The following is a 144179-nucleotide window of genomic DNA, read 5'->3' on the forward strand; positions in this document are numbered from 1 at the left end:
ACACTTCTTCTTCAATCTTGCCGTTGAGAAAGGCACTCTTCACATCCATTTGATACAGAAGGATGTTGTGATGGTTGGCATAGGCTAGCAGTATGTGAATGGCTTCAAGCCTAGCCACCGGAGCAAATGTTTCATCGAAGTCAATCCCTTCAACTTGAGTGTATCCTAGAGCAACGAGACGAGCCTTGTTTCTGACAACTTGACCATGCTCATCTTGTTTGTTGCGATAGATCCATTTGGTGCCAATGATATTGTGCTTGCGAGGGTCAGGATGCTTGACTAATTCCCACACATTGTTCACCTCGAATTGTTGAAGCTCTTCTTGCATAGCTAGAATCCATTCAGGTTCCATGAAGGCTTCAGTAACTTTCTTGGGTTCAGATATAGAGACAAATGCAATGTGCCCACAGAAATTTGCCAGCTGAGTTGCTTTTGAATGAGTTAGTGGACTAGGTGCATTGATGCTATCAATTATCTTCTCAATCTGTACTTCATTTGCAACACGAGGATGAACTGCACGAAGATTTTGCTCTTGTTGACCATTGTCTTCTTCTTCAGCATTGGCATCAGGCTGAGCAGTGTCTTCAGGTTGGTTTGGCGCAGAAATGATAAGTTCTTCTTCAGCCTATGCCTCTGAAGGTACGTTTTCTCCAGTTCCCATAAGCTTAATCGATTCACTAGGAGGGACTTCATCTAGCACATTTGGCAGGTGCTCTCTTTGCGAGCCGTTAGTCTCATCGAATCGCACATCCATAGTTTCAACCACTTTATAGTGAAAGAGGTTGAAGACTCTGTAGGAGTGCGAATCCTTTCCGTAACCAAGCATAAAACCTTCATGTGCTTTCGGTGCAAATTTTGAAGTGTGATGTGGATCCTTGATCCAGCACCTAGCACCAAATACTCTGAAGTAACTGACGTTTGGCTTCTTACCAGTTAGGAGCTCATAGGATGTCTTCTTCAGAAGCTTGTGAAGATAAACACGGTTGATGATGTGGCATGCAGTATCAATGGCTTCAGGCCAGAACTTCCTTGGAGTCTTGTACTCATCAAGCATCGTCCGAGCCATCTCAATGAGTGTCCTGTTCTTGCGCTCCACGATGCCATTCTCCTGAGGTGTGTATGGAGCAGAGAACTCATGAGTGATGCCCAATGTATCAAGATAAGTGTTGAGGCCGGTGTTCTTGAACTCTGTGCCGTTGTCACTTCTGATATGCTTGATCTTGATGCCATAGTTCGTCATGGCACGATTGGCAAATCGTCTGGAGACATCCTGCACTTCATTCTGTAGAGGATTATATGCACCCATGTATATCTTGAATAATCATCAACAATGACGAAGCCATAGAGACAGGCAATGGTAGTAAGAGTAGAGTAATGAGTAGGGCCAAATAAGTCCATGTGAAGCAGCTCGAAGGGTTGAGATGTAGTCATGATTGTCTTCGAGGGATGCTTGGCCATCATCATCTTTCCAGCTTCGCAGGCACCACACAGATGATCCTTCTTGAACTTGACGCCTTCGATGCCTACGACATGTTTCTTCTTCGCGAGTGTGTATAAGTTCCACATGCCAGCATGCCCTAGCCTCCGATGCCACAGCCAGCACTCTAAAGCTTTTGCTAGAAGACATACGGCCATCTATGGTCCTGCTGAGAAATCTACCATGTACAAGTCGTCTTTTCGATACCCTTCAAAGACTAGAGATTTGTCAGACTCCATAAGCACAAGGCAACGATATTTTCCAAATATCGCAATCATGTTCAAATCACAAAGCATTGAGACAGATATTAAGTTGAAACCAAGGGATTCAACAAGCATCACTTTATCCATGTGCTGATCCTTTGAGATTGCAACTCTACCTAGACCCAATACCTTGCTTTTACCAGTGTCAGCAAATGTGATGTGACTCTTGTCAGATGGACGTAAGGTTGAGTCCATGAGAAGACTTCGATCACCAGTCATGTGATTAATGCATCCACTGTCCATAATCCATTCTGAAGCATGTGGTGTCATACCCTACAGTGCAGTTAGGGGTATAGGCTTCACCAACGGTATTGTGAAGCATAAACATTTGACGAACAAGCGGATTATCAAAGCTCAGATCCATATTAGGACTGATAGGATGATAGGCAAGTGATTCAGGAACAAAATACATAGTAAGACCATTTGGGCATTTTATCTTGCACCCACAAGATGTTTTCGGTCCCCAGGCAATAGCATCAGACGCCTTTGATTTCCGGCTGGAGACCTTTCCCTGCAAAAGAGAGTTAAGTTTTCTTAACCACCCACATTTTCAGGGGTGGCTTCGAAGCAATGAGTCTAAGTGCAGCATCTGAGAACTTCGGCTTTGGAGCCCTAGCAAATAGCCTTGCAGGAGGTGAATAATACTCATATGAATAAGCAGAATAGTTCTTGGTCTTATGAACATAGCGGTTTGAGGAAACACGCTCATATTCATAAGTCTGAGTATGATTTCCATGCAAAACATTGGCGTTAGGGTGACTCTGGTGAGTCCTCTGTCTGTATGAAGCCTTTGGACCATATGAAGCCTTTGGTCTGGGGTTTTTCTTCTTCCCAGGTGGTGTCATGATGACATTCACAGGAAGATTCCCAAGACAACTCTTGGGCACCCAGATCCTCTTCAAAGGTTGTCCATTCGTGCAGTTAGTACCAATATACCTGGCAAACACTTCACCATTCTGATTCTTAAACATTTTATAGTTTGCATCAAAGGATTCATCAAAGATAATCGGGTTAGCATAAGTGAAGCCAGATAAGGTGGATGGATCCACTGAAGGTCCCTTTGCAGCAACCCATGTGGTTTTGGGGTACTGCTCAGGCTTCTAGTAGGAACCATCAACATTCATTTTCCTCTCGAACCCAACACCCTCTTCCTAGGGTTTCGGTTCGGAATCTGCTTTCTGAGGACATCACATAGTGTTTGATGCCCTTTGAGACTTTTGTACATCCCTGTCTCAAGCAATGTCTTCAATCTGGCATTCTCATCAGCAATAGTAGTGGCATCCTCAGTAGAGGGGTTAGTTACCACATCAGTAGTTGAAGACATTGCAACAGTAGCAGCAGTAGAACATTCAACAACAGAGGTAGCATGATCACGCTCAAGGCATTTTAAACATGGTGGTTCAAATCCTTCCTAAGCGGAACTGATCTGTTGAGCGCGGAGTGACTCATTCTCTTTTTGAAGATCTTCATGAGCCGTTCTCAAGTTCTTGCTTCCTTTGAAGATAATCATAGGATAGCTTTTCACGAGTTGTTGAGAGCGTTTCATGACGACTTTCAAGTTCCTCGTACTTAACATGAAGATTTTTGATGTCTTCAATTAAGGACTGAGATCGGGTCATTTCCGCGTCCAATAGGTCATCGCTTTTGTCTAGTAATTTTTTAATATGTTCCATGGCATTCTGTTGTTCAGTTGCAATTTGAGCTAGTGTTTTGTAGCTAGGTTTAGATTCACATTCAGAGTCATCATCACTTCATGTTTGAAAGTAAGCATTGCATGAGTTTACCTTGGCACCGCGTGCCATGAAGCAGTAGGTGGGAGCAGAGTCGTCCTTGTCATTAGCATCAGCTTTGGTGACGAAGCCATTGTCTTCAGTGTTGAAGATGGACTTGGCAACGTAGGTTGTAGCTAGAGCCAGACTTGCAACGCCAGAGTCGGACTCCTCCTCATACTCCACCTCTGCCTCCTCAGAAGCCGACTCCTCCTCTGAAGCCATCTCCTTGCCAACAAAAGCACGAGCCTTGCCAGATGAGCTCTTCTTGTATTATGAAGACTTGGAAGAAGACTTTGAGGATTTCTTCTTCTTCTGGTCATCAGAATCATATTCCTTGCTCTTCTTCTTCTTCTTGGTCTCATTATCCCACTGTGGACACTCAGAGATGTAGTGACCAGGTTTCTTGCACTTGTGGCATGTTCTCTTCTTGTGATCACGAGTGGTAGCTTCATCATTTCTTGAGCTGGATCTTGAAGACTTTCTGAAGCCTTTCTTCTTGGTGAACTTCTGGAACTTCTTCACAAGGATGGCAAGCTCCTTTCCAATGTCTCCAGGATCCTCAGAGCAGCTGTCCGATTCTTCTTCAGAAGAGGAAACAACCTTTTCCGTCAAAGCGCGAGTTTGGCCATAGTTGGGGCCATAGATATCTCTTCTCTCAGATTGTTGGAACTCATGTGTGTTGAGCCTCTCAAGTATGTCAGACAGATCGAGAGTCTTGAAGTCAGGGCGTTCTTGAATCATCAGGGCCAGGGTGTCGAATGAGCTGTCAAGCGATATCATAAGTGTTTTGACGATTTCATGCTTGGTGATCTCAGTGGCGCCGAGAGCGCGAAGCTCATTCGTGATGTTAGTGAGGCGATCAAATGTAAGCTGGATATTCTCATTGTCATTTCTCTTGAAGCGGTTGAAGGGATTGCGAAGAACACTGATCCTTGAGTCTCTCTGGGTTGAGACACCTTCGTTGACCTTGGATAGCCATTCCCAGACTAGCTTCCAAGTTTCCAGAGCACTCACACGGCCATACTGTCCTTTGGTCAGATGACCACAGATGATGTTCTTGGCAGTAGAATCCAGTTGAATGAACTTCTTGACATCAGTAGGGGTGACACCTTCACTAGCCTTGGGAACACCGTTCTTGATGACATACCAAAGGTCGACATCAGTGGCTTCAAGATGCATACGCATCTTATTCTTCCAGTAGGGGTAATCAGTGCCATCGAAGACAGGGCACGCAATGGAGACTTTGATTATCCCTGAAGTCGACATTGCTAAAACTCCAGGTGGTTAAACCGAATCACACAGAACAAGGCAGCACCTTTCTCTGATACCAATTGAAAGTGCTAGTTATCGACTAGAGGGGGGTGAATAGGAGATTTTTATGAAAGTCTTCAAAACATGGGAGTGTCGAAGACAGACAATAGAAATGAACCTATTGATATGCAGCAGAAGGTAGACATATGGTTTGAGCAAACTTGCGTTTTTCTCTCTGAATGTACAGACTTATCAAACGATTTGTTTAAAGTCAATGGTTTGTAATTTTAAAGCACTCATTGCAAACGTTTAAGATAGAAGACCCGTATGCAAACCAACAGCTTCCCCAGTAAGGTAAGGGAAAAATGTGCCGAGCAGGATTTGTGGAGCTCTTCATCGTAAATGTTTTAGATAGAACACCCGTGTGCAAAGCGGGAGGTACGGTCTTCCCCAGTAAGCCAAGGGAAAACTTTGCCGCACAGGATGTGCATCCCTTCATCGCAAATAGTTCAGATTGTATACGGTATGCAAAGCAAGATCTATGGTTCCTTCGCCCCTAAGCCAAGAGAAAATCTGGCACGTAGTTCAGATTGTATAATCAACTTCTTATATGCAGGAGCAGCTACGGATTATGAGTGTCATATATCTTAAGCATGGCAAATTAACAAGTATCAGGCAAAATAAATATGCACGAAGGCATAACAGACAAAGTGTTTGAACTAGCCTATTACAAGGCGTTTTAGTGCCCAAAAGAATAATTGTTTTTTTAGCAAGTATTGCGATTCGCAGAAGGCTAACCCGGCCGCCGGATTATGATTCGTCACCAGGTTGACTTGACGGCTGCGGATCATCTTGCACCGGTTCATCCTCCTCATCTCTATGCAGCGGCTGGAAGTCAACAATTGCCCAGTCGATCCCAGTTGGGGCTTGGAACACAGCTTCATCGCTTATAAGGGTGGACAGTTCAATCTGAGGGGCATAGGTGTGCTTACGAATTGGTGGGATGAGATTTTGAACCTCAGGAGATGATGCAGCAACCCGTTTGTTGTTGACATCATAACTCGCCTGATAATGTGAACAATCAACTTGTTCAGCTAATTGGCAAGCTAGTGGACGTACTTCCCGGTTTATGGCTCGGAGGTCATCATTGCCAAATTCTGATCCGTCTTCTTTTAAGCTCGGATAGCCTTTACTGACATCCTCCGGATCAAGATCGGGCACCCATGCTTTTGCCCGGGTTAGCACGGTCAGAGCACCAACCCTTGCAGCAGATCTCTTTAGCTCTTCTACCCGGGCAGGCAGCATTGACAGCCTTTCTAAAGTCTCCTTGATTAAGGTTGGGGGCGGCTTGTTGTCGGAAGCAGTGCAGATAATCCGTTGCACGCCGGTATACAACTGCTTTATAAGAGTATAGGCAGCCTTCAGCTTTTTCTGTACATCAGGGCCCAGATGACTAATGCGGGTTCTACATCATTACCAAACATAGCAGCAGTCATGTCATGTATTTGCCGCTTTACACCAGTCAGCTCGTCTACCATCGGTTTAAGAGCTGCTTCTGCGTCCTCGGCTCTTTTTTGCAATGCGGATTTTTCTGTGTTCCAATCGGCCCGCTCTTTGTTAAAACTCTCCTTCAGCTTTTCCATAGCGGCTAAGGCACTGGTCAGCTCATCTTTGGCTTTGGAGGTTTCTGCTTGCTGGGACTTGATGTTTTCTTGCAGATCAGCGGTTTGAGATTCCTTTTTGCTCATCTCAGCCTATAAGAGACAGACATATCATGAGTTGGCAGTACATATTTGAAGTACCAAGCACATAACAAGTTATGCACCTGATACTTGGGGGCTAATGCCTATTTGCTCGTTGTCAGAAATTTTCTACAAGTCCCAAGTACAATACAAGTATTACTCTTGGCACTTGGGGGCTAATGTACATTTGATCAAAGTAACATTATGGGTATTCTTCTAAAAAGTCCCAGTTTATCTTTATAAGTTAAGCCGGCCCTTGGAGGCCAAGCATGCAAAATTGAGATATTACAAAGTCCCGATTTAGATTAACATCATAAACCGGCCCTTGGGGACTACTGGAGTTGACATTTGAAATTGGACATAAGAGAAACAGCTGTGTGGTTACCTCATATCGCTCCTTCATCAGATTTACTAAACTGGCTTCATAGTCACGGCTAGTATACAGACGGTTCAAGAAGCCAGAGTGAATGTCTTGGGCATTGAGATGGGAGTAGCTGGACAAATCAGTGTTCCATTTAACCTTGCCCATAGCAGAAAGCTCATCCTTGGCGCTATGCTTGGATAAAGCGACCGGGTTACCAGGAGCAGTGTGGCTGACATCGGTAATCATAATGTCGTCTTCTTTATCATCAGTAGCCTTCACTGGAATGGATGGCTTATCAACAGCCTTAGCTGGCTGGCCGCTTTATCATCCGTGCGAGCCGGACTAGTTGGTTTGTCAGTGTGACCTGTGGTGTCAACTTCTACTCGTTCAACAACGAAGTCATAATCTTGTGGTGGCGGATCATCAAGCAGAACGTCAGCATTGGTCTCTACTGGATCTGGGGTTTTCTCCCGTTCAATAACCACATTTTCGTCTGACGGTTTGTTTAACCGAGCCTTCTTGCTGGGTCTTGGCTTGGCACTAAGAAGAACAAATATAAAGGTCAATACATTGTGTAAAACATAAGGCATTGAAAATAAATTTGAAGGTATGAATCACCCAGGAACTGTCTTGAGGGCTGGAAGCTGTGTGGCTGTTGACTCGCCAGAGGATGAGTGATGTGTTCCCTGATAATTTGAATCAGACGGATTAAGAGGCTGCCGGAAACAACCCACTTTGGTGCAAAAAGTGTCAAGAGTATAAGAGACCTCTGATCGACGTTTCCGAACCGAAGTGTTCGTTAAACCGGCTGATGTAACTACCTGGCCGCTGTGCCGGGTTGTGCGACGGGCTTCGTGTTGCTGGTTCTTCAAAAGAAAGTTTGGGTCCAAGTGAGCAAGGGGGTGAGAAAATTTTACTTTCCGGTTTGCTTGACGGATTGTCTGTGTTGGTAGAGGATCTGAACCGGAGGAAAGAATAATTACCTCTGCATCCTCAGCTTGGCTGCCTTCAGCGTCGTCCTGATAATAGTCATTGTCAGTGAGGTGTATGAAAAATGAACTAAGAGAATCAAGTTCTACCTCTAAGTCCAGATTAGCCAAGTCAGCATCAGCATTTGGCTCGGAAGATGCAGTGGTCCTCTTCTTGGCAGGTTTTTTAACAACCTTGGTCTTGGGATGAGGTGTCTTGGCCGGTTTATCCTGTGGTGTTTTCTTCCAGAACGGATCATCACCCTATTAAAGATGGACAAAAATTTTTGAGAATATTTGAAAGAAGCAAGTTAGAGCAAAAAAAAAGTTATGTGATCCTTACAGTTGGCGGTTTGTTGGAAGCGCAGAAAGGACTTAATCCGGTCTGGCTACAGACAGCCTCCGGTTCATTCAGTATCTTCTTCACAGCCTCTGTTAGCTGAATATCAACGTGTCATTGAGGGTCTTTCAAACTCCCGGTGTATTCACACATTAAACCGGGGCGTCGGCTTAAGGGAAAAATGCTCCAAGTTATCCAACAGCGAGCAAAATCAACACCTGTTAAACCGTTCGCCATAAAGGCTCTGAGCTTTGACAGTTGTGGAGCATAGTTGGACCTTTCCTTTGCAGTTAACCTCTAAGTAAAGGGATGTGTATTGCTAAGACGGTGAGGGCGGTAACCCGGCAAAGGATTTTCATCAGTTGGAGATGTGTCTTTGCAATAAAACCAAGTGTGGTTCCACTCCTTGGGGTGACTGTGAAGCTTGGCGTGAGGGAAGCTGACATCCTTCCACTTGTGAATCGCCATTCCGCCGAGTTCAGTATTGGGTCCATCTGTGAACTCTGTGCGACGGTTTAAATAGAAGAAATCCCTAAACAATTCAACTGTGGGTTCCTCTTGAAGATAAGCCTCACAAAAGACTTGGAAATGGCAGATGTTGGACACAGAGTTTGGGCCGATGTCCTGAGGGTGGAGTTGAAAGCTGGCAAGCACGTCTCGGAAATTTTTTGAACCGGGAGGACTAAAGCCTCGACCCAGATGGTCGACGAAAACGACTACTTCTCCGTCCTTTGGTTCAGGGGGATTTTCCGGACCAGGGGCCCTCCAGTGGATGACCTCTTTCTTGGCTAAAGCGCCAGTTGTGACACATGTTCTTCAGTGACCCAGGAAGGAACCCAGTCGCATTCATAGACTTGTTTGGCCATATTGCTGTAGGTATGCTTGTTTTGCCATGAATTGCTTTGTAATGAGTGAATCAAGCTCACCAAGATGCCTTCATAATTCTTTTAATGCCATGCTCTGTTTTCTGTTAAGTCTGAAACCTGTTAACGAAACTTGCTATGTTTACATGGTTGCCATCATATCTTCTGGTCCTTTTTGGCTTATGGTTAGTAAGGGACTTTTGTCATATGCATTTAGTAGAATGCTACCATGCCTTGTTTTTCCATGTTAAGTTCCTGTAGCATGTCGATTTCCTGCTCTGAACATTGCTACATGATGCTGTTTCAGGCATGTCCAGTAATTTCACCAAGTCTGTGAACCTGTTTTCTTTTGCACTTTTGCCATGCTTGTTTGAACCTGTTATGTTGTGATCTAGCCGTAGCTCAGTGTTCATATTTTGTCAAGCATCACCTGTAGATTACTGTCATATGCTTTGTTGCTACGTTGGAGTGCTGTAGCATTGTTACTTGTTGCATTCTAAGTGCTATCATGCTGTTAATCACAGATTCGTGTCATTCTTGTTTTGCTTGCCATTTGCAAACCGTGCATCCGTTTCCGGTGATCTTTATATCGATTTCGACCGAAATCATCTCATCTTTCCAGTGGCATGCTTGTTTTGCCTAGTTACTGCATTTTTCATCATTTTCCTTTCGGAGCACGCATATGCACCGCATATCCCATCTCGCATATCATTCATGTTTTGCATCATGTTGCTTGTGCATTTCCCGTGATTGATTGTGGTTCCTTTGCTTGTGTTCTTGTGTTGGGTAGAGCCGGGAGACGATTCGTGAACGAGGAACCTGTTGAGTACGCTTACGAGGATCAAGCTTTCGACAACTCTGAGAACCTTGCAGGCAAGATGACCATACCCTCGAAATCACTTCTATCTTTGCTTTGCTAGTTGTTCGTTCTATTGCCATGCTGCGCTACCTACCACTTGCTATTTAATGCCTCCCATATTTCCATGACAGCATCTAACCATCTTTTCCTAGCAAACCGTTGCTTGGCTAAGTTACTGCTTTTGCTCAGCCCTTCTTATAGCGTTGCTAGTTGCAGGTGAAGTTGAAGTTGGTTCCTTGTTGGAACATGGATATTTTGGGATATCACAATATCTCTTATTTAATTAATGCATCTATATATTTGGTAAAGGGTGGAAGGCTCGGCCTTATGCCTGGTGTTTTGTTCCACTCTTGCCGCCCTAGTTTCCGTCATACCGGGATTATGTTCCTTGAGTTTGCGTTCCTTACGCGGTTGGGTGATTTATGGGACCCTCTTGACAGTTCGCCTTGAATAAAACTCCTCCAGCAAGGCCCAACCTTGGTTTTTACCATTTGCCACCTAAGCCTTTTCCCCCGGGTTTTCGCGAGCCCAAGGGTCATCTTTATTTAAACCCCCGGGCCAGTGTTCCTTTGAGTGCTGGTCCAAACTAGAGCCCTTTGCAGCGCCACATTGGGGAAACTCGAGGATTGGTTTTAGTTGTACGGACTGCTCATCCGGTGTGCCCTGAGAACGAGATATGTGCAGCTCCTATCGGGATTTGTCGGCACATTCAGGCGGCTTTGCTGGTCTTGTTTTACCATTGTCGAAATGTCTTGTAAACCGGGATTCCGAGACTGATCGGGTCTTTCCAGGAGAAGGTTTATCCTTCGTTGACCGTGAGAGCTTATAATGGGCTAAGTTGGGATACCCCTGCAGGGTATTATCTTTCAAAAGCCGTGCCCGCGGTTATGAGGCAGATGGGAATTTGTTAATGTCCGGTTGTAGAGAACTTGTCACTTGACTTAATTAAAACACATCAACCGCGTGTGTAGCCGTGATGGTCTCTTCTCGGCGGAGTCCGGGAAGTGAACACGGTGCGAGTTATGTTTGACGTAAGTAGGAGTTCAGGATCACTTCTTGGTCATTACTAGTTGACGACCGTTCCGCTGCTTCTCTTCTCGCTCTCTTTTGCGTATGCTAGCCACCATATATGCTTAGTGCCTGCTGCAGTTCCACCTCATTACACCATCCTTTCCTATAAGCTTAACTAGTCTTGATCTCGCGGGTGTGAGATTGCTGAGTCCTCGTGACTCACAGATTCTACCAACACAGTTGCAGGTGTCGACGATGCCAGTGCAGATGACAAAATCAACCTCAAGTGGGAGTTCGACGAGGAACGTGGTCGTTACTATGTTTCTTTTCCTGATGATCAGTAGTGGAGCCCAGTTGGGACGATCGGGGATCTAGCATTTGGGGTTATCTTATTTTCATATGGATTTTGGCCGTAGTCGGTCTATGTGTGTATTTTGGATGATGTATGGATTATATTTATGTATTGTGTGAAGTGGCGATTGTAAGCCAACTCTCGTTATCCCGTTCTTGTTCATTACATGGGATTGTGTGAAGATGACCCTTCTTGCGACAAAACCACAATGCGGTTATGCCTCTAAGTTGTGCCTCGACACGTGGGAGATATAGCCGCATCGTGGGCGTTACAAAATGTGTGTGCAAACCGCCACCTCTGTGGCTCTGTCTACAACAACAACATTGCGACCGGCTCACCCGTCTGCGCCGGTTTACAACACCACAGATAAGTCGCCCGTCCGCCCCCGCAGCCGACTCTCTCGTTCGTACCGGCTTACAACTCCGCTGCCGACTCACCCAGTTCGCACCGGCTTACAACGCCGCGGCCGGTTCATTCGTCTGCTCCTGCGGCTGACTCATCTGTGGTGATCATCAACTCCGCGGTGGATAATTTCTGGCCTAACATATCAAGGTGAAATCTGTCCAATCAATTTTTATTAATACATTTTTTTCTTTACAAGAACAAATTACTCCGGCTTGCGATATTATTTATGTAGGAGCAATTGTTCATCGCAAAAGCTATGGACGTGTCGTGGATGTATAGCTTGCACCACCATTATAATGCGCTAGCATCTGGCCATACCATCAAGCTCGGTGAATATATCTACAAGCCGCCATTCTGCAAACTAGTTTACATCAACATGATGTGGCTTACAATGCCGTGGCTGACTCATGTGTCTGTGTCGCTTCCGATATTGTGGTCGTCTTTACCATCCGTCTCACGCGGCCTGGTCTACATCAACACACCGGGCCGCACCTGTCTGCATGAGCTGTTTATTATGTATGAGCAAGTCACAGCTTGGGTAGCCCGGTTTTCTTTCAAACAAAATGGAGGCAAATTATCATATACTATCAACCGCCGTCTGCACTGGGTGGCTTAATGGACATGCGTACAAGTCGCCGCCACTACAGTTTAGTTAACTTCAAATAACTAGTTGGAAGGAACCATTGGCCGAGTTGCTGACACGGCTCATACGGGATCATTTATAACCCGCCGCAGTCACCTCAACCTTCTATGGATTCACATCGTGCTATCAACACCAATGATATACAACTTATGCCAGTTTATATCATGGTCAAATATGGAGGATCTCAAGTCAACTCCTTAGTCACCTTGAGACTCGGGGGCTACAATAATATGACTCAGCAAATGTAGCCGGTTTTTAGTAAAGTCAAGAACCCCAGGACGTTGGAGGCAAAGATAACCCGGTCCCGGAGGCTACTACCATATTGATGAAAATTTAAAGGCCGTCAGAAAATTTCCGGTTCAAAATGAAGAATGCCGGTTTAAAATCCGGTTCAAGGAAAGCGGTTCTCCCACAAAGCTCTGAAGCTCTCAAATCCGGTTTAAGAATTTCCGGTTCAAAAAAGAATTAACTTCTCGCAAGTTAGAGTTTAAAGGCCGTCAGAAAATTTCTGGCTGAAAATGAAGATTCCGGTTTAAAATCGGTTCAAGAGTAAGATGTCTCCCACAAAGCTTTGAAGCTCTCAATATCTGGTTTAACATCCAGTTCAAGAAGAATTTATCTCTTGCAAAAAGTTAAAGGTTGCCGAAGAGGACCTGCTGCCATGATGCGCGGTTCAAACATGGGTATCCTGCCTTATTGGCTTATCATATTATTGATCATGTGGGGGCTTCTATTTATAAAGCAGAGTTCTGCTTACCTGTTGATCCAGCTTATAAAGCCATATATAAAAATCACTTGGGGGCTTGGTCGTATTCGAACCATAGCTACACCTCTTGATCAGCGTAAGGCCGCCAGGAAAATCACTTAGGGGCTTGGTTGTATTCGAACCATTGCTACACCTCTTGATCGGCTCAAGGCCAAAAGAAAATTACTTAGGGGCCAAAGAGAGTGTTGCAAAAGCACAACTCAAACATAGGCACCCGCTGAGCACAGCTCAAAATATTGCTTGGGGATTCTTTGCTTCGCAATGAACAAAGAATCTACACTTGTAATAGGCTATCAAGCCACGACTTGGAAGCCAGGTGTATTCACCTAAAACCCTGGGTTATCCTGCCTTTTTAAGTAAGCCACTCCGTCCAGGTAAACCTGGTATGACCCGCTGAACTCTTGATAAGTCAATCTCATAGACCCTGAACTTGTCAAAGTTAAAACGACGATTGGTTAAAGATTGAGGTCCATCTTAAAAGTCTTTGTAAAATGGTTTAACTCAGTGGCCTGGCAGCCCATGTAAAGCCTCGATTTGGGGCCTGGCAGCCCATGAAAAGCCTCGACTACAAGTTTTCATATGCTTTTATTTGCCAAGTTTTTTCTCCTTTGATGAGATTTATAATGTTTTTGATAAACCGGCGTTCATTAACCCGGCTCGGCTTTGAACTACAAGTTGTTAGTACATGATCAGTTATAATCCGATGCTTATTAACCCAGTCTGGTTTCGACTATAAGTCGCCAGTGTTATATATGGATAATCTGGTGTTTATCACAACACAGTACGGTTTTATCATAAACCGACACAATATGGAAGGAGTTATCAGTACTCATGATTAGGGTTATCACCCTTACTACAAAAAGTTGGTAAACCAACGATGTGATTCAATGTCACAGGTATGATATATTCATATTTGATTATTCTTAAGTGCAGCCTTAGTTATAAACCCGGGTTATATATTGGGCATTATGACCCATCCGGCAGTAAACCGCTAGGACACTTTAAATTTGTTGTATGCAGAAACAGGTTGAATAAAGCATGATTATGAATGACCGGCGTTTATTAACCCGGCCTGGCTTTGGACTATAAGTCGCCAGTATATATTGAGTTGCACCATTGGAATCACGCGCTTATAAATCATTGGATTATATTATTCAAATCTTCAAATAGCCAACATGGCTGGATTTTATTATGGTTATCAATAACCAGTATTATGATTAAGGTTTTCAAAGTCGCTTTAGCGCAATGGCTATTATATTATCGATGGATATGATTTATTCTACAATTGAAGGAATAGTCCCGAGTCGCTGCAGGCTTACGACCCGGCACTTGGGGGCTAGATTATTCAAAGTTGAGATTACATCAAATATGCAAGTCTCATGTCGCTACAAGCATGCACCATGACACTTGGGGGCTAATGCAAAGCCATTTTTTGCTCATCTTATTGAAGACCCGACTCATCACATTGTAATGAGCCGGCCCTTGGGGGATACCAATTGCTCCTGTCAACAATTCAAGGTACACAAGTCTTAATCCATTATATTGAAGGTTTATTGCTCAGTTGGTAAAGCACAAAGCTCTTAACCTTGTGGACGTGGGTTCAAGCCCCATGATGGGGGTTACATCATATGATGTTCTTTTGAAAGAAGTATATATAAAGTCCCAACTCAATATTATCTTAGTGACACGGCCCTTGGGGGCTACTAGTTGCTGTTCAAATCTACATGATCATATTTATAAAATCCCTGCTCATTATTGCATAATGACCCGGCCCTTGGGGGCTACACTGGTTGAAATTTGTTGAGCCTCAGGCAATTACAAGTCCCAGGTTGCTGCAAGCATGACAACCCGGTACTTGGGGGCTACATAATATGGAGTATTCAATTGTGACTAGTGACTGAGATGAACAATCTGGATTTCTTCAAGGTTGCAACATTTATATTGAAACAAGTCTTAAGCTATCACTATGTTCTCCTCTTAACACTTGGGGGCTACAGGTAATATACATATAAAGGAGGAACATCATCAAATTCTCAGTTTTGGGCAAATCAGGAAGATTAATTGTGTGACCCGGCGTTGGCAACAATCATAACCCGGCGTCTATAAATGGTCATGACCCGGGATCATCAGTTTTTATAACCCGACAATTTTGGCAATCATAAACCGACAAGTTCTACATTTTCAAACCGGCTGATATCAGTTGAATATTTGAAGACCAATATTTTTGTCAAATCAGAGCACTGAAGGCCGATTCAAATGGATTCTTTATTTACAAAATATCTTCTGCAAGCAAATTGATTATGAAGCTAGTATATTGACTCGGATTTTTCAGAAGGAAGAAATGACAAGGAATTAAGGATGATCAAGTGCAGGTTTAAGAATATTTAAAGCGAAGCACAACCCGCCAAATTTGTTCTTGTGTTTATGTTGCAGATCAGTTTAACATGGATAAATCCAAATTAAACTAGGGGCTAATGTCGGGGATATACCCCGCGGCGTAACCCGACATGAAGTATAACCCGGCCGGACTTGGCGACTCACTGATAACCCGGCGGGCTGGCCAAACGGATGAGAAGGCCCAAGGCCCAGAAGGCCGGTTCATACTATGGTGGGCCGGTTTACAAGGAAAGGCATAAGGAATAATTACCTTACAAGGAGTTAAGACCCAGACTTGTATCTGGTTTGCATTAGAAGGTAGACTAGTCCTAATCCTAATAGGACTCCACATGTAACCCGCCCCTTCAACATATATATAAGGAGGGGCAGGCTCTCCAAAGAGGGACAAGCAAGAAGAAACAATCTCTAGGGCTAGACACAAAGAGCCGGTTTACCGGCGACTCCCTCATGATGATAATGAGACCTAGCCACAAACAACATGTAGGGTTGTTACCGGATGATGTTTCCCGGGGCCTGAAGCTGTCTAAACCCTTATCTTGTGATTGCATCTCTCTATTCCGTTCAACCCCTCTCAAGCTACCACATAGATGCGTTGGCCTCACGACTAAGTCCTCACACTAGGACACCTGCCGTGACAATTCCACGACACATCCCTTCAACGCAAATGGTTTTTTCGGATGACCTGTGTGCAACCACATACAGACAATTTGGTAAGATTTGCATCTGTCATATTGGGTATATTGACATTTGTCAAACTGGACAGATTGGCATTTGTTGATCTAGTAATATTGCCCTTTGTCAACCTTGTAACACTGCCATATGTCAAAATTTGGAGCTAAAACTCACTAGCACTATCTAGTTTTTGCAACTAAAATTCAGTAATTAAGCATCGATTTCATTCATAGATTAAGTAGTCATTCTTTATACAAACAGTTCAACTCGACAGCTGAACCAACCAAACTTTTCCTCAATTGTTGCCAACCATGTATTGAAATAGCTAGTTCAACTATATATACTAGCTAATTTTAAGTACATTGTACAGTTCAATCGCATCAATCGTCAGATGAACTGAACAAAATAGCCCCTAAATACTATTACGGAGGGGCTTTGTACTACTTCTAGCAGCCTCTCCTCTACCGAGCGCGCTCACTAAGAGGTAGAGGAGGAGGAGCCTAATGACGAGCTGGACAACTGCTGGATTCCGGGCTTCGCAGACCCTGGATAGATTCGAACTCTGGGGTGCGTGCGAAGAACTCAACCTCCCTAGTCTTCCTACTCAACGATCCCACGGCCTAGCTCGATGAACTGGAAGGAAATGGAATAAGGCAATTTACCCAAGTTCGGGCCACCTTGCTGTGTAAAACTCTACTCCTGCTTTGTGGTGGATTGGCCTCGAGGTGAGCTGAGGATGAACTAGTACTGTGGGAGAACAACTTCAGGAGGTGTGTTCTTGTGTTTGTGTGAGCTGGTGAGGACGAGGATGGTCTGACTGATCCGTCCCCTTCTAAGGTAGGGGCTAGGCTATATTTATAGTGATCTCGGTCCTCTTCCCCCAAAACGAAGACGGGAAGGGACCCCACAACGGCCAAATTCGAAGGGACACAACTAGTACATCTTATCCTGATGAAAGGTGGCCCGTGCCTGCAAATTTTCTGGTCATGACACCATGGTGGGCTCAGCGATGACCTCCGTCCTACTGCCCTGGCGGTCTTGGTCTTGTTGCATGGAAATGGAAACCTTTGGCTGATTCGTCGGGACTCCGCACCTGCGCTTGCCTCTTTAGCACCAAAGTGGAAACAACTGTAGTGCGCCCGCTGGCGCCCGCCTGGCCTTCGTTGTCATGGCATGCGTCACCCAAGCTTCACGAGGTGAGGGCTCGCATAGAAATCTCCGCTCCTTAGGAGCCAGCCTAAGAAGGCCGCTCCTTCTGGAGGTCTTGGCGTCGTCCGCCTCGCAAGGGTCTTGTGTTGTTGGTGCTGAAGGTGGGCCATACCAGGCCGTCGATGGAGCCACGCCGTGGGCTGCAGGCAGGCAAGTCTGGGTATCTCCATTCCCAGAACGCCAATAATAGCCCCCGGGCCCAAGGCGCGCTCGGACTTGGCTTCGAGGCAAAGCCAAGGGGCAAGGGTGGAGCACGGCGGGCCCCAACCGCCTGCGGCCTCGGTCGACGCGTGGCGCTTGATGGGACGTGGGCGTCTCTGCTTCCCCACGCAGCCTCGACAACCGTTCGACTTGACTAGAGTCTGCTGTATGCAGAAAGAACATCATTACTAGGGATCCTTGAGGCCGGCGGTTGGCCTCTGATACGTCTCCAACGTATCTATAATTTTTGATTGTTCCATGCTATTATATATTTTGTTTTGGATGTTTAATGGGAATATTTATACACTTTTATATTATTTTTGGGACTAACCTATTAACCCAAGGCCCAGTGCAAATTGCTGTTTTTTGCCTATTTCAGTGTTTCGCAGAAAAGGAATATCAAACAGAGTCCAAACGGAATGAAACCTTCGGGAGAGTTATTTTTGGAACAAACGTGATCCAAAGGACTTGGAGTGGATGTCAAGAAATCATCAAGGAGGCCACAAGGCAGGGGGCGCGCCTACCCCCCTGGGCACGCCCTCCACCCTCGTGGGCCCCTCGTGGCTCCACCGACCTACTTCTTCCTCCTATATATACCTACGTACCCCGAAACCATCGAGGAGCACCACGAAAACCTAATTCCACCGCCACAACCTTCTGTACCCGTGAGATCCCATCTTGGGGCCTTTTACGGCACTCCGCGGGAGGGGGAAGCGATCACGGAGGGCTTCTACATCAACACCATAGCCTCTCCGATGATGTGTGAGTAGTTTACCACAGACCTTCGGGTCCATAGTTATTAGCTAGATGGCTTCTTCTCTCTCTTTGGATCTCAATACAAAGTTCTCCTCGATCTTCTTGGAGATCTATTCAATGTAACTCTTTTTGCGGCGTGTTTGTCGAGATCCGGTTAATTGTGGGTTTATGATCAGGATTATCTATGAACAATATTTGAATCTTCTCTGAATTCTTTTATGTATGATTGGTTATCTTTGCAAGTCTCTTCCAATTATCAGTTTGGTCTGGCCTACTAGATTGATCTTTCTTGCAATGGGAGAAGTGCTTAGCTTTGGGTTCAATCATGCGGTGCTCGATCCCAGTGACAGTAGGGGAAACGACACGTATTGTATTGTTGTCATTGAGGAGATGGGGTTTATATCATATTGCTTGAGTTTATCCCTCTACATCATGTCATCTTACCTAATGTGTTACTCTGTTCTTATGAACTTAATACTCTAGATGCATGCTGGATAGCGGTCGATGTGTGGAGTGATAGTAGTAGATGCAGGCAAGAGTCGGTCTACTTGTCACGGACGTGATGCCTATATACATGATCATGCCTAGATATTCTCATAATTATGCACTTTTCTATCAATTGCTCGACAGTAATTTGTTCACCCACCGTAATACTTATGCTATCTTGAGAGAAGCCACTAGTGAAACCTATGGCCCCCGGGTCTATTTTCCATCATATTAATCTCCCGTCAACAAGCTATTTCTATCGCCGTTTATTTTGCTTTCTTTACTTTTAGTCTTTATCATAAAAATAACAAAAATATTATCTTATCATCTCTATCAGATCTCACTTTTGCATGTGGCCGTGAAGGGATTGACAACCCCTTTATCGTGTTGGTTGCAAGGTTCTTATTTGTTTTTGTAGGTACGAGGGACTTGCGTGTGGCCTCCTACTGGATTGATACCTTGGTTCTCAAAAACTGAGGGAAATACTTATGCTACTTTGCTGCATCACCCTTTCCTCTTCAAGGGAAAAACCAACGCACGCTCAAGAGGTAGCGTCCCAATGATTTGGAGTTTTTAGATCTTGATGCAAAATTTGGTAAAAGTGGGATGGAAGAGGTCAAAACTTTAGATAGCAATGAACCCACTATTTTGGATTTCAAGGAATTTAATTATGATAATTGTTCTTTAATAGATTGTATTTGCTTTTTGCAATCCGTGCTAAATTCTCTGCATGCTTATAGTCAAAATAAGGCTTTTACTAAACATATCGGTTATGCTTTAATGCAATCTTATGAAGAAAAGCTTGAATTGGAAGTTTCTATCCCTATAAAACTTTATGATGAGTGGGAACCTACTATTAAAATTAAAATTAAAGATCATGAATGCTATGCTTTGTGTGAGTTGGGCGCTAGTGTTTCCACGATTCCAAAAACTTTGTGTGATTTGCTAGGTTTCCGTGAATTTGATGATTGTTCTTTAAACTTGCACCTTGCGGGTTCCACCATTAAGAAATCTATGGGAAGAATTAATGATGTTCTTATTGTTGCAAATAGGAATTACGTGCCTGTAGATTTCATTGTTCTTGATATAGATTGCAATCCTTCATGTCCTATTATTCTTGGTAGACCTTTCCTTAGAACGATTGGTGCAATTATTAATATGACGGAAGGGAATATTAGATTCCAATTTCCGTTAAGGAAAGGCATGGAAAACTTTCCTAGAAATAAAATCAAATTACCTTATGAATCTATTATGAGAGCTACTTATGGATTGCCCACCAAAGATGGCAATACCTAGATCTATCCTTGCCTAAATGCCTCGCTAGGGGCGTTAAACGATAGCGCTAGTTGGGATGCAACCCAATTTTATTTTAGTTTTTTGCTTTTTGGTTATGTTTAGGAATAAATAATCCATCTAGCTTCTGTTTAGATGTGGTTTGTGTTTTAATTAGTGTTTGTGCCAAGTAGTACCTTTGGGGAGACTTGCGGAAAGTCTTTGTGATCTTGCTGTTAAAAACAGAAACTTTAGCGCTCACGAGATTAGCTAAAACGTTTTACTGGAGAGTGCTATTTAGCTGATTATTTTTGAAGATTCTTAATATATAAATTCCTCATGTCCAGCAATTTACTTTTAGAATTTTTGGAGTTCCAGAAGTTTGCTTTAGTTACATATTACCACAGACTGTTCTGTTTTTGACAGATTCTGTTTTTCATGTGTTGTTTGCTTATTTTGATGAATCTATGGCTAGTAATGGAGTTTATGAACCATAGAAAAGTTGGAATACAGTAGGTTTAACAGCAATATAAATAAAGAATGAGTTCATTACAGTACCTTAAAGTGGTGTTTTGTTTTCTTTCACTAACGAAGCTCACGAGATTTTCTGTTAAGTTTTGTGTTGTGAAGTTTTCTAGTTTTGGGTAAAGATTTGATGGATTATGGAACAAGGAGTGGCAAGAGCCTAAGCTTAGGGATTCCAAAGGCACCCAAGGTAAAATCTAAGGATAATCAAAAGCCTAAGCTTGGGGATGCCCCGGAAGGCATCCCCTCTTTTGTCTTTGTCCATCGGTAACTTTAGTTGGAGCTATATTTTTATTTTTATTCACCACATGATATGTGTTTTGCTTGGATCGTCTTGTATGATTTGATTCTTTGCTTTTTAGTTCACCACAATCATCATTGCTTTACACACCTTTTGAGAGAGACACACATTAATTGGAATTTATTAGAATACGCTATGTGCTTCACTTATATCTTTTGAGCTAAACAATTTTGCTCTAGTGCTTCACTTATATCTTTTAGAGCATGGTGGTGGTTATATTTTATAGAAATTATAGATCTCTCATGCTTCACTTATATTATTTTGAGAGTCCTTTAGAACAGCATGGTAGTTCGCCTTGGTTATAAAATTAGTCCTAATATGATAGGCATCCAAGTTGGATATAATAAAAACTTCCATATAAGTGCATTGAATACTAAGAGAAGTTAGATACTTGATGATTGTTTTGAGATATGAATATGGTGATATTAGAGTCATGCTAGTTGAGTAGTTGTGAATTTGAGAAATACTTGTTCTAAAGTTTGTGATTCCCGTAGCATGCACGTATGGTTTACCGTTATGTGATGAAGTTGGAGCATGATTTATTTATTGATTGCCTTCCTTATGAGTGGCGGTCGGGGACGAGCGATGGTCTTTTCCTACCAATCTATCCCCCTAGGAGCATGAGCGTAGTACTTTGTTTCGATAACTAATAGATTTTTGCAATAAGTATGTGAGTTCTTTATGACTAATGTTGAGTCCATGGATTATATGGACTCTCATCCTTCCACCATTGCTAGCCTCTCTAATACCGCGCACCTTTCGCCCGTATCATATACCCACCATATACCTTCCCAAAACAGCCACCATACCTACCTATTATGGCATTTACATAGCCATTCCGAGATATATTGCCATGCAACTTACCACCGTTCCATTTCTTATGACACACTCCATCATTGTCATATTGCTTTGCATGATCATGTAGTTGACAATGTATTTGTGGAAAAGCCACCTTTATAATTCTTTCATACATGTCACTCTTGATTCATTGCATATTCTGGTACACCGCCGGAGGCATTCACATAGAGTCATATTTTGTTCTAAGTATCGAGTTGTAATTTTTGAGTTGTAAGTAAATAAAAGTGTGATGATCATCATTATTAGAGCATTCTCCCATGTGAGGAAAGGATGATGGAGACTATGATTCCCCCACAAGTCGGGATGATACTCCGGATGAAAAGAAAAACAAAAGAGAAAAAAGAGGCCAGAAAAAGGGAAGGCCCAAATAAAAAAATAAAAAAAGAGAGAAAAAGAGAGAAGGGACAATGGTACTATCCTTTTACCACACTTTTGCTTCAAAGTAGCACCATGATCTTTATGATAGAAAGTCTCCTATGTTGTCACTTGCATATACTAGTGGGAATTTTACATTATAGAACTTGGCTTGTATATCCCAATGATGGGCTTCCTCAAAATGCCTTAGGTCTTCGTGAGCAAGCGAGTTGGATGCACATCCACTTAGTTTCTTTTGTTGAGCTTTCATACACTTATAGCTCTAGTGCATGCGTTGCATGGCAATCCCTACTCACTCACATTGATATCTATTGATGGGCATCTCCATAGCCCATTGATATGCCTAGTTGATGTGAGACTATCTTCTTCTTTTTTGTCTTCTCCACAACCACCATTCTATTCCACCATAGTGCTATGTCCATGGTTCACGCTCATGTATTGCGTGAAGATTGAAAAAGTTTGAGAACATCAAAAGTATGAAACAATTGCTTGGCTTGTCATCGGGGTTGTGCATGATTAAATACTTTGTGTGAAGAAGATAGAGCATAGCCAGACTATATGATTTTGTAGGGATAACTTTCTTTGGCCATGTTATTTCGAGAAGACATGATTGCTCTGTTAGTATGCTTGAAGTATTATTATTTTTATGTCAACATTAAACTTTTATCTTGAATCTTTCGGATCTGAACATTCATGCAACAATAAAGAAAATTACATTGAGAAATATACTAGGTAGCATTCCACATCAAAAATTCTTTATCATTTACCAACTCGAGGACGAGCAGGAATTAAGCTTGGGATGCTTGATACGTCTCCAACGTATCTATAATTTTTGATTGTTCCATGCTATTATATATTCTGTTTTGGATGTTTAATGGGCTTATTTATACACTTTTATATTATTTTTGGGACTAACCTATTAACCCAAGGCCCAGTGCAAATTGCTGCTTTTTTTTGCCTATTTCAGTGTTTCACAGAAAAGGAATATCAAACGGAGTCCAAACGGAATGAAACCTTCGGGAGAGTTTTTTTGGAACAAAGGTGATACAGAGGACTTGGAGTGGACGTCAAGAAATCATCGAGGAGGCCACGAGGCAGGGGGGCGCGCCTACACCCCCGGGCGCGCCCTCCACCCTCGTGGGCCCCTCATGGCTCCACCGACCTACTTCTTCCTCCTATATATACCTACGTACCCCGAAACCATCGAGGAGCACCACGAAAACCAAATTCCACCGCCGCAAACTTCTGTACCCGTGAGATCCCATCTTGGGGCCTTTTTCGGCGGTCCGCCGGAGGGGGAATCGATCACGGAGGGCTTCTACATCAACACCATAACCTCTCCGATGATGTCTGAGTAGTTTACCACACACCTTCGGGTCCATAGTTATTAGCTAGATGGCTTCTTCTCTCTCTTCGGATCTCAATACAAAGTTCTCCTTGATCTTCTTGGTGATCTATTCGATGTAACTCTTTTTGCGGTGTGTTTGTCGAGATCCGATGAATTGTGGGTTTATGATCAAGATTATCTATGAACAATATTTGAATATTCTCTGAATTCTTTTATGTATGATTGGTTATCATTGCAAGTCTCTTCGAATTATTAGTTTGGTTTGGCCTACTAGATTGATCTTTCTTGCAATGGGAGAAGTGCTTAGCTTTGGATTCAATCATGCGGTGCTCGATCCCAGTGACAGTAGGGGAAACGGCACGTATTGTATTGTTGCCATCGAGGATAAAAAGATGGGGTTTATATCATATTGCTTGAGTTTATCCGTCTACATCATGTCATCTTACCTAATGCGTTACTCTGTTCTTATGAACTTAATACTCTAGATGCATGCTGGATAGTGGTCGATGTGTGGAGTAATAGTAGTAGATGCAGGCAGTAGTCGGTCTACTTGTCACAGACGTGATGCCTATATACATGATCATGCCTAGATATTCTCATAATTACGCACTTTTCTATCAATTGCTCGACAGTAATTTGTTCACCCACCGTAATACTTATGCTACCTTGAGGGAAGACACTAGTGAAACCTATGGCCCCCGGGTCTATTTTCCATCATATTAATCTCCCGTCAATAAGTTATTTCTATCGCCGTTTATTTTGCTTTCTTTACTTTTAGTCTTTATCATAAAAATAACAAAAATATTATCTTATCATCTCTATCAGATCTCACTTTTGCATGTGGCCGTGAAGGGATTGACAACCCCTTTATCGTGTTGGTTGCAAGGTTCTTATTTGTTTTTGTACGTACGAGGGACTTGCGTGTGGCCTCCTACTGGATTGATACCTTGGTTCTCAAAAACTGAGGGAAATACTTACGCTACTTTGCTGCATCACCCTTTCCTCTTCAAGGGAAAAACCAACGCATGCTCAAGAGGTAGCAAGAAGGATTTCTGGCGGCGTTGCTGGGGAGTCTACACACAAGTCCAGACATACCAAGTACCCATCACAAACTCTTATCCCTCGCATTACATTATTTGCCATTTGCCTCTCGTTTTCCTCTCCCCCACTTCACCCTTGCCGTTTTATTCGCCCTCTCTTTCTGTTCGCCACTTTTTCGCTCTTTCCTTGTTCGCTTGTGTGTTGGATTGCTTTCTTGTCACGATGGCTCAAGATAATACTAAATTGTGTGACTTTGCCAATACCAACAACAATGATTTTCTTAGCACTCCAATTGCTCCTCTTACCGATGCTGAATCTCGTGAAATTAATGTTGCTTTGCTGAATATTGTCATGAAAGATCAATTCGCCGGCCTTCCTAGTGAAGATGCCGCTACCCATCTAAATAGCTTTGTTTATTTGTGTGATATGCAAAAGAAAAAATATGTGGACAATGATATTGTTAAATTGAAGCTATTTCCTATTTCGCTTAGAGATCGTGCTAAAACTTGGTTTTCGTCTTTGCCTAAAAATAGTATTGATTCTTGGAATAAGTGCAAAGATGCTTTTATCTCTAAGTATTTTCCTCCCGCTAAGATCATCTCTCTTAGAAATGATATTATGAATTTTAAGCAACTTGATCATGAAAAGTTGCACAAGCTTGGGAGAGAATGAAATTAATGATACGTAATTGCCCTACACATGGTTTGAATTTATGGATGATTTATGCCGAATTGAATTTTGCTTCTAGAAACCTTTTAGATTCAGCCGCGGGAGGCACTTTTATGGAAATCACTTTAGGAGAAGCTACTAAACTCCTAGATAATATTATGGTTAATTATTCTCAATGCCACACTGAAAGATCTACTAGTAAAAAGGTGCATGCAATTGAAGAGATTAATGTTTTGAGTGGAAAGATGGATGAACTTATGAAATTGTTTGCTAATAAGAGTGTTTCTTCTGATCCCAATGATATGCCTTTGTCTACTTTGATTGAGAATAATAATGAATCTATGGATGTGAATTTTGTTGGTAGGAACAATTTTGGTAACAACGCTTAAAGAGGAAATTTTAATCCTAGGCCGTATCCTAGTAATCCCTCTAATAATTATGGTAATTCCTACAACAACTCTTATGGAAATTTTAATAAGATGCCCTCTGATTTTGAGACTAGTGTTAAAGAATTTATGATTTCTCAAAAGAATTTCACTACTAGAAAAAGGGCTATAGATGGGATTGACACTAATGGCGCACCAGACAAGCGGTGCGCCATTAGTATATACTAATGGCGCACCACCTTCTGATACGCCATTAGAGTTGAAACTACTAATGGCGCACCTGGCCCACGGTGCGCCATTAGTATCAATTTTTTTTTAACTAGTGCGCCTGTCCAAACATACTAATGGCGCATCCAGCACCTGCCGGAAAGTGCGCCACTAATGTTGTTTTTTCTATTATATTTTTTATTCCCTTTTTTGGAAAACTACTAATGGCGCACTTTTCCACCGTGCGACATTACTAGTTTAAACTAGTAATGTTGCACTGTGGAACAGTGCGCCATTAGTATGTTTTTTTTGCAAAACTAGTAATGTTGCACTGTGGAACAGTGCGCCATTAGTAACCTGGATTACTAATGGCGCATTTAGAGTTGGTGCGCCATTAGTAAGTGGGCAGCAACAAGATATTTTGGACAACCTCTCCTACCCACACTCACTTTCTCCCCACTTCATTCTCTCCACCTCCCCCTTGTCTCGGGTGCCTCCTCTTTTTCACCTCATTTCCACCATAGATTCATTCAATTTAAGTGGTTAAATTACCTTGTTTTGATAGGTAAGTAAGGGGGGAAGCTATATTTATGTTGTTCTCCCTACAAAAATGTGCACATGCACTTTTTATGGCCTAGCTAGATCTATGTATGTTCGTGGTGTTGCATATGTTTGTGGTGTTGCATATGTGTTTGTGTTTGGAGGTGTACCGGTATTTGAAATGCGATAGTTGCCAATATTTTGCCGGAATGTTGATTCATTTCCGTTTCGGCGAGAATTTTGGCATTAAGCATTCTTTTTGGTCCTATTTTTAGGGAAAGTCATGCCAAATTTTTTTTGGTTCTAAAATATCGTTTTGCTCTACCCCGCAGGGGACCATGGTCCGCATGATGACCGAAGGCATCGTGAATAGGTTTTTGAGGTCCGCGAAGGCCGAGATGCTTCAAAAGAACAAGACGGAGATAAGATGTCCGTGTCGAAGATGCAAGCTGAAGAGCCTTATTGCGGACCCGGAATCCGGGCAGGTGCGGGACCACCTGCTCTTGCATGGTTTCGTGGATGGCTATCGGTGGCAAGGTGATGAAGATGACTACGAAGTCGTCCATGGGGGCCGGGCAAGAAATGAGGAAGGGCAGCAAGACAACCACCGCGGCTCGGGCGGGCGAGAAGACGAAGAATCCCCAGGAGATGATCATGACGGTGATGCTGTACACAGTCATCATGTAGAAGATGCAGGACATGATGATGAGGAAGATGCCGGAGCAGACGACGGGCATGATCATGAAGATGATGATGCCGGCGGAGCAGACGATGCTGGACCATCGATGGGCTGGGTGCAGGACCCTCATATTCAAGAGCTACTTCTCAAGCAGACGGATAACGCAAGAGCTGCCGCCCGAGAGAAAGCCAAGATGGATCAACTTGAGTATATAACTAAAGCATTTCTAGACTCGACTTCGACCAGTTTGGCTTGGTAATCCTACAGGCAGTCAGGCTCTGATACCAAAGCTGTCACGACCCCGATTCGAAGTCACATCGATCTAGCCGGTAACACCTCATATCACTTTGTGGCCTCACGCACTTTATTCCCACGGGTGTCGCCTTACCATGGCCCGGGACCGTTTGTGCCTTTTGGCTCACGTATATCATAGTGTCGCTAGCATCCATATGATAGAGAACCAAGGCCGACATGACTAGTCATGAACCCAAAGTGGCACTAACTTACGGGGACAGGCATACATGAATCAACATCGAGCATGTCGGTCAGCAGCGTGCGAATCCGGGCTGTAGCACTGGGCTAACAGGACTCGGGTGAACCGGGCTGTAGCAGGCTAGGCAGGACTCCGGATGTCACCGCGTGACATTTCCCGGAAGGGACAGACACAAGAACAAAGTGAATCACATGCCGGCCAGTCAAGTGTTCTGGAGCAGTAGTGCTGGGCTAGCAGGACTCCGGTGAACCGTGCTGTAGCGGACTACTATAGCTCATGGAAGCACAAGACTACATTTCCCCAAAAGAGAGGCTATCAAGGATAAACAACTAGGTTGTTGGATCCCACACATACCAAGCATTTCAATCATACACACAATATGCTTGATATGTGTAAATACAACATGGCATCACAACATAACTCTATGACCCAAATATTTATTCATTAGGCTCTGAAGTGCTAGATATTACAAACATGGGTCTCATGACCCAACATAGAGAGCATACAAGCAACATGCACATGCGGAAGCTTAACTTGTCTGAGTACAGACAACTACAAATGAAGAAGGCTGAGAAGCCTGGCTATCTACAAGACCCTCCCAAGGGTATAAGATCGTAGCTGAGGTAACAAACTAAACGTCGAAGTCCGAAGTCTCTCTGCAAAACATAAAATAAGCAAACGTGAGTACAAATGTACCCAGCAAGACTTAAATCAGAACTATCTACATATGCATCGGTATCAACAAAGCGGTGGTGGAGTTTAACTACAGCAAGCCAGCTTTGACTCAGTGGCTATCCCGAACTATGACTGCAAGTAACTCTTTTGAGGTGGCACACACGAGTCCACATTTTCAGCATACCAATACACCACTATGGACCGCTCCCGTCTGCCTACAAGAACGCCATCCATAGCACTCACGCTTATCTTGCGTATTTTAGAGTATCCACTTTCACTTGTCTATGAACTGTACAGGCCACCCAGAAGTCCTTTACCACGGACGCGGCTATTCTAATAGAAGATGTTAACCCTGCAGGGGTGTACTTTTTCACACACGCTCTCGCCACTTACCACCATGTACAAGTCGTGTATCTCGGCAACCTTCAAGCAGAAGCCTGGCGAGGGAGTCGGCCATGACCTGACTAACCACACAAGTCTCTAGTCCAGGTTTATCGCCTATTCGGGTTCCATCCGCAAGGAGATCCGGCCGTGGTGTCGCTCACGGCCCCAAACGATGTGAGCAGGGTTCCCAAGCCCGTCATCCGGTGCCACTTGGTACACCGTGCCACTGTGCCTAGTCTATCCCAAGCCCACCTGTACCGGGTGCCACTTGGTAGACTACTAGCACTACCTACAAACACCAGAAACTAGTTGCAACTCCTGGACAGATTCGAGTTGATTAATAAGCCGAGAGGGGTCGAGTTATCGGAACCCAATGTGTGAGTAACTGTTCGTGGATCACAAACACAGAACTCAGTTCCTGAGAACGGCTGCAATGAGACAACCCACCATGTACTCCTACATGGCCTCTCACCGCGACCATTACCAAATCGTGTTCACACATTTAGCTCTCAACGGTAGGACATGTTCACCACATTCCAATTCATCCCCGATGAATAAGACCTGACTCAACTCTAAGCAGTAGCAGGCATGACAAACAAGCATGAATGAGTAGGCACATCAGGGCTCAAACAACTCCTACTCATGCTAGTGGGTTTCATCTATTTACTGTGGCAATGACAGGTCATGCAGAGGAAAGGGGTTCAACTACCGCAGCATGTAAAAGTTGAATCGCTGTTGTCCTAATGCAGTAAAAGAGAGCAGGAGCAAGAGAGTGGGATTATATCGGAATGAACAAGGGGGTTTTGCTTTCCTGGCACTTCTGAAGATAGTATAGCTCTTCATCAGTGTCATCGATCTCATCGTCAGAACAAACGTCTACTGAGGGGGAACAACACCGGCAACAGAGAAAGAGCTCAATCAATGCAATGCAACAATATGATACATGATCATGACACACCAATATGTTGTTGATTGAGCTAATGCAACTAGCAACCAGATTAAATGAAGTTAGTTTGAATACAAGATTCAAATTCAAACTCCATATGTGATTATTCAAATGCCATTTAATTGGTTTGACCTGATCAGCAGGTATAAGTTGTGCAAACATGCATGAAAATGCCATAAACAGATTCTTTAGATATTTCTGATCATTTTTCATATATAAATCTTTTCCATTGGAATTATAGATTATTTTCTATGAATTTTTGAAGTTTGAAGCATTTTCTGGATTTTCCTGGCTATTTAAAATTAAACTATTTCCAGAAAATGTAATACTGCGTCAGCAAGGCGTTAGGCTGACGTCAGGAGGGTTAACAGGGTCAACCCTGACGGTTGGGAACCACATGTCATGGCTCAGAGTTAACAGGAAGTTAATCCCGTGTTGACTGGGATTTGACCCATAGTCGGGCCCGCTGTCAGCGGCTGTTAGGGGGGGTTAACTAGTGCTAATGGTGGGGTTAACCTGCGACTAATCGGCAGTACTAATCCGGCGCGGCGGCGATCACCGGCCGGTCGTTTCCGGCCATGGCTGGATGCGCAGCGGGGCGCGTTAGAACACCCGCAGTGTGGCGTGTCCAACAGTGGCGTAGGCACGTGCTGGGGTGGGCTAAAAACGGCGGCGGCGGTGCTCGGGCCAGCACGGGCGCGGGGATGCGGCACGAATTCGACGAGGGGTGCAAGGGGTAAGTGGTCAGGGGCTCACAGTGGAGACGATGGGATGGTCAGCGTGCTCGGGGAAGGCCTAGAGGCGACGGGACGGCGGTGGCGATCTCCGGCACCTGGAGTTGAAGACGAGGGCGAAGGCGGCTTCACAAGGCGTCCGGCGATGAGTAGATGATGAAGACGATGCAGGAAGACGGGTCTGAGCTCGTGGTCCCGACAGTGAGGCGAGGGGGTGGCTGTGGCCACGTGCAGTGTGAGCGGCGGCGTCGCCGACATTCGGCCGTGCGAGAGAGAGAGAACAGAGGAGGGGAGGAAGCACAGGGAAGAGTGAGAGGGCCGGGGGAGGTGCGTGGCGTCTCCCGGGACGCCCAGGCGGTCGAGGTGGCACGCAGGCAGGGTGGAGGTGGCCGGCGCATGGCCGCGCCCTCTCGCCACACGCCCCTGTCCTCCTAGCAGAGCCAGTGGGCTGGGCCAGCTTAGGTGGGCCACTAGTTAAGCCCAGGTACTTTCTCTCCTCTCTATCTTTTCTATTTCTGTTTTTTTCTATTTCTGTAATTTGTTTTTGATTTAGTTTAAATACCAAATCAATTTATAGAGCTTCTGAAAATTATTATGTGGCTAGATACAACATATTAAGAGCCACTCATAAATTTTCAGAATTGTTGGACTTATAATTCTTTTATAGAAGAATTAAATCCAACTCAAATACTTATTGATTTAAATCCAAATGGCCAAAATAATTCTCAAAATGTTCCATATTTTTGGTTTGGGTCAAAACCCTTGCCAAAAATATCAAACATCATTGAAGTGCATTCTGGAAACATTGGATGCATTTTCCAGGGTTATTTGCCCTTCTTTTAATTAAAATTTTGAGGCTTCCAAATTTCCTCAGTTCAACTTTCAGAATTTAGACATGGTTCATGGATGCAGTGCCACTAATTACAAGCATTATTCTAGGGCTGTGACACCATCACTGACCCCGGCCGGTTCCTCGTCCCATGCACGTCGCGCTCCCATGGACGCGCGGGCCATGCTCCTGATGGCGCACGAGCTCCTACGCTACCGCCCAGTCGACGACCTCTACGAGGACTGGCTCGACCGCATCGCCGAGCTTGTCCGCGCCGCAGGGGGCTCCCCTGCGCCCTCCCTCTCTCCTCCTCGCCCTCCGCCAGCTACGGGCGACGTAGCTCACGGAGCACCTCCACCACCTTTGCCCCAAGACGGCGCCCTGGCACCAAGGCGCGCGGCTCCATGGCGCGACCCACCGCGTCCGGCGCCCGCGCGTGAAGAAAGAAGCTGTCAAGAAGTCCCTCGACCGCAAGAGAGCGCTCCGCCACTCCTCGCACCGCCGTGCCAGGATCGTTTGCTGCGGCAAGGCCCCGCGCCGCTTGCCGTAGCGGCGCGCGGGTGCCAAGACTAAGCTCCACCTCCAAGGCGCACTACTAGGAAAAGGCTAATTAGTGGCGCACCTGTTTTTGCCATTAATGCCGCACTACAGGTGCGCCACTATTATCATGCCATTAGTAACAAAATAGTAATGGCGCACCTATAGTGCGCCATTACTGTGCCTAGCTGGTGCGCCATTACTATCTGACTTAGTAATGGCGCACCACATAGAAGTGCGCCTTAACTAACAGTTTTTTTCAAAAAAAAAATTAAAAAACATTCATTTTTTTTGTTTTTTTCTTAATCTCGGGTCACTATGGCTTAATCTCAGGTCAATATGCTTAATCTCAAGTCATATCACACTCCGTGGTCAAACTTCCCGGAAGGTCACCCATCCTCACACTACTCCAGCCCGAGCACGCTTAACTTCGCAGTTCTATCCAACTCCACCCATCCTCACACTACTCCAGCCCGAGCACGCTTAACTTCGCAGTTCTATCCAACCCCAGCACCAGCTCACTTCACAGGCACTTGTTGATATATCTATCATATCAATCCTATTAAACCTTGTTGATGTCTAGGACTTTGTTCATGTTCATGAGTGTGATGAAATTTTGAAAAAACATTTCAAACTTCCAGGTCATATTGCGTATCATATTTTGAAAAGAAATTCCAATTTTTTTTTGAAGCAATTTTTTTCTTTCTGTTACTAGTAGCGCACCTAGCAAATGGTGCGCCACTAGTAAGTTTGATTTTTTTTCATTTTCCTCCCCTCTAGATCTTAAAAGCCCCGTATCTTTCGTTCTGTTAGGTTTTTGGGGATTTTGAAGATGTTCAAAAGTTCCGCCCGTTCAATTCGTATGTAACTTTTCGAGTAGATGATTTTTCATATAAAAAACTTTTTAATCCGAGTTCGTATGCAAAAGTTATGCCCATTTTACTCACGGGGGGGGGGGGGGGGGGGTGTGCATTTAGCACCATGGTTACTAATGGCGCACCTGGTGTGTGGTGTGCCATTACTAATGGCGCACCACACACCAGGTGCGCCATTTGTAACCCTGGTGGGCGCACCACACACCAGGTGCGCCATTTGTAACCCTGGTGGGTGTGGTGCGCCATTACTATGTCAACTAGTAATGGCGCATTATCCCCTGGGGCGCCACTGCTAACAATTTTTTTTATTTTTTTTCAAAACTACTAATGGCGCACCACACACCAGGTGCGCCATTAGTAATATGTCAATAATGGCGCACCTGTATCTGGTGCGCCACTGCTATATAGCAGTGGCGCACCACATACATGGTGTGCCATTAATGTCCATATCAGTTATAGCCCTTTTCCTAGTAGTGGCGGGCCCCGGTGACCACGGCCGGCTGCCGCGCCTTCACCCCCGAGCTGCGTAGCGTCGCCTGACCTGGCAAGTTCAAGCCAGATCTGCCTCCTCGCTACGACGGCACCCCCGACCCTGCGGAGTTCTTGCAGCTCTACGAGCTGAGCATCGAGGCGGCCAACGGCGACGAGAAAATCATGGCGAACTAATTCCCCATGGCTCTCAAGGATGGCGCCCGCTCCTGGCTCATGAACCTGCCCCCAGGCTCGATCTCCTCCTGGGACGAGATGCGCAACCATTTCGTTGCCAACTTCCAGGGCACTCGCGGCCGCCCGCCGGCCGCGGGTGACCTGCGCCGCGTCAAGCAACAACTAGGAGAGACCCTCCAGAAGTACATCCAGCGCTTTAACAACGTCCGCCTCAAGATCCCCAAGGTGACGGGCGAGGCCATCATCTCCGCGTTCTCTGATGGCGTCCGCGACGTCAAGATGAAGGAGGAGCTCGCTATCCACGAGGAGTTGTGCACGTCTCTGGAGTTGTTCAACCTGGCGACCAAGTGCGCAAGAGCTGAGGAAGGGAGCCTCTCCCTCCTGGAGGTCCCAGTTGCGGACCCGGAGGAGAAGAAAGCCAAGGCCAAGGATGTGAAGCGCAAGGGAGAAGCCGTGCTCGCGGCGGAACTAGACACCAAGCGCGGAAGGGACCAGCCAGAGTCATCCAAGAGCAGCCGACCATTCTGCGCCTTCCATAACCTGCATACCCACAACACCAGGGACTGTCAAGAGCTCAGGGCCATTCGAGAAGGACACTTCGGTCGACGCCCCGAGCGCAGCGACCGGGGCTACGGCCGAGGAGGAGGACGTGGTGGCAGACGCTAGGACGACCGTGGCCTGCTCCAGGAGTAGCGCGACCGGCCTCGTGAGGACCGCTGGCAGGATCAGCCTCGTGAGGGCGCGTGGAGGGATCAGCCTCGTGAGGATCGTCCTTAGGGTAATGCCGGTCTTCCCCCACTACCGCCACCGCCAAGACAGAATGGCGACCACCATCAAGACGAGGGGGCTAGGGGCTTCCAGGAGCCGCGCGCTATCGCCTGCATCTTGGGCGGAGCTCAAGCCCCAGCCTCACAGCGTATCTTCAAACAGTTTGCTCGTGAAGTGAATGCAGTCCTCCCCAAGCTCGAGGCCACACGCCCGCTTTGGTGGTCCAAGTGCGCCATCACGTTCAGTTCGGCAGATCCGCTCAAGTGCGCAGCTACCGCTGGTGCCCTCCCAATGCTTTGTTCACCAGTCATTAGCAACGTGCAAGTTACCAACACCCTCATCGACGGCCGCGCAGGGCTCAACGTCCTCTCCGTCGACACGTTTGACAACCTCCAAGTGCCATATAGCTTCGGCCTACCAAGCCTTTCTCAGGAGTGACCGACGGTTCCACCACACCGATAGGGTAGGTCCGCCTCCCTGTCAGCTTCGGAGAACGCAACAACTACCACACCGAGCTCATCGACTTCGACGTCGCCTACATCCGCCTACCATATAATGCGATCCTTGGGTACCCAACCCTGGCCAAGTTCATGGCGGTGACCCATCACGGCTACAATGTCCTCAAGATGCCAGGAAGCGGCGGAATCATCACGGTCCCGTGCGAAGAAAGAGATGCGGTGTGCTCCCTCGAGCGTGCCTTCCAAGCTACAGCAATCGACGACCCCGACAACAAGGACGAGCGCCCTCCTGAGGCCACCCCCAAGAAGAAGCAGCAGCACCACGCGGGGTCTCAGGCAAGCGGTGCCTCGTCAGGATCGGCGCCCTCACCTGGGGCGCCTCCCTCCATCGCATAGGAAAACGCGCCCAGCGCCCCTCTCGGGCATGGCTCGGGGGCTCTCTTCCGGAGGGCCTCAAACTTTGCCAACATCACGAGGGAGGCTCTTGGGAACCACTTGGAGGCGTGCTTCACGAAACGTTTCCCTCATGAGTACACAGGGCAAGGAGTGCCCACTGTTCAGGATCACCAAGACCACTCAGGAACTGCAAGATGCAAGGGCCATGCGCAGCGGCCGCTGCTCACCGGGCGCAGCTCCCCATCCAGGCGAGGATGCCGGGCTGCGCGTCATCATCGACGTCCCAGGGCTCAACAGGGCCGCCTCTCAGGAGATTTTCTGGCCTCCGCGCGTGGGACGCTGCAAGGGCCCACATCACAGCTACGTTCGCATGCCTTTTGGCCTGCCGAGCGTGGTGACCGCCTATCAGCGCAACCTGCAAAGCATCCTGGCGGCTCAGGAGGCCAAGCACCACGATGTGCTGACGGAGATGGAGACGGTCCTCAAGGAACCACCTGAACCCTCAGAGCCTCCCGAGGCTCAGGGCCCCGGTGGCTCATGAGGAGCAACCCCTTCGCCGCGTACCTTCAGCTGCCCCAACTCTCCTTCGTCAACAGAACCATGTGACATTTTCCAAGTTCATTTAGCTGGGAGTGCCCCTCGGGCTGCATTATTCCCAGACCGCATGGGCCCGTCCCTGTGGCATGTACCCCTTTTATGTCTTTAGCTTACTTTGTTGGGGGCGCCCCTCAGGCTGCATCATCCCCAAGCCGCTCGGGCCTGACCTAGTGGCATGTATCTCCCTTGCATTTACTTAAGACACTATGGTTTCCATGCTTAACCTACCTATGACTACTACTCCTTCGATCGTCACCTCCCACGGGGGCTACTCACACCGGCATGACGCTGGTGCACGGGTCCGTCCCTGCCACGTCGACAAACCTGAGTGGTCGAGCTTTGGCTCGCGGCACGCCCCGCGCACGTCACCTCACCAGGCCCTCAGTGCCTCCATCTCCTCGCGGAGCAGCCGGCGGCAGACTGGCAACCATAATGGCAAACTGTGTTCCTCCTTGTGTTGGCTTGTAGGAACCTCATGAGGATAACAGCAAACGGCACCGCGAGCCCCGACTTCTTCAATGTAATCCGCTTGCGCGTTAAAAGGGGGGCTCTTGAGCATCGCGACTCAGGAGCTCTTACCGGCTCTCCAGCCTTCATCCCCTGGCCTTGACCACGACATGCGACCTGGCAGCTGAGCTCGCTCGAGGGCCGGGACCTAAGGACGTAGAGCACGAAGGAGAGCGTGGGAGAGGGGGAGACTCGTATGGGCCAGACCTAGCTATGCTGTGGACGCCTAAGCACGAGCGCAGCGCGTCGCAAGGAATCAACCCCGAATGGCCAAGATAAGTCTTGCGCTCAGACCAGCTAATCAGTGGAGCCTAGGAGTCATGCTCGCCGCAATCCTGTTACGGCAACGCCGCCTCCCTTTCTTACCTTACCACGGCTACTTGAGCGCTAAAGGGGACCCCCTGAGCATCGCGCCTCAGGAGCTCTTACTGGACCTCGGGCCGCTCACCTCCTGGCCTTGACCATAGGACGCGACCTGGCATACCAGCGATGGCTGCAGCTTGCCTGGGGACCGGGACTTGTCAGCGTAGAGCAACAAGCCGTCGCGAGGTTGGAAAGGGGAGACCGAGCCTGAACAAGACATGCATACACATATTTCCATGGTCGGGATAATATCAACGAAAGACATTACATACCCTTTACACGCCCCCACGGGGTGCTTCTTGACTCCTCGCAGGGAACAAAAGAAAAGAACTTAGGAGAATCCTATCTACATGCCCCCGCGGCCGACGCCATCATCAACACTGGGCCACGGGAGGCCCGCGCCAACCCCATCTAGATCAGCCACGGCGGCGGCCGGACGTTGTGGCCCTGCTTCGGGCGCGGCGAGAGCTCGGGGGCACGTAGCTGTCATCGCTCATCTCCGGAGTCTCGTAGAGCTCAGGAGAGCCGCTGGACTCCCAAGAGTCGCTGCTGCTGGAGGAGCCGCGAGCGGAGCGCGCATCATCCTGGTGCTCCCCTCCAGGGCAGGACTCCAAGCGGCGGCCCTCCGCATCGAAGACCTTGAAGAATAGCGTGGAAGCGCCGTCATACTCGAAGTGGATCGCGAGGGCGCCCTCCGCATGGCAAACCCGGGCGACCTCGCCCCAGCCATGGGTCATGAAGTTCTTGCCAGGGGAGACGGCTTCGACCTCTGCTCCGGTCACCGGAGCATCGCAGCCAGCATGCTGCAACCAGAGCTCGAGGCGTCCCCTCGGTGGCATCACGTTAGAGAAGAACCGCGGGAAGCGGATCCAAGAGCTTGGGGGCATCGCCGCCCACAACACGAGCTCGTGCGAGGAATCCGTGGCGTGGACTCCAGGAGCGACGGTGTGCATCGCCGCGACACGTTGACCTTGGCCACGGCGCGCGTGCCGACGCTCGTCGCTCCTTCCTCCTGATCCCCCGGCTTTGGCATACAAGGGCAGCAGATACCCTGGAGGAGGCCGCTCGCACCAAGGCCTCGTCACCACCTGCATCACCGTTGCGTTGTGGTGGTGAACGGACCTCTTCTTCGGCGGGAGCGGCACCGACACGTCGAGGGGAGTCTTTCCGTTCTCCGCAGCAGAAAACCTTCGGATGGGCGCCATTGCTACTAGCAGAGGATCGAGGAGGAAGAAGCAAACATGATCGGGAGAAATGGTCGACGGAGGCTCTGCCCCCCTCCTCATTTATAGCAGGAGAAGGCCAACCAGCGCCCCCCACGATCACAGGTGATGATGGTTTTCCTTGCATGTCGCAAGGACTTGTCAAGTCGGGCAGTTGCCGAGGTAGCTTAGGGAAGCGGAGACGCCCATGTCCAATCAACCGCCACGCGTCGACCAAGGCCGCAGGCTATTGGGGCCCGCCGCACTCCGCACTTGACCTTTGGCTTCGCCTCGAAGCCAAGCCCGAGCGTGCCTTGGGCCTGGGGGTTACTGTCGGCGTCCTGGGAACGGGGGTCCCCAGACTTGCCTGCCTCCGGCCCACGGCGTGGCTGTGCTAGCAGGCCTCTACGACCCATCTTCATCAATAAGGCACTCAAGACCCTCGCGAGGGGCCAAGCCTCATGAGGCGGACGACGCAAGACCTCCTCAGGAGCGGCCTCGCCAGGCAGGCTCGCGAGGGGCGGAGAGATGAAGGCAAGGCAAACCTCACGAGGTTCTCGTGAAGTGAGCCATGACGATCGAGACCATGCGGGCGCCAGGCGGGCGCCAGCGCGCGCAGCGTCCTTGTTTCCCCTTTGGTGCTAAGGAGGCAAGCGCAAGTGCGGAGTACCGAGGCATCAAGCAAAGGTTTCCATATCGGTGCAACGAGACCAAGACCAGCAGGACGGCAAGACGGAGGTCACCATGGAGCCCTGTAACACTCCGGATGTAACTTTCCATAATTGTAACTTCAAATCTTGCCATTTTCGGCTATGTGTTATGATATTCCCTCCGTGGTTGGGTTTTGTCTTTCGTTTTGCATTTTGTTCATGTCATGCATCTCATATCATTTCATCATGTGCATCTCATTTGCATACGTGTTTGTCTCATGCATCCGAGCATTTTCCCCGTTGTTCGTTTTGCAATCCGGCACTCCCACGCGCACCGGCGCGTCCCTCTTGTTTATTTTCGTGAGCGGGTGTTAAGCGTTCTCGGAATGGACCGAGTCTTGTCAAGTGGCCTTGGTATACCACCGGTAGACCACCTGTCAAGTTTCGTTCCATTTGGAGGTCGTTAGATGCTCCAACGGTTAACCGGGTAACCGCAAAAGCCTTTTGTGTGTTGCAAAAAAACCCCATCCAAACAGCCCAAAACCCACTTAATTCACCTCCATGCTCTCGGTCGTTCGATCATGATCGTGTCGGTGAAAACCGTGCCTCATTTGGACTCTCCTAACTCCCTATGCCTATATAAACACCCTCTCCGTCCAAAATTTCGGATCAAACCCTAGTCTCCCCTTCCCTCGCGCCGCCGGACACGTCCGCCGCCACCGCCCGGCCTCTCCCGCGCTGACTCGTGGCACGCCGCCGCCGTCCGCCACCGAAGCCCGCCAGGCCCGGGGCCGGCCCCCGCGGCCCGGGACGCCACAGCCGCCGCCGCCTCGCGGGCGCCCGAGCCCCGCGCTCCGCGCCGTCTCCATCCGCCGGTGCCCCGCTGCCTCGCCGGGTCGCCGCCCGCGCCGGTCGCCGCGCTCGACACTGGCGAGCTCCTCCCGCGCCCGTCGCCCCGACCGCCGCCGCCAGTGCCTCTGCCGCCCCAGTGAAGCCCCGAGCTCCTGCGCCTCACTCTAGCTCCTCCGGCCGGCGCCCTCCTCTTCCCCTCCGTCTCTGGCAGCTCCGGCGACGAGCCGCCGCCCGCCTCGATGTCCGCGCCAGATCCAGATCGGGAGAGGTTGACTTTCCTCCTCCCCTGAATTTCTCTAAGTCCTGAGATTTTTACATTATATGCTCCTATTCATCGCATCATATCTCATCGCATACTGCTCCGTTTTGCGTGCATGATATATGGAAATGTTCGCCTCGACATGCTCTACATTTTCTTCCATCATGCCATGTTCATTTGAGTTCATCTTGATGCCCAAATCTCTGGTGCAAGAGTGCTATATGATGTTCACTACTGTCACTTATCAGAACTTGGTGTTTTGTTATTTTTGTTGCATTTGATGTGTGCATCTTATGGGCATGAGCTCTATAGGTGTTTTGATCTATGCCATGCCATCTTTACAGAGGTGTATGCCATTTTTTTTTTGATCTATGTGGTGACTAGCATAAGCATGCAAACTAGGCCTCGTGATGTTTCTGTTTTCAGAGACTTGGGATTTTGCTAAGTCTGTTACTGCTGTTATTTTGTTGCTATGTATCCATGTCCCTACAGTGAGATCCATGCTTCTTTTGGGCATGTTAAATAAGGATGTTTTGTAGATATAGTTGTGCTCTATCCATCCAGGCCCCTGTTTTCAATTATGGAGTGCCATAGCATGTCTTAATCTTGCTCTCTTTGTGCTATAAAATGTTCCTGGCAGATTGTTTACATGATATTCAATTTTGCCAAGGTTGTTGTATTTGATCCATACATGCTATGTACTTGCTTTCCCATGGTTAGCTTCATAAACATGTCATATCGCTGTAGGTATGCTTGTTTTGTCATGAATTGCTTTATAATGAGTGAATCAAGCTCACCAAGATGCCTTCATAATTTTGTTAATGCCATGCTCTGTTTTCTGCTAAGTCTGAAACCTGTTAACGAAACTTGCTACGTTTACATGGTTGCCATCATATCTTCTGATCCTTTCTGGCTCATGGTCAGTAAGGGACTTTTGTTCTATGCATTTAGTAGATTCATGTCGTGCCTTGTTTTGCTATGTGAAGTTCCTGTAGCATGTGTTTTTCTTGCTCTTAACATTGCTACCTGATGCTTTTTCTGCCATGTCCAGTAATTTCACTAAGTCTGTGAACCTGTTATCTTTTGCACTTTTGCCATGCTTGTTTGAACCTGGTATGTTGTGCTATCATGCTGTTAATCGCAGAATCGTGTCATTCTTCTTTTGCTTGCCATTTGCAAACCGTGCATCCGTTTCCGGTGATCTTTATATCGATTTCGACCGAAATCATCTCATCTTTCTAGTGGAATACTTGGTTTGCCAAGTTGCTGACTTGTTCATTCTTTTTCTTCCGGAGCTCGCATATGCATCGCATATCATATCTCGCATATCATTCATGTATTGCATCATGTTCTTTGTGCATTTCCCGTGATTGATTGTGGTTCCATTGCTTGTGTTCTTGCTGTGGTATTGCATCATACCGGTATTGTGTTCCTTGAGTTTGCATTCCTTACGCGGTTGGGTGATTTATGGGACCCCCTTGACAGTTCGCCTTGAATAAAACTCCTCCAGCAAGGCCCAAACTTGGTTTTACCATTTGCCACCTAAGCCTTTTCCCTTGGGTTTTCGCGAGCCCGAGGGTCATCTTTATTTAAACCCCCGGGCCAGTGTTCCTCTGAGTGCTGGTCCAAACTAGAGCACCGTGCGGGACCGTCCCTTGGCAACTTGGGTTACGTTGGTACCTGTACGCTTCGCTTATCCAGTGTGCCCTGAGAACGAGATATGTGCAGCTCCTATCGGGATTTGTCGGCACAGCGGGTGTGTCGTGGAATTGTCACGGCAGATGTCCTCGAGTTAGGACTTAGTCGTGGAGCCATCACAGCTAGGAAGCTTGAAGGGGTTAATGCGGGACAAGGAACACGAGGGTTTATACTGGTTCGGCCCCTTACGGTGAAGGTAAAAGCCTACGTCCAGTTTGAGGTGGTATTGATTAGGGTTACGATTACCAGGGAGCTAAACTACTATGCCCGGCTCTCGATGAGATTGTTCTTGTCCCTAAACCGCTGCCGGGTCGTCCCATTATATAGGGAGGCTGACGCCCAGCAGCACTCAGAGTCCCAGCCGGCTCATAAGAGTGTCCGGCTCGGACTCTCAACTATACTTGCCTTACACTACAAGTTCTACCATGATAATGATTGTAAATACGGGCCTTAAGCCATATCCGGGTCTTAAGCCCATCTTTGGCCCACCGTCTTCAAGCTTGGCGCCGGGCTTCTGGTAATGACTATTAGACTAACCCAGCCCCTCCTGGCGGGTGACTCTAAGGTCTATATCCTCAACATTAGGGCCCAGATTGATTTGAGCCGGCTCATGTCAATCTTCAATTCTTTCGACAGAAAAAAATCTCCGGCTCACCATTTGTGTGAAAGCCATAACCCGGCGTGACGTCATCCTCTAGACTCCGGATAATCCGCCGTGACGTCATCTTCCATTAAGCCCGTTGTTTACTCCGCCAGATCCACAACGGATCTTTGTATTTACTGTCCTCCCGAGAATCGAGGCGTTGCGTGGGGAGATAACCACGCCACGGTCTCCTTGATTCTCGCGCCCGTTTTACGAGCTCGCCTTATAAATAGGCCGGCCCGACGGGCCTTTCTCACTCTCCTACCTCTGTCGTCTCCTTCCTCTCACTGCCCTGTGCTGCTCGAGCTCCGCCGCCGCGGGTCTTCTCATCATCACCAGCTCAGGCTGCTGCATCACCCTGATCGGACCAGTGAAACGCGACAACCTCCGCAGCTCTCCAGCTCCTGTAAGTCCTGCTTGTCCTGTAGAATGGATCTGCCGTAGGGTTCGTCCGCGTTCTTCGTGTTCGTCGCCATTGCCACAATCTCCGGTAGTTTTCTTTCTTACTGCCCCTTTTGATCTTAGATCTGCATAGAACTAGTGCGGCGGTTGTTTGGCACTTATTTCAAATACCAGTATGTCGGGGATATACCCCGCGGTATGACCCGGCCGGACTTGGCGGCTCACTAGTAACCCGCCCGGAGCTTGGCGATTCACAGATAACCTGGCTGATCTTGGCGACTCATTAGTAACCCGGCGGGCGGGTCAGATGGACAACAAGGCCTAAAGCACAGAAGGCCGGCTCACGTTATGATGGGCCGGATTAAAAGGAAAGGGATGACGAATATTTCCTTTACGAGGAAGCAAGACCCGGACTTGTAATTAACTTGTAAAAGAAGATAGACTAGTCCTAGTCCTACTAGAACTCCACATGTAACCCGCCCCTCTAACTTATATAAGGAGGGGCAGGGCACCCCAAAGAGGGACGAGCAACAAGAAACAATCTCTAGGGCTAGACTCAAAGAGCCGGCTTACCGGCGACTCTCTCATAAGCATAATGAGACCTAGCCACAAACAGCATGTAGGGTTGTTACCGGATGATGTTTCCCGGGGCCCGAAGCTGTCTAAACCCTTGTCTCGTGCGTTGGACCGCCCTGCGTCTCTCATCCCAATCAACCCCTCTCAAGCTACTACATAGATGCGCTGGTCTCACGACTAAGTCCTTACACCTAGGACATCTGCCGTGACAATTCCATGATAGTTGGCGCCCACCGTGGGGCCTGCGCACGGTGGTGATGAGTTCTTGTAGGGATCTTTACAGGGATCAAAAAGCTCGTGATGTGCTGGATGAAAAAGAGTCGGCGGAGAAGATAACATCGTCGACGAACAGTCAAAGCGATATATACAAAGAGAAAATCAGGGTCGCGTTTATGCACCAGCGCACATGACCGGATGATCCGTCGAGGCTGGGTTAATTTCCGTTGCTGTTGCAGGTCGAAATCTCGCACCTGAAATCAGTCGATACAAGGTACAAGTCGCCGAGATCGAAAAGCTTTGACGGTTCCGTCGTCCGTGTGCAAATCCAATTCGGAGCATCAAATTCCATCGCTATTATGTGGCGTGGCTCCCTAGGCCTGCTGCCAACTTCTCAACGGACCAAGGGCAAGCTTCATGCACGTGGACCAGCAGTGTTTGCTTCTGTCAAAAAAACAAAAAGAGGGGAAGCAGCCCACGATCCGGAAGCGGTTTCCGCCATCGAGTCGCTGTCGCTCCACCTCGTCGTTTCCACCTACGGCTACTGAACCGGCCTACGTTTCCTCCTCTGCCGTGAGCCGTCTTCACAGCCGCCCCTGCGGTGGCCGGCCTCGGGCCACTGCCGTTGTCTGCGGTCTCACCGACGTTGTGCCAAGTCGCCCGTTGCCGAGTTCTTGAACCGGCCGAGCCCTCCGCTCCGAGCCGCAGTTTCCTTTGCCTACGCCTCGGTCGCAGCGAGAAGTTGTTGCGTCACAGTGACCTCGTCAAAGTCGGCCACGCCAGATCCGCCCTCGCCGGTGCTGCGGTTCGCCTTGGCCTCGCTCCTCCTCGAGTCGCCTCTGTTGTGGCTGCGCCAAACCGCCGTCGTCGCCCTGTGGCTTTGCCTTCACCTCCGTCGCGTCAAACCGTCGCTGCATCGTGCGGCCTGCTGCTGAGCTGCCTCTGAGCCGCCTCTCGCCTAAACCCGCCGCCTCCAAAAGCATCTGCCTCAGCCGCCGCTGTCCGCGACGCGCCAAGCCGCCCACTTCCGAGTCGCACTGGCCTCGTTTTCATTCTTCACCACCCGCGCGTACACGTCGCCGCTTGGCAAGCCTCCGCTTTGCTCCGCCCTCGCGACCGGTTCACACGTCCACGCCGGTTTACAACGCGGAGAACAATTTGCTCGTCCGCACCGGCTTACAACGCTACGGCCGACTCATCCGTTTGCTCCTTCGGGTGACTCATCCGTGGTTGATTTTAACTTCACCGTGGTGACCATCAACTCCATGGAGGATAATTTTCGGCCTAAACACATCACGACAATTGTTCACTACATCAAAACGACGTGGTTAACTCGCCCGACCGCGCCGGTTTATAACACCGCGGCCGGTTCATCTGTCTGAGCCGCCTCTGATGCTGAGGTCGTCTTTTCCATCCGCCTCTCGCGGCCTGGTCTACATCAACACACCGAGCCGCACCTATCTGCATGAGCTGCGTATTGAGTATGAGCAGGTCACTACTTGGGAAGCCCGGTTTTCTTCCAACAACTTAGGAGGCAAATTATCATATGTTATCAGCCGCCGTCTGCACCTGGATGGCTCAATGGACATGCGCACAAGACGCCATCGCTACAGTTTGGTTAAACTTCAAGCAGCAAGTTGGAAGGAACCATTGGCCGAGTTGCTGACACGGCTCATACGGGATCATTTATAACCCGTCGCAGTCACCTCAACCTTCTGTGGATGCACATCGTGTTATCAACACCAGTGATATGCAAGTTATGTCGGTTTATATCACGGTTAAATATGGAGAATCTCAAGCCAACTCCTTGAGTCATCTTGAGACTCGGGGGCTACAGTGACATGACTCGGGAACCCCGGGTCGTTGGAGGGAATAATAACCCGGTTCCGGAGGCTGCTACCATATTGATGAAACTTTAAAGGCCGTCAGAAAATTGCCGGTTCAAATAAAGATTCCGGTTTAAAATCCGGTTCAAGAGATATCTTTCTCCCCCAAGGTTTTGAAGCTCTCAAATCCGGTTCAAACGTCCGACTCAAGGTAAATTTGTATCTTATAAAGCTTTGAAGCTCTTAATATCCGGTTTACAAATTTCCGGTTTAAAAAGAGGTTGTCTCTCGTAAAGTTCGAGTTCTCAGAAAAAATTAAAGGGACCAAAGAGGTCTGTTACAAAGCACAACTCAAATATAGGTACCCTGCTTTAATGACCATCGGGAGCTGATCGTATTCGAATTTAGCTTAACCCTTTTGGTGTGACCCTGATCGTATTCGAATCGGAGTCGTCAAATATTCTCATGATCACTAGGGGGCTTCCTGTTCAAACATAGGTCGTATTCGAACCAAAGAGAACATAGCTGTCGATACCCTTTTGATCGGCACACTGCCGAGCTCATTGGGGAGTTTCTTGGTCATATTTGAACCATAGCTCAACCCCCTTCGGGAACCGACGTGGATCGTATTCGAATCAGCATCGTTAAACAACTCTCAAGGTCATTTGGGGGCTTCCTGTTCAAACATAGGTCGTATTCGAACCAAAGAGAACATAGCTGTCGGTACCCTCTTGATCGGCAACGCCAAAGCCACTGGGGGCTATGTGATCGTATTCGAATCTTAGCTTAACCCCTTTGGGATGGTTTTCTGATCGTATTCGAATGAGAAGCCTCAAAAAATTTTTGAAGTCTCTTTTTGCAAACAATTTTTGGATTTATTTGAAGCTCTTTTTTCATATCTAAAGTGTATATGAGTGGTTGCTATTTAACCCGGCTTGATTTTTGATGATAAATCGCCAGCTTATGACAATCACCATCTATGTGGAAGCATTGACTTTTAAGGATCGGGTTATCACCCTTACTGCACAGGTCATGTAAACCGGCAGTACAAATTCAATATCACAGTGGTTATATGTCAGATATTATGACCCGCCCTGTGGTAAACCGCCGAGGGATCTTGTGATCTACTTGTGTGCAGGATAAGACTACTTTCGGGTGGATACCTGCCCTGGCTTTTAACGTTAAGTCTCCAGGGCACATGTTGTTTAAACTCTGTGCAGGATTTACAGGGCTATGACTTACATAAATGATTAAGTTCAAGCCCATCATCAAAGATTGAAATTGATGTCTCAAAAGGGTTATCAATTCTTGGTTTTCTCAAAGGCTATAAGCCGCCGGGTTACAAAAATTCCGGCTTACAAGGAAGGCGCATTAAGTCGTCATTGGCCAAGAGCCGCCAGGTATTTAAACTCCGGGTTTACTTGTCAACCGATGAGGTATTCAAATCTTGAATAGCCAACATGGCTGGATTTCTATTGTGATTATCAATAAACAGTGTTATGATTGAGGTTTTCAAAGTCGCTTCAGCGCAACGGCTATTATTGTTATCAATGGGCATGATTTATTTTACAATGGAGGAAATAGTCCCGAGTCGCTGCAGGCTTACGACCCGGCACTTGGGGGGCTACATTGTTCAAATCGAGATTACAACGAATATACAAGTCCCATGTCACTGCCAGCATGCACCATGGCACTTGGGGGCTAATGCAAAGTCATTTTTACTAATCTTATTGAAGACCCGACTCATCACATTCTAAATGAGCTGGCCCTTAGGGGCTACCAATTGCTCCCGTCGAAAATTCGAGGTACACAAGCCTTAATCCATTATATTGAAAGATCCACTATTCAGTTGGTAGAGTACAAAGCTCTTAACCTTGTGGACGTGGGTTCAAGCCCCATGGTGGAGATTACATTATATACTGTTATTATCAATGATCATATTTACAAAGTCCCTGCTCATTATTGCATAATGACCCGGCCCTTGGGGGCTACGCTGGTTGAAGTTTATATGAGCATAAGGCAATTACAAGTCCCAGGTTGCTGCAAGCATGACAACCCGGCACTTGGGGGCTACATAATATGGAGTATTCAGTTTTTACTAGTAACTGAGATGAACAAGATGGATTTCTTCAAAATGGCAGCATTTATATTGAAGCAAGTCTTAAGCCATCACTTTGTTCTCCTCAAGACTTGGGGGCTACAGGTATTATATTATTATCGAAGAAATATTTTCAAATTCTTTGTTTTGAGCAAACCAGATTGACCCGGCGTCACCAATCATTATGACCCTGTGTCTACAACCCGGCGTCATCAATAATCATGAACCGGTGTTGGCAACAATCATGACCCAGAAGTATCAGCTTTTATAACCCGGCAATTTTGGTACTCATAAACCGGCAAGTTTTATATCTTTAAGCCGGATGAATATAAGTTGAATATTTGAAGACCAATATTTTTGTCATTGAAAGCCGACTCAAGTGGATTATCTCTTACAATATTTCTCAACAAGAGAACAATGTCAGCAAGTTGACTCTGAAGCTGGCCTGTTGACCCGGATTTTCAAAGGAGGTATCTGGATTTTTTGCATTGGCAAAATTTGAACATATCTGCTAAAGAGATTTGCTATGAGATTATGGATACATATCAAGAAGGAAGATGACCAGGACTTAAGGATTACCAAGTGCCGGCTTACAAAGAATATTTAACCTGGAACACAACCTGTCAAATTTGTTCTTGTGTTTATATTGCAGATTAGTTTAACATGGATAAATCCAAATTAAACTGGGGGCTAATGTCGGGGATATACCCCGCAGTATGACCCGGCCGGACTTGGCGGCTCACTAGTAACCCGTCCGGAGCTTGGCGATTCACAGATAACCTGGCTGATCTTGGCGACTCATTAGTAACCCGGCGGGCGGGTCAGATGGACAACAAGGCCTAAAGCCCAGAAGGCCGGCTCACGTTATGATGGGCCGGATTAAAAGGAAAGGGATGACGAATATTTCCTTTACGAGGAAGCAAGACCCAGACTTGTAATTAACTTGTAAAAGAAGATAGACTAGTCCTAGTCCTACTAGGACTCCACATGTAACCCGCCCCTCTAACTTATATAAGGAGGGGCAGGGCACCCCAAAGAGGGACGAGCAACAAGAAACAATCTCTAGGGCTAGACTCAAAGAGCCGGCTTACCGGCGACTCTCTCATAAGCATAATGAGACCTAGCCACAAACAATATGTAGGGTTGTTACCGGATGATGTTTCCCGGGGCCCGAAGCTGTCTAAACCATTGTCTCGTGCGTTGGACCACCCTGCGTCTCTCATCCCAATCAACCCCTCTCAAGCTACTACATAGATGCGCTGGCCTCACGACTAAGTCCTTACACCTAGGACATCTGCCGTGACAATTCCACGACAGTTTGATTCATGCGCTGGTCTCTTTCCACTGCATAACGGCTTCATTCGAGCTCAAGAACATCCGCTCGTCTGTTTTTAGGTCTAGAAACTTTTTATTTTACCCGACCATTTTGATCCAAAAGTTTTACTGCGATGTGTGAAACCTGTCTTACCACACTTAGTAAAAAACTGCAATCATTGAGCCTCGGCGGTTTACATTTTCGGTTTAAAGAGACCACGCGCCGTAGAACCTTCCGGCTTAAAGAAAACCATGCTTCGTAGAATCCTCCGGCTTAGCTGTGATAAGGCCGTAGATAATCAATTTATTCTGAATGCCCCTGCGGCTTAAATAACCCACTGTACTTAGGTATATACCATTAGTCCCCTTCATAAGCCGCCACCTTAGTTTTGAACTGTAGATCTCCTCCGGCTTATAATTAACCCGGACGTTTTTCCTTTTTGTCATAGACTGCGGACTTTCACCATGCCTCCCAAAGCTCCCATTACTTGCAAATGGATGAGGTCCAATGTCACCAATGAGACCCTAGCAGACTTTGTCAAGTCCGGATATCGGCCCAAGAAAGACATCATGTCCTACCGTGCCCCTGACCCGTCAGAAGAGAGAGCACAGCCAAAGGACGGGGAGGTAGTGATTTTTGCGGATCATATGAGCCGGGGCTTCGCACCGCCCGGCTCAAAGTTTTTTAGGGACGTGCTAAACTTCTTCGACTTGCGGCCTCAAGATATAGGACCCAACTCAGTGTCCAACATCTGCAATTTCCAAGTCTTCTGCGAGGTTTACCTTGGAGAAGAGCCTAGTCTGCTGCTCTTCAGAGAGCTTTTTTACTTGAACCGTCAGAATGAGTGCGCCAATGGGCCAAGTCTGTAGTTAGGTGGCATCTCCATCCAGCGGCGTAGGGACTGCCTTTTCCCTTACACAGGGCCGCCGAGCCACCCAAAGGACTAGAACATGACTTGGTTCTACTGCCAAGATACATCCCCGGCTGATGAAAGTCCGCTGCCCGGCTTTTGCCCAACACGTCTGGAGTCAACACACCCATTGTCAGACAAACGGACCCCGGCGGAGCGCCAGCCTCTGCTCCCCACCATCAACAGGATCAAGGCTCTCCTAGGCAATGGCCTGAATGGAATCGATCTGGTCCGGGTCTGGATCTCATGGCGGGTGATCCCATTGAGCCGCCGCCCTGGCTTAATGTGTGAGTATACGGGCCGAAAAGACGACCCTCAGAGACACAGCCGCAATGATCTTCCTGAAGACGTTGCAAAGGAGATGACCAAGGCTCTCTTGAATGAGAGCCTGGCAGACTGTGGAAGGACCGGGTTAGCCCCCTTCTGCAAGACCAACCCAGCCCCAGCGGTAAGCCGCCAATCTGAATACCCAATCTTCTTCTGTATATAACTTTCATCTGAATCTTCTAACGAAACCACCATTGTATTTTTCAGGCTGTCGACAAGTTCTGGCAGGTCAAATACGACCATGAGGCGGCCAAGAAGGCCAGAAAGGTGAAGAAAGCCGCCCCTCGCAGGAAAGGAAGCAGGCCTACTGCCTCCAAGCTGATGCAATTAAGCGACAGCTCCAAGTCAGAGGTAACTCCTGAGTCTTTAAGTCCTTGCTATATTCACTGTTTGTTGCTGTCCGTCTTATCAATACTTGCTTATTGACAGGATGACACCGGCGCAAGTAACCCGGTGGTTGAAGAGGTAATGTCACTTTCCTCCGACTCGGAGCCCTTGCCATAGCTGAAAGTCCGAAGGGTAACCCGGAAAGTAAGCTTTTCACATCCTTTAGCTTATCAAGACCCTCAATTTATTTTGAAGCGACAGGTTCATGAAAGCCGGCGTCACACCCGGACCAACAAGGACACCGACCTCTCCGCCGGGTTACCCGACGCAACAAGGAAGCGCCGAACTAAGGTTATTTCCCACTTGTACCCCTTTCATCCATTGGCGGGTGTTATCCGTCAGCCACTCAATTCTTCTGACTCCAATTATCAGGAGACCTCCTCCTCTTCGGGCGACTCTATGCAGTCGAGTCTTCCGACTTTCAAGACCGCGCCCGGGTAATGACAACCATCTCATATTATACTTGTCTGTACTTACTCTTTTTGTGCTGAACGTTTCTGTCCTTTCAGCGCCCAGGCAAAGCTCACCAAGAGAGCGAAGAAGACCAAGTCAGACGGAGTGCCGGATTTACCTGAACCAGAGGTGACGGCTCACGAACCGCCAGCTGCCTCCGCCCCCGAAGCCACCATTCCAACCGACAAGGCACCTGAAGCCGCTGCCCCAACTACCAAGGCAACTACAGAAGCTTCGGTTAACCCGGAGGCCTCCGGCTCGGCTCCACCAGTAGACGACCCGGACGTGGTAATCACCCGGACGGAGTTCGTTGAGCCGGGGAGACCGACCGTGCTGGCCAAGTGCTCCGCTAAGGGGGAGTTGCTGCAGCCCCACCGGGTGAATCTGGACCTCTCCGACTACACCAACCTGAGCATTGGAGAGCTCGTCTCTGGCTACATCAGCCAAGTACACAAGAGCCGGGATGCAGAGGTTGCCATGGTGAACCAGATCCAGCAGAAATCTGAGGTATCATTCTGCTGTCCTCTTACTTACTGCATAGTTAGCTTTACCATGCTAGCCCCCAAGTCAACAACTTATGATTGAATATGTTGTAGACTTAGGTTCCGGCTTACGCAATTGAGCCGGCAGTTAGTAGATAGACACGTGCAATATGCATTAGCCCCCAAGTGCCAAGTGTCTTTGCTTGGAAAACGCTTGGGACTTATATAGTAACTGTTAATAACCCGGAAATATATGCAGGCTGTTGGCAAGAAGCTAGAGGCGGACCTTGCGGATCTCAAGAACCAGCTGAAGACGCAAGAGATGGAGACCCGGAAGGCAAACGCCAAGTTTGTATCCAGCATCGCCGCTCAAGAGAAGCTGAAGACAGAATTTGATGCTGAGCGGAAAGCCTGGGCCGAAGAGAAGGCCGCATTGGTGACCCGGGCTGAACAGGCGGAGAAGGCTCTCTCCGAGAAGACCGCCGAGCTCTCTGGCCTAAAACGCCAAGTGTCCCAGATGGTGGCCGCAATCTTCGGTAAGTCGTCGCGCCAGCTTTCATCAAGTGTAGAATGTTTATATCTCATAATTTCATCCTTGTCGGCGGCTTATCTGACTCTGTTAAACAGGTCCCAGAAGTGCCAACCTCAACCAGAGCGTGGTAACCAAGCTGAAGGCCGTGTATACCCTGGTGGAGCAGCTCTACACCGGGTCACAACGTGCCTTAGCTGTGGTGGCCCTATCCAACGAGGTGCCGACTCACCTGGCAGAAGTCCTTCGCCGGCTCGCTGTGCTGCCTCAACGGATCCAAGAGCTGCGACTGGCCTCTGCAAGAGCCGGAGCGATCGCCGCGCTGAGCCGAGCCAAGGCATTCCCGCCGGAGTTAGACCCAGCGGACATCGCCCTTGGCTATCCAAGCTTGAAGGAAGACGGCTCAGCTTTCGATCAGAAGGACTTCGCAGCTTGCGTGAAGGCCGTACGCCCGGTGGCCACCCTTATCGGGAACGACACAGATCTGACCAAGTACCAGCCGGGTTATGATGCGGAGAATCAGAGGATTCCAACCCCTCGCTATGAAGCCCTCAATTTGATCTCGCCGGCTCGTCAGCACACTTTCGCCCCGGAGATTGACCCAGCCGGATTAATTGACGAGGAAGCCCAATTCGAAGCTCTCACCGGCATCGACTGGAAGTCATCAACCTTCCAGGTCTTGGGATCAGCCGGAGGAGAGGATAGGAACGAGCCGGGGACTTCAACTCAGCAAGCGTCGTAACTCGGCTGGCGGTTTACCAAACAATGCTCCACCCTTTTAGACTTGATGAATTTTGTAATAGAGTAGGTGCAACAGTTTATCTCTGCCGTGCCATCGTGCACGTATTGAATGCTAAAGTCTTTTGATGTTGTCTCTTTGATATTTCTCTGGGTCATAATCAATCCTTTGTTTTTTCTTAACTTCAAAAGAGGCGCCTTTAATTATCCTGCATAGAAGCGCAAATCACAAGTCTCGAGGCGGCTTACCGCCCTGAGAATCAGATATTTTAGATACATAACCCGGAATATGAATCAAAAAAGACTGGTCCTCAATTATATCCTTAACACAGCCGTAATAACACACTTAGCGGCCTGTAAGCATACTTCCGGTTTAGATAACCCGGGTAATAAGGTTGGTACCTTAATTCCGATTTACTTGTCTTAATGACACCCATTGTGTTCAACTAACACTGTAAACCAAAGTTAAGCCGGCAAAGTGAGACCCGGCCATACACACTTTGTAATAATCAGAAGAAACTTGTTATAAAGCAGAAGAACGTAGGGGCTTCCGGTTCAGATACGACCAGAGACCCGGCCCAAAGGGGTTATGCTAAGATTCGTATACGATCATATAGCCCCCAGTGGGTGTGGCGATGCCAATCAAGAGGGTACCGATAGCTATGTTCTCTTTGGTTCGAATACGACCCATTTTTGAACAGGAAGCCCCCAAGTGATTTTAAGAATTGTTTAACGACGCTGATTCGAATACGATCCACGTCGGTTCTCAGAGGGGTTAAACGATGATTCAGATATGACCAAAGGTAACCTCCCAATGAGCTCGGCATTGTGCCAATCAAATGGGTATCGACAGCTAAGTTCTCTTTGGTTCGAATACGACCCATGTTTGAACAGGAAGCCCCCAAGTGACTTTACTGCTTACAGCTATATTCGAATACGATCATAAGCCGGATCCTCCTTTAAGTCATCATGTAATCTTGCAATAAAAACAACACATGCATATTTGGAGGAGAAAAAAGGACAGAGGTCCTGCTTTATTGCTTATCATAATATATACATGGCTGAGAGAAATATGTACACCACGAGAGCCGATGGCTCAAGTGTAGTAAGGTCGAAGCTGAGCTATGTTCCACGGCCGACGGGTCTCTTCCTCCGACTTACATGAATCTTTGTGCTCCCGAATGTCAATGAGGTAATATGACCCGTTGTGCAAGTTCTTGTTGACCACAAAGGGCCCTTCCCAAGGCGGGGATAACTTGTGTGCATCTGTTTGATCCTGGATGAGCCGGAGCACAAGATCGCCTTCCTGGAAGACCCGGGATTTAACCCGGCGGCTATGATAACGGCGCAGGTCTTGTTGATAAATCGCTGAACGGGCTGCTGCCACATCACGCTGTTCGTCCAAAAAGTCAAGAGCATCTTGGCGCGCCTATTCATTATCCGTCTCAACATAAGCCGCCACTCGAGGTGAGTCATGATGGATGTCACTGGGGAGGACTGCTTCCGCCCCGTAAACCATGAAGAAAGGCGTGAAGCCTGTAGATCTGTTAGGAGTAGTGTTGATGCTCCATAACACGGAGGGCAACTCCTCCACCCAACAACCCGGCGTCCGTTGCAAAGGGACCAAAAGCCGGGGCTTGATACCCTTCAGAATGTCCTGATTAGCTCTCTCAGCCTGACCATTGGATTGAGGATGAGCCACTGAGGAAACATCAAGTCGGATATGCTCTCGTTGAAAAAACTCCTCCATGGCGCCTTTGGAGAGATTGGTGCCATTGTCAGTTATAATGCTGTGTGGAAAACCAAAGCGAAAGATCACCTTTTTCATAAACTGAACCGCCGTGGCTGCATCACACTTGCTAACTGGCTCCGCTTCAACCCACTTGGTAAACTTGTCAACTGCCACCAAAAGGTGGGTCTTCTTATCCTTGGACCTTTTGAAAGGTCCAACCATATCAAGCCCCCAGACCGCAAAGGGCCAAGTGATTGGGATCATCCTCAGCTCCTGAGCCGGCACATGAGCCCGTCGTGAGAACCTCTAGCAACCATCACATTTACTGACCAAGTCCTCTGCATCAGCATGAGCCGTCAACCAATAAAAACCATGATGAAAAGCCTTGGCCACAAGGGACTTTGAGCCGGCGTGATGGCCACAATCCCCTTCATGGATCTCACGCAAGATCTCTTGACCTTCCTCAGGGGAGACACAACGCTGAAATGCTCCTGTAACACTGCGATGATGCAACTCGCCATCAATAACGATCATTGACTTAGCCCGCCGGGTTATTTGCCTGGCCAAAGTTTCATCCTCAGGCAACTCGCCCCGGGTCATATAAGCCAGATATGGCAGTGTCCAGTCTGGTATGATATGGAGAGCCGCCACCAGTCGTGCCTCCGGGTCAGGGATAGCCAAGTCTTCCTCCGTAGGCAACTTAACAGAAGGGCTATACAGGACGTCCAGGAAAGTGTTAGGCGGCACCGGTTTTCGCTGAGAGCCCAGCCGGCTTAAAGCATCCGCCGCCTCGTTCTTCCTGCGATCAATGTGTTCCACTTGGTAACCCTGAAAATGCCCAGCAATGGCATCAACCTCGCGGCGATAAGCCGCCATGAGAGGGTCCTTCGAATCCCACTTTCCTGAGACTTGTTGAGCCACCAAGTCTGAGTCGCCGAAGCACCTTACCCGGCTTAAGCTCATCTCCTTAGCCATCCGAAGACCATGGAGCAAGGCCTCGTACTCAGCCGCATTGTTAGTGCAAGGAAACAGCAACTGTAGCACATAATGGAACTTGTCACCTTTAGGGGAAGCCAACACGACTCCAGCCCCCGAGCCCTCCAGCTGCCTGGACCCATCAAAGTGGATAGTCCAATACGTGTTATCCGGCTTCTGCTCGGGGACTTGTGACTCTGTCCAATCATTGATGAAGTCCACCAGGGCCTGAGATTTAACAGCAGTGCGTGGCACATACTTGAGACCATGAGGTCCAAGCTCTATAGCCCACTTAGCTACTCTCCCTGTGGCCTCCCTGTTTTGAATGATATCACCAAGAGGGGCAGAACTGACAACAGTGATGGGATGACCCTGAAAATAATGCTTAAGTTTCCGGCTTGCCATGAACACACCATAAACAAGCTTCTGCCAATGCGGATATCGCTGCTTGGACTCAATGAGCACTTCGCTGACATAATAAACCGGCCGCTGAACCGGATGCTCCTTGCCCTCCTCCTTGCACTCCACCACCATAGCCACACTGACGGCTCGTGTGTTTGCCGCCACGTACAGTAATAAGGGCTCTTTATCAACCGGAGCTGCAAGGACTGGGGGCTCTGCCAGCTGCTTCTTCAAATCGTCAAAAGCGGTATTAGCTGCATCATTCCAGACGAAGTTATCAGTTTTCTTCATCAACTGGTATAATGGCATGGCCTTCTCACCCAAACGGCTTATAAACCGGCTTAAAGCAGCGATGCGACCCGCCAAGCGCTGAACGTCATTTATACACGCCGGCTTAGCCAGGGAGGTGATGGCCTTGATCTTCTCCGGGTTGGCTTCAATGCCTCTGTCAGAAACCAAAAAAACCCAAGAGTTTGCCTGCAGGGACACCAAAGACACACTTGGCTGGGTTAAGCATCATCTTGTAGACCCGGAGATTATCAAAGGTTTCCCTTAAATCATCTATCAGGGTTTCCTCCTTTATGGACTTAACCACAATGTCGTCCACATAAGCATGAACATTACGCCCAATCTGTTTATGAAGACAGTTCTGCACGCAACGCTGATAAGTCGCCTGTGCACACTTGAGTCCAAAGGGCAAAGACACATAGCAGAAGGCTCCAAAGGGAGTGATGAACGCCGTCTTCTCCTGGTCCTTAACAGCCATTTTAATATGATGATATCCAGAATAAGCGTCCAAGAAACTTAAGCGCGCACAACCCGCCGTAGCATCAATAATTTGATCAATACGGGGAAGGGCAAAAGGATCAGCCGGACACGCCTTGTTTAAGTCCGTGTAGTCCACACACATCCGCCAAGTGCCGTTCTTCTTGAGTACAAGCACCGGGTTAGCCAACCACTCTGGGTGAAAGACTTCAACAATAAATCCGGCCGCCAAGAGCCGGGCCACTTCTTCACCAATAGCCTTCCACCCCTCTTCATTAAACCGCCGAAGGAACTGCCTGACCGGCTTAAATTTCGGATCAACATTGAGAGTGTGCTCAGCGAGTTCTCTAGGTACACCTGGCATGTCAGAAGGTTTCCATGCGAAGATGTCCCTATTCTCACGGATGAACTCGATGAGCGCGCTTTCCTATTTTGGATCCAAATTGGCACTGATGCTAAACTGCTGAGATGAATCTCCTGGAACAAAATCAACAAGCTTAGTTTCATCAGCCGACTTAAATTTCGTCGCCGGCTCATTCTCCGTAGTTGGCTTTTTCAGAGAGGTCATATCTGTTGGGTCAACATTGTCTTTGTAAAACTTCAACTCCTCTGTAGCACAAACAGACTCTGCATAAGCCGCATCGCCTTCCTCACACTCCAGAGCCACTTTCCGGCAGCCGTGAACCGTAATGGTCCCATTGTGACCCGGCAGCTTGAGCTGTAAGTACACATAACACGGCCGTGCCATGAATTTGGCGTAAGCCGGCCGTCCAAATATAGCATGGTATGGACTTCTTATCTTGACCACCTCAAAGGTCAATTTCTCCACCCTGTAGTTGTTCTCATCTCCAAAGGCCACTTCTAATTCGATCTTGCCGACTGGATAAGCCGACTTACCAGGTACCACACCATGGAAGATAGTGTTTGATTGGCTGAGGTTCTTATCAACCAACCCCATACGGCGAAAAGTCTCATAATAGAGGATGTTGATGCTGCTGCCTCCATCCATGAGCACCTTTGTGAACTTATATCCTCCCACTTGAGGAGCCACCACTAAGGCCAAGTGGCCCGGGTTATCCAACCGGGGAGGGTGATCCTCCCTACTCCACACTATAGGCTGCTCGGACCACCTCAAGTAGCGTGGGACTGCCGGCTCCATAGCATTCACTGCCCTCTTATGAAGCTTCTGATCTCGCTTACACAGACTGGTGGTAAACACATGATACTGTCCCCCGCTAAGCTGCTTTGGATTGGTCTGATAACCCCCCTGCTGCTATTGATGACCCTGGCCAGACTGTTGATTAAAGCCCCCTTGACCGCTCTGAGGACCAGAATTTGGGCCGCCGCCTGGGCCATGAAAGCCGCCGGCGCCTGAGCCGCCGCCCGGGCCATTGTAATTCTTAAAGGCCTTCATGATTGCACAATCCTTCCACAGATGAGTCGTTGGCTTCTCTCTAGAGCCATGCCTTGGACAAGGCTCATTCAACAGCTGCTCCAGCGTCGGACCTGACCCGCCGCCTCGGGGAGGGGGCCTCCCCTTACGTCGCTGGTTATTCCCTTGTGAGCTGGCGTTGGCCACAAACTCTAGGCTACCGTCGGCCTTGCGCTTGCCTCCTCGTTGGTTCCCCGGGTTATGCTGAGGACCCTTGCCATTGCCGTTCTTCTTTCCCTTCCCTGTCCTTTCATCATCTGAAGGGGGATCCTTGGTACCATCAGAATCGGCGTACTTGACAAGAGCCGCCATTAGTGTACCCATATCACTACAGCCGCGCTTATGCCGCCCGAGTTTCATCTTCAGGGGCACGAAGCGACAATTCTGTTCCAACATTAAGACTGCAGAGCCGGCTTTCATCTTATCTAATGAATGTATGATCTCCTTAACCCGGCGAACCAAATGGGTTGTGGATTCACCCTCCTGCTGCTTACAGTTAGTCAAATCCACAATTGACATAGACTGCCTACAGGTATCTTTGAAGTTTTGGATGAATCGGGCTTTCAGCTCAGCCCAAGACCCGATGGAATTCGGTGGTAGCCCTTTCAACCAAGTGCGGGCAGTCCCATCCAACATCATGGTGAAGTACTTGGCCATTGCCGCTTCACTGACCTCCAGTAGTTCCATGGCCATCTCGTAACTCTCGATCCAGGCTGCGGGTTGTAAGTCAGCCGTGTAATTAGGCACCTTTCTAGGGCATTTGAAGTCCTTGGGTAGACGTTCATTGCGGATAGCTGGCACTAAGCAAGGGACACCTCCAGTCCTGGTAGGGATACCCACATCGACGGACGCCGTCAGATAAGCCGGGGGAGTCTGGTAAGCCGTCAGCTGAGGCACCTGCTCCGCCTCTTGCTGCGCTCTGTCTTGGCCTGCTGCGTGAAAGGCTCCATTATAAGCCGGACCATGGCCAGGGGGCGGATCATGGCGTCGGACGTTACTTGAGCTGGTCGCTGAGACCATGTGCCTGCTGTAACTCGGGCTCTGACCCAGACGAGGGGTCGAGTGGATCCTATCCCGGCTGTAGGAGTACGCCTCCTGCTGCGCCAGTGCCGTCTGAAGGAGTTCCCTAACCCGGCGGGTTTCAATAGCCGTCGGGGAGTCGCCGTCAACTGGGAGAGGCGCCAGCCGTGCTGCCGCAGCGACCATGTTCTCCAGCGGGTTATTATAATGACCCGGGGGTATTGGCACGTACTGAGGCGGGGCAGGGGGCACCTGGGGAGGCCCCATCACTTGTGGCTGAATAGGGGTCCCGGACCCGGGCACTATGACCCCTGGCGGGTTACTAGACCCTGCACCTGGCGTGTTGAAGAGGTTGCGTGGATCGTAAACCGGAGGGAGTCGAGATTGGGCTTTTTGATGCCTCCTTCTCAGGACCTCATTGGCCGCGTTTTGATCCATCGTGAGCCAGAAGGACTGCGCTTGAATCAACTGGGTTTGGGCACCGAGAGCCACCCGCTCCGCAGTCATCCTGATCCCTTCCGCTGCCAGATCCTCCTTAGCCTTCACTAGATCCAATTTTAACTGTGCCACCTCCGCATCATGCCGAGCTTGATCCGCCGGGTCGCCCGTGGCGGTTAACAGGGCCGTCATCTTGTCCGTGAGATCCATTAGCACCTGAGCCGGAGAAGGCACTGGGTTTCCCGCTCCAGCAGCGGGGTTCTGAACAGGCTGCGCACCAGCCATAAAAACTCCAACCTGACTTGGCGGCTCAAATAGGTCCGGAATACTTTCACCATCGGAACAACCCATGAGCCTGCCATCTTGAAGTTGGTACAACGAGTTTGACTCATCGGTGGCCGACTCGCCGTCAGAGCCGGCGGCCGTCTCATCACCAGATCCAGATCGATCAGAGAGTCCTCCATGGATACACCCCACAAAAGCATGCCTTAAGGCAGGCCGGGCCCGAGCGGGTCGCGCATGCTGAGTCGTCTCGATGAGATCGGTGCAGAGACCCGGCTTAGGGCCCGGCTCACCAATCTTGCCAATGAAAACATGAATTCCGCCAAAGGGGACCCGGTACCCGTACTCAATTGAGCCGGCGTTGGGGCCCCAGTTTGCATCGTCGATGTAGAGCTTGCCGCGACGACTCTTGGTCATCCGGCCCACAGCGTATCCCTTGAGCCCTTCGAAGCTGCCCTTCAAGAACTCAAATCCACCGTGCGCTGGCCCCACGGTGGGCGCCAACTGTCGTGGAATTGTCACGGCAGATGTCCTCGAGTTAGGACTTAGTCGTGGAGCCATCGCAGCTAGGAAGCTTGAAGGGGTTAATGCGGGACAAGGAACACGAGGGTTTATACTGGTTCGGCCCCTTACGGTGAAGGTAAAAGCCTACGTCCAGTTTGAGGTGGTATTGATTAGGCTTACGATTACCAGGGAGCTAAACTGCTATGCCCGGCTCTCAATGAGATTGTTCTTGTCCCTAAACCGCTGCCGGGTCGTCCCTTTATATAGGGAGGCTGACGCCCAGCAGCACACAGAGTCCCGGCCGGCTCATAAGAGTGTCTGGCTCGGACTCTCAACTATACTTGCCTTACACTACAAGTTCTACCATGATAATGATTGTAACTACGGGCCTTAAGCCAAATCCGGGTCTTAAGCCCATCTTTGGCCCACTGTCTTCAAGCTTGGCGCCGGGCTTCTGGTAATGACTATTAGAGTAACCCGGCCCCTCCTGGCGGGTAACTCTAAGGTCTATATCCTCAAAAGGGTGGCTTTGCTGGTCTTGTTTTACCATCGTCGAAATGTCTTGTAAACCGGGATTCCGAGATTGATCGGGTCTTCCCAGGAGAAGGTTTATCCTTCGTTGACCGTGAGAGCTTATGATGGGCTAAGTTGGGACACCCCTGCAGGGTATTATCTTTCGAAAGTCGTGCCCGCGGTTATGAGGCACATGGGAATTTGTTAATGTCCGGTTGTAGAGAATTTGACACTTGACTTAATTAAAATACATCAACCGTGTGTGTAGCCGTGATGGTCTCTTCTCGGCGGAGTCCGGGAAGTGAACACGGTTTGAGTTATGCATGAACGTAAGTAGTTTCAGGATGACTTCTTGATCATTTCTAGCTTCGCGACCGTTGCATTGCTTCTCTTCTCGCTCTCATTTGCGTATGTTAGCCACCATATATGCTTAGTGCTTGCTGCAGCTCCACCTCATTACGCCATCCTTTCCTATAAGCTTAAATAGTCTTGATCTCGCGGGTGTGAGATTGCTGAGTCCTCGTGACTCACAGATTCTACCAAAACAGTTGCAGGTGCCGACGATACCAGTGCAGATGACGCAACCGAGCTCAAGTGGGAGTTCGACGAGGAACGTGGTCGTTACTATGTTTCTTTTCCTGATGATCAGTAGTAGAGCCCAGTTGGGACGATCGGGGATCTAGCATTTGGGGTTATCTTATTTTCATTTGGATTTGACCGTAGTCGGTCTATGTGTGGATTTTGGATGATGTATGAATTAATTTATGTATTGTGTGAAGTGGCAATTGTAAGCCAACTCTCGTTATCCCATTCTTGTTGATTACATGGGATTGTGTGAAGATGACCCTTCCTGCGACAAAACCACAATGCGGTTATGCCTCTAAGTCATGCCTCAACACGTGGGAGATATAGCCGCATCGTGGGCGTTACAAGTTGGTAATCAGAGCCATCCCCGACTTAGGAGCCCCCTGCTTGATCGAATCGCTGGCGTTGTTGAGTCTAGAACAAAAATGTTTTGAGTCTTAGGATTATATATATCGGAGAGTAGGATTCTTTTTACTCCTCAGTCCCTTCGTCGCTCTGGTGAGGCCTCCTGACGTAGAAGTTTTGACTCTTCTCTCCTCAAATTTCACAAAAAAAATTAGGATCACGCGCGTATCTTGGAATCGTTCCGATGGTTTTGTGACGAGAACATTGTTCTTGGTGCCTCCTGACATTTAGGGGTTGTGGCAGTGTCCCGGGGAGTTGAGCTCCGAGCTGTTGTCGTCACAATTTTATCATTGCAGTTCTGGAATACCTGAGTTTCGCCAACATCGAAAATCTCTTTTATGCAGTTGTTGGTGAGATCACCTCGACGCCACCCAGTACTGGGGCGGGAGTTCCAGAGTATTGCCATAACTCGTATAACGGATGCTTTTCGAAGGTTGAGGTACACGATTTCCGAAGGTTTCTTGGTTATGTGTTGACGGATGGATACAGCTGGATCTAGGGATTGCTAGTTTGGGTGATATATTTTGTGTCCCCTGTATCCCCAACACCAGATTGCATAACCAGAACGTTTCGGGAGTTTATAGGTGGGATTCAAGTAGCTCTTAGCATTTCTTCCCGCAGATATTCGGTTTGTGATTGGGTAATCCTTACCACTTATTTGTTCCAGTCATACCTTTTTATTTTATTCATCAATCCTTTTATCAAGTGGCTTCTCACCTTAATGGAAGTGTGATGATGTACTATGGAATTCATTCGTTCATCCTCGTTCGAATGTTTATTGTGAAGACTATATGTTGCAATTTCTATTTGTTGATTCAACTTGTCTATTTGTCTATCAAGATGCTAACGGATGTCACCCTCTTCAGGATGGCTCCGCCAACGCGTCAGAATCCGGAACGCAATGAAGGGAGTCAGGCGAACCCTCCGCCACCACCTCCGCCTCGGGAGGCATGGCAAGCTATCATGGCAGCCACCAACGCCAATGCTCAGATGATTTTGCCACTCTTGCAAGAACGCACCCAAGGGCAAGGTAATCAAGGAAATCAAGGCCAAGGCAACAATCAGCCTCACTTCGCTACCCTCAACCAGTTCCTCGCAAATCAGCCGAAGTCTTTCAGCTATTGTGCCGAGGCCACAGATGCCGATGATTGGCTCGTGGACATCAACAAGCATTTTGAATGTAGCAATGTCAGGCCTGAGGACTTTGTCAAGTTCGCTTCTTTTCAACTCAAGGATCAAGCTGCCGAGTGGTATCAACAATACAAAGATTCCAAAGGAGGCCATGTGATTACCTGGGATGATTTCCGCCGAGACTTCAAAGCTCACCACATTCCACAAAGTGTTGTTAAGAGCAAGCGTGAGGAGTTCCGCAATCTCAAGCAAGGCAGCATGTCCGTGTATCAATACAATACTCAGTTTCAGAAACTCACTCGCTTCGCTAAGCAAGACGTTCCTGATGAAAACAGCATGATCTATCAATTCAGAGGTGGCCTCAGAGAAGATCTGCAATTACCTCTAGTGCTTTTTGAGCCGACCAAGTATGATGATTTCTACAATATGGCACTGAAGCAAGAGGCTGCTCAGCTCAAGTGTGAGGCTTCTAAGAAGAGAGTTAGGGACGCAGTTCAGTCTTCTTCTTCCTCACTAGTGGATGCTAAGCAACAGAAGTTCTGGTTGCCTCCTCCTCCTCCGTTTCGTCAGCCTTTCTAGCAGAAGAACAAAGGTGGCCATGGATCTTCCCACTCATCCAACCTTGGCTATCAGAACAAGTCTCAGAATGAAGCTCCAAAGTCGAATGCTCCTTATCATCGTCCACTCTCAGAGGTGACTTGCAACAAGTGTCAGCAGAAAGGTCACTATGCTAACAAGTGCTTCAACCAAAGGTGCCTTCCGCCTCCTCCTCCTGTGAGATCTTCCAGCAATGCAGTGGTCAAGCATAATCCCAAGTCTGCAAAGGTGAACATGATGAATGCAGCTCAAGCGGAGGAATCTACTGATGTGATAATGGGTAATCTTCCTGTTAATGACTTTCCTGCAAAAGTTCTTTTTGACAATGGTGCATCGCATTGTTTCATGTCAAGATTGTTCTTTGCAAAGAATGATTTTACTTGGTCTTACCTGGATAAACCATTGGGTGTTGTTTCTCCGAGCAAGTCAATGAGAGCCAACTCGATAGTTCCCGATGTCTCTATCAAGATGGGCGATTATAAATTTCTGTCTTCTCCAATTGTCCTTGGTGACTCAGATATTGATCTTATTCTCGGGATGGACTGGCTTTCAAAGCACAAGGCTCAACTTGATTGTGCTGCCAGGGAAATTCAATTGACACACTCTTCTGAGGATGTTATCATCTATGCCGCTCGTGATGAAACCATTCAGTTGTTTTCTCTCAATGAGAAGGGCAAGTTGAATGCCATCTCTCAAATTCCAGTCGTTTGTGAGTATCAAGATGTCTTTCCAGAAGAGCTTCCAGGTATGCCTCCTCACTGGCCAGTTGAGTTCGTTATTGATCTTGAGCCTGGCACTGAACCCGTTTGCAATTGAAGAAACAGCTTGATGAACAAGAGCGTCTGGGTTTGATTAGACCGAGTTCATCTCCATGGGGTTGTGGTGTTCTTTTTGTCCAGAAGAAGGATGGCACGGACCGACTTTGTGTCGACTACCGTCCATTGAACAAGAAGACAATAGAGAACAAGTATCCACTTCCCAACATCAATGAGCTTTTCGAGCAACTCAAAGGTGCTAAAGTATTCTCCAAGCTTGACCTTCGAATCGGTTATCATCAGATTCGCATTCGTGAAGAAGATATTGCCAAGACAACATTCAGAACAAGCTTTGGTTCTTATGAATATACTATCATGTCTTTCGGCCTTGTCAATGCTCCTCCAACATTCTCTCGGATGATGAATTTCATCTTCAACCCCTATACCAATGAATTCGTCCTGGTGTATCTCGATGATATCTTGGTCTTCTCCGAGAATAAGAAGGATCATGCCAAACATTTGCGATTGGTGCTCGACAAGCTCAGAGAGTATCAATTCTATGCGAAGTTTTCAAAAGGTGAGTTTTGGCTCGATGAAGTTCTTTACGTTGGTCATATCATCTCTGCCAAGGGCATCGCTGTTAATCCCGAGAAGGTGTCCGCAATTGTGAATTGGGAACCTCCTCAGAATGTCAAGCAGCTTCGCAGTTTTCTTGGTCTTGCAAGCTATTGCCGAAGATTCGTTGAGAATTTCTCTAAGATTGCAAAGCCTCTTTCCAACCTCCTCCAGAAGCATGTGAAGTATGTCTGGACGCCTGAGTGTGACGTTTCTTTCAACACTCTCAAAGAGAAACTCGTCACAGCTCCTGACTGAACTCCTCCTGACGAATCCAAGCCATTCGAAGTTTTCTGTGATGCTTCTCTTCAAGGTCTCGGTGCTGTGTTAATGCAAGAGAAGAAAGTTGTGGCCTATACCTCTCGTTAGTTGAAACCCAACGAAAAGAACTACCCCACTCACGATCTTGAGTTGGCGGCAGTTGTCCATGCATTAATAACATGGAGACATCTCTTGTTGGGAAGAAAAGTGGACATATTCACCGATCACAAGAGTCTCAAGTACATCTTCACTCAGCCAAACCTCAACCTCAGGAAAACTCGATGGGTCGAAATGATTCAAGAGTACAATCCGAGTATTGAATATACTACAGGCAAAGCCAATGTCATTGCAGATGCTTTGAGCAGGAAGGCTTATTGCAACAGCTTAATTCTCAAGCCATTTCAACCGGATCTTTGTGAAGCTTTCCGCAAGCTGAATCTCCAAGTTGTTCCTCAAGGCTTTCTTGCCAACCTCATAGTCTCTCCTACTTTGGAAGATCAAATTCGTGAGGCACAACTCCTGGATACCATGGTGAAGAAGGTGAAACATGGTATTGACAAGGGTCTTTCCAAATACAAGTGCTATCTCATTGATGACAGAGACACTTTATTCTTCGAGGACCGGATTGTGGTTCCTAAAGGTGATCTAAGGAAAGTCATTATGAACGAGGCGCATAATTCTCTTCTTTCCATTCATCCTGGAAGTACGAAGATGTACCATGACCTCAAGCAGTCGTATTGGTGGACTCGAATGAAGCGAGAAATCGCTCAATTCGTGAACGAATGTGATATCTGTCGAAGAGTGAAAGCAGAACACCAACGACCAGCTGGTCTCCTCCAACCTCTTGCTATCCCAGAATGGAAGTTTGATCATATCGAAATGGACTTCGTGACGGGATTTCCTAAGTCCAAGCGCGGAAATGATGCTTTCTTCGTTGTCATCGACAAGCTTACTAAAGTGGCTCATTTCCTTCCAATCAAAGAATCAATCACAGCAGCTCAGTTGGCAGAGCTATACACCTCCAAGATTGTCTCCTTGCACGGGATTCCACAATTGATATCTTCAGATCGTGGAAGCATCTTCACTTCTAGGTTCTGGGACTCCTTCCAGAAGGCCATAGGCGCCAACATTCGCTTCAGCACAGCTTTCCATCCTCAAACTAGTGGCCATGTCGAGCGAGTCAATCAAATTCTTGAAGATATGCTTAGGGCTTGTGTCATTTCTTTTGGCATGAAATGGGAAGATTGTCTTCCATATGCCGAATTGTCCTACAACAACAGCTTCCAAGCGAGTTCGGGCAAGGCCCCATTCAAGATTCTCTATGGCAGAAAGTGTCGTACTCCTCTCAATTGGTCAGGGACTAGTGAACGCCAACTTCTTGGCAATGACTTAATCACAGAGGCTGAAGAAATGTGTAAAGTCATCCATGAAAATCTCAAAGCCGCGCAATCGCGCCAGAAGAGTTACTATGATAGTAAGCACCGTGATTTGGCTTTCGAGATCGGAGACCATGTCTACCTCCGCGTCTCTCCAATGAAAGGCACTCGTCGCTTCGGTATCAAAGGGAAGCTTGCCCCTAGATACGTGGGTCCTTTCAAGATCATTGGCAAAAGAGGCGACCTCGCCTATCAACTTGAGCTTCCCTCCAACTTCGCGAATGTGCACGATGTGTTCCACGTGTCACAGCTTCGCAAGTGCTTCAAGGCTCCTGAGCGCACCATCAACTTCGAAGAGATTGATCTCCAAGAAGATCTGTCTTATCATGAGCACCCCGTTGCTATTCTTGAAGAAACTGAGCGCAAGACTCGCAACAAGTCAATCAAATTGCTGAAAGTGAAGTGGTCGCACCATTCCGATCGAGAAGCCACCTGGGAACGCGAGGACCACCTCCGTTCTGAATATCTGGATTTCTTTCAGTCCTAGATCTCGGGACGAGATCCTCTCGTAGTGGTGGAGTGTTGTAACACCCCGGATGTAACTTTCCATCATTGTAACTCCAACTCTTGCCATTTTCGGCTATGTGTTATGATATTCCGTCTGTGGTTGGGTTTTGTCTTTCGTTTTGTATTTTGTTCATGTCATGCATCTCATATCATGTCATCATGTGCATCTCATTTGCATAGGTGTTCGTCTCATGCATCCGAGCATTTTCCCCGTTGTCCGTTTTGCAATCCGGCACTCCCACGCGCACTGGCGCGTCCCTCTTGTTTATTTTCATGAGCGGGTGTTAAACGTTCTCGGAATGGACCGAGTCTTGTCAAGTGGCCTTGGTATACCACCGGTAGACCACCTGTCAAATTTCGTTCCATTTGGAGGTCGTTTGATGCTCCAACGGTTAACCGGGTAACCGCACAAGCCTTTTGTGTGTTGCAGAAAAAAAAACCTCCAAACAGCCCAAAACCCACTTAAGTCACCTCCATGCTCTCGATCGTTCGATCACGATCGTGTGTGCGAAAACCGTGCCTCATTTGGACTCTCCTAGCTCCCTATGCCTATATAAACACCCTCCCCGTCCAAAATTTCGGATCAAACCCTAGTCTCCCCTTCCCTCGCGCCGCCGGACACGTCCGCCGCCACCGGACACATCCCGCCACCGCCCGGCCTCTCCCGCGCTGACATGTGGCAAGCCGCCGCCGTCCGCCGCCGAAGCCCGCCAGGCCCAGGGCCGGCCCCTGCGGCCCGGGACGCCGCGGGCGGCCGAGCCCCGCGCTCCGCGCCGTCTCCATCCGCCGGTGCATTGCCGCCCTCGCCGGTCGCCGCCCTCGCCGGTCGCCACGCCCGAAGCCGGCGAGCTCCTCCCGCGCCCGTCGCCTTGACCGCCGCCGCCAGCGCCTCCGCCGCCCCGGAGAAGCCCCGAGCTCTTCCGCCTCCCTCTAGCTCCTCCGGCTGGCACCCTCCTCTTCCCCTCCGTCTCCGGCAGCTCCGGAGACGAGCCACCGCCCGCCTCGACGTCCGCGCCAGATCCAGATCGGGAGAGGTTGACTTTCCTCCCCCGAGTTTCTCTGTCCTGAGATTTTTACATTATATGCTCCTGTTCATCGCATCATATCTCATCGCATATTGCTCCGTTTTGCGTGCATGATATATTGAAATGTTCGTCTTGAGATGCTCTTCATTTTGTTCCATTATGCCATGTTCATTTGAGTTCATCTTGATGCCCAAATCTCTGGTGCAAGAGTGCTATATGATGTTCACTGCTGTCACTTATCAGAACTTGGTGTTTTGTTATTTTTGTTGCATTTGATGTGTGCATCTTATGGGCATGAGCTCTACAGGTGTTTTGATCTATGCCATGCCATCTTGACAGAGGTGTATGCCATGTATTTTTTTGATCTATGTGGTGACTAGCACAAGCATGCAAACTAGGCTTCGTGATGTTTCTGTTTTCAGAGACTTAGGATTTTGCTGTCGGTTACTGCTGTTATTTTGTTGCTATGTATCCATGTGTCTACAGTGAGATCCATGCTTCTTTCGGGCATGTTCAGTAAGGATGTTTTGTAGATATAGTTGTGCTCTATCCATCCATGCCCCTGTTTGCAATTATGGAGTGCCATAGCATGTCTTAATCTTGCTCTATTTTTGCTATAAAATGTTTCTGGCAGATTGTTTACATGATATTCAATTTTGCCAAGGTGGTTGTATTTGATCCATACATGCTATGTACTTGCTTTTTCCATGGTTAGCTTCATAAACATGCCATATTGCTGTAGGTATGCTTGTTTTGTCATGAATTGCTTTGTAATGAGTGAATCAAGCTCACCAAGATGCCTTCATAATTCTTTTAATGCCATGCTCTGTTTTCTGTTAAGTCTGAAACCTCTTAACGAAACTTGCTACGTTTACATGGTTGCCATCATATCTTCTGGTGCTTTATGGCTCATGGTCAGTAAGGGACTTTTGTTCTATGCATTTAGTAGATTCATTCCATGCCTTGTTTGTCTATGTTAAGTTCCTGTAGCATTAGTTTTGCTTGCTCTAAACATTGCTATCTTTTGCACTTTTGCCATACTTGTTTGAACCCGTTATGTTGTGATCTAGCCGTAGCTCAGTGTTCATCTTTTGTCAAGCATCTTCTGTAGATCACTGCCATATGCTTTATTGCTATGTTGGAGTGCTGTAGCATAGTTACTTGATGTATTCTAAGTGCTATCATGGATCCGTTTCCGGTGATCTTTATATTGATTTCGACCAAAATCATCTCATCTTTCCAGTGGCATACTCGGTTTGCCAAGTTACTGCCTTGTTCATTCTTTTTCTTCCGGAGCTCGCATATGCATCGCATATCATATCTCGCATATCATTCATGTATTGCATCATGTTGTTTGTGCATTTCCCGTGATTGATTGTGGTTCGATTGCTTGTGTTCTTGCTGTGGGTAGAGCCGGGAGACGAGTTCGTGAACGAGGAACCTGTTGAGTATGCTTACGAGGATCAAACTTTCGACAACTCTGAGAACCTTGCAGGCAAGATGACCATACCCTCGAAATCACTTATATCTTTGCTTTGCTAGTTGTTCGTTCTATTTCTTTGCTGCGCTACCTACCACTTGCTATATCATGCCTCCCATATTTCCATGTCAAGCCTCTAACCATCCTTTCCTAGCAAACCGTTGTTTTGGCTAAATTACCGCTTTTGCTCAGCCCTTCTTATAGCGTTGCTAGTTGCAGGTGAAGTTGAAGTTGGTTCCTTGTTGGAACATGGATATTTTGGAATATCACAATATCTCTTATTTAATTAATGCATCTATATATTTGGTAAAGGGTGGAAGGCTCGGCCTTATGCCTGGTGTTTTGTTCCACTCTTGCCGCCCTAGTTTCCGTCATACCGGTATTATGTTCCTTGAGTTTGCGTTCCTTACGCGGTTGGGTGATTTATGGGACCCCCTTGACAGTTCGCCTTGAATAAAACTCCTCCAGCAAGGCCCAAACTTGGTTTTACCATTTGCCACCTAAGCCTTTTCCCTTGGGTTTTCGCGAGCCCGAGGGTCATCTTTATTTAAACCCATGGGCCAGTGTTCCTCTGAGTGCTGGTCCAAACTAGAGCATCGTGCGGGACCGTCCCTTGGCAACATGGGTTACGTTGGTACCTGTACGCTTCGCTTATCCAGTGTGCCCTGAGAACGAGATATGTTTAGCTCCTATCGGGATTTGTCGGCACAGCGGGCGGCTTTGCTGGTCTTGTTTTACCATTGTCGAAATGTCTTGTAAACCGGGATTCCGAGATTGACCGGGTCTTCCCGGGAGAAGGTTTATCCTTTGTTGACCGTGAGAGCTTATGATGGGCTAAGTTGGGACACCCCTGCAGGGTATTATCTTTCGAAAGCCGTGCCCGCGGTTATGAGGCACATGGGAATTTGTTAATGTCCGGTTGTAGAGAATTTGACACTTGACTTAATTAAAATACATCAACCGTGTGTGTAGCCGTGATGGTCTCTTCTCGGCGGAGTCCGGGAAGTGAACACGGTTTGAGTTATGCATGAACGTAAGTAGTTTCAGGATGACTTCTTGATCATTTCTAGCTTCGCGACCGTTGCATTGCTTCTCTTCTCGCTCTCATTTGCGTATGTTAGACACCATATATGCTTAGTGCTTGTTGCAGCTCCACCTCATTACACCATCCTTTCCTATAAGCTTAAATAGTCTTGATCTCGCGGGTGTGAGATTGCTGAGTCCTCGTGACTCACAGATTCTACCAAAACAGTTGCAGGTGCCGACGATACCAGTGCAGATGACGCAACCGAGCTCAAGTGGGAGTTCGATGAGGAACGTGGTCGTTACTATGTTTCTTTTCCTGATGATCAGTAGTGGAGCCCAGTTGGGATGATCGGGGATCTAGCATTTGGGGTTATCTTATTTTCATTTGGATTTGGCCGTAGTCGGTCGATGTGTGGATTTTGGATGATGTATGAATTAATTTATGTATTGTGTGAAGTGGCGATTGTAAGCCAACTCTCGTTATCCCATTCTTGTTCATTACATGGGATTGTGTGAAGATGACCCTTCTTGCGACAAAACCACAATGCGGTTATGCCTCTAAGTCGTGCCTCGACACGTGGGAGATATAGCTGCATCGTGGGCGTTACAAGCCCAAGGCTACATCACCACCAGAGCCTTTTGCAGGCGAAGACTACTTTTGTCAGGATAAGCTGTACTAGCTGTCCCCTTTCAAATTGGCCGTTGTTGGCTCCCTTCCCACTCAATATTTGAGGAGAGGACCAGGGCCTCTATAAATAGGACTAGACACCATAGTAGGAGGCATCTGATCTTGAGCCAATCCTTAGCCACACACCGAGCACAAGAACACCTCAACCTCAGGAGGCTGTTCTTCCCCTTGTACTGTTCATCATCAGCCCAAGAGGCAATCCACCACCACCACCACACCGGAGTAGGGTATTACACCACAAGGGTGGTCCGAACCAGTATAAATCTTGTGTCCCTTGTGTTGTGAGTTCGTCGAGTTCGTTCTTGAGATCTTAGCCAGTTAGGACTTGGATCGGTAGGGAGGAGAACTTCGTGCGCACCCAAGTGTTCGAACCTTGAGGGTTTTGCCAGAACCCATGATCCGACAGTCGCGGGCAAGGCCAGGCACGTGCACACAGTACCTAGCCCCCGCGCGCGGGACGCAGGGGCAAGACCGACGGGCAACTGCCCCTCCTCCTGGGACTTGGTTAGAAAGGCGAACCAAGATAGAAAGAGAGAAAATTCCAACGCTGGCAAATAAAAGACACGAAAGCTCCAAATTAATTCAAGAAGTTGCAAACCAGCTACAGAAAGCAAGCAAAAGAACAGCCGCGTCCAGCACCTAGACTACTCTTCTTGTCTTCCCGCAAACTTGGAGCATGGGGCCTCCACTAGGACGTGGGTGGGAGCCCCCATGAAGCATAGGGGCGACGCTCAGGAGACTTCGGGCGTGTACAGCCCCAACTCATTATTACGTGAGACTTCGGGCGTGTCTCGAGCGGAGACCTTCACAGACGTGGGGCCTTGCTTCATGGGTAGAACTTCCAGAGGTGTTGGATGTTCCAGGCGTTCTGGATGGGGACCCCGTCCTGCGTCTCCAGGGGCGCGACACCAAGCTTGGAGACACGGGCGATCCTGAACGGGCCCTCCCACATGGGCGAGAGCTTATGCAGCGCTTCCCTGGAGAGCACCTGCCTCAGGACGAGATCACCCACATCGAGCATCCTGGAGCGGACGCTACAGAAGTGGTACCGCCTTAGGGACTGCTGGTACCTCGCTGCTCGGAGTGAGGCCTGGCGGCGGCGTTCCTCCCCCAACACGAGGTCCATCCCCCGCGAGGCGTCCTGGCGTGCCTCGTCAAATGCCAAGACCCACGCGGAGTGGTTCCTGACCTCGTGAGAGAGAACCGCTTCAGCTCCATTGATGAGGAAGAATGGAGTCTGGCCCGTCGGCTTGGTCGCGGTGGTGTGGATGGACGACAGCACGGACTGGAGCTCGTCGAGCCAGCCCCTGCCGCGGGCCTCGAGCTTCTTGTTGAAGGTCCTTGCCTTGAGGCCCCTCAGGACATATGCGTTGGCGCGCTCAGCCTGGCTGTTGCTCCATGGGTGTGCCACCGAAGCGTAGCATATCTGCGTCCCAAGGTTAGCACAATATGTTTTGAAAAGGTTGCTAGTGAACTACAAGCCATTGTCAGTGATGATGCGATTAGGAACCCCGAACTGGCTCACGAGGCCCTTGATGGACTTGACAGCCGAGCCGGCCGAGATGGTGCAGACGGCCTCCACCTCCGCCCACTTGGTGAATTTGTCGATGTCGTTGTAGAGGTAGCGGTAGCCCCCGGGCGCTCGAGGGAATGGTCCCAGGATGTCTAGCCCCCAGACCGCGAACGGCCATGAGAGCGAGATGGTCTGGAGGCCCTGAGCGGGTTGGTGGATCTGCTTGGCATGGAACTGACAGGCATCATAGGATCTTACCAGCTCGGTGGCATCATTGAGCGATGTGGGCCAGTAGAATCCGCTGTGAAATGCCTTGCCCACGAGGGTGCGCGATGAAGAGTGAAACCCGCAGTCCCCGCCATGTATGTCAGCCAACAGCTCGCATCCCTGCTCCCGGGAGATGCATCATAGAGAAACATCGTTTGGCTGTTTTCGGTAGAGCTCCTCGTCCTGGATGCAGTATGCGGTGGCCTGGCGGGCCACATGCTCTACATCTTCCTCCTTCTCCGGCAACGTGCCTTGGAGTAGGTATGCCTTGAATTCCTCAGTCCAGCACCCCTCCTGAGGCTCAAGCGCAAGGAGCAGGCGGGCTCTCGAGGTCGGGCCGCAAGCTGGGGCACCTGAGAGGGGTGCTGGTGGGAACTCCTCCTGAGGCGACGCTGGTCCCGCAGCGGGGGGAGCCGTTGACGGCTTGAAGAGCCGCTCCTCAAAGACGCCGGGCTCCTGAGGTAGACGCCGAGACACCCTCTTGGTGATGTCGTCCGCCTCCTTGTTCGTGCCGCGTGGCACGTACTGCAATTCCAGGCCCAAGAATCGTTTCTCAATTTTGCGTACCTCCTCGAGGTATGCCTGCATGTGCCGTCTTCGGCTTGTACGCGTCGTTGGAGAAGTTGACGAGGAGTTGGGAGTTGCCCCTAATGGTGAGGCGCCTCACCCCCAAAGCCGCTGCAGCCTAGAGGCCGGTGATCAGGCCTTCGTATTCTGCGATGTTGTGGGAGACCTTTTCGCCCTGCTGGAAGCAGAGCTGCAAGGCATAGTAGAGCTTGTCCTAGGTGGCGACATGAGGATGGCTCCAGGCCCTGCGCCCTGGCGCGCGAATGCGCCATCGAAGTACATGACCCAACCATATGGTGCTTCACTTCCCGCTAACAGGGAACGGTCCTCAGTGACTTCTCGGTAGGGAACATTAGTCCATTCCGCCACGAAGTCGGCGAGGGCTGCACCCTTGAATATTCGGGTAGTACTGAACTCCACCTTGAACGCGTGCAGTTCAATGTTCCATTCGGCGACCCTCCCCACGGCGTTAGGGTATGGAGCACTATCTCCAGGGGGTAATGTCGGCGTCCTGGGAACGGGGGTCCCCAGACTTGCCTGCCTGCGGCCCACGGCGTGGCTCCACCAGCGGCCCCGTACGGCCCATCTTCACGAACAAACATTCAAGACCCTCGCGAGGCGGACGACAACAGACCTCCTCGGGAGCGACTCACCAGGCTGGCTCGTTAGGGGCGGAGAGATCAAGGCAAGGGACACCTCGCGAGTTTCCTGTGACGCAAGCCATAACGACTGGAGCCACGTAGGCGCCAGCGTGCAGTGTCCTCGTTTCCTCTTTGGTGCTAAAGGGGAAAGCACAGGCGAGGAGTCCCGAGGCATCAGGCAAAGGTTTCCATATCGATGCAGCGAGACCAAGACCAGCAGGACGGAGGTCATCGTGGAGCCCAAGACGGCGTCACCACTAGTAAGGATAGCTTGTACTAGTTGTCTCCCTTCAAACTGGCTGTTGTGGCATCCCTTCCCGCTCAATATTTGGGAAGAGGACCAGGCCTCCATAAATAGGACTTGCCACCATAGCAGGAGGCAACTGATTCAGATCATCCTCACCCACACAAGTCCACCAAGCACAAGAACACCTCTCCTCAGGAGGCTGTTCTTCCCTTGTACTATTCATCCTCAGCCCAAGAGGCAATCCACCACACCACACTGGAGTAGGGTATTACACCACAACGGTGGCCCGAACCAGTATAAATCTCTTGTCTCTTATGTTGCGGGTTCGTCGAGCTAAGCTTTGAGATCATGGCGAGGGTGAGGATGTGATTAGGTAGGGAGAGATCTTCGTGCGCACCCCAGTGTTCGAACCTCAAGGGTTTTGCCGGAACCCGAAATCCGACATTTGGCGCGCCAGGAAGGGGTCGCCGAAGCTTTCCTTCCATCAATCCGCGTCCCGTCGCTTTGTCGTATCCATGGCGGACGCCCGCCGAGCCCACGCTGAGCACTGGGCCACCCTCACCGCCCGCGTCGCTCAGACAGCTCCTGTCGGTGGGCCTCCCTGTTGTTCTCCGTCGCCGGCCGCCAACGCCGCCACTGTCCCAGTGGGGAACAAGCAGCAAGCGTCCTCGCGGCACCCCTCGGTGCGGCGGGATGGCCGCACCGCCACTCCGTCGCTGACCCCGGCCGGGTCGTCGTCTCACGCTCATCGTGCTCCCACGGACGTGCAGGCCGCGCTGCTCATGGCACGCGAGATCCTACGCTACCGCCCCGTCGATAACCTCTACGAGGATTGGCTGGACCGCATCACCGAGCTCATCAGCACCGCAGGAGGCTCCCCTACGCCATCCCTCTCACTGCCTCGCCCTCCGCCAGCTGCGGGCGACGTGGCTCACAGAGTGCCTCCACCAGCTCTACACCAAGACGGCGTCCTGGCGCCAAGGCGTGCGGCCCCCCGGCGTGACCCACCGCGCCGGGCGCTCGCGCGAGAAGAAGGAAGCTGCCAAGAAGTTCCCTGGCCGCAAGAGAACGCGCTCGCGCTCCCAGCACCACTGCAACAAGACCGTGTGCCGCCTGCAGCGGCGGTGCGCAGGCAACAAGGGCAGGCACCGCATCAGCAAAGGGTCCCTGTGGCTACCGCAGGCTACCGCGCCTTCACTCCCGAGCTACGTAGCATCGCCTGGCCGGGCAAGTTCAAGCCAGACCTGCCTCCTCGCTATGATGGTACCCCCGACCCCGCGGAGTTCCTGCAGCTCTACGAGCTGAGCATCGATGCGGCCAATGGCGACGAAAAAGTCATGGCTAAATGGTTCCCCATGGCTCTCAATTGGCGCTCGCTCGTGGCTCCTGAACCTGCCCCCGGGCTCGATCTCCTCCTGGAACGAGATGCACGACTGCTTTGTTGCCAACTTCCAGGGCACACGCGACCGCCCTCCGGCCGCGGGTGACCTGCGCCGCATCAAGCAACAGCCAGGAGAGACCCTGCAAAAGTACATCCAGCGCTTCAACAACGTTCGCCTCAAGATCCCCAAGGTGACGGACGAGGCCATCATCTCCGCATTTTCTGATGGCGTCCATGACGTCAAGATGAAGGAGGAGCTCGCCATCCACGAGGAGCTATGCACGACCTTGGAGTTGTTCAACCTGGCGACCAAGTGCGCAAGAGCTGAGGAGGGGCGCCTTTCCCTCATCGAAATCCCGGATGCCAACCCTGAGGAGAAGAAGGCCAAGGACATGAAGCGCAAGGGAGTAGCCGTGCTCGCGGCGGAGCCAGACATGAAGCGCGGACGGGACCTTCCCGAGTCATCCAAGAGGAGTCGTCCTTTTTGTGCCTTCCACAATGTACACAGCCACAACACTAACGGCTGTCAAGAGCTCAGGGCCATTCGAGACGCACGCCTTTGTCGACGCCCCGAGCGCAACGACCGGAGCTACGGCCGAGGAGGAGGACGTGGCGGAGGACGCTGGGACGACTGTGGCCCCCGCCAGGAGTGGCGCGACCGGCCTCGTTAGGACCGCTGGCAGGACCAGCCTCATGAGGGCGCCTGGAGGGATCAGCCTCGCGAGGACCGCCCCCAGGGCAACGCTAGCCTTCCTCCGCTGCCGCCATCGCCAAGAAGGAACGACGACCACCATTAGGACGAGGGGGCTGGAGGCTTCCAAGAGACGCGTGCTATCGCCTACATCTTGGGCGGAGCTCAGGCCCCAGCCTTTGAGCGCATCTTCAAGCAGTTTGCTCGCGAGGTGAACGGAGTCCTCCCCAGGCTCGAGGCCACACACCCGCTCAGGTGGTCCAAGTGCGCAATCACTTTCAGCTCGGCAGACCAACTCAAGTGCGCGGCCACCGCTGGCGCCCTCCCGATGCTCTGCTCACCCGTCATCAGGAACGTGCAAGTCACCAAGACCCTCATCGACGGCGGCGCAGGGCTTAACGTCCTATCCGTCGAGACGTTCGACAGCCTTCAAGTGACATACAATCACCTTCAGGAGTAACCGACGGCTACACCACCCCGATAGGGCAGGTCCACCTCCTTGTCACCTTCGGACAGCACGACAACTACCGCACCAAGCTCATCGACTTCGACGTCGCCCACATCCGTCTGCTGTACAACGCCATCCTCGGGTATCCGGCCCTGGCCAAGTTCATGGCAGTGACACACCATGGCTACAACGTCCTCAAGATGCCAGGGAGTGGCAAGATCATCACAGTCCCCTGCGAAGAAAGATATGCGGTGTGCTCCCTTGAGCGCAGCTTCCAAGCGGCATCAATCGAAGACCCTAACAACAATGCATCGCAGTACCCTCCTGAGGTCGTCCCCAAGAAGAAGCAGTTACTCCGCATAGGGCCTCAGGGGAACGGTGCCGCAAGTGGTGCCTCGTCAGGATCGGCGCCCGCGCCTGGGGCGCCTCCCTCCCTCGCATAGGAAGGCGCGCCCGGCGCCCTCGTCAGGCAAGGCTCGGGGGCTCTCTTCTGGAGGGCCTCAGACCTAGCCAACATCACGAGGAAGGCGCTGGGGCACCACGCGGAGGCTTGCTTTCAAGCACGTTTCCCTCAGGAGGATATCGGGCGAGGAGCGCCCAGCGCTAAGGAGTTCATCACCAAGGTCACTCTGGAGCTGCAGGACGCAAGAGCCATGCGCGGCGATCGCCGCTCACCTGGCGCGACTCCCCATCCGAGCAAGGATGGCGGGCTGCGTGTCCACATCGACATCCTAGGGCTCAACAGGGTCGCATCTCAGGAGCTTTTCTGGCCTTCGCGCGTGGGACGCTGCGAGGGCCCACCTCACAGCTATGTTCGCATGCCATTCGGCCTGCCGAGCAAGGCAGTCGCCTTTCAGCGCAACCTACAGAGCATCCTGGTGGCTCAGGAGGCCAGGCATCACGCAATCCTGACAGAGATGGAGACGGTCCTCAAGGAACCGCCAGGACCACCAGAGCCTCCTGAGGCTCAGGGCCCCGGTGGCTCGTGAGGAGCAACCCCTTGACCACGCGTCTTCAGCTGCCCCAACACCCCTTCGACAACAGAACTAGGTGACATCTTCCGAGTTTATTTAGCCAGGAGTGCCCCTCGGGCTGCATCATTCCCAGGCCGCGTGGGTCTGTCCCTGCGGCATGTATCCTTTTACGTCTTTAGCTTACTCTCATGGGGACGCCCCTCGGGCTGCATCATCCCCAAGCCGCTCGGGTCCAGCCCAGTGGCATGTATCGTTCTTGCGTTTACCTAATCCCGTTCGCTTTCCATTCATAATCTATCTATGGTTATCACCTGCTTGATTGTCACCCACCATGGGAGCCGCGCTCCGATCGTCTTTCTTCAGGGCCCTTCGCATAAGAAAGCTAGGCATGGCATCTGTGCTCGGGCCTGTCCCTGCAGTGTCGATAAATCCAACGGCTGAGCTCTGTTTGGCGGGCCGGCCCCGTTCACGTCACCTCCTGGGGTCGTTGGTGCTTGGCCTTCTCACATGATAACCTTAGGATATTCGTGTGGCGCAGGTTGTCTAACAATCTCGCAGGACCACCACAGCCATCAAGAGCCAAGACCAGGCGCAACCGCCTTGAGGTATGGCCTCGTGAGTCCCGCACTGGCTCACGAGTGACCAGACACACCTTGTCAAGCCCTGTCGTGCAAGCCACATGTCAGGACGGGGCTGTACACGCCCCGGGGGGTTCTCCGCAGTAGGGAGTCCCCTCCCACGTACCAGTGGAAGCACCATGCTCCATGCTGGCCGTCAACACTGCCGAGGAGTGGCTATGCCCGTGCAAGTGCGGAAGCGCTATGCTCCGCGCCGGTGATAAGCAACTGAGGGCGGCCTCACGTCCGTATCAACCTCGGGGGCCCTTGAGCTCAGTGTCTGGCCTCATTGCAACACCCCTCAGGAGAGTCGTGCGAGGGGGCTGGGCAAGGGGGCTGCGCTCGGGTCACGCCCGAGCGTACGCCACCCAGCTAGGTCCCCTGGACCTGGTCGTCGCGTGCCCCTCCACAGCCGAGCCTCGGCGAGCGCAAAGGTAGGAAGGTCGTTTGAGACTCAAGGGGGACTCCTGAGCATCGCGAATCAGGAGCCTAACTGGCCACGTAGCCTCTCACTCCTTGGTCTCGTCCTGGTGATCCGGACGACCTAATGGCGGTTGAGGTATGCGCGGGGTCGGGCCCTGCCAACATAGAACACTAGACCTACCCCCGCGTCTCCTTTCCGTAAGTTGTTTGCGCGTCAAGGGGGAGTCCTGAGCATCGCGACTCAGGAGCCTAACTAGCCACATAGCCCCTCACTCCTCGGTCTCGTCCTGGTGATCCGGACGACCCAACGGTGGTTGAGGTATGTGCGGGGTCGGGCCCTGCCGATGTAGAACGTAAAGCAAATGGGAAGGAAATCGCAAAATCTCAAGCAACTATTACAAAACATATTGTTCTCCAATATCAAACACATGTTTAAACGCGTCCACGAGGCACGGTACATGCTACAGGAGTTAAGCAGGAAGGGAGCCGCCAGCAAGTCACCCCTTCATCCCTGGACACCGTCGTCGCCCGCAGGGGACGCTTCTTCTCCAACGACGTCGCCTTCACCTATGCCACCAGCCGGAGCTGCAGGATCATTAGCACCACCGGTTGAGGGCGCGGGGGCGAAGGCGCGGAACTTCTCCAGCAGGGCCTCCACTTGACCCTTCACGGCTGCGGCAGCGGCTGCGCAGTGCTCGTCGTCCACAGGCTCCAACAGCTCGTCAAGGTGGGCAGCGGAATCGCGATGATGGAGCTGGCTGAAGACACGTGTCAACGCGGCTGAGGAAAGAACGCGGGCTTCCCCCTCTGCCATGGGGCCGATACCGCTCACGACATCCTCGAGCACATCAACCAGATAAGGAAGCAGCTGGACGGGGCCCTCGTCGCGGGCGGCCAGCGGCTCCTCCAAGCCCTTCTCGTATGAGCGACCGCGACACCGTCCGAGACCTCAACTCGAGGAGCTTGAAGGCTTCGCGGTCCTAAGCCAGGACCTTCGCCTTGGCGTCAAGATGAGCCTTCTCCGCCTCCACCTTCTACTCCAGCTTCTTCAGCCGGCTGCGTTCCACGGCCTGCGCTTTCGCCAACTCCTCCATCTCGGCGTTGCGACTCTTGATGGCATCCTCCCAGGCCTTCATATTCTCCTGCTCCGCCTTGCGGCTATGGGCTTCTTCCGCACGCTCGTTGCGCAGGGTCTTCAGCTCGGCCTCCAGCACCTGACAGCGATCCTGGGCGGCCTCGACATCCTTCAGTGCCACCTCGCGAGCGGCCGCTGCTTGGGCGGCGGCCTGCTTTTCATTCTCGGAGGTCGCCGCGGCCTGGCTCAGCGCCGCCCGAACGGACACATCAGAATGAAGCCAGCCAGAGACCAGCTTCAGGCGCCCAGCTACCAGGTGGGGGTCGGCACCCTGAAGATCTTCTCGCAGCCGGGTCATCTCAGAAAGAGCGTGCTCCAAGACGTCACGCGAGGCGGAAGGACCTAGAATCAGCGGTGCAGGAGGAGGAGGAGGAGGAGGCGGCATCGTTACCATAGCCTGAGAGACTGGGGGTTCCTAAGCTTCGGGGACCTCAGCAACCGAACCGGACACCGGTGCCTCCGGAGCCAGCGGGGCCACGGGGGCTGACTCCTCCCGAGGATGCTTCCCCGGGCCTCACGAGGATGATCGAGCCGGAGAGGCGTGAGCGCCGACGCTGCCCTTCTCCACGGAGGGAGACGCGGCCGCAGCAGGCAAATTGGTCCCGGGCAGCACCACCGCTTCTTCCCTCCTCTTCTTCGCCGCGGGCATTGGCCTAATTGCACAACGGAGTAGCATCAAGGATCAGGGGCATAAGCAAGAACAAAATGGGACAAGAGAACTTACTGGTCTAACGCGGCATAGTCCCTCCGTTTCGTAAGCTTGAAGCCTGAGAGCCTCGCAGCCTGGGGCGCGGGCGCGCGGGTTCCAGGAGCAGAAGGAGGGGCGGCAGATGGGCCAGAAGCTTCCCCAGGCGGCGTCAGAGCAGGAGCGTCATCCCGGGAGATCGGCGTCGACCTGCCCCTCGTCAGGATCAATGGTGGCTCCCCCCTCTGGACGACATCGGCCTCGTAGTCATCGTTAGGCAGGGTGCGGAGGATATCGGCCTTGCGCAAGGGGGAGGTCTCCCCCATCCCCTGGGGGGTCACCTCCGAGTCGCGCTCCTCGTCTTCCTCCTCTTCCCCCTCCCTGTGGGAATCGCCTGAAGACACGTCCACTGGCGTCGTCACCACCGGGAACCCAGTGGGCGCCGGCGGCACTAGCCCGCGCCCGTCAAAAGTGGGCATGGCGGCTGCGACCTGCGCCCTGTCCTTGTGAAGGAACAGAGGAATGATGGCGCTCGGCGGATACTCTTGGTCGTCCCCGACCAAGAGGCCGAGAGCTATAGCCAGCTCCTCGTCAGACAAGGCTCCCGGACTAAGGCGAAGCTTGTCTTCTTCACCCCCAAGCGTCCACAAGGGGCGCGAGCGCGCCTGGAGCGGAGCCACCCGCAACATCAGGACCTCCCTCAGGAGCATGGCCCCCGTCAGCTTCGCCGCCTTCGCGTTGCCCGGCTTCAGGTCGGCATTCATCTTGTCCAACACCGACATCGCACGGTCATCAGTAAGCTTCACGCGAGACCACCCCTCGTCAGACTGGGGCATCTCCGTCGGCAGCCTCAAGCGTGGGTGGACGCACATGGCGTCCATCATGACCCACTTGCTCCTGAAGCTGTCGGCCTTCTTCCCAGCCTTCGAGATCACGTTGGCCTTGCCGGCCGCGATGAAGTTGGTGCACCCGGAGGTATGACCATCGTTCATGCGGAGGAAGAAGAAGTGGCGCAGCAGAGCCCCGGGCGGAATCACGCTGACATACACCTCACACTAGAAAGCGAAGATCGACAAGAGAAGAATGGAGCTGGGATGGAGGTGAAGGCCTACAACCTGTAATGGCGGAGGACGGCGTAAAAGAAGTCGGAGAAAGGGGGAACTAGGCCCGCGATGATGCTACTCCTGAAGAAGGGGTAGAAGGTGCTCCCCTGGGCCTCCGTCTTGGTGGATCCAGCCCTGAGCTCGGTCCTCCCCTTCTCGTTGCTCTCCCCCGCTGTCAGCACGCGCGTGGCGGCGAGTTTCTTCTCCGAGACGTTGGGCGTGTCTAGAGCCGGCTCGTACCAAGCAGGCGGCGCAGCAACCTTGGCCTTTCGGGGCGCCATTGGCCGGAAGCTCAGAAGGGGATTGAAGCAGATCTTGAGATTTCAGAAGGAAGGAGCAAGAAAGGGCATCTGGAGCAAGGCAAAGGAAAGCAATGAAGGCAACCGTAGCCCGCGCCAGCCTTTTGTCAGTCGGGCAGTTGCCGAGGCAGCGTGGGGAAGCGGAGACGCCCATGTTCAATCAATAGCCACGCGTCGACCAAGGCCGTAGGCTGTTGGGGCCTCCGGCGCTCCGCACTGGCCCTTTAGCTTCGCCTCGAAGCCATGTCCGAGCAGCCTTGTGCCCGAGGGCTACGGTCGGCGTCCTGGGAACGGGGGTCCCCATACTTGCCTGCCTGCGGCCCATGGCGGTTCTCCACCAGCGGCCCCGTACGGCCCATCTTCACCAACAAACACTCAAGAGCCTCGCGAGGGGCTAAGCCTCACAAGGCGGACGACACAAGACCTCCTAGGGAGCGACATCACCAGGCCGGCTCGCGAGGGGCGGATAGATCAAGGCAAGGCACACCTCGCGAGTTTCCTGTGATGCAAGCCATGACGACTGGAGCCAGGCAGGCGCCAGGCGGGCGCCAGCGCGCGCAGTGTCCTCGTTTCCTTTTTGGTGCTAAAGGGGCAAGCGCGGGCGAGGAATCCTGAGGCATCAGGCAAAGGTTTCCATATCGGTGCAATGAGACCAAGACCAGCAGGACGGCAGGATGGAGGTCACCGTGGAGCCCAATACGGCATCACCACCAGAGCCTTTGGCAGGCGAAGACCACCTTTAGTCAGGATAGCTTGTACTAGTTGTTCCCCTTCAACTTGGCCGTTGTGGCATCCCTTCCCGCTCAATATTTGGGAAGAGGACCAGGCCTCTATAAATAGGACTAGCCATCATAGTAGGAGGCAACTGATTCAGATCATCCTTACCCACACAAGTCCACCAAGCACAAGCACACCTCTCCTCAGGAGGATGTTCTTCCCTTGTACTGTTCATCCTCAGCCCAAGAGGCAATCCACCACACCACACTGGAGTAGGGTATTACACCACAATGGTGGCCCGAACCATTATAAATCTCGTGTCTCTTGTGTTGCGGGTTCGTCAAGCTAAGCTTTGAGATCGTGGCGAGGGTGGGGCGTGATTAGGTAGGGAGAGGTCTTCGTTTGCACCCAAGTGGTCGAACCTCAAGGGTTTTGCTGGAACCCGAAATCCGACAGGTAAGCTGAGACAACCTTGATGGGGTGGCCTTGGAAGTAGTGGCGCAGCTTTCGGGAGGCGACGAGGAGCGCGAGCAAGAGATTTTGGGGCGTGGAGTAGCGCGCCCGCGCATCACGTAGCACCGTGCTGACGAAGTACAACGGGTCTCGACGAGGGTTGAAGCATTGGCGGAGTCCTGCACCTCCTAGGGCTGAGGGTCCTCAGGAGCCTTGTCATCTATCGGGGCAGCTGTGGCCTCAAGAACTCTGTCCTCAGGAGTCTCGCTCTCTGTAGGATCGGCCGGAGCCTCAGGAGCATTGTTGATCGACGGGGCGGTCGAGGCCTCAGGAGCACTGTCCTAAGGCCACGACGCCCCAACCGGGCGCGAGGTGCTTCTCCGTGAGCCCTTGATCTGGTGCTCGTCCCAAACCTCCACCAGCGCCGCGCTGGCGGAGGGAGGCATGGCAGCCACGTAATGCACCAATGGTTCAAGGGGCCGCGCTGCCACCATCACCGGTGGACTGGTGAGGTACTTCTTGAGGTCTTGAAAGGCTGTGTCGGCCTCCGGAGTCCACTCGAATGGGCCTTTTCTTTTCATCAGCTTGAAGAAGGGGAGGGCGCGCTCCCCTAGCTTGGAGATGAAACGCTCGAGCAAGGTTACGCAGCCCACCAGCTTATGCATTTCCTTGAGGGTTTGTGGCGGACTCATGCTTTCTATGGCCTTGACCTTCTCTGGGTTGGCCTCCATCCCTCTGTGCGACACAAAGAAACCCAGCAGTTTGCCAGACGAAACGCCAAACACACACTTTTCCGGGTTCAGCCGTAGGTTCACTTGGCGCAGGCTAGCAAACATCTCCTCCAGATCTTCCATAAGAGTTCTCGCTTCCCGAGATTTCACCACTACGCCGTCGACGTACACCTCAGCGTTCCTCCTGAGCTGCTGTCCCAGGGTGATATGCATCAACCGTTGGAAGGTTGCTCCCGCATTGCACAGCCGGTATGCAGGTGTAGCAGTACACCCCCGCACGGGGTTAGAAAGGCTGTCTTCTGAATATTTTGCACCGCCATCTTGATTTGGTGATAGCCCGAGAACGCATCTAGGAAGCAGAGTAAATCGCACTCGGCGGTGGATTCAACGATCTGGTCGATGCGCGGGAGAGGGAAAGGGTCTTGAGGACATGCTTTCTTGAGGTTGGTGAAATCGATGCACATGCGTTCCATCCCGCCCTTCTTGGGGACGATCACTGGATTCGCGAGCCACTCCGGGAGTCGCACTTCCCGAATGACACCGGCTTCCAGTAGCTTGCGGGTATCCTGTGTGATGAACGACTGCTTCTCCGAGGCCTGTCGCTGCGCCTTCTGCTTTACTAGTTGTGCGTTGGGTTACACCATCAAGTGGTGCTCGATTACTCCATGTGGAACCCCAACCAGGTTCGCTGCCTCCCAGGCAAACACATCCTTGTTCGCGTGCAGGAAGCTGACCAGCGCCTCTTCTTGGTCTGGTGGGTGTCGGTGTCATAACCGGCGGATCTCGGGTAGGGGGTCCTGAACTATGCGTCTAAGGCGGATGGTAACAGGAGGCGGGGGACACGATGTTTACCCAGGTTCGGGCCCTCTCGATGGAGGTAATACCCTACTTCCTGCTTGATTGATCTTGATGATATGAGTATTACAAGAGTTGATCTACCATGAGATCGTAGAGGCTAAACCCTAGAAGCTAGCCTATGGTATGATTGTTGTTGTCTTACGGACTAAACCATCCGGTTTATATAGACACCGGAGGGGGCTAGGGTTACATAGAGTCGGTTACAAGGGAGGAGATCTACATATCTGTATCGCCAAGCTTGCCTTCCACGCCAAGGAGAGTCCCATCCGGACACGGGACGAAGTCTTCAATCTTGTATCTTATAGTCCAACGGTCCGGCTGTCCGAGGACCCCCTAATCCAAGACTCCCTCAGTAGCCCCTGAACCAGGCTTCAATGACGATGAGTCCGACGTGCAGATTGTCTTCGGCATTGCAAGGCGGGTTCCTCCTCCGAATACTCCATAGAAGATTTTCAACACAAGGATAGTGTCCGGCTCAGCAAAACAAATTCCACATACCATCGTAGAGAGAATAATATTTCCACAAATCTAATCTGCTGATAACTTTTCATAACGTGATGTACTGCCGTGGTCTGGTCATGACGAACCGTTTTTTCGAGCCTGCCACTGCACGTGTCGCGAGGCGGTTTTATTGGCACGTCCTGTCGAAGCAGAGATTGTGTCCCTTTTTTCACAGGATTCTCATCAATACGGGCGTGGGTAAACCCATCGTGCCTGCTGGTATGACTCCTCGATTTTAGGCAAGTTCCAAACGGCCACGCGGAGGACGCTTGATATTCACCCTGTTTATAAAGGGGCCAAGGCCTGTCCTTTTCTTCTCGCACTCAATTGAATCCTTCCCCCACCTCGAGTTCCAACACCCAAGGCTCAGGCTAGGCGCTTCGGACCTTCAGTCATGTCCAGATCCAACCTTCAAGGTCGGTGGGTGCCCTCCTCTGTCACAAAGGAGGACATCAAGAAGCTAAGAGAAGCCAGGTATCTGACCGCCGAAATCTTGCACAGGCTGCCTGCTCGAGGGCAGGTCGTTCCTACTCCCGAGCCCAACGAGAGTGTCGTATTCGTTTCCCACTTCCTCCGAGGGCTAGGTTTTAGTCTAGATCCCTTCGTTAGAGGGCTCATGTTCTATTACGGGCTCAATTTCCATGATCTGGCCCCGAATTCCATCCTTCACATCTCGTCGTTCATCGTCGTGTGTGAGGCCTTCCTCCACATCACCCCACACTTCGGCTTGTGGCTCAAGACCTTTAATTTGAAGCCGAAGATGATTAATGGGTGACACGCAGAATGCGGAGGTGCCATAATAAGCAAAGGCACCGATGCTCCATGGCCAAAGGGTTCCTTCCCGGAGGTGTCCAGCTTATGGCAACGGGAGTGGTTTTACATCACAGCTCCCCGTTGTACTAAGTGGGTTGCTGCCCCTGCTTTCCGCTCGGGTCCCCCGCCACAACTGGCGTCGTGGGTCAACAAGGGGCTGGAATGGGGGCCAGTAAATGATGTGCCGACATTGCAGAGCCGCATCCGAGATCTCCTCGAGAGAGATGTCAGCCTTGTCATGGTAATGCAAGTCATGCTAGTTCGTCGAGTCCTGCCTTGCAAACGTCGACCTCTCAGTATGTGGGAGTTCAACCCGGAAGGACCGCGAACTATTCAGCACTTCTTCGGCATGACGCACGAAGAGGTGTACGGATTGTTCTTCGGATCACAAATAAAGTGTCCGGACACCACCGAGGATGCAGGTCTGAGGTGCAATCGTCCAGATACCCAAGTAAGTAATTCTTCGGCCGAACATGTTGTCTCTTTATTTATCACAACATCATTCTGAAAAGTCGCTCTTTGACCAGGTCTGGGTGAAAGAGGCGAAGATGATTAGGTGATCGGCCCCCCTTCCCGAAGGCTCAACAGATCCAGTACTGGCCAGAATGCTTGAGCTCGCACCTTATCAAGCACCATCAGGGGAAGATAAAGGGGGGAATAAAGCAGCCGAAAGCGGGCCGCACTCATTATTCATCCAAACCGGGGGAAATTAGTGCCTCCGCGAAGGAGGATAACCGGGGAGAAGAATCTAAAATTCCCCCTCCCCAAGGAAGGAAGAGGGCTGCCTCTGAAGAATTGGAAACAATGGCTTTCAAACGAGGGAAGAAACCTTTGTGAAACGGCCCTACCCCGGAGAGCATCCTTACCGCACAGTACCCGCAAGGGGACCAACCCTCCACCCAGTTGTAAGTAAACAAAAGTACTTTATAGTAAATATACCCTGCTTCCTTTCTGAGAAAAATAACCGAGACGTATGTCTTGTAGTTCGGATCGTAGTCCTTCTCGACACAGTTCGTCTTCGGGGGATCTTCTTCCGGAGATGATTGAGAGCGAAACGCCTCCCCGTGAAGCTAACGACCTGGAGGTGTCGTCATGGAGGATTTCTCCTGATCCGCCAAGGTCAGAGAGTAGCCCTTCGGCTACATGAAGTCTGGAGTATTCAGCTCCTAAGGAGAGCAACAGAAATAGTCCGGGACTGTCCGGTGCGCGACGCACTGATGAATCTTCTGGAGCAACCGGCTATCTCAGAAGCGCATCGTACGCGAATGGGTACGGTGTTTGAGTGGATTTCGTCCGCCGAAAGCGGGTGGCATGAAGCTTTTATGAGCCCGCTGAGAGGCTTTGAGGTACACAAAGTAATATATATTTTTTGACGGTACCGCACACGCCAGGTGTGGCCTATGTAGATACTAGCCCCTGATACTCTGGTTGCTGTCGAAAAAGATGGCAAATAGATGATCATAGTCCTAGTTAACAACCGTGCTGCTTTCACGTGCAGGTGGCTGAGGGTCCGGTGGCTAGCCGGACTGGCGAGTTTGCCGAACTAAAGCGGCAACTTGATGCGGCAGATGCCTACATCGTGCTTGTAAACAAGCGGCTTGACGAGGCACAGGGTACGTATTCTCCTATAATCAACACATATTAAGAGGAGCATGATTCTAGTATCTGTAATATGCTGTGACTGCAGATGGGGCTGCCGCCGTGGAGACCCTTTGGGCGGAACTTTCCCAAGCCAAGGAACAAGCCAGGAGGAGTGATGCGGCCGCCCTAAAGGCGGTCGAAGAGCTAACAGCCGAACAGGCTGCGCTTTGCCAGATCAAAGAGAAAATAGCCAAGATAGCTGTTGAGCTGAAAGATGCCGCCGACCGTTATGAGCTTCTTGAAAAGGAAAGCCGAACAAAGACGGCGGACCTGGAGAAGGCCACGGTAGCAGCAAAGGAAGCCTGCTATAAAATACGAGCGGCGAAGGAGGAGCTACGTCAAGCCGGAGATATCGCGGCTGGGAAACCATTTTTGTTGCGGACGAAGTTCGGAGATCCTAAGTATGCCCTTCTGGATCAATTATGGAGTTCTGCGGATGCGTACTTGGATTTGGCAGCAAGTGCTGCTGATGCGACCAAGTTTTTCGAAGATCAAAAAGGACACGAAGTTGATAAGTTGTTCTGGTCGCAGTTCAATGCTCCGGCGCGTCCGCTGCTATTAAATGAGCAAATGGCCGAGTGGGCCGAGCTCCATAGGTTGTCAGGGCTTGCCATGAGGTCTGTTGTGGATCATCTTTGGCCGGAAGGATCGAAGCCGAATAGTTATTTTGGCTTAGTGCAACAATTCCTTGGTGCCGTGCCGCATATCGACGCTGTGAAGAGGTCGGCGAGCATAGAGGGTGCGCGGATGGCTCTTGCCCGTGTCAAGACATACTGGGCAGAGATGGAGGCCACTGCTATTGCATCCCCGAGTTCGGCGGTAGGCCGGGTATCGGCTGAGCACTATTTTGAAGAAGTCTTAGAAGGCGCTCGTTTAATAGAGGCTCAATGCTCGAAGAGTATCATGTTCTAGTGACATGTATCCCAATTGTGAGAACAATGTTAGTTGAATTATAAAGGCTGTGTTTATACTTTTGCGTGAAAGTATTATTATGCCTCCTGTGCGTTCATTTATGTATATATGTATATAACCTGAAAGTTTGCAGTCGTCGGCTTCAGCCCCCACGCATATAATGCGGGGGTGTTCACAATAGCGCGTCTTCACACTTGATCCAACGTGTTGGTCCGTTAAGGAGGTGGTAGCGCGGCGAACAAGGCAATCGGACTATATTGCTTTAATACTTTCACTTAACTATAGGAGTTTGACAGTGGGGCTACTATATAGCCCCTGGTATTTCCGCGGCTATCCGAATACGGTTCGCGTACGCACATGACCGGGAAAACCGGTCCTTCTTTAATGCGGACGAATCCCGGAGATTCCACTAAGTCATCGAGTGGTTGACCAGTCTCGCGCTTTATCATGACAGTGAGTTTTCGGCTTTCTCTACTGAGGTGCTCATCCGGATGAACCAGGGCACAATCGTAGTAGTTCTCCCGGTGCCACCTTAGCCGATAAAGCGGAATGTGAGGTAGCAAAACGCCGGAGCCGGGCAAACCCAACATTTGACCAAAGACATGATTCGGAGTTGATGCATATAAGGCCAAACTCGCGAACACCGAACACTCCCTAAGGTATTCGGTCTTTACAACATATATCGGGCTGAGTAACGCCCTTGATAATGAACCCCGAGTGTCCAGGTACGTGCATTATTCTGACGTGGCGAAATGCCAATAACGTCAGCATACCTCTCGGTTATACTGAGTATCCGGAGGATGTGAAGCAACAAGAGACAGTAAAAAAGGTTTACACAGGGTCTTAATCTAAAAATAAACCTTTGAGCGGGGCCCTGCTGCACGTCTGCGCCTGTGTCTCCGTTGTGCCGTATCCTAGAAGGGTGTAGCACGATTATCATCTGTAAAAGAGAAGAACTTAGTTGAAAGTTGTCGTGCGAAAAATTGGTTATTCTTAATAAACCATTAAAATTCAAGATGAGTAAGGTCGAGCCGAATTGTAGTCCTTTTACATGCGGGAAGCCCCTGGTACTGCCTATGGGGGTATATCCATCAAACCAATCTCATGTTTAACTAAGATGTTATAGCTAGTGATGCGCCGGACTCATCTAGCCGTGTCCGCGGTCTTGACGACCGATCATTTATTCTTGTTGGAGAGGCCCTTTAGTGTTCGGCTGCTAAAGCCGCCACATATTTCTCCGCGCCTAAGGAACGCTCAACATTTCCTCTAACTGTGATGATGCCACGTGGACAGGGCATCTTAAGCTTAAGAGAAGCGTAATGCGGTACTGCATTAAAACGAGCGAAAGTTGTTCTTCCGAGTAGTGCTTGATAGCCGCTTCGGAATGGAGCGATGTCGAAGTTTAACTTTTCACTTCGGAAGTTTTCGGGAGAACCGAATACAACCTCTAGTACTAGAGAGCCCGTACAGCGGGCCTCTGGGCCTGGTATTACTCCTTTAAAGGTAGTATTACTGTGGCTGATTCTTGTCGGGTCTATCCCCATTTTGCGGACTGTGTCCTGATATATCAGATTAAGACTACTGCCGCCTTCCATGAGGACTTGGGTGAGATGGTATCCATCAATAATTGGGTCTAGCACCTGGACAGCCAATCCTCCGTGCCGGATACTTGTCATGTGATCCCTGCGATCAAAAGTGATCGGGCAGGCCGGCCAAGGGTTGAACTTAGGGGTGACAGGCTCTACGGCGCGTATGTCTCGGAGTGCATGTTTGCTTCTCCTCTTCGTCACGTGAATCATGTTCACTGTTTTGACCTCTGGTGGGAATTTTTTCTGTCCACCAGTGCTTTTCTGGCGAGGCTCATCCTCGTCTTCACTTGGTGTATCCCTCCCCTTGTGTTCGACGTTTAACTTGCCGGCCTGCTTGAAGACCCAACTTCTCTGTGGGTGTGATTTGCAGGTTTATCGGAGGTGCCATGAATCTGACACAATTTGTCTAGAATCTTGTTTAGGGTGGACGGTCCATCTCTGTTGCCTTTGAAAGGCTTTTTCCGCTGACCGGGTCGAGAGCCCTTAAATCCGGCGCTTACCGCCATGTTGTCGGGGCTGTCTTCGTTATTTCGACGCTCGCTTTTACTGCGTCGTGGTTTTCCATTACCATCCCTGACTTCAGATGTGCCTGGGTCGCTGGTGCTACTACGGGCCAGCTAGCTATCTTCGCCCGCGCAAAAGTGGGTTATAAGGCTTGTCAGGGCTGCCATTGTCCTTGGTTTTTCTTGGCCGAGGTGTCTGGCCAGCCATTCCTCTCGGACGCTGTGTTTGAAAGCTGCTAAGGCTTCAGTGTCCGGGCAGTCAACGATTTGGTTCTTCTTAGTGAGAAATCTGTTCCAAAGCTTTCGGGCTGACTCTTCGGGCTGTTGAATTATATGACTTAAATCATCTGCATCTGGAGATCGGACAAAGGTCCCTTGAAAGTTAGCCCTAAAAGCATCCTCAAGCTCCTCCCAACTTCCAATTGAATTTTCAGGGAGGCTCTTCAGCCAGTGCCGAGCTGGTCCTTTCAACTTGAGGGGCAAGTATTTGATGGCGTGGAGATTGTCTCCGCGAGCCATATGAATATGGAGGATGAAGTCCTCAATCCAGACCCCGGGGTCTGTCGTTCCGTCATACGCCTCTATGTTCACGGGTTTGAATCCCTCTTGACATTCGTGATCCAGCACCTCATCGGTGAAACATAGGGGGTGCGCGGCACCCCTGTATTTGGATGTGTCATGGCGTTCTGATGGTTGTAGTGTTCGGTTTTGATTATGCGCTGGAGCGCGCTTCCTAGATCCGTAGATGGATCTGGTCATGCCGGCCTTTTGATGCAAGTCCTTGCTTGGATCGTGTGCTGACTTATGTGCGGCCTCGTTAGCCGCCCTATCGCGGCCACGAGGTGGTCGATCCGACCGGTCGGCCATTTTATTTTTTGGCTGTATGGGCTCTAAGGCCTCATCATCGAATTCAGGCAACAGCTTGCGCTTTGGATAGCTCTTTGTGTGGCAACTACCACCATATTTTTCTTCAGTGTCAAGCACTTTGTTCCATCTACTGTTGAGCGTATTCTGCGCGGCGTTAAGCCTTTGCTTCTTCTTCTTCAGACTCCTCGCTGTGGCAATAAGCCTTCTTCGGAGGTTCTCTTGTTCCAAGTGCCTTTCCGGGATGATGTGTGCAACCTCGTCCGGACTGTTTTCCTCTCCGGAGAGAGGTTGATGAGCTTTATCCTCGGTGTCGCCGTGTTCGGACAGCGGATCCGTACTATGTTCGCCGTCCGCTGGTTCATCCTGTTCTGTCGCGGGGTTGATGTGGTCGTCATTTCCTCTAGAGTCGACCGGGGTGTTATTTTTCCTTGCGCTGTTATCGCTGTTCTTGCCGAGGCAGGATTTAGAGCGGCGCCTACGCCGTCGCTTTAGTTGCTTCTCGAGGGAGCTATCCTTCGTTGCATCCTTTCGTTCCTCGTCATTGTTTTCTTTGGGTGTATCCACCATATATATATCGTGTGATGAAGTGGCTATCCAGCGCCCTGTGGGTGGTGGTTCCTGTTCCTCTCCTGCATCGTCGTCCATACCGTCGATGTCTTCGGAGTCGAAATCGAGCATGTCGGTTAAATCGTCGACAGTGGCTATTAAGTGGGTGGTGGGTGGGGAGCGAATTTCTTCGTCGTCCGCACCCACTACAAAAAAAACACTTCTGTGATGATACGTGTTTGTCACAGTAGGTCGCGTTTTTTGTCATGCATGTACATCCATGACAAATTTATGACAAAATCAAGATAGTCACACCTGTGCTGTCGTAGAAGTGTTCCATGACATTACCAAAATTATCATCACGATAAATCGCGCGTCACTGAAGTGCTTGCATCAAGGGTGACCGACACGTGGCATCCACCGTAACGGAACGCCGTTAAGCTATCGGTTCGGGTTTTGGATCCGATAACCTGTTAACAGCCCCGACCAATGGGGATTTTCCACGTGTAAAATCATCATTGGCTGGAGAAAACACGTGTCGGCTCACCGTTTGGACAGATGTCATCCGCTCATTGGACCGAAGGCGCCTATGATATGGCGACACGTGGCACGGCCCAATAGAGGCCCATTCCTGTGAAAAGGCTGGGACGTTTGACTTGGTCAAAAGGTGGCGGGCCGGCCCACGGAAAGCCTATTAACGGCATGTTCGCATAAAGCGCATTTATAGCCCGCTAACCTAGGGCCCATTACGCCCTATCCGAATTAGGCCCAGTAGCATCATCTGGGCCGTCCAATATGATTCAGCCTGTTTTATCTTCCGGCCCATGTGTGGCCCATGACTTCTTTCGGCCCATATGAGGACCTTTGTAACTCTTGGCCCATTAACGGCCCGTGGTGAAATTGGCCCGTAATGAACAGTGTATCACTTTATACCCATTAACGGCCCGTTATTCCATTGGGCCGTTTCCAGCCCAAGTTATCTTTCGGCCTTCTCATGGCCCATTGATTCTTGGGCTCATTTGCAGCATTTGGTTACATCCGGCCCGTTACTGTCATTTTCTGCTTGTGGGCCAAATTCAGCCCGTCGTTACAGTCGTCCTGTTTGCGGACCGTTAATACGTTGGGCCGTTTTCATGTCAAAAAAAACTCGTTGGGCTGTTTTCATAGAGTTATCAAATACGGCCTATTAACGGCCCATTATGGTCCACGAATAGTACGGCCCATGATTGGGGAAATGATGATACGCCCCGTAGAAGGCCCATGGATCCTACGGCCCGTATGAGGCCCATGGATAGTACGGCCCGTACAAGGCCCATGGATCGTACGACCCGTAGAAGGCCCATGGACCCTAAGGCCCGTATAGAAGGCCGATGGATCATACGGCCGGACGAAGGCCCATGGATCATACGGCCTGCAGGAGGCCCATGGTTACAACAGTCCGTGTGTTGCCACGATTATTTTGGCCTAGTTACCAAAAATAGGCTATTGTGGCCACTAGAAAAAAAACAGAAAAAGAACTGCAGTGACTACAAGCAAACAACTAAACAAGACAATAAGGAAATAAATAAGCAAGCAATTAATGCTAGCCTATTACCGCTATTACACATATTACATCCACTGGGCATCAAAGTTCGCCACCAGTGCAAATATAGGGAACAAAGCAGCACATTACATACACTGGCCATCAAAATTGGCCACCAGTGCAAATAAACGCGGCAGCAAAACAAGAGCATAACTGAAACAACTTCAGAAGAGCTCAAGAAACATTATCCTGGGTATCCACCATGGTGGCAATAAGCTTAGCAAGCTGATTAGCTTTGTCCTGTTTGGCGCTAAAATCCTCCAACGCTTGCTGTTGCACCAGAAAGTAAGCATCTGAATCCTCCAGGGACTTCCGTAGTCCGTCCGCTTCTTGTCGCAGCACAGCTGATCGATGTCTTTCAGCTTGTAGTTGAGACTCAAGAAACCGAACTGATTCAGACAGTGAGTTCGAATAGCTTGTGCAAGCGGTAGTGGCCAGTAACTCGAACACTAAATCAAGACAAGACTTTGGGGTTGTCTCGCTGTCTTCAAGATAGTCTTCCTTAGCTGTTTTATCAGCTTTGTTGGAGACCAACAAGGATGTGTCACTATCGTGAACCTTATCTGCATTACTTCCTTTACCATTGCTTAATAAGGTACTCTTCCCCAATATTCTGTCAGCATTCTAAAAGAAGAAACAAGCAAACACATAACAAGTTTAGCATGTACTAGTATATGAAACTCATTTCGGTGAACCAGTTCATTAGTAAGGTGGACAGGATTAAACTAGCAAGTGTTCTATTGCCAAGTACTAGTACATAATAAAAGCATCAAACAAACATATATCTATGTCCTATGGTCACTGCATTGTCTTGCCAAATCAAAATAGAGACACGGTTCAAATCATATCAGTTCAAGACAAAGCAGAAGTGAAAGAATACAAAGCGTGGGAAACTACACGGCACAACAAGATTTCAGATGGGTACCACGGGTCTACATGTACAACACTATTGGCTCTGTTATGATGCTAGTAATGTGCATGATATGAAAGTCAACTGTATACACAATTGAAATTGAAATCGACAGAGCTATTGATAAGAGCAAACCTGTTAAAGAAACATGCGTGAACATACCTGCTGTTCCATTGGAGTTTCGATTGGATCCTTCAATTTAAAAATAAGTTTGTATGAGTAAATACAGTGATACAAGAGCAAAGCAATCATAGTTAAAAAAGGCGCGCCTAAGCGAGCGCTTAAGCGCGCCTAGGCTCTAGGCGTTGGCAAAACGCATTGCGCATAACTACGCATAATCTGTGCATAACTGCGCATAAGCATGCGCTTTGGTCAGTAAAGCGCAAGGCGGTGGCAAAACGGACAATTAACGCCTAGCGCTTTTTTGAACTATGGTAGCAATGGAATCTTAAATTTGAACAATTGTTCTTCATGTTTAGGCACTTGTTCTACATGAAGAGAGTACAGTATGACGCAAGAATATAATACTTAAAAATAGAAAATGAGCTCATAGACCTTACCACATTCTTGGTTCGGGACCATTACAGAACAAGGCGTTCCCAGTCATCGTCCAGTAAATGTGTCTCAGGAGAACGTAAGGGAATTTGATGAGTTTGTTTGCCGGTGAACTACATTTTCTTCAGGTAATTCCGATACTGCCACCAAGCATTCTTGAAGATAGCAGAGGTATTAGCACAGGTTACCTCATCCTGAGTTTCCAAATCGGTCCTTCTCTATAGAGAAAAATGGGAAAATTTGTTGTATTATAACCATCATGGAGGTAGGATGTATGGGATGAAGCAAAGTAATTGCCATGAAGAACATTACTTACACATAACTCCTGGACAAACACCTGCAACTGGCATTTTCCTTCATCTTCAGTATAATATTTCCAAGATGGGAAGATACGCACATACAATTTAACAACATCAAATGCGATAGATGCTAAACTATGACTAGCTGGTTGTGCTTCCTCCACAGGAATAGGCGTACTAACTGGTGGAGTTGGGGTTTGTCGTGATAGTACTGGCCCTTTGGGCACTGGAGCTACCTTACTAACTGCTCTTGTTTGGGAGCTTTGTGGTGGAGATGGTGCTGTGTCAATAGGAACTGGGTTACTATTGGCTGGGGTTGGGGTTAGATTGGGTGAAGCTGGTTCTCTGTCCATCGCAGTAGGGGTACAATCTGCGAGAGTTTGGGTTATGTGTGGTAGGGCTGGTTCTTGTGCATGTACAACCGGGGTGCTATCTCCACCAAGAGGTAGCACTGTTTTATTTGAAGACCGTGTTTTTCGTCCGCTAGATACTGGCATCACCCGCTCCAATTCAAATGGCTGATAAACAGGAAACATAGTTGAATGTACAGACATTGTATGAGAGACAGATGCAATAGATAGTGTGGAAAAAAGAGGGCATGAAATAGTTGACATGTATATTGTTTAACTAAAACGGATAGCATGACATAATTTCACATATATGAGGTCTATCTAAACTGGATAGCATAGCATAACATAATTCAAAGATATGATGAATAACTAAACAGGATCCCATGACATAATTCACCTACATGTTATCTAAGTAATCAGGATCGCATCATTTAATTCACATATGTGATTTATATGCTAAACAGAGGGCATTCGATATGATGTCTGAACAAAGAACATGGTGTTGAATATTGTGTATATGATGTCTAAACTATGCAATGCAAGACACCGTATGCATGATATGAGCAGTATAACCGTGCCAAGTTAGAGCATACACCTCAGTGGGGGAATAGGACTGGTCATCTGTCTCTGAATCCATCTCTGAGGAGCTATCGGGACCCAACAAGATATCTGCTTCAACAGCTAGCACTGTCTGCTCTGAAGGCTTGTTTTCACTCCAGATTTTCCATCTCCCACCCAAATGGCTGATTCACAGGAAGAGTAGTTTAATGTACAAACATTGTCAGCAAATGGAAATGTAATGAAGAAAAGGATGGGCAAGATATCATTCAAATATATGATGCCTGGTTAAACAGGATGGCATTGCACATTTCACATATATTATGGCTGGCTAAAAGACATGAGACTGCATAATTCCCATATATGATATAGAAACTAAAGAGGTGGCATTACAGAACATGTCTAAACTAAGCAGATGACATATATGATGTCAAAAGTAGGCACTGCAAGGCAACATATGCATGATATGACTAACATCATCATGCCAAGGTAGAGCAAACACCTTGGGGGGTAAATAGGAGTGGTCGGCGGCGTCTGAATCCGCCTCAGAACAGATATCTTCCTCTGGATTACAATCTGGAGAGGGGTGGGGAGGGTTTGCCATTGAACCCACCATGGAGCGATGTCTGCATGACATTGTATTGCCGCGCAAAACTCTTCTCTTTTTCTCTACATGTTCAGCATGACTGTGTACAATATCTGACATGCATACGAAAAAATATGGTGAGATTATGTAAGGAGAGCATGCAGAAATTTAGAGTGATGGTAACAACCAGTGGATCTACGTTTTTCCGTTGAACCAAAATAGCCCTAATGGATCGACGTGAATGTATAGTAATAAGTGATGCAACAAGTGTACAACCTATTTGCCGTAGCCATGTCGACCTCAGCATCATTGGGTTGGTCGCTGAAGCAGTTGAGGCAGAGGTGGCTGTCGGAGGTGTGGAGGAAGATCTGAGGAATCTATAGACGGCGTCCAGGCCACTGCTCTGTTGTGATGGATCCTTCTGTCGTTGGAGCAGCTCCGGTGAGCCGTAAGACATCAAGGCTGAAGCAGCACAAGACAGACATCGTCAATCTCAAGTGGGATTCTAATAGCATCTCCAATAGATGATGTAAAATGGATGTAAAATTAACATCACCAAAAACCACCTGACTACAACAGATGAGGTAATAACTGTTGACTCCGAACTTAACTGTCAAAACTGAAATTTACTGTGGAATCTGAATGCTACTGTCGAAACTGAACGCAATTGTAGCAGAGAGGCACTTGACATGTAGTTTAGGGAGGGCCTGCAGTTCATCTTCAACCTGCACCCCCCTGAGCCGCCAGCCACCACCGGCCGAACCGCCGGCCCCAGCGCCGCCTCGCCGCCCCGAAAAAACTCGCCACCGCCGCCCCGGCCAGCCCTCTAGGCCCCCCGCCCCCACCCTGAACCCTAAGATAGATAGTGGGGTACCTCTCCGGCGAGCCCCTGTCACCGCTACGGTTGGTTCTTCCTTAACTCCGGCGAGCCCCCCCCCCCCAAACCCTGAAAATTGACTGACCCAAAAGTCGATTCAGTCGACTGAAGTGTGGCTTAATCGACGCAGAGCAGCAGCACGAGCGAGGGGGAGAGCAGCAGCATCAGCTGGGCAAGCGAGAGATCGAGCGAGAGCCGGAGCAGCAGCAGCGCGAGCGAGCGACCGAGAACCGGAGCAGCAGCAGCAGATCCGGCTGGTATGGACGCCGCTGCCGAAGGGGCCTCGCACTGGGGGAGAGCCGCCGTGGAGATGTCGCCCGCGGCGCCGACTTCAAGGTAGCCGCTCCATGGGGGTGCGGGATAGAGCACCGTCGGCGCCGGGAGGTCGAGTTAAGGAGAAGGTGCGATGCGATGAGTGTACAACCTCTTTGGTGGTGCCGAGTAGGCTTCGGCTTCGTCCGAGGAGTCGGTGAGGATGCTGCGGTTCCGGTGGAGCAGGTTAAGGCGGCACTGTGGGGATGGAGCAGCCGCGATAGATGAGGCAATCGTTGGAGCAGCTCCTTGGAGGTGGAGGACGGGGCGGCTGAACCGGTGGGACGGCAAGATGGACGATGGATCCTCATCCGGGGAGGTGGACGAGGGACGTCGAGCTGTTACGGTGGACGACGTCATCGGGGAAGAGGCTCCGGCTGGGCAGCGGTGATGTGGCGGACGGAGGAGGGTGGGGTTTCGCGGTTGGAGCGGAGAGGTTATGGCGGCCTGGGATTTCGAATGGCGAAAAGGGGGCGATGGGAGGGGGTGAAGCATGACTTAGGGACGCGCTTGTCCAAAATGTAGGGTGTGTTACAAAAGTACCCCCCACCAATTTGAACTAGCGGTCCTTTCGGCTCAGGGTTAGAAGGGGGATTTCGCGTGTTGGGATTTGGCAGCTGGAAGGAGTTTTCCCGCGTGTTGTAATTTCGGGATAGCAAGGCGCGGGTTGTGAAGGCGCCAGTTTTGGGAGCACGATATCTGAATTTTCGGGATATAACAAGACGTGGGTTGAATTTTAGTGACAAGCCTAACGTGTAGTAATATTGTACTTGTACGTACCAAATCAATTCACACTTCCCTCAACCAAAAAGAAAACGAAAAAAATAAAACTTTTCACACCACACAAAGAGAGAGTCTTGCCCCGTTTTACTATACAAATGCTATTCAAAGTTACTCCCTCCTTCCATCTATATAGGGCCTAATGCGTTTTTCGATGCTAAGTTTGACCAAATATTAGAGCAATGATATATGACATGCAACTTACACAAAGCACACTATTAAATTCGTCTGTGAAAGGTTCTTTCAATGATAAAATTTTCACATTGTGCATGTCATGTACTATTAATCTTGTCAATAGTCAAAGGCGGTCTTAAAAATCTCATTACGCCCTATATAGATGGAAGGAGGGAGTATGAATCCATGTTATGTTCGATTAAATTTTTTCGCTTGCTGTATAATGCATGTAACCTACTCATACCAACATTTTAGTGCATTCCAAATGTCTATACTACCACTGCAATTCAAACTAAATTTGAATTCGTTTCTCTATTTTAATAAGAATCTACAATCATGATTGTTGCCAACTTCAACCATCATAGTTTCCTTGCTATCCGCCAGATATAAATCGGACGGCCTATAATGCAGGATGGCAGGCACACCATCATCAACAACTCCATTTTTTTTATAAGAGTAGAGATAAAATATATTAAATGTGGTATAACATGTTCATAACCACACCATGTGTATCACCGTTATATATATTCACACATGCGTCGGTTTGAAACACTATGATAAATTCTTCAAATATCCGAATTGCTTTGTATAATGAAGTATATATGATCTCTATTCGTCTTTTACACCCACACAACCCTCTTATCTTTGTAGCTAGCGCTAACTTTCTCTTGTGCATGCACACCCCCGCATCCCTCTCACCCTCCCTCAGCATTCTCTAGCTCCATCGCGCAAATTCGTCTTTTCACTTTAGGTCGTTCACCCACGGTGTGTGTAGGCCCCCCAGCTCCTTCTTTACGGCACACATCGATCGATATGCCTCTCTAGTCAGGTGTGCCTAGCACAAACACAAGCTTCCCCTCTTCTCTTTTCACTGTCCATGCCTCACTCCCACCACTCTTTTCATCGTTCTCGTACTCGCACACTCCTCCCCCCTCGATATAGTATGCCTCTCGTACCACCTCCTACATGCATCCCTCTCTCTATCCTCCTCCTCGTGCCTCATTTGCTTCTAACACACACATGCATGTATACCGATCGATCTCCCAACATATACCTAGATCGACTTTAACTACCCCCCCATCGATCGACGTACCTCACAAGTTATGTCTCTCCTTTCTCTAACAAAGGGCGATTGATCTTCCTATGTAGTTATGTCTGCTTACCACAGCCACATCGTCCCCCCTCATCATTCGTGCATGCCTCCTGACCCGTCTCTCACACGCACGTGCACAGACAACAAGCAGCCATCTCCGTTTGTCTAGCAAGCCTATCCCACCATTTGTTAGAAGCAACTCCACTACCACCCCCTCCAACACTCTAGCTCTGTCTCTCTCCTAACCTTATTCCTCTCCTGCACATATGCATGGATGCCGATCGATCTCCCTTAATACATGAGGCAGATCGATCTCCTTAATACATGAGGTAGGCCTCTCTCCTCCTCCACACCTATACCAGCCATTGTACCTTTATAGTTAATTGGGCCTCCCTCTTCCCCCACCACACACCGATAGTCGAGCGCTGCAGGTAGGTATCCATGCCACAGAGACAAACTGCACATGTCCCATCTCACGTTCCAGTAGGCCAGCCACTCTATATCTTTGACGTGGGCACACACAAATTCGATGGCGCTCTTTATCGATCGCGCGCGCGCACACACACACATCATCCCTCTCTTCGATTCTATGGACACCTCAAGCCGATGATACCTCCACTCTCTTCTCGTGGATCGCCCCCTCTATATATATGTTATATCCAGGACTCTATTTCACACACATTGCATCTGTTACATTTTTTGATTAACCCCCCCCAAAAAACTCTCAAGAACCCACACACTATATCTCTCTAGGTTTGTATCTCTCTCACAACACCCCACGTAGGTGGTGTACGTATACAAGAAGAGAGTAGGTGCACCGTGCACGTACTCACGCTTCGTGCCCAGCCACAGCCGCGCGGGTACACGGTGGAGCTCATTTCTTTACGAAATGGCAGCCCACGTGCTAATTAGAATGCCTGTAGCGGTTGTTTACCTAGGGAGGTCGTGTACCACGTGTGCACGAAACAAAGTTCGACTTGACGCGTTGCCGCGTTATTTTTAAATAAAGTTATAGCGCTCAATGGCACGTACACAGAATATAAAACGATTTTTATGGAGAAAAAGGTAGTCCGCTCACTATATACAATGGAGCCTGCCTGCCTGGTTTGTCGCTCTTCAGAGTATCTCACACAAGCCTGCGGTGGCCTCTCTCTCTCTCACCGTTGGTGACTGATCCGGCCGCATCCCGTCCGCCGGGGGAAAGGGAGTGCGGTGGCCTCTCTCTCTCTCTCTCTCACCGTTGGTCACTGATCCGGCCGCATCCCGTCCGCCGGGGGAAAGGGAGGAAGTGCATCGTTTCTCCGTTTGACGGCGCCGAGGCAGCACGTCCCGATCTGCGGTACACGTCGTTCTCTCTGACCAAGCTCCGGCGCGGCAGGGCCTACGCCACCTGCTCACAGATTCCGCCCGCCGCCGCTCACCTAGTTACATCCGACGACCTCCAGGTATCCCCTCCGGCCTTGCTCTACTGCCCGTCTTCCCACGCCGCTGCATGTGGATCTTCCATAGTTCTTTGCCCAAAACGTAGCTCGTCCGGTGTACTTTCCATATTGCATTCTCGTCCTCACACCGTTTTAGACAAACAAAACCGTGTTGTTATCTTCCCTTAGGACAAGGAATATCCTTCATTTTTGTCGTCGCATGTGTCATCAACTGTTATTGGCCAGTAATTGTTTCCTTTCTACTCGTTGCTATTCCGACCTTTTGGTGAACTGCACAAATCACTTTTTTCTTAAGAGTGTTCTGTGCAGTTGTACTAAAATGTCACACGGGCAAAGTCTCTACATTTCAGTGCGACTGCACAAAGGGAGATTGGTTTTGCTATATCCTCCCCATCCAACTCCGAGCCTAATCTTGTCCAACTAGTTAGTCTTAAGAGAGACTGCAAAGGTGACCGGCTTCTATTTGTGTGATTATTGTTTCATCAGCAGTCCTCTGTTATCGTAATCACACTTAGTATCTTTGGAACAGGGACGCTCAGCTCTATTTTAGTGGAACTACACAAAATGATCGGAATGTTGCATGCTCTAGACAGCTACTTTTTTCCCCAACATGCCTTGTTAATTTAGACAAAGCTGGGGGGACATTGCTGCCAATGAAAGCATGGATAAATTTTAATTTAACACCTTCTCACAACTCTATCTTCAGTTGTGATGTAATTATTAGCTCTGATCTGCTAATAATTGACATGCATTAGCAAGGAAGTTAGTTTTTTATTGCTTCCGAAAGAGCATCGATGGCAAGACACGCGAAACAAAAGCTGAAAGCTCACACCATTGTACAATTTCATGTCGCTGGAAAATTATTTGTATAGTACGTCAATTATGTAAACAAATGATGGAAGCTTGATAGCATTGCCAGAAGCCTCTTCATCATCCGGGTCCATGTGCCATGCACAAAAATATACTCCTTCGTTCCTAAATATTTGTCTTTTTACAAATTTCAAACGGGCATATTTTAGACTGTAGATTCACTCATTTTGCTTCGTATGTGTACTCCCTCCGTTCCTAAATATTCTATTCGTCTTTCTAGAGATTTCAACAAGTGACTACATACAGAGCAAAATGAGTGAATCTACAATCTAAAATATGTCTATATACATCCGTATGTGCCAGTCCATTTGAAATCTCTAAAAAGACAAATATTTGAGTAGTCACTCGTTGAAATCTCTAGAAAGACAAATACTCTGGAGTATATTTAAGAACCGAGGGGGTAGTGCACAACCGCATGGGAGACTCAGCCCGGTCGTTGCGCCGCATTAATAGTGAGTAATGAGCAGTCAAATCATAAGCCCCACCTTTCCCACTGTAAGTTGCTCTGAAGAAGCAACCATCAATACACTCTTCTTTGAATCCGCTCATACTACTCCATCAGTCACTGTTTATACAGTGCGCTTCAGAAAAAAGAAAAAAAAATCTATGGGACCAAGGCGACTAGAGATCGGCCTGAAAAATAGCATTGGTAGTTATAGCACGACGTCTATTACTAGAGGGAATAATGCGTACACACATGCATGCAGTGCTTCCACCCCCGGTACACACATGCATGCACTTACTCCACTCCGTAGTGGTACAGTACATGGAGAGAAAATTGTGGACTTGATTGCGGTTACCACGCCCTAATTAATTGAGCATTAAACCAAACGCGTCTAAAGTCTCTCTGGTGGTGGAAATGCATCATAATGAAGCGCGCCCTGTAAACTGTGACGGAGGGAGGATTAGTATGAAGGTGCAAAACCAAGTACGTGTACGGCCAGTCGGTCAACGCACCTCCTCTTGGCATATCACTGACATCTGGGACAGGAGTGTGAGCAAACCGATCTCAATTGACGGCAAAGAGCCAATCCGCCGTTCCTTGAGAGAGACGAGGAGTGAGAACACACAGACGGGCTCGCACGGAGGCCAAGATATATTCGAGCATGGTTGGTTGACCGATATCATTCATTACATGTTGGGCTGCCATTTTCCGCCCTTCTCCAGACTAAACATGTAATTTATCAGAGATAAAAAAATAAGAGTACAGACGCTCCACCATGCGGTTCTAGTAGTAGTACTACTCGTACTACTGCGCTTGGCTCTTCGCCTCTTCGTGAAGTCGAACAATGATGGTACTCCGCATGTTGGGTACTACAGTGTATGCCACCTAACCGAATGGACTGATGCATGTCCACCGAGGGTAGGTTGCATTAGTCAAAAGGCGTAAGCGAGCTTCACCTTGTCCTGCAAGCTTCTCCTCGTTCTGCGAGTTGACGGGATACACCAAAAAGTAGTGCTAGTCCATACTCCCTCCTTTCCGGTTAATATGGCTTAATCTTTTTTGCGGGTAAATGAGAGAGCTTTATTCATATATAAGCATTCTTAGGACAATCAGCCAACACACTGGTCACTAGGAAGCGAGGTACCCCGCAAAAAAAGAAGTAGGAAGCGAGGTGTTTCATCAAGCCAGCTCTCGGCCACATTCAAAGTGCAGCAAGCATGATTCACACGAAGATGCACTGCAAGGTTTGCTGACCTGTTTACATGCTGAATAACAAAAAAAGAGGAAATATTACCGAGCGCTACTATTTGTAACAAGATATGAGCCAGAATTAAGCGAGAATTGTGGTGAGTGTTCCATGCAATCAACTTCCATTATCACATGCGAGAACCCTCTAAGAGAACCAAATGTGTTGAAGATTGCTTTATCACATTTTAAAATTATAATAAGAGTGCAGACGCTCCTCCATCCGGTTCCAAGTACTAGTATAGTACGTACCTTTATAGACTATAGTAGTAGTACTAGTAAACTTTGCGCTTGGCTGTTCGCCTATTCGGGAAGTCGAACAATAATAGCACTAGTAGTATAGTGTATGCTTCTGGCAATCTGACACCGAATTAACTGTTGCACGTCCACCGCCTGAGCGAGGGAGAGCTTGCATTAGTCAAAAGTTTCTCCTTGTCCTACGAGCCACCGCGCGCAAGCTTCTCCCGTCCTGCAACCTTCTCCTCGTTCGGCAAGTTGACGGGACACAGCAAAGTAATGCTAGTCCATACTGCCTCCTCTCCGGTTAATATGGCTTAATTTCAAACGAGATAAATACACTGTCTGTCACTATATATTTGTAAAAATACGGTCAGTGGACTTCATAATACGCTCATTGCGCTCAATATATATGTTTTCCGGTGTTTATACGGTCACTAGCTCACCCCGACTGAGTATATGTGTGCATGCACGTGTAGGTTGAGCACTTGAGCGTGACCGTGTGTGTTTCGTCGTGTGCTCGGACATGGATGCATTAGGGCGTCGCGCGCGTTTTTGCATCCATGTGTACGTGTGACTGTTGCATACACGTAGGGCGAGTACGTGTAGGGGCCACCAAGGAGCAGTCAAATCACACAGTAAGTTAGTCGGAAGAAGCAACCATCATTTCACTCTTGAATGACACGTACGCAATAGAAAAAGAAAACCACTATATATACACTAACAGGAGCCTAAGCTACAAGCCTGCTTGCTTAGGTTGCTCTCTTCACAAGCATAGAACGATGGGCCTGATCCCGCAGCTGGGGGAAGGGAACAATGTTCTGCGTAGACGCGGTCGACATCGGCGAGGGAGAAAACCCACAGTCGGTGCGTCCCAATCGGGGGTCACCGCGGTATGGGCCGATGCCGCGTCCCAACCGCCCTTCTAGCTACAGCCCGACGTCCCAGGTAGTCCATCTTCCTTTTGGAGCCGGATTGCTCCACTGCCGTAGCTCCATCTCCATGTTGATCTTTCTCTACTTCTACCGGCTTCTACTTGTGATGAGTTTATGTCTCATGAACTATTGCCAGTACTATTATTCTAATCACACTTCTTCAATATCTTTGCCATCAGGGATGCTCAGGTCGATTTTAGTGGAACTGCACAAAAGCATCATATGATCCGAGGGTGCCAGCCATCTTTCCTTCGACAGGTTCTACCTAGCCAGGAAATTAAATCATGTTTAGGGTTTAGGGTTTAAGTTGTTGTGACCCCATCAGTAGTCTTTCTTTCCTACACGCTCTCACAACTTTTTTCTTTAGTTGTGAAGTAAATATTGGCTATGATCTGTGAATCATTGAGATGCATCAGCATGCGTGTTAGTTTTCCTTTGTATTTTATGGAATGTTGTAACGGGGCAACCTTGGAATAGGAATGAAAATGGAGTGGAAAGTTTCCGTTTTTCCGGAGAAAAAATGGAAACGGAGAGAAACCGATGTTTCGTTTCGTTGGATCGCGCCATCGAGCAAAACCAACGTTTAAATCACGTCTGTCGTGTTCGTGTCTCACCCTCCTCCACGGCTCGACCCCACACGGTTGCTCGGCATGCCACTCACCGCAAACCGAGTATACGATAACTTTCTCGCCTGCTTGTCGATGGATCGCGCCATGGAGTACTAGCACTACTGGAAGAGATTGACGAGTTGGGGGAGGACAGCTAGCTGTAGCACGGACTCCCAAGAACTTTTTACATGCATGTTGTAGCCGGATATTGCGACCTTTGAACACGGAGCAGCCGCGTGCACCCGGAAGCGGCACGAGCGACGCTCTCTCGGCCGGCGCGCCACTTCAATGTCGGCGCCAGTGAGAGATCGCGTCCGCTCTGGCCGGGCATGAATGCGGCACTAACCGTTTCGGGCGGGAAGCATGCGCGGGTGATGAAGAGGGTTCGGGTTGGTCAGGACCGGCCATGGCAGCGGTCCGGATGTGCGCAAACAAGAGATGTTGTACGTTAATATCGCTGCATATATAATTAACAACGTAAATAATGTGCCAGTTGGACAAATATGATTGGAGATGGAGATGGAAATGGAATTTTACGTAAACACGGATATGCATGTCTATGTCTATGTGTGTGTGCGCGACGACTCTCACGACCTGGAAGCGGGGGCGTGTTTTTGATCGAGTTGGTTGGTGAAGCTGGTCGATTTTCAATGAAAAACAACCTGTCTTCCATCAGTGCTCTTTGCTTGTTATGCACAAAGATGATATCCTTCGTCAGTTCACCTTGGTTGCATTGGAGACGCAGTCGTCTTTCATGTTGGTGCAATTTTATCACACAATTGGCTATGAACCAAATGTTTCCTCGAAGAAGGATCGACATTGGTACTAAGAGCATAAGTTTTGTATTGATTTCTAAGCCTTCTCACAACTTTGTCTCCAGCTCCCCTGTAATTTTATTTGTCCAACTATTAACTTTGATTTAAAAAATGTTGTGGACTAAAAACCCGGATGGACGTAGTAGCCCTCCATTTTTATTTACTCCGCATATTAGATTTGACTGAAGTCAAACTTTGTAATACTCTCAAACCTTTCCGATAATTGAAATTAAAATTCTTTATTTGTACACACTCTCACACGTTTCCGATAATTTGGCGCATGTGTGGTTGTTCACTTAAGGGAGGGTAGTGTACAACACGTGAAGGACAGGAAGTGCGACCAGGACGCGTGGGCGTGGATCGTTAGTTCATCGGAAGTAGTACTAGTTTTCTTCACTGTACATTAAATAAAGAGTTTCGTTTCGTACTTACACAATTTAAAACGATTGTTATGGAGAGAATAAGAAAACCACTCCACTATATATTAGTCGTATACACGAGAGTACTATATGGACGCAGCTTCATTGACTTAGTGCACCTGCCTTTGGATTCATGACAGGTGGGCCCAAAATGTGGCTGGCTCACCTGTCATACAGCCAAAAGCAGGTGCAGTGAAGGCACCGGAGCTCAGTCCATACTACAGTAGTATATATATAAGTGGGAGCCTCAGTGCTTGTTCGCTAGGGTTTGCACTCTCCACACGCTCGCCGCACTACATATATGTTACACGCTGGAGGCTCAGCGTTCATTTGCTAGGGTTTGCTATATTCACAGTCTCTCACCCTCTCTTCACCAGATCTAAACAAGACTGCGTTGGCCTCTTGTCTCTCTCCCCCCCCCTCACAGCTGGTGAAGGAGGCGTCCGTATCCCGTCACACCGGGAAGGGGAGGAGGTGCAGCGTTCACTCTATCGCCTTCAGCGAGGGAGGCAATCCACTGCCAGCTGCGCTATTCTCTTTCACCCAGTGCCTATGCGGGATTGCCACCAACCCCTTCTTCCTCGCTGCCGTACGTAGTGTGGGAAGATCCGGCCTCCCGTCGCACGCCTTGCCACATCCCGACGACCCTAAGGTATAAGTTTCTTTCAAACCGTCGTTGCTCTAGCTGCATGTGGAACTTTTTCGATCTATAGTCGAATCTAGGTCTTGGTTCAAAGAGGAAAGAAGGGTGCGGTGGGCTGGAGCAAGAATCTAGGACGTGGTTCAATGAGGAAAGGAGGGGCGGAAAGTAGTATAGACTGGCTATCCAGCCACTTTGTAGGTCGAAAAGGGAAAAAGGGGGTAACCCAGTACACACATCTGTAAGGAACCGATCTCTTTGTTGAAAAGGGAAAGAAACTGGGGGGTCGGGTAGTTTGTGCAGCACTAGATTTGCTGCCCTCACATAGGAAGAAGGTTCAAAGAGAACAAATATGGGACCAGCGCATATATGCTGCTTGGCTACATACTCTGCATCACCCATTTATACGTGTGGAGGTACATGGTGCTGGCATGTCCCATACAGCTATTTTGCTGTTGTTAATCTAAGAATGCCGCCGGAAAATTGAAACAATGCCATTGTTAAAAGTAAATTACATTTTTAACGAATGTTGTTTCAAGAGAATGTCTCTGTTAATATGAATCAATGCAACCGTTTTAGAAATGCTACTGTCCTACTTTGTTTTCCATCCAAGATAAGTTAGATGCTTCTTTCTGTCACCGTTTGTTTCATCCTCCTTTATCGGCAATTAATTGTTTCCTTTTTTGCCTATATTAAAACAGGGCTATCGATTCAACTTGTTGCTATTGCAACATTTTGCTTCGCTACTCGAAATACTTATGTTTTAAGAGTGTTTTGTGCAGTTCAACTTGAATGTCACACCGGTGACTTTGCTTAATTTTGGTGGAACTGCACAAAAGGGGATCGAGATCGTATTTTATCGTTGTCGTCTCATGAAAGGTCAGTACAGGCCTTCAACCACATGATTGTGCAGTGTGCTTTGAGATGTTGTGCTACTTGTATTGGTACTGTTTTAAATAAATGTTGAATTGAAGCTATTGTATTGCTGTCTTTTCCCATTAAGTAGTGAAAAAAAAACCGGACCAACCCAGACATGATGCTTGTTGCTTTCTTGCAACAAACTCTGCATCACCCCCTTTATAAGTAGATGGAAGCACATACTGTTGTTGCGCCCACTCTCCCCTGGAACTGTTTATGCTTTTCGTTAATCTAATGCCGCTGGTAAAATTAAGCAATGCCACTCTCAGAATTAATTAACTACTGAATCTTAGTTCAAAACTGCAACACTTGTTAGGAATGGTACTATCCTGCTTTGTAGTTCTTTCTACATGTTTAAACAAGGTATTGTTAAGATAATGTCTCTGTTAAAATGAATCAGTTGCATTGTTTTAGGAATGGTACTTTTATGCTTTGTCATTCTTTATACATGTTGAAACAAGGCATAGTTAAGATAATGTCTCAGTCAATATGAATGAATCACACTGATGGAGAATTGCTACTCTCCTGCTTTGTTTCCCATTAAGATAAAGTAGATCAGTAGATGCTTTTCTTCTATGAGTACAAGTCATCAACCATTATTTCTCAGTAATTGTTTCCCTTATACCTATTGTTGCTTACAGGGATATCAAAATTAAAGCTCGGTTTTATTCCGACTTCGATTTTAGTTGAACAGCACAAAAGGAGCCAATGTGTTCAAGGCAAACTGCTGCATTACTGGGTCCAGTTGGCCATTCCACTTTGCAGAAAGAAGCAGTCACTATTTGCGCTACATTACGGAAAGAATGACCGAGAAGCTTTACAGAGTACTATTAGACACCGGTGACATGACTAGTCTGCAGAGACCATTGGCAATTTAACAACACGTGGAGTGCCCTGGGCAAAAAGTGCCCAAACAAGTATAAGAAACTACGACAGGACTCCACGATCATAGGCATTACATATATTGAATGGGAAAAGCTTGTCAAAGTTTAGTCATTGATGTCAGCAAGAAGACGTTAGTTTAATATATTAGAATTGGAAAACCTTGTCAAAATTTGCTCATTTATGTTAGCCAGATGACATGCATTTGATATTTTTGAGTGGGACGCCCTTGCTGTGAGCAGCGTCGAGTGTTTTTTCCTATTCCTGTGTTCAGTTTAGAAGTAAATAGTTACTCTGCTGAGATATTCCTGTGTTAAGAGTTTGTTCTGAATATTGTCTATGTAATGCCAAGCCTTGTGTTTGATTGCAAAGTTGAGCTTGGAATGTTGTGGCATGCGGCATCACGAGCTGTTCACCGTGCCTCGTATTGTTTTGCATGTCGATCTAATTCCAGTGATTTGCTTGTTAAGAAGATCATCCTCTTCTGTTGTTTCCGTGCTTAAGAAGTTCATCGTCTGATGTTTCATTCATAGCCTATACGACAAGTCGGGTAGGTTAGACGTGAAACCATATGATCTTCCGACTAACTCATGATATTAGGCCGTGATTGGATCGTTGTTTTCCAACCAAAACCGCTTGTAAAACTGACGCTTGTAAATTAAAGCAGATGATCTCGGGCAAAGGCGCTTGGTTGGTCGATTTCGACTAGTAAAATATCGGAAGTACTTCAGACACGATAAAAATGCTGAACGACACTCGGACGATTGCTAATCTAGCCGTTAGCTGCTGTTTCAGCCTTGCCCATGGATGGCATGATACGCACGTCGTGCATGTATCGTCTGGTAATGTCGTCCATATAGCAGTGCTCGTAAAATATACACTGGTCTCTCAAATTACACGCGTAACCTGCCGGTTTTACTTACAGACCTCGGGCCCTCGGTTTCATTACGCCTGTATTTTACGCATTGTTTCCGATGATGAGTAAATTACACTTGTATGTTAATACAGGTTTGAAATAAACCAGAGCTCCCAAGCGCAGCCTTACCGTTTCATGCCGTCTCAGTTTCTCGAAGGTGCTCAAAGGTGTCCGATGATCCTGGCTTCCTGAATGAGCAGCGGGAGCTGTATCACACCATCCGTCGGGCCCGCGAGGCCCTCTCCGTTGTCCTTCGAGTTGTTGCGCTCGCCGTGGCGCCGAGCATTGTTAACATCGTCAACGAACATGAGGATTCAAGAGATGACTTTATTTTGACTGGATGACACTAGGGACCCACTAGGGCCATAGCCCTACGTACGCAAGTGCCTCCTTATTATGTACAACTATATATTTTTTTGCTTTCTCCTGGTTTCCTGACATCACGGTCCCACACCATTGTCAACCTATGTAGTCAATATAAACGAGAGAATTGCACAAGGTGCGGCCGACAGCTGGGACCAAGCAGCTCGAGCAGTATTTGTGTTTTTGAGGCGTGAGCACTACAGAGTTTTTCTTGGCGATGATTTCGTTGTTGTTCAGAGGAGAGCAGGGTATTAACTGGGAGGGCTGTGTCCCGTCTAGCCCAGGCCAGATATCCAGCCCAGATACTAATTTTTTCAAGATGAAAATGGCTAGCCCAGCTATACGTCTTTTTGAGGAATACCCAGGCAAGGTCAACTTGTTATTCTCCGCCCCGCTGGGCTGCAAATCTTTCCTAGGAGGGATGCATTAAGGTTAACAGGAAAATGGGCTTTAAAAAATAATAAATGGGATGTAATTATAAAAACTGGCAGTAACTATAAAAAAATGCACCAAACATGAAATTAGTTTATAAAATATTATCTATGGATTTTTAAAATCTTAAATTTTCATTGTTGCGCGTGCAATGTTTTGTTGGATTTTTCGTAATACAAATTTATATTTAATCTGACTAGAAATTTCGGGATAAAAATATTTCGGATCCCATCAAAATGTGGGAAATTTTATTGAATTCTGTCTTCAACGGTTGGTTGAAATTATTAATCGTTGTCCTAGCTAGAAAATGGGTTGTACTTTGAACAAACTGTAAATGGGCTATTGTAAATTCCATTAGAATTCAAAAATGGGCTGTACATTCTTACAAAACGCAAATGGGCTATAAGTTCCCTGCCACACACTTGTGGGCCTACTAAGTGACGCGTCCCCTAAAAAAAATAAGTTGACGCGGATGCAAGGCTTTGTCAACTTATTATAGTCAACACACGGTTCTAGCAGCAATGGCCGTTGGATGTCTATCCAACGGATGTCGTGCTTCTTCTTCAATCTCGGATATTCTTAGCTTCGGCCGCCCAAAAAATGATTCCTTCCGCTGACATCTGGGGCGCACCGTTTCGGAGGCTTACCTGTGGGCCTACTAAGTTGGAGCGTACCAAGGGCTTTCTCAACTTAGTCAATATAAACGATTCTAGCTTCAGTGACCGTACGATGTCCATCCAACGGCCGTAGTGCTTCTTCAACCTCTGGTCTTCTTGGTCCAGCCGCCCAAAGCAGCGCCGATCGTGCCGCCTGCTCCTGCCTCCCATGGCCGGCTATGCTTCCGCGGAGGCCTCACCGCCCCCATACTACTCCCACCGCTGGCCAGGCCATCCCTCCACTCACCCACACCCCCTGTTATTCTGCAGCGATGGCAGCCTCACACCGCAGCCGAACCAGTGAACCCTCGTACTCCTCTCCGCGCGGGCTTCCACTGCTGCGTCTTCCCCGGCTCCACGTCATCCCCTTCCTAGGCCTCGCCGTCGTCCACCGCCGTGGTGCTCTCCGCGCGGCGTGGTCAACATGGTCGAGGAACGACTTCCATCGGAAGAGTACTGTACGTGGAGAGGCTGACAGCTGGGTCCACGGCCACAGCCCAGTTTTTTTGTGATTTGCCAAGTAAGTCGCTTTGTCAGGCCTGTTGGGCTGCAAATCTTTCAAGACGAGGAGAGCTTTCATTCGGCTGGCTGAGAAAATGGCCTATCAGTAATGAGAAATGGGCTGTACATTTTTAAAACACATCAAACCGGCAATTAGTTTCAAATATCTTTTTTTTTCATTTCGAGATTTTAAATTACATTAATTTTTATGCGTGGAGAATTTGTTGGATTTTATATTGATATACATTTATTTTTAAAATCAGTTTGAATGTGAGTCGAAATTTCGGGATTAAAAACAGTTCGGACCGCACCGAAATATGCAAAATTTCGTATAATTTTTTAACCGTGGCCACAATATGGGCTGTAATGCTAACAAAAAGAATATGGGCTCCAAAAAACCTTAAATATTAGCAAATGGGCTGTAAATTATTAAAAATAATGGCAGATGGGATGTATGCTGTTTTCCACAGATTTGAGGCTTTCCTAAAAAAAAGGTTGACGCACAAGCAGTGACTGTTGGATGGCCATCCAACGGCCGTCGTGCTTCTTCAATCTCTGCTCTTCCTGCTCCAGCCGCTCAAACAAGCGGCGGCGGGACTGCCTGCTCCCTCCTCCCCACGGCCGGCTCTACTACCGCGCAGGCCTCACCACCCCACCGTACTCCCATCGCTGGCCTAGCCATCCCTCTACTCACCCACACCTGCTGTTATTCTCCGGCGACGGCAGAAGAACCAGTAAACCCTCGTACAGTCGTACTCCCCTCCGCGTGGGAAACAACTGCCGAGTCTTCCCAGCCTCCGTGTCGTTCCCTTCCTAGGCCTCGCCGTCATCCACCGCCCTGGTGCTCTCGGCACGGCCTGGTCAACGTGGTCAACGACCGACATGCATCTGAAGTGGACTGTACGTGGAGAGGCCGACAGCTGGGTCCACGGCCGCACGCAAGGAAATGCCTCCTTATTACGCGCAAAATAATGATTCCTCCACCTGACATCAGGGACCCACCGAAAGGGCCTCCGTATTTCGCGAAAAAAACATTACCGCCGCTCACAGCTCGGACCCACCAGCTATATCTTCGCACGCAAGTAAGTGCCTCCTTATTACGCACAAAAAAATGAATACTCCCCCTGCTAGCTGGGACCCACCATGGTGGGAGGCTGACTTGTGGGCCTACTAAGTTGACTGGGACGGGGGCCTTTGTCAACATTAGTCAATATGAACAATTCTAGCTCCAGTGACCGTACGGTGTCCATCCAACGGCCGGAGTGCTTCTTCAACCTCTGGTCTTCTTGCTCCAGCCGCCCAAAGCAGCACCGGTCGTGCCGCATGCTCCTGCCTCCCGTGTTCGGCTGTGCTTCCGCGGAGGCCTCACCGCCCCCTACTATTCCCACCACTGGCCAGGCCCTGCGGTGATGGCAGCCTCACACCGCAGCCGAACCACTGAACCCTCGTACTCCTCTCCGCGCGGGCTTCCACTGCCGCGTCTTCCCCGGCTCCCCGTCGTCCCCTTCCTAGGCCTCGCCGTCGTCCACCGCCCTCGTGCTCCCGGCACGGCGTGGTCAACATGGTCAAGGAACGACTTCCATCGGACGTGGACTGTACGTGGAGAGGCTGACAGCTGGGTCCACGGCCGCAGCAAGGAAGTGCCTCCTTATTACGCGGAAAATAATGATTCCTCCACCTGACAGCGGGGACCCACCGGACGGGCCACTGTATTTCGCGAAAAAAATGTTTCCCCCTGACTGCTGGGACCCACCAGCTTCATCTTCGCACGCAAGGAAGTGCGTCCGGCAAAAAAAACCATTCGTCCCCCTGACTGCTGGGACCCACCAGCTACATCTTCGCAGGCAAGGAAGTGCCTGACAGTCGGGACCCACTTGGTCGAAGCGTACGTAGCATTGTCATTCTGGTCGTGAACGTGTACGTACATACTGGTCGATGTAGAAGCGCGCACGTGTCGTAGTAGAGGCGCGCACGTAGCATGTACACATACGTACAGCGACCAGTGTGCAAGAAAGAAAATATGGCCATGTACGTACATACGGGCAGGGTCTCGAATGCCTACTCGCACATACGTACGGCCAGGGCTCGTGTACATGGCTGGGTCGGAATGGAGAAACAGCTTCGTTGTCGTGTTCATGGGGAGCCAACCGGCCGGGTCGAAACGGAATGCGTCGTCGTGTTCATCGGGAGGGCTTGGACGGAACAGCCGATGGAAACAAGGCCTGGCGTACCGCAGAATGGAGGAAACGGCCTTGTGTTCGACCGGCCACGTTTGAAAAGGGATCCTGTTCATCGGGAGTGGTCTGGCGTACCGCAAAACGGAGGAAACGGACCTCCTACGGTCAAAACGGGGGTCCTGTTGATCGGGAGGGGTGTGGTGTACCACAAAACGGAGGAAACAGACTTGTGTTGAAGCGCTACGCTCGAAACGGGGGTCCTGTTCATCGGGAGGGGTGTGGTGTACCGCAAAATGGGACTCCACGAGACACTGTTCATCTCCACCGTCGACCCCCTCTCGCCTCCACGGGCTACTGTTCATCCACCATCGACTTCCTCCAGCCTCCACCTGCGACTGTTCATCCACGGGCTCCTGTTCATCCAGCTTCCACCACGCGCTACTCCACCGGCTACTGTTCAACCAGCCCTCTCCACGGGCTCCTTTTCAACCACCCCTCCATGGGCTACTGTTCATCCAACCCTCCACGGGGTGGTCCTGTTCATCCTTCCCTCCACGGGGTGGTCCTTTTCACCCTGCCCTCCACGGGGTCCTGTTCATCCAGCCCCAATCGGCTTGATCGATCGAGGTCCTGTTCATCCAGAGGCAACACCACGGGGTCCTGTTCATCCACCCCCACCGGGAACTGTTCATCCAAACCCCCCAGCAACGCTCACTGTTCATCCAGAGGCTGCATCGATTGGCTTCAGTTAGCAGCAGTAGCGAAGGAATCACTCGATCAGGTTCAGTTAACAGCCATCGATCGATCGCTCGGGTTCAGTAACGCGTAGCCTGCAGTGCAATCGCTCGGGTTCAGTTAGAGCCCAACGCCTCGCTCGGGTTCACTTTGAGCCAACGCCTCGCACACATGCGCGTACGTGTACGAGAGAAATGCGCATCGCTCGGCCCCCGACCTCCCACCGTAACCGGGAAGTCCCCGAAATTTTCCTCGCCCTCGCTTCTACCATGGTTTTTTTCGTCATGGACGGCCCAAAGAATATCATGCAGCTGCGTCTCCGGCCCGCCAAGGACGAAAAGCCCATTTTCTGTCATGATTTTTTGTCATAGAAGTAGGAGCCCACCACATCTATGATGATACCGGGTTTTGTCACAATTATCATCATAGAAGTGTCATATGTATGAGAGAAAAAAATTTGTTCGGCACAAAATGTCACGGATGTGTTTTTTTTAGTGACCCCATTCTAGCCGGACATAGTTCGGCCAAGGGTCTCCTGACAGGGAGAGAGACCTCAACGAGTTTAGCACATCGCCAAAGGGCGAGTGCTGAAAGATATCCGCGAAGGTAAACTCCATGATCGGTGCCCAATCGGATTCGATAGGCACGGACGCAGGCGGCTCGGAGCCCATGGCTGGGGACGAATCCAATGGTTCACCAACACGGGTCTCGGAGGAGGTGAAGTCAGTATTCGGCTCTATCGCCGCTGAGTGTGCGGCCTCCGTGGCGGGGTCCATCCACCCGTCCTCGGACGGCGTAATCTGCTCCGGATCGAGGGCCGGAGTAGCTGCAGGTGTGATCTCCCGAACACTGTCTGTTGGCAGGGCTAGGTCTTGCCTGTCGTGACTGTGCGGCGCACCTGACATGGGCTCGAATCCGTCGAAGATCAAGTCTCCGCGGATGTCGGCAGTATAGTTCAAGTTTCCAAACCTGACCTGATGGCCAGGGGCGTAGCTCTCGATCTGCTCCAGATGGCCAAGCGAGTTGGCCCGCAGTGCGAAGCCGCCGAATACGAAGATCTGTCCGGGGAGGAAAACCTCACCCTGGATCGCATCGCTGTCGATAATCGAAGGAGCCATCTGACCTTATGGTGACGGCACAGTGGAACTCTCAATGAAAGCAGCAATGTCGGTGTCAAAACCGGCGGATCTCGGGTAGGGGGTCCCGAACTGTGCGTCTAAGGAGGATGGTAACAGGAGGCGGGGGACACGATGTTTACCCAGGTTCGGGCCCTCTCGATGGAGGTAATAATCTACTTCCTGCTTGATTGATCTTGATGATATGAGTATTACAAGAGTTGATCTACCATGAGATCGTAGAGGCTAAACCTAGAAGGTAGCCTATGGTATGATTGTTGTTGTCCTACGGACTAAACCCTCCGGTTTATATAGACACCGGAGGGGGCTAGGGTTACACAGAGTCGGTTACAAGGTAGGAGATCTACATATCCGTATCGCCAAGCTTGCCTTCCACGCCAAGGAGAGTCCCATCCGGATATGGGACGAAGTCTTCAATCTTGTATCTTCATAGTCCAACAGTCCGGCCAAAGGATATAGCACGGCTGTCCGAGGACCCCCTAATCCAGGACTCCCTCAGTGGGAGGCCGACGCATATGGTGAAGGTGGAACCCGATGCCCCATCTTCATCGACCGACACCTGCTTCGTCTCGGCGCAATTTTGAGAGAACAAGTGCTTCTTCTTTGCTGGTGCAGCCCACGGGGCCTCCGGGGCTCCCTCCTTGCTTGGCCGCGCGGCCGCCGCGGCTCTGAAAGCGAGCTTGAGGGCCGAGAGCGCATCCTTGGTCTACCCCACCACGGTGAGGACGCCACTGCTTCCCGGCATCTTCATGAGATTGTAGCCTGGGTGGGTTGCTGCCATGAACTTCGCCAAGGCCGGGTACCCGAGAATGGCGTTGTACGACAGGCCAATACGGGCGATGTCGAAGTCGATGAGCTCAGTGCGGTAGTTGTCGCAGGTGCCGAAGGTGATGGTTAGGCGGATCTGCCCTCGGGGGCAGGTGGAGCCAATGACGACTCCAGTGAAAGGCTTGGTGGGGCGGGGCCGGCCATGGGGCTTATGAAGCAGGCTGAATGCTTCCATGGAGAGGACATTGAGGACAGCACCGCCGTCAATGAGGGTCCTGGTGACTGCTACATTGCAGATGGTGGGAGTGCAGAGCATCGGGAGTGTCCCAGCGGCGGCAGTGGTCGCGGGGTGGTCCCTGGAGTCGAAAGTGAGGTTGGCTTTAGGCGCCACCCAGCCTGGTGGTGCTCCCCGCTGTACGTGGCGGCGCCCACCTGGCAAATGAACTGCTTGACGTGGCGGTCCGAGGCCGGCGCCTACGAGCCGCCGTGGAGGACTACGACGGTGTGGGGTGCTGGCGCCGTGAAGCGCGCGATGAAGAGGCCCCGTAGCTCCTCCCAAGAGGCCACTGAAGACAGTGGCAAGGCCAGGATCCAGGCGCGCGGCACGCCCGTAAGGGCCATGTGTACCTAGTTAGCCATGGCCTTGTCATCGCCGCCGGCCGCAAAAACAGCCTTAGCATATGCCTGGATAGGCCCCGCCGGGTCCGTCGCACCGTCGTATCAAGGCGGCAGCTCTGGCCTGAACTTGGTCGGCCATTGCACCCGCCGTAAGGCGGGGGTGAAAGCTCCTAGACCCAGGGCGCCTCCGAACGCACCCATCGGTCCGGTCGGTGGAGCAGTGCGTGCCATGAGAGCTGAACAGCGTAGGCAGAGTGCAGCAGACGAAGAGGCAAGTCTTTGACGCAGCCCTACCTGGCGCGCCAAATGTCGGATTCCGGGCTCCATAGACCCTGGATAGATTAGAACTCTGGGGTGCATGCGAAGAACTCAACCTCCCCAGTCTGCCTACATGTCGATCTCACGGCCTAGCTCAATCAACTGGAAGGAAATGGAACAAGGCAATTTACCCAGGTTCGGGTCACCTTGCGGTGTAAAACCCTATTCCTGCTTTGTGGTGGATTGGCCTCGATGTGGGCTGAGGATGAACTAGTACAATGGGAGAACAACCTCGGGAGGTGTGTTCTTGTGGTTGTGTGTGCCGGTGAGGATGAGGATGGTCTGAATGATCCGTCCCCTTCTAAGGTGGTGGCTAGGCTATATTTATAGTGACCCTGGTCCTCTTCCCCCAAAACAAAGGCGGGAAGGAATCCCACAACGGACAAACTCGAAGGGAGACAACTAGTACATCTTATCCTGACAAAAGGTGGTCTGCGCCTACAAAGCTTCTGGTCGTAACGCCGTGGTGGGCTTGGCGATGACCTCCATCCTGCCATCCTGGCGGTCTTGGTCTTGTTGCATGGAAGTGGAAACCTTTGGCTGATTGCTCGGGACTCCCCGCCTCTGCTTGCCTCGTTAGCACCAAAGAGGAAACTACTATACTGCGCCCGCGTGTCCTTGGTCGTCATGGCTTGCATCACCCGAGCCTCACGAGGTGAGGGTTCGCATAGAAATCTCCGCTCCTCAGGAGCTAGCCTAAGGAGGCCACTCCTTCTGGAGGTGTTGGCGTTGTCCGCCTCGCGAGGCTTGGCCCCGCGCAAGGGTCTTGTGTTGTTGGTGCTGATGGTGGGCCGTACCAGGCCCTTGATGGAGCCATGCTGTGGGCTGCAGGCAGGCAAGTTTGGGTACCCCCGTTCCTAGAACACCAACAACAACTGCAATACGGTGCCTACCGCTGCTACACCTTCAGCGACGCTCACCTTGAATGCCCTCTGCAGCTCCAGATGACCCCTCTCGAAGCGGCGGGACTCCTCGTAGATCTCCTCATTACTCACTTATGTGGCGGCTTGTGATGCGGCCACGGCGGTGGTAAGGCTCTTTGCGTGCTCGACGAGGCACTCCTCCTCCTCCCGTAGGAACTCGATGTAGCACGCAAGGTCACTGATGCATGTGCGGGCCTTCACCTTCCACCTTCGGGCGGCGGTGGCAGAGCGGGTGATGACCCCGGCGGTCGACAGTGGGATGGCGGCCACGGCGGCCGACGATCAGGTGGTGGCCACGACCAACACCTCCCGCCTTCGAGCCGTGGTGGTGGAGCGGGTGATGGCCATGGTGGCCGGTAGTGGGGTGGCAGCCACGACGACCACCTCCCGCCTTCGGCCCGCGTGGGCGGAGCGGGCGGTGGCCATGGCTTTCAACGGAGGTGTGGCGGCCATGGTGGCAGACGGTCGAGTGGCGGCAACGGCGACCGGCAACAGTGATAACCCACAAGTATAGGGGATCTATCATAGTCCTTTCGACAAGTAAGAGTGTCGAACCGAACGAGGAGCAGAAGGAAATGATAAGCGGTTTTCAGTAAGGTATTCTCTGCAAGCACTGACATTATCGGTAACAGATAGTTTTGTGATAAGATAATTTGTAACGGGTAACAAGTAATAAAATTAAATAAGGTGCAGCAAGATGGCCCAATCCTTTTTGTAGCAAAGGACAAGCCTGGACAAACTCTTATATAGAGAAAAGCGCTCCCGAGGACACATGGGAATTATCGTCAAGCTAGTTTTCATCACGTTCATATGATTCACGTTCGGTACTTTGATAATTTTATATGTGGGTGGACCAGTGCTTGGGTGCTTTCCTTACTTGGCAATCATCCCACTTATGATTAAATCCTATTCCAAGCATCCGCAACTACAAAATAAGTATTAATGTAAACCTAACTATAGCATGAAACATATGGATCCAAATCAGCCCTTTACGAAGCAATGCATAAACTAGGGTTTAAGCTTCTGTCACTCTAGCAACCCATCATCTACTTATTACTTCCCAATGCTTTCCTCTAGGCCCAAACAATGGTGAAGTGTCATGTAGTCGACGTTCACATAACACCACTAGAGGAGAGACAACATACATCTCATCAAAATGTCGAACGAATACCAAATTCACCTGACTACTAATAGCAAGACTTCTCCCATGTCCTCGGGAACAAACGTAACTACTCACAAAGCATATTCATGTTCATAATTAGAGGAGTATTAATATGCATATAGGACCTGAACATATGATCTCCCACCAAATAAACCAACTAGCATCAACTACAAGGAGTAATCAACACTACTAGCAACCTACAGGTACCAATCTCAGACTTAGAGACAAGAATTGGATACAAGAGATGAACTAGGGTTTGAGAGGAGATGGTGCTGGTGAAGATGTTGATGGAGATTGGTCCCCTCCCGATGAGAGGAGCATTGGTGATGACAATGGCGATGATTTCCCCCTCCCGGAGGGAAGTGTCCCCAGCAGAACAGCTCCACCAGAGCCCTAGATTGGTTCCGCCTCGTGGCGGCAGAGTTTCGTCCTGAAAGCTTGCTGATGATTTTTTCTCGGACGAAAGACTTCATATAGCAGAAGATGGACACCGGAGGGCCGCCAGGGGGCCCACGAGGCAGGGGGCGCGCCCAGGGGGTAGGGCGCGCCCCAACCCTCATGGCCAGGGTGTGGGCCCAATCTGGTATTTCCTTCGCTCGGTATTTTTTATTATTTCCAAAAATAACTTCCGGGGAGTTTCAGGACTTTGGAGTTGTGCAGAATAGGTCTCTAATATTTGCTCCTTTTCCAGCCCAGAATTCCAGCTACCGGCGTTCTCCCTCTTTATGTAAACCTTGTAAAATAAGAGAGAATAGGCATAAGTATTGTGACATAATGTGTAATAACAGCCCATAATGCAATAAATATCAATATAAAAGCATGATGTAAAATGGACGTATCAACTCCCCCAAGCTTAGACCTCGCTTGTCTTCAAGTGGAAGCCGATAACGATAAATATGTCCACATGTTTAGAGGTAGAGGTGTCGATAAAATAAAATACGGACATGAGGGCATCATGATCATTCTTATAATAGCAACATATATGGATATTGTCATATGATTTCTTATGCTCAAGTAATAATCTATTCAGAATGCCAAGTATGAATCAGAAACTTCATTGAGAACTAACAAACTATAATCTCAGTTATCATAACATTAGAAAGAGTCTATGTAAGAGCTTTTCAGCAAGTCCACATACTCAACTATCATTTAGTCTTTCACAATTGCTAACACTCACGCGATACTTGTGGTTACGGAGTTTTAATCGGACACAGAGAAAGATAGGGGCTTATAGTTTCGCCTCCCAACCTTTTACCTCAAGGGTAATGTCAACAATAATAGTTCACGCTAACTTACATCCAATTGGATATATATATATATATATCAGGATCTTTCCAACACAAGGTGCTTGCCATAGGATAAAATGTAAAAAGGAAAGGTGAAGATCACCATGACTCTTGCATAAGGGTAAGAGATAAAAGTAAAAGATAGGCCCTTCACAGAGGGAAGCAGAGGTTATCATGCGCTTTCAGGGTTGGATGCACAAAATCTGAATGCGAAAGAACGTGACTTTATATTGCCACTTGTGATATGGACCTTTGTTATGCACTCCGTCGCTTTTATTTCTTCCACATCACAAGATCGTATAAAGCTTATTTCCTCCACATTAATCAATCATACATATTTAGAGAGAAATTTTTATTGCTTGCACGGATGACAACTTACTTGAAGGATCTTACTCAATCCGTAGGTAGATATGGTGGACTCTCATGGCAAAACTGGGTTTAAGGATATTTCGAAGCACAAGTAGTATCTCTACTTGGTGCAAAGAATTGGCTAGCATGCGGGAGAAAGGCAAGCTCAACATGTTGGATGATCCATGACAATATACTTTATCTCAGATATAAGAAAACATAACCCATTACGTTGTCTTCGTTGTCCAACATCAACTCTTTAGCATGTCATATTTTAATGAGTGCTAACAATCATAAAAGATGTCCAAGATAGTATATTTATATATGAAACCTCTCTTTCTTTATTACTTCCTATTAATTGCAACGATGACCACAACTACGTTTGTCAAATCTCAACAACTTTTAATCATCACACTCTTTCTATGTGAAGTCATTACTCTCCATAAGATCAATATGATCTCTTTATTTCTTTTTATTCTTTCTTTTTCTTTTATTCCCTCAAGATCATAGGAAGATAATGAAGCCCTTGACTCAACACTAATCTTTATTATATATAGCTCATGGACTCGATTACATAGAGGGATCATAAAGCAAAACTCAAAACTAAATCATACCAAAAACATTATTCTACTAGATCAAGATATTACTAAGAGGATCGAACTAAGAAAAACAGTAAAGATAGGAGTGTGATGGTGATACGATACCAGGGCACCTCCCCCAAGCTTGGCAGTTGCCAAGGGGAGTGCCCATACCCATGTGATTATGTCTCCTCTGCTGGTGAAGAAGATGGTGGAGTTCTTGATGATGTGGGCTTGTCGTCCATCTTCCAAGGCATAGGCTCACCATCATAGAAGGATGATCGAGTCTCCGTGATCCTCAAATCTGCAGCCAAACTCATCCTCTTGAATCTATATTCATACTCACCGTTTTGGTTTTGTAGGTCATAGATTTGGGCTTGGAGATGCTCGATCTTCTCGTGAAGCTTGAAGATGGTCTCCCCAATGTTCTTGGCATCCAGCTTGTGGTTTTTGGTGAACTCTACGATCATCATGTGGTTGGCATTGGGTCCATGTTCCACCATCCCCTGGCACTTGGAAACTTGTTGTTCCATTGCTTCGAGCCTCGTCTCCACGCTTCTGGTCCTCCTTGGTCCCTCAACATCGCGGATGTGCAGCAACCCATCGCGCACCTCAATGGTTTGAGGGTGTTGCAGCACCTCCGCGAGGTAGGGGTTGATGACCTTCTCGAAGAACTTGTCCTTGGGGGCGCTTGGAGACGTCATGGTGATCTCGATCTGTCAGAAAAACAGCTCGAAACGAAAACAGAGGATATTTGCGTGATACGGTGGTCAAAACCTTTGGGAGATTATATAATGAATTTTTACCGACCAAAAGAAGTATCGTGCAAGAAAACGGAGTCCGGAGAGCACGCGAGGTGCCCATGAGGTAGGGGGCGCGCCCAGGGGGGTAGGGCGCGCCCTCCACCCTCGTGGAGGCCTCGTGTCCTTCCCCGACTGCTTCTTATTTTCCTATTTTTCTAAATATTCCAAAACAGAGAAAAATTGCCATTAGAACTGTTTTGGACTCGGTTTAGTTACCGTACCACGTACCTATTCCTTTTCGGAGTCTGAAATGTTCTGGAAAGTGTCTCTTATGTATTCCTCCGGGGTTACAGTTTCAATAATATTAGTTTCAACATTTATAGGATTACCTGAGATGTAATGGTTGATTCTTTGACCGTTCACCACCTTCGGATTTGTGCCTTCGTAGTTGTTGATTTTTATGGCACCGGAATGATAGACCTCCTCGATAACGTAAGGACCTTCCCATTTAGAGAGAAGTTTTCCTACAAAAAATCTTAAACGAGAGTTGTAGAGCAATACATAATCACCTACATTAAACTCACGCTTTTGTATCCTTTTGTCATGCCATCTTTTAAACTTTTCTTTAAACAACTTGGCATTCTCATAAGCCTGGTTTCTCCATTCATCAAGTGAGCTTATGTCAAAAGGCCTCTTCTCACCGGCAAGTTTGAAATTATAGTTGAGCTCTTTAATAGCCCAATATGCCTTATGTTCTCGTTCGAGAGGTAAGTGACATGCTTTTCCATAAACCATTTTATACGGAGACATACCCATAGGATTTTTATATGCAGTTCTATAGGCCCATAATGCATCATCAAGTTTCTTGGACCAATTCTTTCTAGATCTACTAACAGTCTTTTGAAAAATTAATTTAAGCTCTCTATTGCTCAATTCTACTTGACGACTAGACTGTGGGTGATAAGGAGATGCAATTCTATGATTAACATCATACTTAGCAAGCATTTTACGGAAAGCACGATGAATAAAATGTGAACCACCATCAGTCATTAAATATCTATGGACTCCAAACCTTAGAAAAAAATAACTTCTTTAAGCATCTTAATAGAGGTGTTATGATCAGCACTACTAGTTGGAATAGCTTCTACCCACTTAGTAACGTAATCAACAACAACTAAAATATGTGTATATCCATTAGAGGCAGGAAACGGTCCCATATAATCAAAGCCCCAAACATCGAATGGCTCAATAACAAGTGAATAATTCATAGGCATTTCCTGACGTCTACTAATGTTACCAATCCTTTGGCATTCATCACATGATAAGACAAACTTACGAGCATCCTTGAAGAGAGTAGGCCAATAAAAACCGGATTGCAATACCTTATGTGCAGTTCTATCTCCAGCGTGGTGTCCTCCATAAGCCTCGGAGTGACACTTGCGTAGGATCTGTTCTTATTCATGCTCAGGTACACAACGTCTAATAACACCATCTACTCCTTCTTTATAAAGATGTGGGTCATCCCAAAAGTAATGTCTCAAGTCATAGAAAAACTTTTTCTTTTGCTGGTATGTGAAACTAGGTGGTATAAATTTAGCAACAATGTAATAAGAATAATCAGCATACCATGGAGCAGTACGAGAAGCATTTATGACATTTAATTGTTCATCAGGAAAGCTATCATCAATAGGTAGTGGGTCATCAAGAACATTTTCCAACCTAGACAAGTTGTCTGCAACGGGGTTCTCAGCTCCCTTTCTATCAATAATATGCAAATCAAATTCTTGTAGCAAGAGAACCCATCTAATAAGTCTAGGCTTAGAATCTTTCTTTTCGATAAGGTATTTAATAGCAGCATGATCAGTGTGAATAGTTACTTTAGAATCAACAATATAAGGTCTGAACTTATCACAAGCAAATACAACTACTAAAGAATTCTTTTTCAGTAGTGGCATAATTTCTTTGGGCATTGTCTAGAGTTTTACTAGCATATTGAATAGCATTTAATTTCTTATCAACTCTTTGCCCTAGAACATCATTTGATCAATAAAAGGTAAGGGGTAATGATCCTTTTTAGTAGCCTTATTTAATTTGCGGAAATCAACTACCATCCTATAACCTGTAATAATTCTTTGTGGAATCAATTCATCTTTATCATTAGGAACGACAGTAATACCTCCCTTCTTGGGAACACAATGGACAGTACTTACCCACTGAAAATCAACAATGGGATAAATTATATCTGCCTCCAGGAGCTTTAGTATTTCCTTTCTTACCACTTCTTTCATCTTAGGATTTAACCGTCGCTGATGATCAATAACTGGTTTGGCATCTTTCTCCAAATTTATTTTGTGTTGGCATAGAGTGGGACTAATGCCCTTAAGATCATCAAGAGTATATCCAATAGCAGCACGGTGCTTCTTCAGAGTTTTCAATAATTTTTCTTCCTCCTTCTCTGAAAGGTTAGCACTAATAATAACAGGATATATCTTCTTTTCATCAAGATAAGCATATTTAAGAGTATCAGGTAATGGTTTAAGCTCAAACACGGGATCACCCTTGGGTGGAGGAGGATCCCCTAGGATTTCAATAGGCAATTTGTGTTTCAGAATAGGTCCATGTTTAAAGAATACTTCATCTATTTCCCTTCTTTCATTCATAAACATATCATTTTCATGGTCTAGCAAATATTGTTCTAATGGATCATTAGGAGGCACAACAGTAGAAGCGAGACCAATAATTTCATCCTTACTAGGCAATTCCTCTTCACGATGTTGTCATGAAATTTAGAGAAATTAAACTCATGAGACATATCACCCAAACCTATAGTAACAACATCCTTTTCGCAGTCTATCTTAGCATTAATAGTATTCAAGAAGAGTCTACCAAATATAATGGGACAAAAGCTATCTTGAACCAAGAACAAGAAAATCAGCAGGATATTTAGTTTTCCCACACAAGACTTCAACATTTCTAACAATCCCAATCGGTGAAATAGTATCTCTATTGGCAAGTTTAATGGTAACATCGATATCTTCTAATTCAGCGGGTGCAATATCATGCATAATTTCTTTATATAAAGAGATAGGTATTGCACTAGCACTAGCACCTATATCACACAAGCCATGATAACAATGATCTCCAATTTTAACAAAAATAATAGGCATGCCTACCACAGGTCTATGTTTATCCTTGGCACCAGGTTTAGCAATTCTAGCAGTTTCCTCACAGAAATAAATAACATGCCCATCAATATTATCAGCTAAGAGATCCTTAACCATAGCAATATTAGGTTCAACCTTAATTTGCTCTAGAGTTGTATAAGTTCTAGTATTACTCTTACGAACCACAGTTGAAGCTTTAGCATGATCCTTTATTCTAACAGGGAAAGGTAGTTTCTCAACATAAGCAGTAGGAACTATAGGATCATTATAAGTGATAGTCTTTTCTTCAACTTTAATAAGTTCAACTACTTTTACTTCTATGGGAGGATGATATTTAAACCACTTCTCCTTAGGGAGATCAACATGAACAGCCAAAGATTCAAAAAAAGAATCTACTATCTCAGAGTCAAGTCCATATTTTGTGGTAAATTTATGAAAAACATCGGTATCCATAAAAGGTTTAACACAATCAAACATAGGTGTTATACCTGACTCCTTACCTTCGTCGAGATCCCAATCTTCAGACTTGTGTTTAATTCTTTCCAATAAATCCCATTTGAACTCAATAGTCTTCATCATAAAAGAGCCAGTACAAGAAGTATCGAGCATGGAGCGATTGTTAACCCGAGCATAAAATTTTTGAATAATCATTTCTCTTGAGAGCTCACGATTGGGGCATGAATATAACATTGACTTAAGCCTCCCCCAAGCTTGAGCGATGCTTTATCCTTCTCGAGGCCAAAAATTATATATATAATTACGATCACGATGAACAAGATGCCTAGGATAAAACTTCTGATGAAATTCCAATTTCAATCGCTTGTAGTCCCATGATCCCATATCTTCACATAGCCTATACCATTTCAATGCATCTCCCTTGAAAGATAAAGGGAATACCTTCTTCTTGATAACATAATCGGGCATAACTGCAAGCTTAAATAATCCACAAACTTCATCCACATAGATTAAGTGTAAATCGGGGTGCAATGTTCCATCTCCTGCCAAAGGATTAGCTAGCAGTTTCTCTATCACACCCGAAGGAATTTAAAAGTAAACATTTTCATTTTCAGTAGGTTCAGTTGGTTGAGGAGCAACTCTTTGCTCTACTGGTCGAGGTGAAGATACCCCGAACAAGCCCCTCAAAGGATTACATTCCATAATAACAAGTGACAGTAAATTCCACCTACCAAAGGCGCTTCACTACCCGGCAACGGAGCCAGAAAAGAGTCTTGATAACCCACAAGTATAGGGGATCTATCATAGTCCTTTCGATAAGTAAGAGTGTCGAACCCAACGTGGAGCAGAAGGAAATGATAAGCGGTTTTCAGTAAGGTATTCTCTGCAAGCACTGAAATTATCGGTAACAGATAGTTTTGTGATAAGGTAATTTGTAACGGGTAACAAGTAATAAAAGTAAATAAGGTGCAGCAAGATGGCCCAATCCTTTTTGTAGCAAAGGACAAGCCTGGACAACCTCTTATATAGAGAAAGGCGATCCCGAGGACACATGGAAATTATCGTCAAGATATTTTTCATCACTTTCATATGATTCGCGTTCGGTACTTTGATAATTTGATATGTGGGTGCACCGGTGCTTGGGTGCTGTCCTTACTTGGACAAGCATCCCACTTATGATTAACTCCGATTGCAAGCATCCGCAACTACAAAAGAAGTATTAAGGTAAACCTAACCATAGCATGAAACATATGGATCCAAATCAGCCCCTTACGAAGCTTCTGTCACTCTAGCAACCCATCATCTACTTATTACTTCCCAATACCTTCCTCTAGGCCCAAAAAATGGTGAAGTGTCATGTAGTCGACGTTCACATAACACCACTAGAGGAGAGACAACATACATCTCATCAAAATATCGAACGAATACCAAATTCACATGACTACTAATAGCAAGACTTCTCCCATGTCCTCAGGAACAAACGTAACTACTCACATAGCATATTCATGTTCATAATCAAAGGAGTATTAATATGCATATAGGACCTGAACATATGATCTTCCACCAAATAAACCAACTAGCATCAACTACAAGGAGTAATCAACACTACTAGCAACCTACAGGTACCAATCTCAGACTTAGAGACAAGAATTGGATACAAGAGATGAACTAGGGTTTGAGAGGAGATGGTGTTGGTAAAGATGTTGATGGAGATTGGACCCCTCCCGATGAGAGGAGCATTGGTGATGACGATGGCGATGATTTCCCCCTCCCGGAGGGAAGTGTCCTCGGCAGAACAGCTCCGCCAGAGCCCTAGATTGGTTTCGCCAAGGTTCCGCCTCGTGGCGGCAGAGTTTCGTCCTGAAAGCTTGCTTATGATTTTTTTCTTAGACGAAAGACTTCATATAGCAGAAGATCGACACCGGAGGGCCACCAGGGGGCCCACGAGGCAGGGGGCGCTCCCAGGGGGTAGGGCGCGCCCCCACCCTCGTGGCCAGGGTGTGGGACCCCTCTGGTATTTCCTTCGCTCATTATTTTTTATTATTTCCAAAAATAACTTCCTTGGAGTTTCAGGACTTTTGGAGTTGTGCAGAATAGGTCTCTAATATTTGCTCCGTTTCCAGCCCAGAATTCCAGCTACCGGCATTCTCCCTCTTTATGTAAAGCTTGTAAAATAAGAGAGAATAGGCATAAGTATTGTGACATAATGTGCAATAACGGCCCATAATGCAATAAATATCAATATAAAAGCATGATGCAAAATGGACGTATCAAACAGCTGCCGACGGGCAGTGGTGGCGGAGCATGTGGTGCGTGTTCTGCACACACCCAACAGGGATGCCATGCGCACTAGACTACACCGGGGACTGCGGCGCCGCCGCAGTGTAGCCTCCCAGCTGGAGCTGTCCTTTGATGACGGCGGAGTGGCTGAGCGACGATGATGGACCGGTGCCATTGGCGATTGTGGGAGAAGCAGACGAGATAAGCCACAGGGACCGAGGGGAAAATGCGACGGAGGACTTGCCGGCCGTGAGGGTATATATAGCAGGCCGGTAAGCATTGGGATTTTGGGAAATTTCGCCGAGTCGGGCGGGAAGTCTACGCGGGAACCTACGCGTTTGCGCGGGAACAGGCTCACAGATGATTCATTAGCGCCACTTCAAGCGACCATTTGGCCAAAAGAACGCCCCTGCGCACTCCTCAAGCTTGTGCTCGAAGCCGCCTGCAGCAGCGGGGTGACAAGACGTGCGAGAGGAGGACGAAAGGACATGTACACATATGGTTAATAATAAACGTTTGCGATTTAATTACCTACTACCACCGTCCTGGTTTATAAGTCGTCTTTGTTTTTCTTGCCAAAATTTAAATATGGATTTAACTAATAAAATACGAATGCATGTCACCAAAGATTATATCGTTGGATTCGTATTTGAACATAGTTTCCAATTATATAATTTTTATAACATGCATTAATATTTTGTTAGTTAAACTTCAGGTCAAAATAGGGCACGTAATATAGACGGGTCTAATAGACCAAGACAGAGGTCGTAGCGCACGGCCGCTCTCACGCAGCTTCGGAACTGTCGATCGGCTTGCAGACGACGATTTCCTGCGTGTTCAACTGCTCTATGCGTGTGGTTGCTCGCGGTTGAGGCGGCCGTGGTGCGCTCTACTCATGTCTTGCTGCGCGCGCTCTGCTCTCGTGTCCCTCCACGTGCTCTACCCTCGTCCCTCCACGCATGCTGCCATTGGGTGAAGCAGGCTCGCTAAATGAATTTAAAGTGCGTTTATTTCCTTTATCTTTAACCGGTGCCGCCTTTTCATGGTTTGCCGCTTTGCCACATGGTTCTATTAGTTTATGGTCGCAGCTAGAACAAAAATTTCATGATCATTTTTCCAGTGGCGATAATGAGCTTAAGTTGTCACATCTTACATAGGTTAGACATAAGCATGATGAATCGGTCTCTGATTACATCAAGAGATTTAGAGATACAAAAAGCCGGTGCTATAGTTTGGTGATAACCGAGAGAGATTTGGTTGATCTTTTGCTTAGTGGATTGAGAACTCACATTAGACAAAGGCTATATGGCTAAGAGTTTTTAAATATCAACCAAGTCTTACAAAGGGCTTTGGCTCACGAAAGCCGAAGCAAAGATCTTAAAGAGGTGCACAGGTATAAAGGTGATTGTCCTAAGATGAATATGGTTGAGTATGACAGTGAGCACTCAGACGATGAGGGTGATATTTATGCTATCGATTTTTTTGGCCATATAAGGCCAAACCATTTACTTGCGATGATTTAAAGTCGATTCCTAAGAATCGTGATGAAGAGATGAAATTTAATTTCAACATTGCTAAGTGTGATAGGATATTTGATGATTTGTTGCGATCCAAGATTATTAGAATATCTCATACTTTACTGCTGTTTGAAGAACTGAAACAGCGTGCTTATTGCAAGTATCATAATTTTTTTCCTAATGCCACTAATGATTGTAATATTTTTCGACGACGGATACAATCGGCCATTAATGACGGACGATTAAACTTTTCTGAGATGCAAGTTGATAAGCAGCCCTTTCCAATGAACACCATGGATTTGGAGGGGAAGAAGATGCGGCCCAACAAAGCCGAATCAGCTAATAAAAATAATGTTGTCATTGGCGAGCCCAGGAAAAGAAAGGAAGGCGACAAGATCTTGGGGAGACAAGTTGTGCTTGACAAGCAACACGGTGGCAAGGAGATAATCAAGATCACCGTCAAGAATCCTACACTCGGGGGGGGGGGGCAACCACAAGTGCAAGAGAACACTCATGCCAAATTTGTTAAGCCCAAGAGTCCAGAGGTTGGCAAGTGGAAGAAGAATGAAGCTAAAGTGCAGTGCAAGAAAATCGAGCCGACTTTGTCGATGTTCTAGGAACGGGGGTACCCAGACTTGCCTGCCTGCGGCCCACGGCGTGGCTCCATCGATGGCCTGGTACGGCCCACCTTCAGAATCAACAACTCAAGACTCTCGCGAGGGGCCAAGCCTCGCGAGGCGGACGACACGAAGACCTCCAGAAGGAGTGGCCTCCTCAGGTTGGCTCCTGAGGAGCCGAGATCTCTATGCAAGCCACACCTCGTGAGGTTCAAATGACGTGAGCCATGACGACCAAGGCAGGCGGCCGCCAGCGGGCACAGGACAGTAGTTTCCTCTTTGGTGCTAAGGAGGCAAGCGCTGGCGCGGAGTCCCAAGGAATCAGCCAAAGGTTTCTATTCCCATGCAACAAGACCAACACCGTCAGGACGGCAGGATGGAGTTCATCTCACCGAGCCCACCATGGCATCATGACCAGAGGCTCTGCAGGCGAAGACTACTTTTGGATAAGATGTACTAGTTGTCTCCCTACGAATTTGGCTGTTGTGGGATCCCTTCCCGCCTTCAATTTGGAAGAGGACCAAAGCCAATATAAGTAGGGCAGCACCACTACCATAGAGAGGGATCGGATCCATTCCATCCTCACCTTCACTGGCTCACATGAGCACAAGAACACACCTCCTGTGGTTGTTCTCCCACTATACTACTTCGTCTTCACCCCCTCTAGGCCAATCCACCAGAAAGCAGGAGTGGGGTTTTACACCGCAAGGTGGCCCGAACCTGGGTAAACTGTCGTGTCTCGTTTCCTTCCTGTTCATCGAGCTAGGCCATGAGATTGGCGAGTAGGCAGATAGGGGAGGTTGAGTCCTTCGCATGCACCCCAGAGTTCGAATATATCCAGGGTCTGCGGAGCATGAAATCCGACAGACTTTTGATATGTTGTTGTCCAAATATGTCAATCAAGTGGTCGATTCTAGCTCTAACCGATCATTCAAATTGAAGCGCTCAAGGTCACCTACTCGGGAAGAATTTCGGCATCATGCAAGGCCATATGGGTCGTGGGCCCCGGGACATGGATGGCGCCACCCCCTATGCGCCATACTGCATGGGAAACTTTAGTGGAGGATGGGGGCAGCTCCCAATAGCCCCATATGCTTTTTATCCAGGTTGGTCAGAACCAAGGAGGCCCATTCATGAGACGCTTTCTTAGCCTATACGAGGTCGTTTGAACCATGGTGTCAATCGGCTAATGCAGGATAATAAAAAAGGGGTCAGCAATCAAGTGTGGCGTGCTAAATCACCAAGTGCTAAAATTTCAGAGGCTAGCAAGCAAAAGGAGAAGAGTACTAGTGCTGAAATTATTATGGTAGGCACTAAAGAATTAACAATCAAAGAGCCGATTATTGTTGATAATCCAGCTAATTCTAATAAGGATGTCACTGCTGTCCAGCAAGCTCCCATGGCTAATCATCATCAAGCTAGCACAAGCAAGGCCAAGGTGAGGGATCCAAAATGTGCTCAGCCTAAGTGGTGTCCCTCCGGTCTGACCAAGGCACAAAAATGGAGGTTGCAGCGCATGAGGAGCCATGAGAAGTAGGAACAAGAAGCAGAGTGGTAAAGGGATAATCTGTTCAATGAAACCCGTCCCATGATGCCCGCAAAAAAAGTGTGGATGCCTAAGCAAAAGGAAAACATATAAGCTTCTTCATTGGTCATAGCAGCACCTACACTAAGAACGGAGGATGATACAGTCGCTATTACATCATCCACTTCACCTATTGCTTCCTCTTCACTTGGAAATATTTTGGAGTCGATGGACATGCTTGAGGATGGAAATGATATTCCTCATTATGAGTCTCCAACGGTTCATGATGGTATGGATATTAATATGGTGTATTACTTACCCACTGAATTTCATGATGTAGATGAAGAAGGGGAAGTAGCTCAGGTGGATTTTGGTCCTAAAAATGCTATATTCGAGAAGCCAAAAGAACCGGTGATGCACTTGATGCCATTGTTCCTTAAAGGTCATATTAATGGATCACTGGTTGCTAGAATGCTTGTTGATGGTGGTGCTGTGGTGAATCTTATGCCACATTCGGTCTTCAAAAAATTGGGGTTGCATGATGAAGAGTTGATAAATACCAACATGGCGCTCAATGGAAACTGAAGCCAAAGGTGTGATGTATGTGGAGTTTACGGTGGGAAGCAAAACTTTGGCTACTGCATTCTTTGTTGCCGAGGTGCAAGGTAACTACAATGTGATATTAGGCCACGATTGGGTTCATGCAAACCAATGCGTGCCATCTACTATGCACCAGCTTTTTTATTCAGTGGGTTGACGATGAAGTGGAGGTCATTCATGTAGATAATTCGGCTTGTGTTCCTTTGGGCGATGCATCGGCGGATTGGCAACATCCCAATGCTACTTGTTTAATGCGACGCGACCTATCAGATTTTGACTGTCTCAGTGCTACACAGAATAGTTTGTGCCCATTTCTTTAAAGCCGGTTGGTGGAAATTGGCTCCAAAGTATAATGTGTTCAAATGGATCCTAACTCTGAGTGGTTACAGAAGCGACTTACAGAATATTGGTCCAATGACAACGATATGTATGAATCTATTGAAGAGTTAAATCATATGGATAAACTTGGCCAAAGATTTACATCGGCTGATCCATTAGAAGAGATAGATATAGGAGATGGTTCAATTCCTAGGCCGACATTTGTAAATGAAAATTTAAGAGCCGATCATAAATCTAAGTTGATCGAGCTACAGAATATGTTTGTTGCTTTACATGGGAATATCATCGGATGCCAGGTTCAAGCCAAGAGCTAGTGGAGCATCAGTTACCTATAAAGGCCGGTTTTAGACCATGTAAGCAATTGGCCAGAAAATTTAATCCAAAAACATATGACCGGATCAAGGAAGAGATCGATCATTTTCTTAAAGCACATTTTATTAGACCTTGTAGGTATGCCGAGTGGATTTCTAACATTGTACCACTGGAGAAGCAAGGCTCTGGCAAGCTGAGGGTGTGCATTGATTTCAGAGATTTGAATATAGCTACACCCAAAGGTGAGTATCCCATGCATATAGCCAATATGCTTATTAATGATGCTTCTGGACATAGGGTCATTAGCTTTCCTAATGGTAATGCGGGGTATAACCAGATTTTTATGGCCGAAGAGGACATGTTCAAAACGGCTTTTTGATGCCCCGGTTTCCTTGGTTTATTTGAGTGGACCGTGATGAGCTTTGGATTAAAGAATGCCGGCGGCACATATCAAAGGGCTATGAATTTAATATTTCATCAGCTACTCGGTGTTATACTTGAGGTCTATATTGATGATATTGTTATCAAATCGGATGCTTTTGAATCTCACTTAGCCAATTTGCGTTTGGCTTTTGAAAGAATGAAGAAATGTGGGCTGAAAATGAATCCTTTGAAGTGTTCCTATGAAGTATCGGCTGGGAAGTTTCTGGGTTTCATTATTCATGAAGATGGCGTGGAAATGGATCCCAAAAAGATAGAAACTATATAGAAAGTAGAGGCTCCAACATGCAAGAGAGATATGCAAAATTTCCATGGCAAAGTCAATTATTTGAGGGGATTCATAGCCAATTTGTGAGGGAAGGTTGATGCATTCACTCACATCCTTCAGTTAAAGAATGATTCCAATTTTACTTGGAGGGAAAAACAGCAAGAAGTGTTCGATATGATAAAAAATTATTTGTTGACCCCTCTGGTGTTGAAAGCCCCCAAGCATAAAGAGCCCTTTAGGCTTTATATTGGCAGAGAAGGTGTTATTGGTGCTATTTTGACTCAATAGACCGAAGGAAAGGAGCACGCTATTACTTATTTGAGTTGACGCTTATAGGACGTCGAGACAAGGTATACATTTATTGAGAAATTATGCTTATGCTTATATTATGCTTGCACAAAATTGAGACATTATCTAGTGCCTAGTACTTGCATTATAGCTTGTCAAACCCATGTCATCGAATACATGTTGCATATGCAATTCTTAGTGGTAGAATTGGCAAGTGGGCTTATACATTGATTGAATATGATTTGGTTTATGAATATCGAAAATCCATGAAAGGCCAAATTGTTGCTAATTTTATTCTTGAGCATTGGATTGATGAGAAGCATGATATTGATATAAACCGTGTCTCGTTAGTACCATGGAGATTATATTTTGATGGTTCAGTTTGTAGCAGTGGCTAAGGTGTTGGTATTGTTTATATATCTCCTCATGGTGTTGTTTTTGAAGCCTCGTGCCGCTAAGAGTATTTTTGCACACATAATCAGGACGAATATGCATTGTTATTTGTCGTAGAGATGTTGCTTGCCATAGGTGCTACACATATTGAGGCTTTTGGTGATTCGTTATTAGTAGTGCAACAAATATCCAAAGTCTTTCAATGTTTTGATGAATCACTTAATATTTATCTTGATAAATGTGTAGATATAATTTCTACTTTTTATTATTTTAGCATTGCTCATATATCTAGACATGACAATTGTAGAGGAATGAGTTCGAACGACAAGCATCCTGCTATCATATTGATCATGTCATGTTTCATATTTCCCAAAGGCCGATGTCTAGTCTTGCCAATGTAGGGGAGGCTGAACTGGAGCCCACCATTCCGGCCATTAGTGGAATTTCAATGCAGGTGAAAATCAGGACTGGAGGAAACCCATTATTGATTATTTGCGTGATTCTAGTAAAAGGGTGGACATGACCGTTCGGCGTATTGCTTTCAAGTATACAATGAGAGATGATGATCTTTCCTGCCGAACGGTTGATGATATTGTTTTGAAATGCTAGGACGTGGACCAAGCAAGAATTGATATGGGAGAGGTTCATGAGGGAATTTGTGGCACTCATCAGTCGGCTCCCAAGATGAAATGATTATTATGATGTGTTGGGTTTTATTGGCCGATGATGATTAGTGATTGCTTCCGGTATTATAAAGGATGTGAAGCTTGTCAAAAGTTTGGTGATATTTAGTTGGCTCCCGCTGTTGTCGGTGCAACAAACCCCAGGCGTGTGTTGCCCGGACGGTACACAGGCTCAAGAGCAAGGTTGCAGCATCCAAGGCAAGGCCAAGCAGAAGAGATAGCTCTTAGAGAAATCAAAGGGCGGATCAAGAAGACCAAGACGAGACCAAGGAACAAGATATCACTACGGAAAAACCTACCTTGTCGGGCAGGCGACCCTGGCAAGGTCAAGGTCACCCAGAAGACAAATCTCTAGACTGCCCCGGCAAGCTTGTCGGGGACACCGAGGGCGGATTACCCCGCCAAGGCTCCACCGCCCCACCTCACAGCAACGCAACTCACCTATAGGTGCGGTGTCGAGCCCCCAAGTTATTAAGTGGCTGTTATTTGGCACGTGGCAGCCATTTCTGAAGGAAATCACCTCCAAGTGACACCCGTCTAGGGACGTGTCACGCAGGCATGCGAGAAGGTGGTTGAACGGCACGGCAAGGCTTGCCGGGCTACAACAACGATGTGACACTAAGCGGTGCATTTAATGCACCTTGTCCTGTCTACAGAGTTAGGTATGATAGCATTGTTTGCTATCTAATCACTACGTAATGACTGATAAGCCATTGTGGTGACCCCTTGACCTATAAAAGGAGGGCCATTACATCCTTAGAGAGGATCCATACCCTTGTACACTCATACGCGTGTAGCTACTCTCGTCCCGAGGCAACCTTGCCGGGCTAGAGTGCTGCGTCTCCACCATGGTCCTTTCATCAATCCACATAAGCAGGAGTAGGGTTTTACACCTCACAGCAGCCCAAACCTGGTTACAAACTGCTCATGTGATCACTGTCGTGTGGCTCTACTAAAAGCACAAGTGCTCCCTAGGTGATTTTGGTCATTAATGTTAACATATCTCTTGTTGGACTAATATTTTCATCTAGTATATTTCATATGAGTTCAACAGTGGAGTGGGATGGACAAGAGGATGTGGAACCCCTTCAAGATGCTAAGGACAAACATTGGCTCAAGCTCAAGACTCTACATTTTCATTTTAGTGATCCAAGATCACATTGATTCCATAGGAACGGCCAATACTATTAAAAGGTTATGAGGTGTTGCTTAATGGCTTGCTTGCTCAAAGTGCTTATTGATATGCTCCAAAGCCCTCAACCACTTTCTCATTTCCACATATGTCCTAAACCAAAAGTCAAACTCGGACCCACCGATTTGATCTATCCGGCGCCACCGAGTTCACTTGACATAGCCACTACGAGAAACCCTAATCAGTTCGGTCTCACCGATGGGATCTCGGTCTCACCAAGATGGGCTTGCAAACTCTCTGTTTCTTGTTGCAATTATTTCGGTCCCACTGAGATATGCAATCGGTCCCATCGAGTTTGCTTGACCAACTCTCTGTTTTCCTTATTACCAAAATTGGTCTCACCGAGTTTGTGTAATCGGTCAAACCGAGTTGAGGTTTTACCCTAACCCTAGCACATCGGGCCCACCGAGTTGATCATGCCGGTCCCACCGAAAACTCTAACATTCACAGTTTGAACTAAATCGGCCTGACCGAGTTTCACTATTCGGTCCCACCGAGTTTGGTAAATTGTGTGTAACGGCTAGATTTTGCATGGAGGTTATATATACCCCTCCCCCATCCTCCATTCATGGGGAGAGCCACCAGAACGTGCCTACACTTCCAGCATTCATTTTCTGAGAGAATCTTGATCTCTAGCCATCCCCAAGTTGCTTTCCACTCAAATCATCTTTCCACCAAATCCAAATCTGTGAGAGAGAGTTGAGTGTTGGGGAGACTATCATTTGAAGCACAAGAGTAAGGAGTTCATCATCAACACACCATCTATTACCTTTTGGAGAGTGGTGTCTCCTAGATTGGTTAGGTGTCACTTGGCAGCCTCCGTCTAGATTGTGGAGTTGAACCAAGGAGTTTGTACGGGCAAGGAGATCACCTACTTCGTCAAGATATACCCATGTGAGGCAAGTCTTTCCTTGGCGATGGGCATGGTGGGATAGACAAGGTTGGTTCTTCGTGGACCCTTCGTGGGTGCAGCCCTCCGTGGACTCGCGCAACCGTTACCCTTCGTGGGTTGAAGTCTCCATCAATGTGGATGTATGATAGCACCACCTATCGGAACCACGGAAAAAATCTTCGTGTCTCCAATTGCGTTTGCACACTCGAATCCCATCCCTTTATATTCTCGCAAGTTGCATGCTTTACTTTCCGCTGCTCATATACTCTTGCCATGCTTGCTTGAAATGTATTGTAAATGTTTAAACTTGTGCTAAAACTCCACCTTAACTTGAAGAAATTAAAAACTGCTACTTTTCCTTGTTGACGGTCTAATCACCCCCCTCTAGACACCTCTTCTCGACCCTTTCAATTGGTATCACAGTGCTGGTATCCAACTCTTCTTGGTTCAGGGTTTTCCGTTTCCGAAGACTAGTAAAATAGGCGGATTCTATATGTCTTTTTGATTCCGTCGAAAATCTATTTTACGGTATAGGCGTCCTTAGACACCGCGATGCAATCATATCCCACCTTAACTGGGTATGTATATTTCTAGGTTTTCACAGTTTTGGGCAATAACACGATATGCACGTCGTGGTGGAAAAATATGGGTACGTATATTTCCCGACCTGTCCCTTATCTTTCTTTCATAAAAAGGAATGAATGGCTCGGCAAGTAAACCAGATATGGAGATGGCGACTAAAGTTGCTGTTTCCATCATTCTCTAGCCGAACGCGGAACATTCCATTGGGTAGGGCTTCCGTAACTAAACCTTCGAAAGTTACTTTTGCTTCTCTCGGGTTTTTTTTTTCTCTCCTATTTTTTTTTTCTGTCCAGGGACTCAACTAACATTAAGAACTTTTCATACTGGCGGAGTATTCACAGGGGGTACTGCCGACCTTGTACGATCCCCTTCGAATGGAAAAATAAAATGCTCTAATTAGACGTTAAAAATAGATTAGTGCCGGATGCGGGGAAAGGTTGGTAGTACTATGGCTTTCAACCTAAATGGTTTCAATTTCAACATTTATAAATAGCTTCGGCACAAAAGACAAAACGGTCTCTCCAGCGCATAAATGGTTGTGATATCAAATGGGATACATCAAACTCGCATGTCCCGTGACTCATGTGTGGTATTTGTAGGATGATTAACCGAGTTATCCAAAAAATTCTGCTGATACATTCGAATAATTAAACGTTTCACAAGTAGTGAACTAAATTTCTTGTTGAAGGAACAAACGAGGATAAGAGAAATTTGCTTTTAATTTTTTTTATCCAAGTGAGATATATCGGCAGTTTAAAAGGTTGACCTATTTGGGAATCTCCGGATCTATGCTTATTTTCAACTCGAATTCCGTCTGTCTTCTGGATTTGGAGAAGTGCCGATTTTCAAGAACGCTAGGTTGATTTAATTTAGACCGGAGGCAGACCTAAGTCAAGGTAATCCTCCTTTGAAACACTTTGGTATTGCACGACCTGCCAAGGGGCTGTTAAAAAAAAAAGAAAGCTCTTCCTTGAATTTACTTTATTTACGTGTTTATTAAATGTATAAGGTATAAAACCCCTCTTTCTCTAATTTAGAATTAGAAGGAATTCCACTAACAACACAACGTAATTAACTCGATTCGTTAGAACAGCTTCCATTGAGTCCGCTCGCTCGAGAATTGCCACAAGCGCAAATCCCGCTTTTTATGGGTCCAGCATTTCTAACTATTTTTTTGCAACCAAGCAGATTATCTGGAACCATGCATGATAAGAGATGGAAGGGCAGAGCTTTTTTTTGGTTTTTTCATCTTTTCATCAAAGAGTTGAACAATGAAGATAGATGGCAAGTGCCTGATCGATTTGATCAGGACGATGCTATCACATCGAGCCTGTTGCTGGGGAAGACAACCAATGGATCTGTTATGTAGCTTATCCATTAGACCTATTTGAAGAGGGTTCCGTTACTAACATGTTTACGTTCTTGGGATCCGGATCCGTTATTCATTCAATGGAACCTCTTGTTGGATATTCACCAGATAAAAGTCGTATTTACATTACAGAATACATCGAAATTAAAACTGAATTAAACTACAGGATAAACAGAGTAAAATCAACTAAAGTACCCAAAAAACGACGTCATGCTTGCTTTTGGTACTCCAGAAAAGCAAATCTTGATCGAACGGTTAAGGATTTACCCGGTGTGAGATATCGCATTATTCGAGGAACCCTAGATGCTGTCGCAGTAAAGAATCGTCAACAAGGGGCGTACTATTTCTTTACACCCATTAGTGTGTAAGGGTTTCAATGCGGACTTTGATGGAGATCAAATGGCTGTTATTTCCTTCGATAAAGCATTTATCTCTTCTATAGAAATCTAATAAGAGGGATTGATTCTGATATACTTTTATTGGACTTTATTCTTATTTTAACCTTTCGATTTATTTCTATATTAAGGCTGTGTTAATGGGGGCGTGGTTTGGTAATACGCCAATTTGGCCACCCATACCTAGCTACTGACTATGGTACACAACTTTCCTTGTTCACACACCACATGTGGATTGGCGGATTTCTAATAGTCGGTGCTGCTGCACATGCAGCAATTTGACGAGATTTATGTTTTTCTGAATACCCTTCGAATTTTTCCATTTGTATTTCTACTTGATTCGAACCTCCGAGTAACGGGACCAAAACCCGCTGCCTTACCACTTGGCCACGCCCCATTTCGGGTTTTATGCGACACTAATAAACACTAGTATGTTTATTTGTTATTCGTCAATACCACATTGTGATCCTTAACGTTGATGAATTAAGAAAAACGGAAAGAGAGGGATTCGAACCCTCGGTATCCTGGGGAAGAGGATCAAGTTGGCCCTTGCGAATAACTTGATGCACTATCTCCCTTCAACCCTTTGAGCGAAATGTAGCAAAAGGAAGGAAAATCCATGGACCGACCTCACATGGATAAAAAAAAATTAAAAGCAAATTTCTCTTATCCTCGTTTGTTCCTTCCTTTAGATAAATACTTAAAAATCCCCGCCAGATGACGGAACGCAGAGACCTAGGATGTAGAAGATCATAACATGAGCGATTCGGCAGATTTGGATTTGTTTCATTGAATTTGCTTCATTAATAGGCTCACGATTCGACTTTGATCGTTATGGATTGGTACCAAGATCAAGTCCTAGGGATCACTTAGCCATGCTTCATAATTGGAAAAACGGCGCCATGAAAGTACATGCCACTCAACCTATACTGGAATAATAAAAGATGAATTCCCCGAGAGGGAACTCCGGGAAGATACAATAAATTAAGATTAAGTGGTAGGAATCAACGAGCTGGAGCGAAATGGGAGCAGCCTAAACCGTGAAAACGGGGTTGTGGGAGAGCAATACAAGCGTTGTGCTGCTAGGCGAAGCGGTTGAGTTTTTCTTATTGAAGGCTGGATTATTATCCATTTTTAGTGATAAAAAATCACGACATACTAGTTATGTCACTCTCACTATACCCACGAAAGATGGACGAGTCTACGTTGGCGAGTCTTAGACGTAGAGTGCCTATACTTGATGGAAAGTTCTTTCATGAGTGAAAACATGAGATGCTTGAGATTTTCAATGAATATCACTTGAACAAGTACATTACTAGCCCTTGTGTGGCCCTTGTTGACCCTTTGCATCCTACCCCTGGTGAGTCTATTGACATGATCCGCAACCTTAGAACTGTCAATCTCATTACTAGAGGTTTGCCTAGAAAATTGTTTGGTTGCTTGCCTACTCTCGATTGTGCTTATACTATATGGAGATTTCTTGAGGAACGATTTCCAAACTATTCCTTGCAAAACTTAGATGATATTCTTCACAAGTCTATTGCTTTGAGTAAGATGAACTCCAATGATCCTAAGTTTTGTGATTGTTTATTTGAGCTTCGTGACCTTATGCGTGCCATAGGAGATGTTGGAATCATTAGCAATATCATCTCCGAAGCCATTAGAATTCATAAAGATGAACATTGTGATGATCACTTGTCTAATGAATCACTCTCTAGGAATTGATCGATCACAAGACGATGTTGAACATGGATTCTATGATGAGGATGATGATAGTGACTTTGATCTCGATGAGTCTATGAGACATTTTGGTCTTATGGCTAATCTTCGCGGCTTCATGGCTGGAGGAAAGGAATGGGTTCTTGATAGTGGATGTACCGATCACATGACCGGAGACAAGGATATGTTTCGTGAGCTAGCTGAAAACGACGGCCCTCGAAAGTATGTTACTTTTGGTGATAATTCAAAGGGTAAGGTGGTTGGCCTTGGTAAGGTGGCCATCTCACATGATAGCTCCATACAAAATGTTATGCTCGTTGAATCTCTTGGCTATAATTTACTTTCCTTATCTAGACTAGCTGATTTTAGCTTCATGTCCTATTTACAGAAGTAGATTGCCAAGTGTGTCGAAGAGATAATCACAATATGGTCTTTACCGGTGGACTTAAAGGTGATCTATACATTGTTGATTTAACTAAAAAGGCTCAACATAGAACTTGCTTAATTGCTAAATATTCTAAAGGTTGGTTGTCGCATAGAAGGTTAGGTCATGTGGGCATGCAAAATCTTGATAAGCTTATTAAAGGTGATCATATCCTTGGAGCGAAAGATGTTATATTTGACAAGGATAGATTGTGCAGTGCTTGTCAAGAAGGAAAACAGGTTGGAGGAAGCCACCCCGTGAACAACATCATGACCACAAGAAGACCGCTCGAGCTACTACATATGGATTTCTTTGGTCCCAACGCCTATAAAAGTCTCGTTGGAAACTCATTTGGTCTAGTCATTGTCGGGGAAACGACACCTATGGGATCACAAAGAATCCCTTCAACGGTTAACAGGGTGCGGGGTTGTGGGAAGAGCGGGATTAGAAGATCAACGCGCGGGAGTTTATCTAGGTTCGGGCCGCAAGCGATGCGTAGTACCCTACTCCTGCTGGTGTATGTTTATCTGGTGTTCTTGGACTTGCTACAGAGCGTGCAGGGTCCAAAAATTTCGAATCCTCTCTCAGTACGCCGCGGGCCTCCTCTTATAGTCAAAGGGGCTGCCATAGTGGCACACAGGAGGTGGAAAGTTGTACAGTAGTCGAGTTTATCCCTGGCACCGTAGCACAAAATGCATTTAATGCGCTGCTGACGTGCCCTTCTTGCTTTATCAGGGACGGCAAGGAAGCTCGTCCCACCTGTCGCCGCCTCGCCTTGCTTCGACACGCGTCTAGACTAACGTGGCGTGTAGTGCCACGCTGACTAGCTGGCTGCTGAGTTGGTGTGTTGGTAGAGTCTTCACGAAGATCTGCATGCCACCACGCAGGTACTTGCTGAGTTGACCTAGGAGCTGTATGCCGCCAGGCAGGTGCCTGCCTAGTTGGCGTGCTGGCAGCTGTGTGGGAACGACGGTGGAGCCTTGGCGTGGGCCTGGTTGTGGCCTTGTAGATGTCCTCGGCAAGAGCCTTGCCGGGGCCCCGGCAAGGATCTTGCCGGGGTCTTGCAGGCGTCTCCGGCAAGGGTCTTGCCGGGGGTCTTGTGGGCGTCTCTGGCAAGGATCTTGCCGGAGGTCTTCGTCTTCTGGTTCTCATCTAGTCTTGTATGCTCTTGGCGTTCACAAATATCTGCATGCCACCATGGAGGCACCTCCTAAGCCTTGGTTCCTATGTGTCAATGGTGTCGGAACTCTCAGGCTCAAGGGTGGCGGCCTCGTTGGTGTTGGGCAAGTTGCCCCGGCAAGGTTCTTGCCGGGACTGTGGAGGCCGCCCCGGCAAGGGCCTTGCCGGGGGAGTTTCACCTCGCCCTTCCGCTCTTCATGCTTCTGGTCTTGAGCACTGCTCGGGTAGTCATGTGTCCTTGCCTCCTCTGCCCCGCCAAGCGTGGTCGTAGGTGCGGCTGCAACTTCTCACGCACAAGTTATGGGGTACCAAAAGGACCCCTTCTTTTGTACACCGATAGGAGCCCCCGGGCCTGGGCCACACATAAGCGCAGAGCGTTGTTGGGCCAGGCCCAGAATGGTGCGCGGGCACGCGAGGCAGAGTTTGTACTGCAGTAGCTCCCTTGCTCGTTGCACATCCCCATGACCCGTGTTGAATGCGTGACATGGGGGTCGTGCATGGAATGACCGCAGCATGCTTGCGTTATCCCGCAGTGAATAGTAAAGAGGCGGCCTGCGTTTTCCTTAAAAAAGAAGGAAAACTGCCAGGCCACTGCTCATTTAGTCTCTCAGCCTTGGAAGCGCCATTCAACGTTTCCCATCGCGCCCGCCCTCTTCGCCACATATGCCGCATGCACGGTGCGAGGTAGGTGACGGATGCGCGGGATATGAGGAGATGTGCGATGGCCGATACTTATGCGCCTTTGATTGGGCAGGGAGGGCAGTCGATGACCCTGCTCGCTGCCAACTTAATGAGCCGGATTTGAACGGGCTCTTCAGAGGCGTACAGCCGGTCTTTAGCCTTCCCTGCTTGGCTATAAAAAGGGAC

General features: G+C 48.5%; 1 protein-coding gene across 1 annotated transcript; it reads right to left on the reverse strand.

The window, feature by feature from the left end:
* Positions 1–72281: 72281 nt before the first annotated feature.
* On the reverse strand, positions 72282–72731 carry LOC109757086 (uncharacterized). The gene has a single exon (XM_020315923.1). The coding sequence runs from the start codon at positions 72729–72731 to the stop codon at positions 72282–72284; it is 450 nt and encodes a 149-aa protein (XP_020171512.1).
* Positions 72732–144179: the final 71448 nt, after the last annotated feature.

The sequence above is a fragment of the Aegilops tauschii genome, chromosome 5 (genome assembly GCF_002575655.3).
Source record: "Aegilops tauschii subsp. strangulata cultivar AL8/78 chromosome 5, Aet v6.0, whole genome shotgun sequence".
In the NCBI taxonomy this organism is placed as follows: Eukaryota; Viridiplantae; Streptophyta; class Magnoliopsida; order Poales; family Poaceae; genus Aegilops; species Aegilops tauschii.

Bases quoted from the DNA above. Each gene is read 5' to 3' on its own strand.
- LOC109757086 (XM_020315923.1), bottom strand. From the start codon at position 72,731: ATGCAGGCATACCTCGAGGAGGTACGCAAAATTGAGAAACGATTCTTG.